The sequence below is a fragment of the Thamnophis sirtalis genome, unplaced genomic scaffold (genome assembly GCF_051295495.1).
Source record: "Thamnophis sirtalis isolate CommonGarterSnake01/CBP01778 unplaced genomic scaffold, rThaSir2_p1.2 scaffold_6, whole genome shotgun sequence".
In the NCBI taxonomy this organism is placed as follows: domain Eukaryota; kingdom Metazoa; phylum Chordata; class Lepidosauria; order Squamata; family Natricidae; genus Thamnophis; species Thamnophis sirtalis.
In genome coordinates this window covers 115,712,268-115,835,666 of record NW_028261386.1, presented here as the reverse complement: position 1 = coordinate 115,835,666, position 123,399 = coordinate 115,712,268, and the positions used below count along the sequence as shown (strand labels likewise).

General features: G+C 37.6%; 4 protein-coding genes across 6 annotated transcripts; 1 reads left to right on the top strand and 3 right to left on the bottom strand.

Moving 5' to 3' along the window:
• The first annotated feature begins 402 nt into the window (after positions 1-402).
• On the top strand, positions 403-24,419 carry PM20D2 (peptidase M20 domain containing 2). The gene is made up of 7 exons (XM_087718763.1): positions 403-1,074; positions 1,558-1,706; positions 7,746-7,888; positions 12,776-12,930; positions 14,143-14,275; positions 18,266-18,373; positions 19,344-24,419. The coding sequence occupies exons 1-7, from the start codon at positions 568-570 to the stop codon at positions 19,547-19,549; spliced, it is 1,401 nt and encodes a 466-aa protein (XP_087574889.1). The 5' UTR covers positions 403-567; the 3' UTR covers positions 19,550-24,419.
• Positions 24,420-33,450: 9,031 nt separating this feature from the next.
• Positions 33,451-57,919, bottom strand: LOC106539117 (gamma-aminobutyric acid receptor subunit rho-1). Of its 2 annotated transcripts, none has more exons than XM_087718762.1 (10): positions 57,419-57,919; positions 48,859-48,912; positions 46,769-46,875; positions 44,376-44,443; positions 43,167-43,390; positions 40,662-40,744; positions 39,992-40,132; positions 35,824-35,976; positions 34,256-34,353; positions 33,451-33,741 (listed from the first exon to the last, which is right to left on the bottom strand). In XM_087718762.1, exons 1-10 carry the CDS (start codon positions 57,532-57,534, stop codon positions 33,451-33,453), a joined length of 1,335 nt encoding a protein of 444 aa, XP_087574888.1. In that variant the 5' UTR covers positions 57,535-57,919. The 2 variants fall into 2 exon arrangements, with proteins under 2 accessions (XP_087574888.1, XP_013909277.2); XM_014053802.2 differs by having other exon boundaries at positions 34,157-34,353; positions 57,419-57,915.
• Positions 57,920-68,142: 10,223 nt separating this feature from the next.
• GABRR2 (gamma-aminobutyric acid type A receptor subunit rho2) lies at positions 68,143-100,708 on the bottom strand. Of its 2 annotated transcripts, none has more exons than XM_087718761.1 (9): positions 100,340-100,708; positions 91,081-91,187; positions 84,021-84,088; positions 82,409-82,632; positions 81,061-81,143; positions 80,381-80,521; positions 78,686-78,838; positions 72,691-72,878; positions 68,143-69,604 (listed from the first exon to the last, which is right to left on the bottom strand). In XM_087718761.1, exons 1-9 carry the CDS (start codon positions 100,540-100,542, stop codon positions 69,290-69,292), a joined length of 1,482 nt encoding a protein of 493 aa, XP_087574887.1. In that variant the 5' UTR covers positions 100,543-100,708; the 3' UTR covers positions 68,143-69,289. The 2 variants fall into 2 exon arrangements, with proteins under 2 accessions (XP_087574887.1, XP_087574886.1); XM_087718760.1 differs by having other exon boundaries at positions 68,143-69,607; positions 100,340-100,706.
• A 3,102-nt stretch (positions 100,709-103,810) lies between these two features.
• On the bottom strand, positions 103,811-122,756 carry UBE2J1 (ubiquitin conjugating enzyme E2 J1). The gene is made up of 8 exons (XM_087718759.1): positions 122,600-122,756; positions 115,676-115,749; positions 114,729-114,860; positions 113,171-113,255; positions 112,916-113,021; positions 109,970-110,099; positions 107,891-108,025; positions 103,811-104,880 (listed from the first exon to the last, which is right to left on the bottom strand). Exons 1-8 carry the CDS (start codon positions 122,628-122,630, stop codon positions 104,614-104,616), a joined length of 960 nt encoding a protein of 319 aa, XP_087574885.1. The 5' UTR covers positions 122,631-122,756; the 3' UTR covers positions 103,811-104,613.
• Positions 122,757-123,399: the final 643 nt, after the last annotated feature.

Below are 123,399 nucleotides of genomic sequence, written 5' to 3'. Positions count from 1 at the left end.
CTAGAAGTAGCTTAAATTTCTGACAATACTAGTGAAGCTACAATGGATCAAGCTGTAGCTCAGAAATTTGTTTTTAAATTACACCTTTGCGTTTGAAAAATATATAGAAAGACAGTGTCAAGTCTAGCTGTCAGAATGCAACCCTACAGATAGATTGAAAGGCATGACGCTGCAATCCATCACATTTAGAATGTTACATCATGTTTTCTTTGACACTGTTTACAGTTTCAATACTTCAGCAACCCGGTGGCGCAATTCTGGCAGAAGTCCAGTTCAGAAATACTTGTACAGTATTAATTTTTTTAAAAAAACTACTATTCCCAGCAGGCTCCAGGGAAAGAGTTGCGAAATAAACGAGGATATATAAGATGCCTCTCGGGCAACGTGAACTTCAGACTGCTCGGTGAGTTTCGCGGGCGCTGGTTCTTCTTCAGGCGTATTTTTTTTAATTAACTGCAGCGTTATTGTTATTATTATTATTATTCGTCTCCTCGGAAAGCTGAGAACAGTCCCTCTGCTGCTCCTTTATTTTCTCCGCTCCTTCCTTCCTTTTGTCCGACCATTGCAATGAGACCCAACGAAGCAGTGGAGGCGTCGTCCGCCTCGGAGATGCGCTTGGACGAATGGAAGCGGTGGGCGGCCGAATGCATCGACGGGTCTTCGCAGCGGCTGGGCGAGCTGAGCCGGGAGATCTGGAGCCACCCGGAGCTGGCTTACGAGGAGCACCAGGCTCACGCCGCCCTGACGCGCTTCTTCGCCGGCCTGCCCGTTTCCTCCTCTTCGGGCGCCTGGTCGGTGCAGCGCAGTTACAAGTTAGAAACGGCCTTCCGGGCAGACTGGAAGTGGGACGGGGCGTCCTGCTCTCCCGCCGAAGCCAGCCAGGCTCTCCCGCAGCCACCGCCGCTTCGGCTGGGCTTCCTGTGCGAGTACGACGCCCTGCCCTCCATCGGGCACGCCTGCGGACACAACCTCATCGCCGAAGTGGGAGCCGCCGCCGCGCTGGGCCTGAAGGGCGCTCTGGAAAGCCTTCGCCAGAGCCCCGCCGGCCTCCCTCGCCAGGCGCCCTCGGTGAAGGTGAGAAGCCCAGAATGACTTTATTGTCACTTTAAATGATCTAATCGACAGATGTTAAAATGCAATTTCGTTCACCGCCTTCAATATACGCTACATAAACATGACTGACTGACTGTGACTGACTGATTAAATAAATAAGCAAGCAAGCATATATCCACATAAATGACACAGTGAAACAACACAGTCTAAGTGAGTTGGCATCTTGGTGCTCTTAGCAGCCCTCCTTGGTTTTAATGCTAGGGAGCACATGGGATTATAAAATGCTAACTTTAAATTTTGAGCATATCTCCCTTCCCTCTGTTGTTGTTTTGTAAATTTCTTTATCTTAATGTAGAAAGCTATACATTTTCAGTCTGAGTGCTATGTTGAAGAGAGGAGCACACGCATCCCTGTAAACAGGCTTTCTCTGTCTAGGATTCCCCTGGCACGATGTTCTGTTGTTGTTTTTCCAGACCCTGACGTCTTGTCACCTTCTCGTTTTAGGTCACAGTGCTGGGTACCCCTGCTGAAGAAGACGGAGGAGGCAAAATAGACTTAATTAAAGCTGGGGCTTTTGATGGTCTAGATGTTGTTTTTATGGCTCATCCCTCTCAAGAAGATGCACCTTATTTACCTGATATTGCAGAACATGAGTGAGTATGGAGGAATGGGGAAGCTTTGCTGAGAGTGCCCGAAAAAGGGTCCTGTGCCTTTTGATCCCCTTTTAGATTCTGAAGGCTGCTTGGAATCCTTTTTCATCCTTTGTGTCAGTTCGTGAACAACACAGTACAACACATTTATGGAGTTCAGCAATAAGCTTCTGCTTCATTTTGCCTGTGTTATGCAAAAGTTGAGGTTCTATGCTCGGTTTATAAAATCCCAAAGGGTCTCTTTGGGAGGAAAATGTTTCAGTTCTTATTGGTTTAGAGCCACTTCCATTTTTAACATGAATGCATGGATAGGATAATGGTAATACATTTTTTGTTCCTTTGACTGACAATTGTAACAACAGCATCTTTTCCTGAATTCTTGCTCCTACAGTAGTCCTACATTTGAGGAGTCTTACTCAAATGGCCCTTGGTCTTACTCTTGCTTAGTACTCATTACTATATTATATTAGGGAAGCAGCAATGGTCAGAAATAACAGTTGCCTCCATTTTCAATAACTCACTTCAGTATTCAGTGTTGCTCTCTTAGTATTTGAAGGAGGCAGAATGCCCACACTTTTTAATCCTCCAAAGAGGAAGGAACAACATCTATGATTAGCAAAAGCAACAATTTCTTGCAACCACACCTTACTCAGGGTTCTGTGTTGTTTTAGTAAATGCAGGACTAAGCATTTTCAGAAACTGCTTCTACAAGAAATGGTTATTCCAGGTATTCCTTGACTTATTACTACTCATTTAATGCCTGTTCCAAAATACAGCTCTGAAAAAAGTGACTTACAACCAGTCGTCACACATACAACTGTCAAAGTCCACATGGCCACATGATCAAAATTTGATACTTGGCAAATGGCATGTGTTTACAACAGCTACAGGTCCCATGGTCAAGTGATCACTATTTGCAACCTTCCCAGTGGACTTCCAACAACCGAAATCAGTGGGGGAACTAGGATTCACTTAAGGAGTGTGCCAAAAACGTCATAAAATTGGGGGAAACTCACTTAACAAATGCATTGCTTGATAAAGCAAGTTCCAATCCCAATTGTCATAAATTAAGGATACCTGTAATAACTTGCCTGTATTGTTTTTGATTTTTTTCTTGTTTTCTCATTTTTAAGCAGTGTAACTGGGGGGTAGGCCCAGTAGTATTGGCCAATGTAAACAACTAGAAAATGGAGCAGCCATTACCTTGTTACAGGGGCTTCTGTAGTTGTGGAGAGGTAAAAACTAAAATAAAATAATGGATATAACTGCACAGTTGAATCCCTCACCTCTTCGTATGTTCCACCAGTTGTACAAAGAGGTAGGGCTTTAATTGTAAGGGCATGCCTGCAATATTGACTTTTTTGACACATACTTATTATTTTATTTTATTTAGTTAGTTTGTCACTCATGTACAAGATAACAGGAATAAGAATAAACATGAATAAGGACACAGGAAATAGGTACAAATAAATTGGTACAAATAAATAAATACACATATATGCAACCTTGCAGGCATTTCTGGTGATACTTCCGCTGATTTTCTATAAACTCCACAGCTATATATTACCTAAACATGTGGCAAACACTAAAGGCTCCCACATTCTTGTTATTCCAGAGCAGTGTTATGAAATTTCCTTCTTATCTGCTTATGTACAATGCTCCATAGTTGCTTATTGGTTCAAATTTGCTTGGTAATATACCGTACTTGGCACTATTGAGATAAATGTAAAGTAAGGAAAATATTATCAGAAATGGCATTCTGTTTTGTGACGTTTCAGTAACTTCTTTGGTAATAAATTACATGTAAAGTTAAAGTAAAATAGTAGGAAATTAGGAGAATTCAGTTATCAAATATAACTGAAATATGCAGTATTCATTTAATCTGAATATTTTTGCATTGTAATTTTTTATGAATGTGTAGCTATCAGTAGTCAAATATTTTATTTAAAAAAACTAAGCAACCATTTTTTAAAAGTTCATGTAACTTTATCGTTATAGACGTTGCAACAAGTACATCTTTCTCCTCTTTTATCATGTTATTGTTTTCAGTATTTTCAGATGACTACCTTCTGTCTTGTGACATGTAGCTGTATTATAATTGGTTCTATAGATAAGGCTGAGTGTATTTAAAACACTTGAATTATTTAATGCAGTTCTTATTTCATAATACCTCTTCACATGATTCTCTAAAGAATTTGTTTCTACTGGGGCTATGGCGTTCATTACAGAACTGTTCAGGAAATTGGATCTGATATTTACCTATAATACAGAATTCAATATCTCATAACTCAAATTTATATGGAACAATGTTAATTTTACATTTATTTTTATTTTTCTTTATGCCTCTTCTAATACCCCCAAATCAGTTTTGGGATTGTTTTAGCTTGGATATAGTGGAGCTTTCTTCTTTTAATATTTCAACATGCTTCTGAAAGTCTTCAAACAATAAATTAGCCCTCTGCTAATACCTCTGGTATTAATGACATGAATCATTGAGAAATCAATGATATTAGGAATGGTTAGTGGAACAGGAAGAAGAGACAAGCAAAGAACAAGTTGGCTTGATAATACCAGAACTGATACAAAGATGAACATCCAACAACTAAAAGAAGCTGTGTCTGACCCTTCCCTATAAAATTGCTAAGAGTTGGACACAAGTGAATGGTTAAAACAACAATCAATGTGTGCAGTGAAAACAATGCACATTTCAGTTTTATTCTTTAAAATGAACATGGCTTATTTTATATGGCTCTGAAAGTCACAAGGTTTTCATATATCTATAATAGTGTAATGAGAGATAATTTAGAGTAGTGGTTAAAGCATCAGACTAGAAATGTGGAGACAGTGAGTTTTAATCTGCTTTAGGTACAAAGTCAGCTATTCTTGGGCTAGTCACTTTCTCTCAATCCTGAAAGGGAGGCAATGGCAACCCACTTTTGAAAAGCTTTGCAAAGAAAACTGCAGGGACTTGCCTAGGAGACTTCCAAGAATTGAACTTTATTGAATAGAAGAAGAAAAAATTGTGTAATAACATAGATGTGTTTTTATGTAAACTGGTGGTTTTTCATAGTCTAAAATTCTCTTGGACTTCGTAAACGAAGCAAATAGCAATGCTTTTGTTAGATATAACTTAGACTTGCAGTGATGATTTCCTGTGGTTAACATAGAAGTTGAAGATTTTTTTCTCAAAATATAACAGTTGATCAATATTTTATAGTTATTAAATACTAATTGTTGTAGTGTGTAGGCAAGAAAATACATTGCAAAAAGTACCAAAAGTACTACTGTGTTTTCCCCGTGTTTTCTGTGTTTCATTTCATGCTCACTCTAATTAAAAATATATCTGTAGGCATAAATAGGCATAAGGATTCATGGATACTGAAAGGCTGAATTTATCAACAAATACTTGTTCTAGAAATGGAATCTTTGGTTCTTAATGCCCCATTTCATTCTTTTTGATGCTAATAAATTAAACCCAGGCATGACCTAAATAAATTAAGTTCTGGAGTATCCTTCGCAAGGTTGATAGAGGCAATGCTGAAAATTTAAGAAGCCGACAATGCAGCACAAACCTATACAATTGTTTTGTGCTCTGGAAAAGTATTCTGCTGTGTTTGTAAAGTTTATTTAGGAAATGATTTTGGGGAAATCATTTAAAATTTTTTACACTGAAAGTCCTAAATTTAAAATTAATGTGTAGCACATTGATTATATAGGTTATTTGTAGCTTCTAAAACAATGTTACGAAATGTCTTTGATAATCTTAAACATTCTGCTTTTTTGTCTTTGAGCTTTGGTGCTCATCATTTTTATGAAGGCCCATTACATGGTTTGTCCTTTACCTGAACCTTTAAGTCTTCAGGTCTTCAGTGTACCCATCATTGCTGTAACTGAGTTCATCCATCTTGATGCTGATCATCCTTTTTTTTCTCTTACCTTTCATCTTTCCCAGCATTCAATGATCTGGCATATGCTCTCTGACGCACATATTATATCATCAATGAACTATGCACACATATTTTGCATTTGTGCTAAGAAATATGTCGTGCTTGGTTGTTACTTGTATACAAATAAAATATGAGTGCAAGTTGCAAATAAAATATGAATGCAGGCATCTAGCATTAAGTGAAGCATAATATTCAATGTTGTCAATAAAAATATAATCCAAAATTCCTCTGTTTTGAAAGAAGTGCACATTCATTTGCTTATGATTCTTTGTAGAACCAGAATTCCCTAGCATGCTAAGTACTTTAAATTATAAATATATAAGCAAAATAGCATTGTTTTAAATGTAATTTTTCCTAAATTCAGAAGACAAACATGAATGTAAAGCAAAAACAAACTACAATTATAGTTAGCTTCATGTATTCATGCTATGATTTTTAGAAAGTTTGTGATAAAGTAAAATTAGCAATAATTACCAGCTGTTTATTATATTTCCCCCACTGTAATTATGAGACACAGGCTTACTGTAATAAAGAGTAATACAAAGATTTGATATAAAACCTTCACAGTTGGAACTTAAATATATAAAATTTAAATAAACCAGTCCATATGGGCATTTTATCACTCACCATAGAGCCCTCAGAATAATTCATCAAGAATATCTGGAGACTGTAACAGTTGAGACCTACCTAATGTCTTAGTGAAGATTATTCTACAATGAAGGTGTGGCTACTGAAAGATTTCTGTTTCTAAGAAGTTTTAAATATTTGCCAATAAATTCTAAATTAGCAAAATAGGGTTGCAATTTTAACATTCCTGAATTCTGTTTCTTGATACAATTTTTCATAATTCTTTATAAATACTCATTTTTCACTCATTATTTTTAAGATTGCATTTGTAATTCGGTTCCTGTTAGTCAAATGTTATATTTTATCATGTTTTTCATTGTTGGTGCTGTCATTTTAGTATATTACTTTTCTAGCCTTAACAGATCTGAAAATAAACAGATGGGTGACCACATTTGGGCAATTGGTTGATCTCACAAAATCTGATTAGAGTTTGACTCAGTGCTCAAATGAGAGACCACCAATAAGAAGAATGGCTGCAAGTGAGGGAGGGGAAAAATAAATTCTATAGGAAAGCAGTGGCAAACAGCCTTCATTTCATTGCCAGAAGAACTACAGGGACATAACCATAGTCAAGCTCAAGTCAAATACAACTTTATCTTTGGAAAGGAAGTAAAATATATATTTGCCAGTCATGTACATTTCATAAAAGAAACATCTGCTGTCTTATCCCTTTATTTTGCCTTAGTAATTGGTTTAGGTGACTTGGTCTTCTATGGAGCTCTTCTATGACAGATAGATTTCTTTAATTCAATGACTGTGAGAAATTAATCTGTATAACTATACTTCTAATGCATGTGTTTGTGTTCTGTAAAACATTTTTTTCCTGTCTAGAAATGATTTCTAGGTTAGCATATAATGAGATTTGTTCATTTTCTTGACCTAGGAAGAGCAAATGAGTTTTATTTGGGTTTGCTTTGTACTGGATTTGCCAAGAACAGTGGAATGACCAAAGAAGGCACATTTGTTATGCTCATTTTTTAGATAGGCTCTGGCTTAAACAATAAACCACGGATTAAACAAATCCTGCCTTGGTACAAGCAAAACTACTGTAGAAAGAAGCAAGTAGAGAAGATAAAACCTTTAATAAAACTCCAGGAAGTTTTTATCTTCATACATGTTTAACATGTTCTTTTTACAAAGTGTTGCTAAAGGTTTTAGGTACTAATTCACTAATTTCCTCCAGGCTTAATTTTATGTGCTATGTAAGTTCTCTAATAATAAGTATGTACTATAGATCTAATAATGTTTTGCAGTGCCACAGATTAGCATTGACTATGGAAACTCTGTATCACCTTCCGTTCATAACCTTGTGTTGATTTGCTGTTTCAGATCTTTGTAGAGCTTTGAAGTAATGCTATACAATGTAGCATGCACTTGTCTCCTTAAAATTATGTTCGTGAAATGAACCCAAAGGGATTTTCTTTCCTTCAAAACTTTTTAAAAACAAGTGATGGCTTTTATTTCCTAGTGTGACTGTGAAATACTATGGAAAAACTTCTCATGCTGCTGCTTACCCTTGGGAAGGACTAAATGCATTAGATGCTGCAGTGCTTGCATACAACAATCTGTCCCTTTTAAGACAGCAAATGAAACCGACATGGAGAGTACATGGTGAGATCTTCCTTCACTCTTACGTCCAGCAGGTTATATCAGACCCTGGTTAAGCAAATGTGTTCTATCTGGCATGTTAATGTTATGCAAAATGAACGGCTGCTTATGTTTATTAGTCTTAATTATTCCAATGTGGTATTAAATGCATAATGGTAAGAACTGCTTTTCATATGAAAATATGAAGCAGCTAATGCTATCAAATTAGCTTTTACGTAATCATTAAATCCACATTTTCATATTATAAAATTAAATTAGTATACTTAATTTTAATGAAATGTAAATAAAATAAAAAAGTAGCTTTAATCCTACATTCTGAAGTTGGTTATATTACAAAACTAAATATGACCTTTGACCAAGGAAGAACTTGCATTCATTCTCTAGACATATAAAGGAAATACATATGTATGCATTTAGAAATAATCATGGTGAAATTATTAATTTTATTATAACTGCTTAATTTAAGGACATTTCTTGAAAGAAACTGAATTATCTTGCATCCCAAAGATAATTATTGTGGCTGCATTAAAAATAAAGTTATTATGTGCAATATATGGCATACCTAAAGCTGGTATCATTTTTAATAATAATAATGAAAAATCGAGTTAAACAAAATCCATATAGTTTCCTTAAATACAATATATATAAAAAACCTCTAATTATCTAAAAAGCAAAAGATTCTTGGTAAAAGAGATAAATAATTTGTTTTTCCCATTATTGTCCTTAGGTTATTTTAATCACCATATATCCATGCCATTCGATCCTGTTTAATAAAATATTTGGATTTTAGTTCCAGTTGTTGGGGTTTCCTTTCAAAATAATGCAGCATATATAATAAGAGAATTAATAAATCTTAAATAGTAGATTAAAAAGTGTTCCATAGGGGTCTTGACATCTATTTTGATCCAGAGAAAACATTTATTTAGTGACTTATTGGGGGAGGCAAAGTATCTCCTTTTCTGGATAATTGTTTCTTTTCTGCATTTCATCCACCCAGTTTCTGCTTTGTGAAGGTTTCATTTCATACTCTCTTAAGTTGCAATGACATAGCTTTTGAAGTCTTAGGCAGAAATCATTACTTTAAATTTACCTCAATGTATATATTGCTCCCTTCAAACAGTAATTTGTACAGTTCACTAACACTACAGGAGAGAGTAAGTGATGGTGTGTTTTATCCCCCAGGTGATCCACCTCCTCAAAATTACATGGAAGTTGATAGGGGACTTCGAGGAAATCTGTAAATATTGCTATGAAACTTTCTTTTTCCAGGTGCAAATCTGTGCTGATACTGGTTTTTTCCCCCCTCTTCTGTCCATTTTGGAACTATGTTAACTTGATCATAATAGAGTTGTTGAGGTGAATTGTTGCTATTAGGCTGACTATAGAAGATTATTTTTCCTATAATTTTAAAATAAAGGAAGCCAAGCTTAAGTTGTATTTATTACATTAACTTTCTAGTAAGCATTTAGCTTCTTCTGACCATTGAAACAAATCAAAAGAAAAGCATTCAACTAGACAAGGCATCTGTATGCCAGTTTGTAATTCAAGGAGCTTTCTGTCTTTAAAATGAACATGTTATGGCATTGAGAATGATTATATAAATGTTAAGCAACATATAGAGACTCAATCTGTTGTAGTAATTAGAGGCACTAGGCTAGAAATCAGAAAACTAGGAGTTTTAGTGCTGCCTTATGCAGGAAACTAGCTGGATTACTTTGGCCAGTCATTCTCACAGCTTAAAGAAGTAGATAGTAGCAAACCACTTTTGAAAATGTTGCCAAGAAAACTGCAGGGACATGTTCAGTAAGTCGGCACACGTCTCCTCAGCAAGCATTATATAAATGGAATTTAAATTGGTATAGTGATGGAAATTGGTCCACAGCATTGCCTACTAACTGTTCACTGTTCTAGTTTTTACAGACTCTTCAAATGAGCAATTTCCCAGGATATTTCTACAGCAGTATTTGTTACTATATAACTATCTTAAGTATGGAACAGTTTGGATATGGGACTGTTCCATTCTTTTATTTTCATATTGCTGGGGAAATTTCATAATCCTGGCAAAAGCAGTTCTAAATATTTCATCATTTAATGGGCTGCTGACAAAGCAAGATGCTTTTGTATATTAATTTCAGGAACGTGTGGCTCAAAGTAATCTTTATGCTTTTATATCATGTAAACCTTAATATGATGGATAATCTATGATTATGGAATTATAATCTCAAACATTGGGAAGCAGGTACTGCTTACCCAAGGACTCAAAAATACATACTTGGTCTTTTCAGATATTTCTGATAGCTTCAGTTTAACTATCCTATGAATATCTGTACCATGGGATCTTTTTATATATGTGTGTGTGATTTATTTATTTATTTATTTATTTATTTATTTATTTATTTATTTATTTATTTATTTATTTATTTATTTATATTTATTTTTATATATAGGAAACTAAATTATCCAGGATGAGACCAGGTTGGCAGTCTCTAAGCTCCACAGGACCACCTGCTCTGCCAAGAAGGCAAAAGAAGAAGCCAAAGGGTGGTTGAGCCACTAAATTTATTTATTTATTATTTATTAATAAGATTTATAGGCTGCCCAATCCTGATCAAATCAGCCCTCCCCAGATGTGCTGCGAGAGGCAACCCTCCTCATGCACCCCTAGCCAACATATCTGGGAGGCTGGAAGGAAACAAGGTCCCAATCATTTCTGTGTGTTTTCCCATTTTGTATGCCCAAGAAAGCTTTGCAAATGTTAATTGCTATTACAATTAATAAAAGATTATTCCAGCCAACCTCCTCCAATTATTTTGTCCACTCGTTTTGTTTTTTGCTGACACAGCAGCTTATTTGTCTGAGCTGCATCCAAGTTGCCAATTGTCCTTTGCTCCGTTCTCTTTGGTGCCCGGTGGGTACGGTGACCATATTTTGTTGGAGAAAAAAAGTAAAGAATAACTCTGAAAGGCAAATCTGAAGCTCCTGGCTGCTACTTGCTCCCTCCCTCTCACCCACCATCACCCCGGCCAAACGATCTGAACTCCAAATGGCCTGGAGATTGACATGGAAGCAATGGCAGTGGCAGCAGGGGATATGACAATGGAAAGCCTCCTTCAGGGTTATTCTTTATTTCTTTCCTCCAATGAAATATGCACAAGGCAAAGAACAATTGGCAACTGGGATGCAGATCAGAAAAATAAGCTCCTGTGTCAGCAACACCAAATGTGCTGACAATCATTTAATTACTTACAATACTGTAATAATTAACTAACAGACCCTGTTGTGATAATAAAATGCCTTGTGTGGGTTTCCCCCCCACTTGTCTGATTCACTTTCTTGGGGCTACAAGATGGGAAAATACACAGAAAGGATTGGGATCTCTTCCTTCCAACCTGCCAGATGTGTTGGCCAGGAGTGGGTGAGAAGGGTTGCCTCTCGTAGCACATCTGGGGAGGGCTGGTTTGATTCAGTGGCTCAACCACCTTTTAGCTTCTTTCTTTGCCTTCTTAGCAGAGCAGGTGATTTGGTCCTGTGGAGCATGACTAGAGACTGCCAACCTGGTCTCATCCATGCAGGTGGCAAGTGGATCCAGAACAGAGTGCAGGTGCAAAGGGGTGCTGAGCCTGGGGAGAAAATGCCATTAATGACACTCCAGTCAAGAAATGTGGGCTCAGGAAGACCTCCTCTTCCTATTATTATCCCTTCTGTCCTCCTAGAGAAACTTACTCTGCACATAACCAGAAACACTATGAAATCACCCTTATGGCTTTGAAGGGAACATTGCTGCAATGCTCCATCCAGATCCTCTAAAATCTCTCCATAGTGGCTGTGGAGTTTCCACCCCAGCTCTTTCTGAGCAGAGAAAGGACTCGTGGCTGCCACCACCATCATACCTTACATTCCTTGACTCTGGTGCTCTGCAAATGTTTGTGTGCCCCAGCACTCGCTCGGACTCTCTCATGCAATACCCAGCTGGGCAGAAGCCCCAGCCCTTGAAATTAAGAAAGCGCGGTGGGGGGGGGGGGAACAGTGGTGACATTAATGGCTACGTGTCCTGTTATTTTGAGGGGATAGCACATTTACATATATACTTTACATTGTAGCCAAGTGTCATTACTTCAGTGTTGTCACATGAAAAGATGTACTTAAATATTTACAAAACGTGAGGGAGTGTACTCAATTCTGTGATATACTGTATGTTAGAATTAAGCAAATAAAAACAAATCTATATATGTACGTGTGTATACACATACACACACACACACACCACATTTCACAATGGTACATACCTGATCAGGCCTGGAAAAGAGTCAGGGGTTACAGTAGATGTGTAATATGGATGTTCTTCAGAGGTTTTGGCTGATAATACAATGTACAATACAAAAATATGTTAGCACTGTTCTTCTTTATAGCATAATTATATATATTGAACAGAAAAAAAGGAAATGTATTTGAAAATGCATTGATATGAATGCTGAACTAAATATGACATTTTAAATTGCTCAGTTTTAATCGAAAGTTGAGGCCCTAAGGATTAAAATACGAAAGAATGGTTTTATCTTAATTTCTTCCTAACATACTCTAAATATATTTTGCTTGAGATTTCTTATTTGGCTCTGCTTGGTATAGGATGAGCGGTGTTTTTTTCAATTTTAAGAGCAACAAATAATCAACAGAGGAATACAGCAGAAAGTGGAAACTCCTGATTTTGATTTTCAGATTTCCATTGCTTTTCTTTAGTGCCAGAGTGTCTTCAGTGTAAGTTGTCATTAATCTACTGGCAAAGCAGAGAGCCTTGGATCAAGTTAGGACTTTTCTGTTTAGCAGTTTTGCAATAAGCCTCAGAAAACTTAAGTGCCAAACTAATTTCAAACTATTTCTTCTTCATTGCAGGAATAATAAAGAATGGAGGTGTGAAGCCTAATATCATCCCTTCTTACACTGAATTAGAATTTTACTTGCGTGCTCCTTCCTTAAGGGAACTCTCTACCTTAAAGGAGAAAGCAAGGAATTGTTTTAAAGCTGCAGGTCTAGCAACTGGGTGTGAAGTAAGACTGCTGGATAACTTTTCCGAAGAATAATATAAACTGTTTTTTTTAAAAACATGGATTATTTGAGTTGAAAGAATAGCAGTGCAATGTAAAATTTGCCTTTTGTATAATGGTATTTGTGAACAGTTCACGTACTGATCAAAACTACCGTACTATGTAGGGAAGAGGTGGCTAAAAAGTGCTTTGTAACTACTACTATAATTAATTGTATCTGTTTTGGCAAAATCATAAATTATTAACTCAAACTCAGTTATTTAACTGATATCCACAATTTCCATTATTCTACATTCAGATAGTACTTGACTTAGAACATTTGTTCAGTGATCATTCAAAATTATGATGACACTGAATGATGTGATTGACAAACTGTACCCAAAATTATGGCCACTGCATTGCTTCCATCATCACATGAATACAATTCAGGCACTTGACAATCTTTATGACTGGCCACAGGGATGCTGCCCCCGCCCCATCTACCTATCTTGCTCCCCTTCCTGCCCCACTGGGTCCCTAGGGCCTACTTCCAACCTGGCAGGGTCCCACATCACTGGGTCTCCTCTCCCCATCACACTTGTTCCACTTAAAGATCCCCTTTTCCAAGGAGAACCAACCAATATGGTGCATGTCCTTCCTATACAGAAGCCACATGGTGCCATTCTGGAAGCAGAATTTTGAATTTGACTGCAGTTTTTGTGATCTGAGAATTGCTGCTGCTTCCGAAATGGTATCTCCTCCTGTGATGGCACCATGCGGCTAATTGGCTGATTTTCTTTCTTCAATCTCTGAAGATCACTTTTGGAAAGAAAAACAGCTAATTTGACACATGGTTTCCTATACAGAGACCACGTCATTGCATCCCAGAGTGGGTGCCATTTTGTGAGCAGCAGAGGCTGCGTTATGCCATTCCAGAGCCGGTGCAATTTTGGAAGGAACCACAATTCTCACAATCAGAATTTTTATCCCTATAAGTATAAAAAGGGTGGATTAGTCCTAATCAATTACCAACAATGCAGTAAGTTTTTATATGTTTATTATAGTATCAATCCAATTTATTAACTATGGTTTAATTTCAAGTATATATGTAAAAGATTTAAATTTTATTGTTGAGTATGTTAGGGTTGTTTTCTGAGTTAAATGTGCCTAGGATTGAATAATAAGCTCTTTATTTCCTATGGCCTGATATTTCCAAATATTTTTTTTCATGTCTAGGTGGAATTACAAGATAGTGAAGCCGATTTCTACAATGTGCTTCCTAATAAGACACTACAAAAAATTTACAAAGAAAATGGCAAGAAGCTTGGCATAGACTTCATTTCTGATGACAATTTAAATGAGTTAACAGGTAAGTATATAACCCCTTTTTATTTTTTTTTATATAAATATTTTTTTTTATTTTTGAATAAACACAAACAGACAAAAAACACACACACAAAAACACAAAACCATCTTCCATTACAAGTTGTAGAAAGTGTACAAAAACCTCTGTGCATCCCTTCCACAGTCATCACCTACAATTCATATCATATAATATATTTTAAATCAAATATATTTATATATATTACTATCATCATACCTCAACCTTCATTTGACTAAAATTGTTTTTACATCCTTTTATATAAAATATTCCAGATTTAAAGCAAAGCCACATAATGGCATTCCATTAGTTCTTCCCAATATCATCAAGTAACATTACATCTTTATAACATGTTCTAAATAAAAATTGGTTATATTTAATAACAGAGTTTCTAAACCTCCTTTCGTAGTCACCATTTGCAATTTATATCAAATTTCCTCTTATCAAACCAATATATATATCCATTATTATCATTATCAATCAGTTATTTAACTATATCCATTATCACTTCATTTTATACATAATGCTCTAAATTTAACTAAATTTTACTTAATTTTTTTATAATAAGCTTTCATTACATCAACCTGTGTCTTTCCAGTAATAGTGCAGTCTTATGTCTCTTGCCATTTGTGGCATTAGTATTCTGGTTATCTCCTTAGTAGGTTTTGTATGGACTTCTCTTCGCAACTTATTGCTTATTGCATATCTTGTATAAGCTTGAAACCCTCCACCTGCTTCTTCGATCAGCTTATCTTTAGTTATCACTAGTGCTTCTGACAAAATTTCCTTAGTTCCATCAATTCTTCTCTCTTTTCTTCTTCTATACTTTGAAATCTGGGATAGAGTTCCAGTCCATCTATCCTTTCCATATTCCACTCTTTCCATTTCCAATCACGCTCAGTTCACTGTCTGTATCAACAATTTTCTTGTCTCTTTGTTTACTTTTTCCTTCAGTTTGTAGAATTCTGACCTCCACTTTCTTCATTTGATGAACATCCTCAATTTTTCCATCAAATTTACTGTTCTACGATCTATGTACTCCAATCTCTTCTCAATTTTCTCTGTTACTTCTAACAATTTTTGAATTTCAAACATAATCTTTTGCAATGTTAAGGTTTCTTTTTCAGGTTGCGCCATTCTTTCAACTTGTAAACACTGCCACTCTAGCATTCAAAACTTTTTATTAAATTTAAAGCAAGTTCATTTATAACCTTTCAAGTCAAGGCTTTGTTTTCACTCCACTCCAGCTGCCAATAAAGCTCCTGAAGAGCACCTGTATAAACAACCCATGCTCTATTCACTATCACTCTCTGTAAACAAGCTGAAGATCCTTGAAATACAAAGTTAAATGATCAAATATATTTATATATATTACTATCATCATACCTCAACCTTTTTTTCTTTTCATAAAATATCTTTTCTAATATTCAAAGCCATAAAGCACAACTTCATTTTTCTTTTTTATTTCAGCAAAAAGTCCATAAGGAGCATCCAGTTATTAGTAAATATAATTGTTGATTTTTCTCCAATAAACAAATTAATTTTGCCACCTGTTTCACTTTCACCAACAATTCTTCAAGAATATAACTTCTTTAGACATGGCCCTTTGGTCAAATAGAACTATACTATGAATACATAAGTGAATAGAAGTAGACATAAACCTCTGTAGGGTAAATAGCATCAATATCTTTTTGCAAATTTGGATTCTTTATATACCGTATTTTTTGGAGTAAAAGATATCTGGGTGCATCTTATACACTGAATTTTTTGCCTCCTGAAACCCCACTCCCTTCACCAAAATGGCTGTACATACCCTTTAGGAGCCTTGCAGAGTGCTCCTGGGGGCTGAGAAGGGAAGAAATGAGTGAAAAACAGGCCATTTTTGCTCAATTTTGCCCCATCCCAGCCCCCAGGAGCACTCTATAAGCCATCCTAAAGGCTATGCATGCCCTTTTTTTTGACAAAAAAAACGAGTCCGTTTTTGCAAAAAACAGGTGTTTTGGGGAGGTCTGCAGAGTACAAAAACTTTTTTTTAAAAATTTACCTCTTCAAAACCTTGGTGCGTCTTATACGCCAGTGCGTCTTATACTCCGAAAAATATGGTATGTGCCGTTGTTTTCAGATTCAAAATCTTTTAAAAGTGAACATGACAAGTATAAAAGTTTTGGCATCCATCCATTTAATTTTATATTTTTTTATTATAAATTTTAAAGCTCAAAATGGACATTGACCATCTAACCCCGTGATGGCGAACCTTATGGCACACATGCCACAGGTGGCATGCAGAGCCATTTGTCAGGGCACATGAGGCATTGCCCTGTCAGATTTTGAGGCCATTTTTCGCCTTCAAGGAGGGTTCCCTGAAGGCTCCGGAGGGCTAAAACCGGCCTTATGAGCAAAGTGGAAGTCCGTTCCCAAACTTCCAGTTAGTCCATAGGGCCAGTTTTTCGCGCACCGGAGGCTTCAGGGAAGCTCCTGAAGCCTCTTGAGGGCCTCCAGGGAAGGGAGGCTGTTTTCACCCTCCCCAGGCTCCTATAAAGGCTCTGGAGCCTGGGGAGGGTGAATAAAGCACGCCAAAAACGGGGGGGGGGGAGTGCTGGTTGTGCCTGCATGCGCACTGGGGTCGTGCACAAAGCATTATGGATGTAACACGCCTGCGCATGACCCCCCTGCGTTCCCCCTGCCTTTTTTGGCATGCGAGCCAAAAAAGGTTCGCCATCACTGATCTAACCTCTCAGGTGATTATTGTTCTATTTTCAGCAACTATAAGTCACTCAGCAGCTGTTTTGAGTATTTGAAAATGAAGATAGTTTACTTTAATGAAGCAAAAAAGGCTTTAAAAAAAAACAAGACAAAAACCCTTTAAACTCTTTTAGCTGGCAATTTAAACTGTGAAAAATAAAGTTACATGGAACCTTGAAGTCTGAAATACAAAAATAATCTTTGTTTCTCGAACTAGTCAGATCTGCCAAAGAAAATCCACAGATCACAGCAAACTTTCTGCTGCAAAGTTTAGTTATGAATGAGGCTAGTTGCCTCATTCATTGAAGTATATTATTTATACAACAATTAACTGCATGGGAGAATTGTCAAAAGATACCATTTTTCTGGCCTCATCACATTTTTCATCTCCTAAATTATGCCAAAGAGAATCTCAATAAGTTTGAAACATTTTGGCATCTGTTAAACATGGGTGCGGCTTTATTCTGCTTAGAGGATGTATGGTAGCCGGTGACCCAGAAAATACTGTGCAGTTGAGAATGGGTTTAACTATGTATATATCTTAAAAGCTAATATCCCACAGTTAGCAAAGAAGCTGGAAAGTAGTTGCATATTTCAGAAATACTGAAACATACACCGAAACCTCCCATGAAATTTTTACAAGAAACATAGTCCTAAGACATCAGTATTATCAAAAATCTGTGGGGACCTTCTAAACATGCACTGATTGTAATGAGATCTGACAAGGATATTCCTAAACTAGAAAAAGTCAACAAAAATGGGAAAAAATAAAAAACAAGAATAGATAAAAAGCAGAAATAACTGGTTATCCTAAACATTTGGAAGCTGTTTTTTTCTATCAAAGGAGGTGTTACCTAATGTTGATTGACAAGATGATCAAACTTAATTTCACTGTTTGCTTATACTGTATGATAGGCTGGCCATACATTCAGTAATGAGGGATTGGAAGTGCCAATTTTTAATAAGGATGCTTGTTTCCTTGTTGTTTCTGTTTCTCAAGTTCTTAAAATGGAGGGACAAAACCTTGGTAATCCTAACATTCCACGTATAACAAAATCCACCGTAGTACTTAATGTGTGGAAGAGGAACTATAAGGGAACTGAATATTTTTATTTGATGTACCCTTTAATAATCCTTTATTTGCTAACCCATACAATAACATTCCACCTTACAGACTGTTTGGTATATTCCAAAACATTCCACCTTACAGACTGTTTGGTATATTTATCTGTTTAGGTTCTACTGACTTTGGAAATGTTAGTTACGTGGTTCCTGGGATTCACTCCTATTTTTACATTGGTTCTGATGCATTGAACCATACTGAGCAGTATACAACAGCTGCAGGTTAGTAATTAAAAGTGGGTATATCTTTCACATTTTTTAAAAAAAACCTGTCATAATAATGTGGGGAAATGCACATGGAGTCAAGTTTGAGTGATCACATTATTCTGTTGTAGCAGCTAGTGCCTTTTGAGAGGGGTAGAACAAGACGGGTGGTAAGTACAAGAGGTATGCAGTATTTGGATCTAAAGCAAACAAGGATGCACATCTCTACAAGAAAACATGAAAACAAAACCAATTTTTTGGTCTAGGAAGCTAACCAGCTATGGTTGGCTTCCTAGACCAAAAAAAGCATGGCCTCTTTACTAACCTCTGCAGCCTTCTTCTCCAATGAGGCCAGTATTTCAGGATGTTAAAGGAAGGGATAGAGATAAATGCCTAATTTTGATGCTAAGTTCCTATATCCAGACTACATTTGCATAAGCACTGATAGTTATATTCTATGCATAACAATGATTAATTTTCTTCTCAGTCTCTTGGCAAAAGAACTGTTGGCTTCACAAGAGCTGGCTCTAAACGACATAAAATGAGTATGTGGAATTGGTAAACTTCCACGCCAATTCTCTTTGTTACATTTTGGTTTCTAAGTTGAGGAGCAAAGGAAGAACCTGAGAAAGATGGTTTTTGCCAACTAAAGGGTTCAAGTAGATGCGTACATTTGTCCCAAATCTCCTGGCCATTCATGCAAGCCAGAGCATCCTGTGAGTGGAGTTCCTTTCACAAATGCTGGATACAATTCAATGCAAATGTATTAATAAATACATTTTTAGTTGAATAATGTGGATTTTACATTGGTAGATACATCTGCATCTGTAAGAGAAGACTGTTCTTTAGACTCTATTTCTAGTAGAATTGAGATTGCAATCTTTTAAAAAAGAAAGTGTTTTTAAACATGTCTTCAGATTTGAAATGACACTACATAGTTCCTGTACTGAAATGAAATTTCTATCTTTTGTGGATCTGATTATCCTAGGATCAGAAGAAGCTCAGTTCTATGCTTTGAGAACAGCTAAAGCTTTAGCCATGACTGCTTTGGATGTTATTTTCAAGCCAGATGTGTTGGAAAAAATTAGAGAAGATTTCAGATTAACAAAACTGAAAGAAGAAGGTCATCTGAATGTTCCTGGGAATGCAAAAGGACCAGATAATAGTAATGGAGCAGAATGTGTATCACATTGAAGTAATGTCGCATATTACAACATGTAAAAAAAAACCATATGGAAAGTCCAGGACTGATCTATTTCTAGGGATTATTTTTAATAATTGGAAAGATATTGAAACCCCCAGGTATTTTTTCAAATAGTATTTTTTGTCTAAAATTATGTCATTTGTCTTAATTTCAGACAAAATTACATGGTGTAATTCTAATTGAACGTAAAATGTACATTTGACTTTTGAACTGTTGCAAGTGCTAGCATGATTTATATATATATATATATATAATATATATATATAGTTTGTTTTCGTAGATTTTCACGGGTACAGGTATGCAGGTTTTGGTGTATTCGGGTCTTTTCCCATGTAAGATTTAGAGTATCTTGGTGACATTTTGACAAGGCCCCACTTGCCATCTTCAGGCTGGTGCCTTCGGCTTTGTGCTTGTGCCAGCAAAGCATGATCGATATGCAGATGACACTTTTGTAATTTGGCCACACGGGAAGGAAAAACTGGACAACTTCCTCACACATCTCAACAGCCTACACCCCAAAATACAATTTACTATGGAAATAGAAGCTAACAACCAACTTCCCATTCTGGACGTCCTAATCTACAAAAAAAGCAATGGCTCCCTAGGACACACCATCTACCAGAAAAAAACATACATCAACCGCTACTTAAATGCACAATCCCATCACCACCCTGCACTGATCAACTCCATAGCCAAGACCTTCATCTTCAGAACCAAATGCCTAGCCGACAAAGACCACCTGAATAATTACACACTCTCACAAACATATTAATTTCCAACGGAAATCAATTGTGCAAAGAAACACAATTACCAACCTAATCCAAAAGGAGACACCCCCTAAGAACCAAGACACTGAACAGGATAACTGCATCACCCTCCCCCCTTACATTAAAGGCACCACAGATAAAATCAGCAAAATTCTCCACAAACACAATATCAAGACAGCCTTCTGCACTGACCAAAAAATAGCCAACATCTTAAGAAACCCCAAAGACAAGATCCAGCTAGAAAATCAAGGAGTCTATGAAATACCATGCAAAATCTGCCCAGCCACATACGTTGGCTAAACTAATAGGAGAATAAATGCACGCATCGAAGAACACAAGAACACAGTTAGAAAAGAAGAAAAAACTTCCTCCCTCTTCCAGCACCTTAAAGCAACAGGACATTAAATTGATTTTGAAAGAACCAGGTTAATCTCCAAAACTGAACACTTCAAAAAGAGAACAATTATGGAAGCCATCGAAATAGAGAAACAACCCACAACATGAATAAACGTGATGATATCTCCTGCCTACCAGACATCTGGAAACTCGCCCTAGTCAACAAACAAGAACAACATAGGACACCAATCACCCTCACCCGACTCAAACCCAAAACCATCCCATAGACCAAACGCAACCACCATCCAGAAGCCAAACCACGGCAGCATCACCAACTGCTGCACTCCCCTCTGACCCCCACACAAAGTAAAATGACACACGCCATGAACAGAACACATGGCCAGACCGCAAACTCGGAGCCAAACCAAAGCCCGGGATGTTACACCTCAGCCATCTGCTCAGGACATTGCATCACAGAACTCAGGAGGTTACAACATAAAGGCTCAGGATGTTGCAACGCAGCCAACTCCCCAGGAGGTTGCAGCACAGGACTCAGGAGATCACTACAATAGAGTTCAGGATGTCATCACGCAGCCCATTACCCAGGTTGTTACAACATAAAAGAACAATAGGCACACAGCCAGTACCTCAGCCACACAGGATGTTACGAAACAGCCGACTAATGTGCAAACATCAACTCCATCAACTAATCAAGATGTTACAACACAGCCAACCAATCCACTTACAGCAACAAAGCCAGCATTCCACACACACGCACCAATATTTATAGAAAGACGGCAGCTCTGATCACACTTTGCTCGCACAAGTACGAAGCCGAAGGCACCAGCCTGAAGATGGCGAGTGGACCCTTGTCGAAATGTTGCCAAGATACTCTCAATCTTACACGGGAAAAGACCTGAATACGGTTATTTCTGTAGCCATTGTTTTAATGTCAAGGAACACAGGGAGCCATGCTGTTTATATGGAGAGCCAGTTTGGAATAGTAGTTAAGATGCTGGTCTAGAAAGCAATACATTGTGAGTCCTAGTCTCACCTTAAGCATGAAAACTGACTGGGTGACTTGGGACAATCACTTTCTCTCAGCCCAACCCACCTCACAGGGTGGTTGTTGTGGGGAAAATAAGAGAAGGAAGTAATATATGGTATGTTCTCTGCCTTGAGTTACTTCCAAAAAAATTAAGGCAAGGTAAAAATCTTAACAAATAAACATATCAAGAAAATTAATATACTTTATTAAGTTATGTGTAATTGAATTATGACTTTTGCAAAGGGGAAACCAAAGGTTAGGCATTGTTCGAAGGATGTGCTTGTGTTTTTTACATTAGAAATAACTTCTGTTCTCTTAAACACATTCTCATAAATTGACCTTAGTTTTCAAAATGCAACATTTTTCATAATCTCTCAACTTTCCTGGAAGGCTATTTTTAATCACTAGATATTTCATACCTGAAATACATTCCTATACTCCTGTTCTGCACAATTTTTGAATCAAGTGTCTCTCTTAGTAGAATGTATAATATTTATTCAAATAATAGGACTCTGCAATGCTTCAGATTCAATTCTATTATGATATTTTAGAGTGAACAGTAGTGTGAAAGTAGCCTCAGAGGGTCAGTTGTGTGGACCTAGGAAATGATGTTATCATTTTAAGGAGTTGTGTGCAGGTGGTATATTTGCACATTTGCATGTTCAAAAAGTGCCTTTTTGAAATCATACGCAAAGAACTACACAGTATAGTGCAGAAGTAACCAGGCATAGTAATTAAATTTGAATCCAAGGGGGAAAAAATCTTTTGAACGTATCTAATTAAGCAAGAATAGGTGATTATCTCTATATTATAGATAAAAGCGCAATATAAAGCAGTATTTTTGGTTTTTGTTTACCTTGCTTTACAAAATATTCAAAAGGGGAAAAAAACCAAAGTTTCCTCTGTTGCATTTGCTTAGTTGTTCATTTAAGCACTGGAAAAAATTGTATTCCAAAATTTATGTTATGGGTGCAGTATAAAGTAAATTAGTAGACTGCAGAATTGATTTAGGGACTCTGCTCCTTTGTGTGGAAAATAGCACTTCCTTCTTCATGGAAAGAAACAGAGTTTGGGATTACTCCAGTTTAAAGATTTAGGCTTCTTTTTCTGCTACAGAACACTTTGAGCAAAATCATTTTATATGGGCATCAAACAGTTCCTCTCCTTCAGAAGATCATAATCAGTCCTCGAAGTATGTTGGCTTGAGAGCAAAGTGGATAATCTGAAATATAGTCGCTACCATCTTGAAATAATCATTCACCAAGTCACTAATGGTATGGATAAAGTATTTGGAATAATGCTATGATTTTTTGTATTGATGGTGAGAAGCAAATAAACAGGTGAAAAGTGAGTAACCAAGAAAAAAGAAAATGTTGCTGTTTCCACTTGCATGGGGATATCCTATGAAAGAGTACTACAAATGATCAAAACTTTTTTTAAGTACATGTTTTTCCATTAAATTACAATAAATTAATATTTATTGTAAAAGATCACTTATAAAATTCTGTTTTTTTTAAAGTATCAAGCATTGATTCTTTATTCTAAAGGGATAGTTATTTCTGAATGCAAGGTAAATACAAAATATTGTGTTTATTGGCAACATTTTTAGATATTTGATTAGTAATTTTCTTCCATTTTACAAATTGGTTAATTATTCCCATATTATACTAACACCATCTAAATTGTTGAGGATAAATATATTGTAAAACCATTCCATTAATTAGATTAGAAACATCAGTTGGTAAGTAGTCACATGATCTGTTTGTTTTGTATTGATACTGTCAGTCAGCCTTTGTATTTGGTATTCTGTAATATTTGTAATAAGAAACAGTTTAGCGCAGTGGTTAAAGCATCAGGTTAAAAACTGAGAGTTTTATTTCCAACTTGGGTATAAAGCCAGCTGGGTGACTTTAGTCACTTTTCCTTAGCCCTAGGAAAGATGAAATGACAAACTATTTCTAAACAACCTTGCCAGGAAAACTGTAGGGATTTGTCCAGTCACCAAAAATTAAGACATGATTGAATAGAAGGAGGGAAAACTATAATAGTGTTAAATCAAGCCTTACAATGCAATTCTGTGAATACCTGCTCAGAAGGAAATCCTATTCATAGATATTATATCTATCGTCTGTCATTCTATCATCTATCTATATCTAAATATCTATATGCATATATAGTATACAAACACTTTCACATTGCACCTACTTATCTAAGCATTTTTTCTATAAATACCAAGTGCTTACTCACTTTTCAACTGATCCAGTAAATTTGTTTTTTAACATTTTCGCAACTTAAAATAAATATCACTCTTTTGAATTAACATTCTAAATATTGTAGCAAGTTCATCAACTGTAATTTATGTGGATTTATGATTGAAGCAATATGCCTACTTTCTTAGATGTACATATTCATATGCAATGGAGGAAGAGACAGTAGCTAAAAACTCTAAAACTATTTGAGAGTTTTGCATGTTAAACTATAAATTGCATGTTAGAAGATTTTACACCTAAACAATCTAATGTTTGTTGTCAGACAAGATTAGGATATTCTTTAAAATGAGTTGCCTTTTTGAATTTTTCTATTATATCTGACATGCTGGAATTTCTTTTTATCTTCTACAGTTGTTCTTGGAAGAGAAATCATAAATTATTTGTACAACTGTGATATTGTAGTAGTGTATATAAATGTATTAAAGTTACACTTCATTGCTTTGTCCAAGTTGGTCAATTCTATCATGCACAAAAAATAATTTTATCATGTTATATCTAGCATTTGATTTGATTAACCCACCATTTGAAACAACTTCGCTTTTTCAGGAAAAAAAATAGTAGTACTGCACACTAGGAACATTTTTTCCTAGACTAATGATAAGACTGTTAGTGAGAATTAACTTGTCACCTGAAAATAATTAGACATGAGAGAATGCTCTGTAAATGCTACCCCACAATTCATATTTTGTTGAGCAGTAGTTAATCAATTGCATAATTTTTCTTGTGCACCTCATAACTATCTGAATACGTAGTAAAAGCATCTATTAGTAATAATATAAAATAGGAAGAATACTTGACTTACTAAAGTCTGTTTCTAATATAGCATAATTTAGTTTTTAAACTTCTAAAGGGATACATATATATATATATATATATATATATATATATATATGTGTGTGTGTGTGTGTGTGTGTGTGTGTGTGTGTGTGTTTTATTTGTGCTGATAAATAATAAATACATATATATATAAATAATATATATATGTATTACATGTATACAAACATTTGAATATATATATATATATATATATATATATATATATATATATATATATATATATATATATATATATATATAATGTATCCCTTTAGAAGTTTAAAAACTAAATTATGCTATATTAGAAACAGATATATATATATATATAGAAACATATATATATTTATGTTTATATTTATTTATCAGCACAAATAAAAAAAAAACCACACACACACACACACACATATATATATATATATATATATATATATATATATATATATATATATATATATATATTCAAATGTTTGTATACATGTACACATATTTTTCCTTCCCCTCTCATTACATTTAACCTATATTTTGATTCTGCTGAAAATGACCTTTTACCCTGTGGAATTTTCCAGATTTTCTATCCTTTCTACACATGATGATTTGAAATTAAATCTTGAGACACTCCTCACTAAACCATGTAGTAAATTCTCGCAAGGTGCTATAGAACCTTCCCATACTACACACATTTGCTCCTACCTGAAAAATATTTCCTACAGCGAGAAAGCACTTACGGTAGCTGTGTGCGAGAATTGAACAAATAAACTGAGTAGAAAAAAATATAAAGGGAGAGGAAGAGAAGGCATTGTACATTCCAGGGTGAGGCATTAACTGCAGTGTAGCAGAGAAAGAAAGATTACCCCAAAGGCGCTTTTTCAAAAGGCAACTTGACTTTCTTAGTTTTTTTCCCCTTGAAAACATTTTACTTTTTATCCACAAAGCTTCTTCAGTTCTCACTATAGCTGTCAGAACTGAAGAAACTTCCTGGATGGAAAGCGAAATGTTTTCAAGGGGGGAAACCCCCAAGAAAATCTAGTTGCCTTTTGGAAAAGCAAATTTGGGACAATCTTGACCTGGATGATTAAGGATCACCATAAACGTTAAGAAAAATTACGTTTCCCAAGGAGTGTAAGATGAGGAGCGTAGGGCGGGAAGGATACAGCGAATCAGACTCCTACAGTATATAAGTCTATAAGACGTTTGACGAGAATAGAAATAGAATAGAATAAACAGGGTTGGAAGGGACCTTGTTAAGTTATCTAGTCCCACCCACCTCGCCCAAGCAGGGGACCCTACACCATTTCTGACAGATGGCTGTCTTGTACTGTTTAAATGGCAGCTGCGGGGGTCTGAGGTGAAGGGAGAAGACAATAGGAATAGAGATGCATTTGGGCGAATGGAAGCGGTGGGTGACCGAGTACATCGACTCCTGAGAGCTAAGCAGGGAGCTTCGGAGCTGGCTTACGAGGCGCTCCGAGCCTCCCTGATGGGCTTCTTCGCCGCCCTACCCGCGTTGTCCTCTTCGGGCACCCGGTCGGTGTAGCGCAGCTACAAATTAGAAACGGCCTTCCGGGCGGAGTGGAAGCGGGACGGGGTGTCCTGCTCTCCCGGCCGAAACGAAGCAGGTGTATGTAAAACGCTTTGCCTGCCATCGGGCATTCCTGCGGCTACAACCTGATCGCCGAAGTGAACGCGCGCTGTGGCGCCGCGCTTGAAAGGGCGTCCCGGAGAGCCTTCTGCAGGCGTCCCGGATTGTGCCCTGGAGTTCGCCTTTTTCGTTTCATGACGCTGCCCCAAATAGTCCTAGTTGGTACGTATCTTAGAATATCCGACTTGAAATCCAGTAGGATAGGACAGCATTGGCTTTTTAACCACTTACAGTGCTAAGAGAAGGCTTTGTCTGCCACCTGTAGTATTCAGGCGTGCCTTGCAGTTTAAGCAGGCGGCCACTTCAGTTATTGTACACTAGGCCTAAAGGACAGGTGCTTCTGTCTAAAAGTGAAAAAAGGATAAGATAACGAACTGATGGCACCACACACACACGCTTTACTCTTCCCCAGTGATGGATTAAGGCTCACTGGTGCCCTAAGCACTGACAAATCTTGTTGCCCTCCTCCTTTCTACATATTGTACAAATCCTCATTGTTTTTTGTTTGTTTGTTTGTTTCTCAACTTTGTGGTCCCCCCCCCCCCTGGGCCTGGTGTCCTAAGCACGTGCTTAGTCTGCTTAATGGTTAATACACCACTGCCCCCCCTTTTTTGGGGGGGGTCCGTTCACCAAGCAGCACTCATTGTCTCTAAAGTAACCCAAATGGAAGAAAGAAGCAGAATGGTGCTCAACAAAAAGTATACGTAAGTCCTAGATTTACGGCTACAATCGAGGCCAAAATTTCTGCTGCAGAGACAGTTAAGTGAGTTTTGCCCCATTTTACAATCTTTCTTGCCACAGTTATTAAGTGAATCGCTGCAGTTATTAAGTTAGTAACAATTAAGTTGTTAAATGAATCTGACTTCCCGAATGACTTTGCTTGTCAGAAGGTTGCAAAAAGTGATTACATGACCCCAGAAGATTGCAACCAACATAAATATCCAAATGTTGATCATGTGACCCCGGTGATGGTGCAACGGTCATAAGCCACTTTTTTCAGTGCCGTTGGGACTTGGAACAGTCACTAAATGAATGGTTGTAAATCAAGGACTATCTGTAGTCATCCACCCATTTTATGTGTTAAATTTCCCTGATGGATGGTGATGGTGATATTGGCTACTTAGGGAAAAAAACAAGTTGAAACCAAGTGTTTTACTTTATAGCTAATCCTTGGGCAATCAAGAGGACGTTTTTTTTCTTTTTGAAACATATTTATAACTATTTTACTCCACTGGAATAAATTAAAGATCTCAGGAATGCTTCTGGTCTGATCCTGAAGTTTAATCTGTGCTCTTGGCTGTATCCCCAATCAGTTTTAAAGATGGAAGGTTGCAATGATGTGGTTGATTGATTGACTGATTGATTGATTGAGGTATACACAGTATGTGTGTGTGTGTGTTCTGAACCTCTATACCTGTAAACGTATTTAGAGCTGATATAAGAGAGCCGTTAAGGAGGAAAGAAAGGTATGTTTGTCCTAATGAAAAAATTAATACCAATTGTTCAAAATCCAGCTATATTTTGTAAAGGATATAATATGAATTTTCCAAAATTTCTGAATATCAAATAATATGTAGGCATATATTTATCTTTAAAGACAAAATATTTTTAAAGTTATAACCTCTGCTTTTTTATGACCAATAGCTTTGGTCATAACTCTAACCCTATCCTAGAGGACTGATAAGATCATTCTACAATGACATCTTAACTCTTAGTTAACTACTTGGTTAGGTGAGGGATACTACAAATGCTGCTCAAGGCTGAATATAAATTGTGATTTTGAATTGAAACCAGTGGTGGGTTTCAAAAATTTTTAGAACCTCTTCTGTGGGTGTGGCCTGCTTTGTGGGAGTGGCTTGCCGGCCATGTGACTGTGTGGGAGTGGCTTGGCAGTCATGTGAGTGGGTGGGCGTGGCCAACTTGTAAAATGTGGTGAAACTCACTTAACAATGCTCTTGCTTAGCAACCAAAATGTTGGCTCAGAAACTCTGGCATTTGAAGCATGCAAATGTCAAGTTAAAGCTGTCAGTTAAAATTAAAGCTGTCAAGTTACAAGACCCTTGCACCCCTAACCCTTTAGAAAAAAACCCAAGGGTGTTCAAACTTGACAGCTTTAAGACTTGTGGACTTCAACTCCCCAAACTCCTCCTCTCACTCTTAATTTGATGATGGGCGGATGGGCGGGGGGGGGGGAGGAGGCTGGAACCGGTTCTAAACGGCACAGTAGATTCGTGGAACCTCTTCTATAGAAGAGGTTAGAACTGGCAGGAACCCACCCCTGATTGAAACTCCTGTTACAATATATGCAGGGGTGAAATTCAGCAGGTTCTGGAGAACCGGTAGCAGAAATTTTGAGTAGTTTGGAGAACCGGCAAATACCACCTCTGGTCCCAGAGTGGGATGGGAATGGAGATTTTGCAATATCCTTCCCCTGCCACACCTACCAAGCCACGCCCATAGAACTGGTAGTAAAATTTTTGAATTTCACCACTGAATATATTCACTGCTTTGTAAAAAAAAAAAAAAGCTTGGCTAATTTAAGGCTACAACTATATCCACAGACTTCAAAGAATATGTCTTTGGTTATCTGAAAGACTTTGCGATATTATTATAATAATCCACAGTCTTTTTGCTGACACTAGTACTAAATTAATGGTATTTCATTTATAATAGTAAGGCAGAAAGGTAAACAAAATTGGCTTACTGAGAGAGGTAATTAGTATCATTCATTGCTTGTATAGTCTTTATTTGATTATATCCTCTTTTTATCCAAGAGCTGAAGTCAGTGTATGTAATGCTCTGTCCTATTTCCGCCCAGAACATCCTTAGAGGGAGGTTGACTGAGAAAGAATGATAAGCTAAATAACCTTGGACCTTTTGCTCTTAATCCAGCATCTTAACCACAACACTACACAAGTCTTTCTACTCTAGACATGATTAATCCACTATTCGGGTTACATATTTTTGTAGCTTCAGAAAGGTTCCTTTGTGGTACTTGGAAATTGAGTATTTTGGTCAGATAAATTAATCTTAATCATGGTCGTCTAGTTGTGTGACCAAAGGGATCTGTCTCAATAAAAAAAATCTGATTAAAAATGATTTGCAAAACTCTTTAATTCTAGTTTAATTTAGAATGTATGTTTTGATTCTGAGACATTTTATCACTGTGTGTGGTTCTATTGTAATTTTTTAAGTAGAGTTCTACAGCAGCTATCCAGATTTTTACAATGTGCTTCAGAAAAAAAAGCTTTGAAAATAGAGAGCATTAGTATATGCTGCTGTATATGCTGCTTCATTGGTAAGACAGACTTTTGAACATGTTCAATAGTGTAATTTATTATGCCAGATATCCAGACATAGGCCATATAGGGTAGTCTGTTCTCTTTCGCCAAGGTAAGAAAGAATTCTGAACACAGAAAATGAAATGTCTCTCTGTATCTGAGGACAAGCTGCTCCATATGTTAAATATATGAGATGAGATAGGCAATCAATATCTGGAAATGAATTTTGCATATGAAGGCACCTAAGCCCACCATTTTTCACCACATCCCCAAACCTGGGAAACATTTATAGCAGTTATTCCTCTTATGGTTATTCTATATGTGTGTAAGAGAAAGAGAAAATTCACAAATATATGAAGATGGACAAGCATCATTCCCTCTGACTTATTAGTCTGCCATTGGCAGGGCAATTCTGAGTTCTTTGGAATGCTCTAAACAAAACATTTTTGTGCTGAAATAAAATACTTTTTCTATTATTCAAGCTCAAATTGGTATACTTGGTTCCTATTAGGTGAAGACCTAACTCTGTGGAGAAGTCTCAAATGCTAAAAAAATGGGGGGAAAGAGAAGAAGATGACCAAAAAAATAGAAGAGGGATAATAACTTTATTTGTAACTGCTACTCAGAAGTTGCTTCTTTAGTTTTTTTCTTTATTGTTTTTTTTCCCACTTTTTAACTTTTATATATATTTTTTCATGTATATCTTTTATCTGTATAATTTTTTTCAATAAAAATTGTGCATAAAAATCTATATGGTTTCTAGGAATTAAAAATTACTTGATGACTCATAATTCGCTTATTTGCTGGAGATAAGAAAGCATGTGTACTAGGATTTTTTTTTACAATCCCTTGAGATGCTTTTTAAAAAGTTATTTCTTTATTAAAGACTTGAATTGTTTTTTTCCCTACAATGTATAGGTGTCAAAGACTTCAGGTAACATCCAATAAATCTATTGCTCAGAAAAATACAATTTCATTGACGTTAATATAAACAGGTCTTGCTACTAAATCAGGAAAATAATGTTTCTTATTCCAGATGTTGGACTTTGTTTCCCATGGGTTTAAACAGCCCAGGCAATTTGAATCCATTTGCTTTGTTTTTAAAATAAAGCAGTTCCACTGATTTGGGGAATGTTTTCTATGGTATTCCTGAAATTAATTCCTATTTAATATTGGTTCAGTTGCTTTGAACCATACATTCATTCAGCCTGCTGATAAGTCGTGTTAATTCAGTTTCATTTGAGCATCATATTTCTGTTTGTCTGAAAGGCTAATGAAAGACATTAAAGTGCAAAACTATACATTTTCATTCTTCATTGGGTAATGAAACATCTGCAAGAAAATGGTAATACAGATTCCACAATTCAACCCTGAGCTAAAATATTCTCTTCTGTTGGTATATTTAGTTTATATTTTGATTTATCTTCAGTGTCAGAAGACACTTGAGACAACTAAAACATTATGGCAATGACTGCAGTAAATATAATTTTTGTACCAAGCTTATAGGAACAAAGTTTCAGACAAGCAAAGCTCTTAGTAGAAAAAGAAATGTGAGAGAGTAAATTCTGATCTTTATACAAATATTTTTGGTTTTTTAAAAACTTACCTGCCAGGTCCATGTGTACAAGTCAGTGTTATGGAAATTAAACAAATAGAAATTTTGCATTTAGATAATTAAAATTCTATGCCAACAACATTATATTTTCAATTACCGTAATAATTTTGCATAAATCTGCTAGGTTTCATTATTCGTTACTTATCACTGAAGGGTTGAAGATTCTTACAGGATTGCATCTAATATAGAAATCTTAAAAGCTTGAACAGAAAGTTAAATCTTCTGGATCTATTTTATTAAATGTCTATGCAGACATGTATAGACATTTTGCGTATGTTCATGTCCTTATGATGTTTCTGCCATTTCTACAAGTGAAAAGTAAGTCTAAATTGGGAACCATTCACCTGCTTGGCTCTAGCTCTTCCAAAGTGTTAATTACCTTATTGCTCTTTCTTAAACTTTTAACAGGTCTTCCAGCAAAAAAGAAAAAAAACCCACCAAAAACAAAAGTGTTTTTTAATGTTTCAAAACCCACCTGGATTTGAAACATAAGGATTGTGATATCTTCATAAAAACCTTTATTTATTTGAAAGTTGGTTAGAAGAAAATACTAGCTTCTGTTTTAATGCTTACATAAAATTCAATTCATCACCTTAATTTTTAATTAACATGTAAACAATATTTCTTTATATTTAAGGTCATGTGATAAATCCAATGGAAAGCTTGGAGATTAAACAGCTGCTTCTTTAGTTGGAAAAATGTTGTTCGGTGCAACAATGATCTCTGCCACCCTATCGCTCTTTCCTCCGTTGTTGCTCAAAAACCTCATATTCATAGAAGGAACCCTTCTGCTAGAATCAGAATACATAACTCTATTACAGAGTTTTAAATATTCATGACCTATAGTTAAGCTGACAAATTTCTGGGAATCAGAAATAGGGAATTATGACATTCCATGTGCCAGTGGATCCCAACAATCCCAGTCCTCGAGGAAGTTGGGAAATGTAGTTCAGCATTTATATGGTCACAGGTTCATCACCCTTGCCATAGGGCATTGTAGTAAAAAAAAAGGATTCAATTAAGTAGAACATGTCATCTGTGATACTGCTTACAATAATCCCATAAGATGCATCAGAGTAATCCACAAAGCTGATGCCATTTTTTTATATATATCTCTGTCTCCTTTAAAATGTCAGATTCGTTGATTTAAACAAAAAAAAAAACCTCATTCAATTTAGGCACCAGCAGTATTGGTAATTCATTAAATGGCCCTCATAAAATGTTTTTCTAACATGCCATAATACTTTTAGGTATCAAAAAATATTTTCTTTACTAAGGCAGAAAATTCTAAGCGAAATAAATACAAGCTTAACATCTACACTTCTTTTAAGATTATTAAATCTTGTAGAGTAGCTGTAGAGTATCTACATTTGTAATTTATCTACAAAGAGATTTTTAATTTATGATTTAAAAAATAATAATATCGATGCTTTTGAACTTTGGTGTTGGAGACGACTTCTGAGAATACGGTGAGTAGCCAGAAAAGAAAATTGATCATAGAACAAATCAGTGCAAACTTCCTATTGAAAACAAAAAATCACCAAGCTCACATTTTAAGGTTAATAATTTTGGGAAATGTAAGAAGACAGAGAAAAAGAGAAAAAATCAGCAGCAAAGTGAATAGACTCAAACTGGCAATGGGTACATTATTTGAAGATCTGATGGGCCAGATTGGAGATAGATCGTCCTGGTACCTATATGGTGGTTAAGAATCAATAATGACTTAATGGCACATAATATATTTACAACTGGAAAAAAAATTAAAATATAGTCCATTTCTGTAGCTGAAATAAAAATTCCATAATCAGAAGTTTCAAAGGAGAACTTTAAAATATCTTCTTGCCTTCTTTTGTCCTTTAGTAATTTAGTACAAGTCTTTTAAAATGCAAACCCTGTTCAAAGAATCCCCTTTGCAAAAGGTAGGCTTTTCTCTTCTCTTTGCTATTTCCCATTGAAATCACAAGAAAATGAACAGGAGAGCTATTTAAGTGATATTCATATTAAGTACCAAACTTTATCAGGAAGAACGAAGAACATTCAGTTTCCACTTTCAAATTTACTTGATAATTGATGCATGATATTGTTGCAAGCACATAAAAAATAGCTACAGAAAAAATAACTATGAAAAAATGGACCAGTATATCAAATTAAATAAAATGTATGATCCTGGAAATATTATTCTGGAATACTTGTCAATGGCATGAGTGTCAATTCTCATGCTGCTATATCTCTGGATTTTCCTCCTATTTGAATTTCCTTCTGATCCAAGACCCAACTGGACCATCATTCTGTCTTCTTTGCCTCCATTTTCAGACACATATTGCCCTAATTCATTTACTTCTCCATCACTGTAGCTGCCTTCCATCCCTGTCATTTGCTTTGGCTGTGGGATTGCAGAAGCACCAGAAAACTGCAGAGGAAAGAGAAGGAATGACATTCAAATCGACATAACTACATCTATTGGTTAAGGTCAGTTCCTGCCATAATTATATATTTCTTTGTTTTAAATTTAAATATTTAGATTATTTAAAAATATTTTATGCTTCTATAGTAATATCTTACCAAAGTAACAGAATATTTGAAGGTTAGGGTTGAATTGTGGGGTCCTTGGTGCTCTCTGAGCATTGTTGTTTTCTTGCAGATGTTTTATTACCCGACTAGGATATATCGTCAGTGCTAGAGTTCCACTCCCTTCTAGCACTGATGATGTTATCTAGTTGGATAATGAAATGTCTGCAAAGAAACAACCAAGGTCAGAGAGCAACAAGGATTCACATGAATGTCTCAGTTGTTCCCCCCTAGTTCCTTTTGACAGTAACATTTACCTTCTCGCATTGCTTCCTTTCTTTTCTCTCTTGCACTGTGGTCAGGTAATTCACTGCAGCATACTCTAATACTGAGAGGAAGACAAACACAAAACTGACCCAGAGGTAAATGTCCACAGCTTTGATGTAGGAAACTCGAGGCATGGAGGCATTGACACCAGTGATGATGGTAGACATGGTCAGTACTGTCGTGATACCTAAGGACATTACAATTTCCAATTGAAGATACTCATTTTTAAATAATGCATTTACTTACTGTATATACTCGAGTATAAGCCTAGTTTTTCAGCCCACTTTTTGGGCTGAAAAAAGCCGCCTCGGCTTATACTCGAGTCAGTGAAAAATTTGCCCAAAATGGAGGAGAAAAAGGGGCGGGGCCATGCCGCTGGGTGACACTCGTGAATGGCCCAGTGCCCCTGTGAGTTTCCCCTCCCTCTGTGTCAGTTTCCCGCGCAGCGCGCACCGCACCATCCCCCCTCCTCACGTTCTAATGTAATGCAGGGCTGTCTTACGATTCCCCTTCCTCCCCCTCCTGCCGCTCTGCAACGATGTCCCACCTCCTCCTTGTTATGGCAAGCAGCCACATAGCGATGTCCCACCTCCTCTGGTACAGTGATCCAATGATAGGAATCACTGTGCCGTGTGTCATAGGAGGCGGGACATCGCTCCCGCGGCTGCACAGGACATCATCATCACAGCGGGACATCAGCATCATGAGGTGAGTGAAGTATTTCATTGAATACACCGCTAGTTTACTGTTTTTCTTTGAAATAAATATTCAAAAACATTATTGGTATCTATTTTTATTTTTGAAATTTACCGGTAGCTGCTGCATTTCCCACCCTAGGCTTATACTCGAGTCAATAACTTTTCCAGTTTTTTGTGGTAAAATTAGGTGCCTCGGCTTATATTTGGGTCGGCCTATACTCGAGTATATACGGTACTAAAGAGCAAGCTTTTTAAAAAAGGAAAGCACATTTTGATTTAAATAAGTTAGTCTTATTTATACTGATGACCTGGCATCTTTATTTGTGTTTCTGTCCCTTTTTAGGGTAAACTAAAAGCCTGTTTGTATACACCTTCAGACTGATGAATAGATGCCTTGAAGATAGTTAATCCTGCTTTTGGGGCACAGAACCAGGCTAGGATTGCCATCCTAGACACACTTTGGTGGAGGAAGTAACATTGATGAAAACAGCAAGACTTCTTTTTTAGTAAATAATTGTTGAAATGGAATCTCACATTTGCAGTCTAAAGCAAACTTAACTCTGATAAAGCTCATTGGACTTTTCAAATAACAATTAATTTATAATTCCCTCTACATAGTTTTAGTCCCTGTGATTATCTGTCCAACTGTGTATCCGTATCTCTCTCTCTCTCTCTCTCTCTCTCTCTCTCTCTCTCTCTCTCTCTCTCTCTCTCTCTCTCTCTCTCTCTATCTATCTATCTATCTATCTATCTATCTATCTATCTATCTATCATCTATCATCTATCATCATCTATCTATCTGTCATCAGCTCCCATCTGCTTTTTATCTATAAGCTAGCTAAGATTTCCTATGGGGAAGAAGAGGAAATAAAAACATTACAACTGAGTTTACTTGTCAATACACGCTGTCCTAGATTGTAGCTGTTGTAAATAAAGCAGAGATAGATTCCATGACTTACCTAAGGGAACTCTTGCAGGCACAGCACGGCGGTCTATCCAGAAAGAAACCCAAGACAACATGACCATCAGAGTGGCAGGGAAATAGGTCTGGAGCAAGAAGAAGAAGATATGTCGTCTTAATGTGAAGTTGATGAAGAGACGGTTGTACCAACCTGCAAGAGGAAGAGGGAGAACCAGATCACAATGAAGACAACCAATGATAATAACTACATAAACAACATGGAACTCTTACAGTATTTATTTTCATAATACTTCAGAATTAGCACCAAAAAGGGGCACTTTTCACTTTAATAATGCAAACATGCAAATAATATTTAGAATTCCTGTGGATTCAGTTTAGATATTTTTTTAAAAAATTGAGCAAAACAGACAGGTTTACCCAAGTTTAACGAAATCAAATAGTCTGCTGTAAATAGATCTGGGTTTTTTCCTTCCTAATTTCTCCCATCATGATGAAAGAGACAAAGAAAGTCTCCACATTCTCTATTTCTGTGAAGCAAATGTTGCGATTGGTTTGACACTTCCTGCTGTCAAAATACCCTCACTCACACTGGAACACACTGGGAGGTGGAAGGTGACATTTTGGCAAATAGAAATGCCCTACTCCTACTAAGTTCCATTAACAGTTCTATTTGTACGAGAATGACTTCTGTTCCTTCTTCTCTCTAGCCTTTCTTTGTGAACATTTTTAGAATTCATAAGACTGAAACATTTCTTCAGACAACAGCAATAGCACCCAGAATTATATACCACTTCACAGTGCTTTACAGCACTCTCTAAGTGGTTTACAGAGTCAGCATATTGCCCCCAAAAATCTGGGTTGTCATTTTACCAAGTTATTATATCTTTCAGCACACCACTTTTATGAACTGATGAACAATTATAAAGCGATTCTTGAATGTAACATTAATCTTGCCAAGGAAATCTTTTATTTGTGAATATTTAAGTCACATAATCTTCTTAGATTATATACCTCAAATATTCTTTCTTAATAAAACCTGTAAAATAATGTTACAAAAGTCCTTTTTTGGCCTGATGGGCAATTTGGCAAAAACAGATTCTTGAAAGTAAAAGAATGGAAACTCTAGATAATACCTTTTTTTTTTCCCAGAAAAGCCTAGAACTTTCTCAAGAATTGAAATCATATGAGTTTCAAAAAATTGGCTAATTAGATAGTTATGGTAGATATTTTTCCTAGACGTTTTTCTGATCATAATCCAATAATCTGAACATTCAAGAGAAAAATTTACAAATTTTAGATGGAGATTAAATGAAGTACTATTACAAAAAGAAAAGAATTGTGAAAACTGTAAAAAGAAGTTAAATTATTTTTTAAATTATAATTTGGATGTAATGACTGTCTTGAATGCCAGTGAAGCTGTAATGAGAAATTATTTCATTCAATATAGTCATAAACTAAACAAAGAAATCCCTAGAAACAAAAGAATCTTTTTAAAAAACAGGAGGATTTACAGAAAGTACAAATAGACTCTGTTATTTTATATCAAATTAAATTCTTACTTCCAGAATTATCTGTAATAATTATAAGAGAACTAGAGTCCTAACTAAACTATATGAAATAGAAGAACTTTGAATTTGCAGATAAACCAGGGAAATGGTTGGCATATGAATTGAGAAAGGAGAGAGAAAAGGAAACAATATTAAAGATCCAGAAAGGCAAGATTGTACTAAAACAGTGATGGCTAAAATTTTGTTGTTGTGCACACAACCACACCCGCATACCCCGCCCCCTGTGCATGTGAACATGACCCCCGCACCCCTCCACGCCCCTGAGCATGCATCCGTGACCCCACACCCACCCCATTTTGGACCTAGTAGGCCCCCCTGCAATCTCCTGGGAGCAAAATTGGGTCGTGGGTTGGGGGGGTGCTGCATTCCCCCCCCTGTTTTGGGCCTAATAGACCTCCCTGCAGCCTCCTGAGAAGAAAAATGGGCCATGGGGGTGCAACACCACATACTCGCCCCCACATTCCACCCTCCCCCCTACACATGCGCACGTGACCCCCCCACTCGTGTGTGTGATTCTCCCACATGTGCCCCATCCCCTGTGCATGCATGGCAGGGACCCGAAAATCAGTTGGTTGTCTAGAGGCACGCGTGCATGCACAGTGGAGCTGAGCTCGGCAACAGCTCATCTGCCCACAGAGAGGGCTCTGGGTGTCACCTGTGGCACGTGTGCCATAAGTTCGCCATCACAGTACTAACAGATAATGTGAATATTCATTGAAAAAACAGAGTCTACCAAAACTTTCACGACTCCAATACCAAATTATGAACAAAGTTTGAAACATCAAAAGCTATTAAAAAAAGATTAAAAGTGGGAAAGCACCAGGTCTGGATAATTTGTGAACTCATAAACGCTTTGATGATCAACTTTTATACCTCTGTGATGGTGTGATGAATTCCATTTTGCAAGAATCTGCTATATCAGAATCCTGGAAAGAACGGATATTGCCAAAGGAAGGACACTGTCTCACCGCAACGAAGAATTATAGACTGATGTAATTGCTGAATAACGGTTATTAAATATTCGCAATAATATTGGCTGATAAACTAATTTTTTTACAGTATTTCATTCATGCTGATCAATATAGATTTTTATCCAAAAGATAATTAAGAAATCACATGAGAAATGTATTGGATGTAATACAGCATTTTCTACAGCAAAATGAGAAGCAAGTGGCCTTGATTTTTGCAGATACAGATAAAGCTTTTGACAATTTGAATTGGACACTTATGTTTAAAGTTTTGGGAAGTATGGACTTTGCACAGCCGCGCAAAAAAACAAGTGTCAAATATATTTAAAAACAAGAATCAAAGATACTAAATAAAGTGGAATTACCTGATTTGAATTTGTATTTTGCTGTTTGTTGTTTGGTATGGATGAAAGATTGGGTGATTGAGGAATAAGAGTTTACTGGAGTTAGAAGAACATGATTTGAAATTTGGTTGGTACATCTATTTATGGTATGATAAAGTTGAGGTTAATATAGATTTTAAAGATGATTTTGCTAGGTGCCCCATATTGAGGGCTCGTGTTAGGTATAAAATAAGACTGACTCCCAAAATTCCTCTATGTATGTCACCCAAGAAACCTTTCTTAGAAGAAAAGTGATAGTTACACAAACTTAGTTGACCTATTCTGATTTATTGACTTATTCTGAAATAGAACCTATACTAAATTAAATCTTTTCAGAAAAGAACTGGAAAATGATGGTTATATTTAACAATAGTTTGCTTATGCTCAGTTGACAGATTTAAACTGGATAAAAAAGAATTTTATGAATGAATAATCTGAAGTTGAAGTGGATTTATATACTAACCCTGGCCATGTTATTGCTAAGATGTATTATTGAAAATGAATATAGAAGATTATTACGTCAAAGAATGTATGATTAAATGAGCAAAAATCTTTGGATATAACATAATGCTTGATCAATGCAAGCATATGTGGAGTAAGGATTGAAATTTACATTGAATTATAACTTGAAAGAGATTTTTTATGAAATAATGTATGGTTGAAATTTAATACCTGATGAATTTTAAAATATGTATAATGTTGTGTCAAACATACACCTGCCTGTTTAAGTAGAGATGGCACTTGGGGGAGGGGTTCAGCGCACAAAAAATGTGGCACGCATTGCCATTTGCATCAAAAAATGTCTGAGCATGCATAAAAGATTAAAAAAGGGGAAAATACATTTCTCCAATGAATATTGTTCTGCAGAACCGAAAATCAAGATGGCAGTGCCATAGGAGAACCGGTTCGGGGGCATGGCAGACCTGGGTTGCTATCGTTTCCAGTGACCCAGACCGCCAAGTTACTACCTATTTGGCTGAACCGGTCTGAACTAGTAGGAACCCACCTCTGGTGGCACTCTTTCTGGGGGTGGTAGGGGAACACCTCCAGAGGGTGAAGATCCCAAAGAGAGGTCAGGTGGTGTATGTATTCGTAACAGACAGACAGGACTTCTTCCTCCCCCTGTTACAAATCCAACGAACACCAGGTTATAACGCTGCAGATAGAGATGTGCAATTCAAGCCTGCGTTTGGGATTTATCTGCTGAGCTTTCGTAGGAAAGAAAACAAATTAATTCCCATTGTAAAAGTATGAAGAAATATGCTTTGAGATCCAAGCAAACTTACCTGTGCTGCTATAAAAAGCGAGTTTGGTGGTGGTGTGGAACTCTTGTATAAGGAACTGAGATAATGATATTCTATCATCTGTTTTCAAGGATTCGTTCCCATTCTTCCAGTACAACATGAGATCATCTTCAGTATAAGCATCTACAGAGGAAGAAAATATTTATGGCAATGAATCCAGGTAACATACAGCACAGAGCTTGATCCAGTCCTCAGCAACCTGGTACCCATAGAGTAATGTCTTATATTTCAACTTTCAATCTGTTTTATATACATCATAATTTAGTTTTTGTTATTACGAATATGCTAGCAGTTCTTCCCAATGCAATTGTAGTCCAGTCAACACTCTTAATCATGAGGGGCAAGTTATATCCCTTCAATATCATTGACAGCGGCATAACAAAAAGCTGGACACATTTTCTAAATGTGAAATTGCACAGCTACCACTGAAATTGAACAGCTACCATTGGACAGCTACCACAGTTGGTCAATTTTATGTGAAATAGCTAACTCAGTCTAGACACAGATCCTTAGGGACTAAGAAGAAGGAGACCGAATCTGCAAACAACATCAATAACAATATTAGAACATCTTTGGGAAAATAACATGCAAGCGTACTTAGAAGTCAGTTTTAAGAAATCAATATGTAGTTTTTAAGTACTTATTTACTTACAGCTTTCAATTTCCAGAGAACATGTCTGCGTGTCAAGGGGAAAACGACTGAAATCCATGTTACACATTGCTGTTACAGTGACCCTAAGAACACAGTAAGTATATTTAATGTGTTGAAATGAGAAATGGGAGAAGAAAAGAGGAGTAACACAGGTTAGATTCACATTCCATTTTTAACAAGTTTTAATGGGGTGCTGCATAATAAGTACCATTCTGTTCATGCTTGGTTATAGTAATTTCCATTATTTTCAATAAGATGTACACCCAGAACTGCAATATCCACAGTAGTAGTATAAATATTGAATAAACTCAAATTAAGTAATGGAACTTGCTCCTAAGTAAAGATATGCAGCTTATAGGGCAGAGGTGTAACATGGATGAGGTGTGCCAAGATGTACAGTGGCACCACATTTGATCCAGATGATCTTCAAAGGCAGCCACATTTAGAACACATGGTAATAATCTGCTTCAGATTATTACATTCATGCTAAGGTATGAGTGACCATGAACAATGCCAATAGAGGAAGCAACTGGCTCACAAAGTGAAAATGCAAAAGCCTTTCTAGCCACAACTACTAATTAATCTTTAAAAAGGAGTCACGAGTCCAGGAGGATCCCTGGACTGCATATCCAATTCTCTTCATAAGACTGCAACATCGTTCATAACCAAGGATGGAAAAACATGGGCCCTTGAAATCCACAGCCACCACATCTTGAGAAAGAACATACACAGCATCATTTGATTGGCCTGAGGGATCTAGAGCTCTACCTCACCCTATGCCGTCAGGCGATCTCATCTATAGCACTTTCTTTAAAAAAATTTTTTATTAAGAATTATAATTATATAAATAAAAACTAGTAGAAACTACAAAAAATTCAAAGAATAAAAATAAAAGATAGAGTGCAGAAAAAAGAAAAAGAGAATAAAAAATGGGGGGGGGGAGAATATAAAGAGAAAAGAAATACTTAAAGAACTTCCCCTTCATCACAACAAATAGAAATAATTTAACAATTTATCATCTTCGCATAAGGCATAATACTCCTCATCCAATATTTCATCTCTTACCTATAAACATATCCTTAAAACCTTGTCATCCAGTCCTGGACAGCAAAAGGCCATTAATGGTTACCAGAAATAACAATATCAATTTTAACTATGATCAAATAAACACTTTTATATTCCTTCCCTTTATATTTAACAACCTTGATCCTTAGTTCCTTCAAATAATGTCCCATAACTTGATTTGATTTCCTTTTTCCTTTGTTCCTTTTTACAAAGTCTTCCAATGCTTCAACAGACCTGCTTTCTAAATCCAATATAGGAAAATTATCCAAGTCACACTTCTGGTTTGTTATTTGTATGTCCCTTTTAAGTATTAAAACATCAGCCAGTTTCATTCATACAGCTAGTACAGTATATCGTCTTTTTCTGGAACATTTTTGTAGCCAATCTTTTTAAAATCCAATTCAAATTTCAGTCTTGTCCAGTAGAACTCAATTCTTTTCCATAACTTTATTTACACATATCTATCTATGATGGTAGATATTCTTAAAATTAACTTCTGAGTCCATTGTTCACGAATACCTTTCAATATGTCAAATGTTAAAGCATTTTGCTCCATGCTGTGTTAGCAAGCCACATTTAAGTGTTTTCCTTTAATTATAATTGTTAATTGCTTCTTACCCCCTTCAGCATAAAATCCCATTTTATCAATATTTTTAAATTTATAACAGCAGCAATTTGAATGATAATTTTTAATAAATTAATTTGATTATAATTTTTTGATTGTTGTAATCTATCAACAGTAACTGAGAGTCAGTTAGCATACAAGTTTAAATTATGATTATATACACAAGAATGTGAAATCACACGTCATTTCTTTAATTGATGTTGGTCTTTGTATACATTGAGTTCTTCCCAAGAGTCTAGGATGTTGTAATGTATCAGTGCAGTAAATGTGCCGATTCAAGAGATGTGGCCTTTTGTAATCATTGGATGGAAATTTTGTCAATGAGCGTATTTTCTAAATGATATCCAAGATATTTTGATATGGCATCCAATGTGCCAGTAACCATTGGGACCACCACTACTGGTTTATGCCATAAATGTTGAGCTTCACTTTTCAGATCTTGATAGTTTATGATCTTCTCAGTTCTTTGACTTCTATTCTATTATTTCTGGTCTTGATACATCAATTATCTACATTTTCTTCCTTTCAACCATAGTTTAATCTGGTGTGTTATGTACCAAGATTTTATCAGTTTGAATTCAGAAATCCCACATTATTTTAACTAGCTCATTTTTTACCTTTTCAACTACAATGTTCCCACCAATTTTCTTTACTGACAGATGATAATTTTAACAGATGTTCCACTGAATCATTTTGGCAACTGCTACTATGTCATTGTTTATTATCAGTGTGTTTAATCTTCTTGCATGAGCTGAGTATATGATTTACTGTTTCTTCTGCTTCTTTGACCAATTATTATTATGACCACATCTTACCTCAAGCTGTAAAGTACTTGCCCATCTGGTTGTACTCGAAGCATAACATTATCTGTTGTTGTGTCATGGATAAAGGAACGCTTTGAATGGACAAAGAACATGTCAGGCACCCAGATCTTTTTCACAAGTCTGCCATCAAAGGTCATACTTTGGTTATTGGTACTTGGAAATGACAATCTTTCATCTTTCCAGTAGTGTCTCAGGTAAAGCGTCATGGTGAAATCCTAATTAAGATTTTTTTTTAAAATGGAAAAAAGACATATTCACTTCCAATCTTACCTTTCCCACCCCCCTAAATATTATTTAATCACATGTGGCAAATACTAAAAATACTAAAAACCTGTTTAAGCAATTAATGGAGTAAACAGAAAAAAAGTTTTAAATATTCTCATCTACCTTAAAATGAGAAAAATTCTCTTAAAATATTTGATTGAATGGTAATTATTTGTAATTTTTAAAAAAACCATAAAAATCATTAAATGAGTAAAACTAAAACAGAAGCCACTTTGATAATGCAAGTTTCAACATCTGCATTATCTTACATTAACCCTACAATAAATACATCCCCTGCATGGAAGCAGAATTAGCGCTCCTAAGTGACATTTAGCAGCTCCTAGGAAGCTCTGGTGGGAGTTCCCCTGTTTATAAATGTGCTCAAAGGAGTATAATACTTATGAATATTTTCTATTATGTTCATGTTCAGCCAATGTTTATGAGTGGCATTTGAATGGCATTGCAAAAAGCATTTGGTTCAAACAACACCTGTTGGATTCCATTTTATTTATATTTATTGAAAATTAAATATTGTTGATACAACTATTATCCAGCCATGTTTATAATAATTAACCTCTTCTTTGCTATTAATAATTACAATTGCATGAAACTTTAGGGAATTGCATAAAGCTTTAGGGTGATACTGGAACATCTAAGAGCATACTTCTGGGTCCAATATTGCTAACTTTATATTGAATTTCATGAGCATTTATGGGACTGGGATAAATTTATGATACAGGAGACCCTATCTGAAATACTTTTGTAAATGTACATATGAATGTGCAAAAATAACTCCTTGAGTACTCTAGACAATGCTGATCTCAATAAATGTCTTAAGAGTCCAGGGAATCCCGGGGTATATAATATTCATAAACAACAAAATGAATAATATTCTAACTATGCATTTACATTTTGAATCATAAAATGGATACTTACCATATCAACCTCTGAAATGCTGTCAAGACTTTCAACTTGTACATCAACTCCAACAGGAATTGAAGGGCCTGGATAAACAATGGAGGATATTTATGTCAACCATTAGGATAGATATTCAAAAAGAAAAAAAAAGCAGTGCCTTTTTTTTTTTTTACAGAATTTTGAAGGTCTTCCACTCACAGTTTGAGACTCTTGATGGAAAACGTAATTAGGAACCAAAAGCAATAACATCAAAAATAGATACCACAGGACAGGTAGTTGTTAATTAACTACCACTTCTTCAGCAATTATTTCTGAAATTCTTTTATTTATTGGATTTTATCCAGTGGTGAAATTCAGCCGGTTCTATCCGGTTCGGGTGAACTGGTAGCGGTGTGGTGGGAGACTCCGCCCACCCACCCCGGACATCATCACATTCCATTTTTTACGCTCTACGCATGTGTGGAAGGCACATGGTCACATTTGTGAACCAGTAGCAAAGATAAGTTGATTTCATCCCAGATTTTATTCCACTGTTTGTACTTTAGATAAATAATAATTATTATTATTATTTAAATAATAATTAAATAATACTTTTGTTTCTATTTTCTCCACAACAATAGATCTGTGAGACAGATTGGGCTGAAAGAGAGTGACTGGCCCAAAATGACTCAACTGGCTTTCATGTCTTAGGCGAGGCTAGAACTCACAGTCTCCTAGCACCCCACAGATCACAATCTAGATACTTGGCTACTGGAAGACACTTATGACAGCTGCAGTATTTCGTAGTCAGGTAATGGCCATTTGTGATCTTCCTTGCTGATTTCACAAAGTCAGTGGGGAAGCTGGCAAGGAAAAATCACAAGATGTTCCTGTAAATCACTCACACTACTGCAGCTTTTCTCCCTGAGAGGTCTGGCTAAGGAGTGCGTGCATGTCCTCAGTACAATTTAATATCATCAGCATTCAATAATAGCAATTAGAGCTGGAATTGAGGTTGATAATCAATGTCATAAATAACAGTGTCACATGACCATGTTGCTTGTTGATGGCAGGTCTAATAGTCCCAGTTGCTGTTATTCAGTGAGGACTCCATGTGAATTTAAATGAGGACCTCATGTGACCAAAACTTCAAACTTACTGCTTGCTTTCCCATTGATTTTGCTTGCAAGGATCAGCAAGAAATGTCAGAAATTGCAATCATGACAGCTCACTGTGATGTCGTAATCATTAGCTGGGCACCAAGCACGTAGATCATGAACCCATGACCTCAGAACATTTCAATGATCAGCACTCTAAGGACTGGTCGTAAGTCCTTCTCATTCAGTGCTGTCATAACTTTGAATAGTCACTGAATGAATGGTCCTAACCAGAGGTGGGTTCCTACCAGTTCGCACCTATTCGGTAGAAACGGTTCATTAAATCTACTGAACCGGTTAGAAGAGGCCTTACCAGTGGACCCGGAAAGCAGGCCACACCTACAGAAGAGGTTCCAAATTTTTTTGAAACCCACCACTGGTCCTTGGATATGATTATTCTACACTATCATGCTCATATTTATAAATCTCAGTGCCTCTGTGAAAGGTAAGGATGACTACTGCGTTTGTGGTGCAATCAGAACACTGCGTGGGTTGAAGTTGTTTTAACGCAAACCAAAGATGCCTTTTAAAAAACAAGTTTACATCATATTCTTATGCATGCCAGTGCTGTGTGTGAGGTAATTTAAGGTGGTTCTGACAAGTGTCGTCGGCATCTTCATATCCGGTCACATGGGTGGCAAGCTACTCCCATCCGGTCATATGGGCGGCAAGCCACTCCCATAAAGGAGGCCACACCCACAGAGTAAGTTCGAACAATTTTTGAAACCCACCACTGGTCCTAACCTGAAGATTATTAGTAGTGTACTAATCATTTTTAACTCCATGCTGGGAAATGGCCTCACCCAATGTCTTCAGGTAGATGTTAAACATTTCCCCAAAATCCCTGCCATACCACCTTCATATTCATACCACTCAGTTTTTGCAGCTTAACAACAGGCAGAAATTCCATTAGTAAATTTCTCAGTACCAGGATGCAGTGAGCAAAACAACTAATATAACATTTCTATCTGTCCTGCAACTAATAGCAATCATTGCACCCTTAAAGACTGCAATTTAAACTTATATCAAGGACACCAGGTTGGAAAAGGATGCATTCAAGATACAATAATCTCTTCCAAAATTGATTGGAAAAACACCTACAATCTGAAAAACTACATCAGGAAAAAGCTGTCCCCTATTTAAGCAAACCTTTACTGTACATTTCACAGAATACAGTGATTCTTCCTATTCATTTTTGTGCAAAACCAATGCAATGTTTTTTCAAGAAGCAATGGAGGAAAAAATGTAATATCGGGAGAACCTCCTCCATCATACCTCCAAAGCCTGGCCGCATGCTGAAGTCATGGTCATCTATTTTGAGAAGTTGTTCTGACTTTATCAGTGGTGATTTGGTGATATCGGGACTTCGTTTAAGTATAGGGCTACATGGCAGGGAGACAACAAATACAACAAATTATTCCTTACTGTAGGAGTTGGGCCCCCAAGGAATCAGCACATATCAGAAGGGTAGGAATACTTTTTTCATTTTTATGCTGATGAACAATATCCATAAATATTCAAAAATGAGGATTTTCTACAGATTATATGATAGAATATAATTAATTGCCCTTCATGGTATTGGACCTGGGTACTTGAGAGACCGCCTTCTGCCAATTACCTCCACTAGACCGATTAGATCCCACAGATTAGGCCCACAGATTAGGCTAAAGAACTGTTGCCCCCGTCTCAAATTGGTATGACTGTTGTGTTTTTAATTATGTATTGTTGTTTATGTCGTTTTAAATTCTTGTTTGTATCCCCCTTCCCTAGTTGAGTTGTGAGTCGCCCTGAGTCCCCTTCGGGGGAAAAGGGCAGCATATAAATAAAATCAACATCAACATCAACATCAGAATCCCCGAGTACTTGAGAGACCGCCTGCTGCCAATTACCTCCAATAGACTGATCAGATCCCACAGATTAGGCCTCCTCCAAATTCCATCCGCTGGCCAATGCTGACTGGCGACCACCTGGAGGAGAGCCTTCTCTGTGGCTGCTCTGGCCCTCTGGAACGAGCTCCCCGTGGAGATTCGAACCCTCATCACCCTCCAGGCCTTCCGCAAAGCCCTTAAAACCTGGCTGTTCCGACAAGCCTGGGGCTAATGAGCTTTTGTCCCCCCTCGAATGGTATGGTTGTTCTGTGCTTTTAAATTGTGTATTGTTCTGTTCGTCTTTTTTATTCCTTATTTGTAACCCCCCCCCTTGACTTGGATTGTGAGCCGCCCTGAGTCCCCTTTGGGGAAAAGGGCGGCATAGAAATATAATAAATTCAATTCAATTCAATTCACTGAAAAGACTGGGTGTATCAGATAATTCTTGAATACGTGGGAGCCACATGTGGGCAAGTGATAAAAATGAAAACATGGTAAACGAGATACCAAACAATAGCACTCGAGATACAGGAACAAATAACATTACAGTGGCACTTATAAATACTTTCTAAGTAATTTTGCAACAATTTGATTATGGGAAACTATTAAAAAACTATTGCATAATATAAAATCCAACTAGTAAAAAAAAAGATTTGAATGTTTTATGAACTCAACAGAACTGGGAGTATAGTAGCCAAGTACTACAAAAGCTAAGTATCTGAGGGCACTCCAAGTACTTAGAACAGTGGTATCAAACTTGTGTTGCCATGGCAGCCATGCCATGTGATAACTCCCCTTCCTTTACTAAACTGGGCATGCGCGTGGTCAGTGCGTGACACCTGAAGGCTCCGGAAGGCTAAAACCAGCCCTACAAGCAAACCGGAAGTCTCTTCCTGAATTTCCGGTTTGCCCGTAGGGCTGGTTTTTCGCACCATTTTCGTGCCATTTTTCGAGGGCGAAAAATGGCCTCAAAAGAAGGCCGAAGTCAGCTGGCCGGTGCACGCATGTGTGCCATAGATTTGCCATCACTGGCATAGGAGCTTCCCAATATGTTAGTTCTCCATCTCCTGAATTAGCACAGTTGTGAAATCAATCCATATTTTTTTTATTCTAATAAAATTATCCCATGAAGGGGTTAGAAAACTGGGAACCTCCAAATATTAACAACTAATGTGAGTTGGAGAACAACATCTGGAAGGACACAGACCCATTCTCTTGTTTGAGAATGGCCGACCAGGTCTTAGAGGAAGAATGAAATGGATCTCTCGCATCAGATGCTGCAGGAATATTATTTACTAAGTTTTGAAATTAATAAAACAACACACGTAGTATTGCCACCTAAAAAAAACCCATCTCATTCCCTCCAATCAAACTGTCCAATCCAGAATTTAAAATAGCAAAACCATTCTACTAGTTTCTTTTTTATATGTGGGGATAAGAAAGGAAAGAACCTATAAGAATTTCAATTTTCAGTTTATCACAATTTTAGTTGCATACCTGCCTTGCTTGTGTGTTGCTCCATGTGTTTCTCTTCTCTGTCTTTGTGGCTGGCTATAAAACCAAAAGGAACAACAACAGCACAATTTTTAGAAACTTTCATAAAACTGAATGTATGCTTTAAACTTAATCAACATGTCAAGTCAAGAACCAAAGCAGAGTTTATGAATAAACCCCAGTGTAATTGAAGCCCAAGCAAGGACAGACATGGCAGCACTAAGTGTGTACAACATACCAAGCCTCGTAAACTGGAGATAATTAATTCCCCGAGGTGGTTATTTGGGCATATCCTAGGTATAAAGGAGCATTTGTAATATATATTTTTTGTGAATCAAGGATCCAATTTGGGATTGCTGCTGCTGAGATGCATGTGCAAAACAACCAAATCTTGATATTTTTTTTCCTAATGAAAATGACATTATTCAAGATTCGGGAAAGGATAACTGAGTCCATTTATGAACTCCTGTACTCAACCATAATTCATAACTTGCAAACGCTATCTCAATAGCATGACTGACAAACAAAACACAATCTGGTCACTCTGGGGAACTCTAGAAAAACTTTATAATTGACTACCAGATTGTTCCTCTTGCTATATGGACCTGAAAGCCTACGTCAGGATGGCCTTGATCTAGATCTAGATCTTTCCTGTTGCTGCTCACCAATTACCTAAAAGGTAGAAAGCATACGTATTTTTAGACAGTACAGGACATGAACTCAGAGTGGAACATCTGAATCCTTCCCACCACTCAGACCCAATATGTGTTTTGCAGAGTAATAATAATGATACCCTGCATAACTCTGCTTATCCCCATCTCTCCCACAATAAAAGTCATGTTCTAAGTTTCATTATACTATGGCTATTAACTTGTTTACAAATTTTGCAGGCCACTTTGAGAGATAGTTAACACTTATGCTGAATTCTTGAGTCTGTCGTCTGTCTGTCTGTCTGTCTATCTATCTATCTATCTATCTATCTAATCTATCTATCTATCTAATCTATCTATCTATCTATCTATCTATCTATCTATCTATCTATCTATCTATCTATCTATCTATCTATCTATCTATCTGTATTTAACACCACTGATAATGCTACTACCCAAAAAAACGACTTTGACTATGTGTCAGAAAGGTCGCACAATTGGCAACTCCAAAGCTCATCTAACAAATGCTCTGTCCTACACATTGACAACAAAAATCAAAGCCCCAAATACAAGCTAGGCGGATATGACCTCGTAGACAACCCTCACTCTGTCAAGGACCTAGGATTACACATCTCAAATGATCTAAGCCCCAGAACTCACTGTAACAGCATTGCCAAAAAGGCATTAAGAGTTGTTAACCTAATTATGTGAGGCTTCTTCTCCAGTAACATTGTACTGCTAACTAGGACATACAAAACCTTTGCCAGAGCAATTCTCGAATACAGCTCCACACTGTATACCGGACATTAATACAATTGAGCGGGTCCAGAAGTATTTCACAAGAAGAGTACTGCACTCCTCTGCTCGCAATAGAAATCCTTATGCCACCAGGCTTGAAATTTTGGGCTTGGACAACCTGGAACTATGCTGCCTACAGTAAGCATAGTACATAAAATTGTCTGATACAACGTCCTACCTGTCAACGACTACTTCACCCTTAATAATACTTGGGCAAATAATAGATACAAATTCAAGGTAAACTGCTCTAAACCAGATTGCAGAAAATATGACTTCAGCAACAGAGTAGTCAATTCCTGGAATACTCTACCTGATTCCATTGTTACATTCTCTAACCCCACAGCTTCAACATTAAACTGTCTACCGTAATGATGATATAATTATGCTGTGAAATAATCTAATAATGACACAATTAAGTATTAATATAAGGTCTGGGGATATAATGTATAAGGTTAAGAACTTATTATAATGATATTTCACTGCTGATAAAGCAATTCTAATAGGGGAACAAATGAAAACTGGTATATATAGGCAGCGATGCTTTGTTGAAAAATGAAGGAATAAGATCTCTGTTTGAAGGTATGAAATGCAAGGTTAACAATAAATAGAAGTATGCTTTCTGGGGGAAAATAATGCTAATGTTAACTGAATATATATTGTAGAATGAAAATGAGGCCTTTAGTTATATTAGATGAAATATTTGAGACAGTAAATATTATTTGAAGATGCAGAGGTTAAAACAATTGTAACCAAACGACATGCTGCATGTGATGATGTTTTTTTTTAAAACCCTAGGTTATTGTGGTTTCTATTAAATATACAACAGAGAGATACGGGATGTATAAACATAGTAGGGATGCACCTGTGATCAAATGACATATTGTATGTGATGATGGGGTTTTTTTTTTTGTCTTTTTCCTCCCCTTTTTTTTCCTCTCCTTTTCCCTTTGTTTTTTTTTCTATTGTTATGTGATGTTTGTCTATGTAATAAAAAATAAAATTATAATTAAAAAACAAACAAACATTAAACTGTCTACCGTGGACCTCACCCAATTCTTACGAGGTCCATAAAGGGGGCATGCATAAGTACAGCATTGTGTGCCGTCTCTCCCTGTCCTACTATCCCCATTTATTTGTACTCATTTCCCTTTTTCGTGTCCATGTTTATATTTATACCTGTTATTTTGTACATTTTTGTATAAGATAAAATTTAAAAATCTATATATCTGTATCTATCCATCCATCCATCCATCCATCCATCCATCCATCCATTTCACTTGTGATATCAATTCCCATATTGTACTTGGAACTTTCCTAGTTTTCCATTGATGGTTCACTATTAATCTGGATTAGATGGTTCAGCTATAGAGCAAAGATTCTACTCTTGCTAGTAGATGATGGAGGTGACTTTTGAGGATCACCTTCTTGGATCCTCTAAAAATCTATGTGGGGAATTGAGAGAATCTTAAGATTGCAAAAAATGCCAGCTGCAGAGAGGCGGGAATTTAGTGAAAATTGGATCTTCTTTTCATACTCCTCTGCTCGATCATGGAAGAGAAGATACAAATCCAAATCTTCCTCATCACTGGATTGAATACCCCACCTTTCATTTGGTTTATCACATCAAATCCATTGCATTGGTTTTAAAACAGCAAATATTGTTTTATTTTAGTGCCATCCCCATTCATTTTGATTCCCTGTTTGGAGGGTGGCCTTCAACACATCCTTCAAAGGGTAAGGACCTAAAACACTTCATTCTCTATATCCCATAAGAAGAGCCATTTCAAGAGGAAAGGAATCAGTAGATGCAAAATGGCAAGGAAGTTTGGGGGGAGGAAGAGAATAACAAGGCAGCAAGAAGGAAAAGATCATCGATATTCATTTTCCATTGCTTATGATAGATTATTGAGCTCATTGTATGAAAACCAAAGGGCTTAGACAATAGTAGTTTAGTAGAAATGACAGCTGGATGTGAAGGGGAGGATGAAAACAGATAATAAAATGAGAGAGATATAAATAGATGAAATCTGGGTCATAGTAGGATTCCCATGATAGCAGAGGAAAGAAGTGTATCTGCTTTGTGGCAGTAGGAAATTCTGTTCTTCCCCTCCCACACACCCCTCAGTATCCCACCCCATCCCTCAATTCCCTCTCTTTGGCAATCTTGGTCAGCCTGCACGTAGGGAACAAGGAAACACTTCGGTCCTCAAGTTCTTCTTTCAGCAGCTTGTGTCAAGCTCTTAACTCACTTTTTCAACAGGCTCTCTTGCAGTTTTCCCATAACAAAATTAGCCAATCAAAAGTAGCTCTGATTTTTAGGAATTTGAGAAGCTCTGCTAGAAGATGAAGGCTAAAAATTATGTTGGTTATGCTTAATGTCTGAATCTGCTTACATTGGGGAATGCATATTTATACCCAACAAAGAATATTTGTAGCTTAGGGTTTAAACGAGGGGTCCTTGTTGCTCTCTCAGCTTGGTTGTTTCCTTCCAGACATTTTATTACCTGAACTAGATAACGTGATCAGTGTTAGTGGGAGTTGCTCTCATTTTATACTCTAGTGATTTGCCCTGTCGGTGTTGGTGGGAGTGGTTTTGGAAGTTGTTCGGTTGGGCTGTTCATTATTAGCTTGTTTGAATATAAAACGAGAGCAAAAGCCACTCCTTGCTAGCACTGATGCTGTTACCTAGTTTGGGTAATGAAACATTTGCAAGAAAACAGCCAAGCTCAGACAGCACCAAGGACCCCACATTTTTAGGTATTTTAGAATGCCAGTTGAAGATAAAATTTATGTTATGTAATTTATGAGTGCTTGCTGGGACAATGATTTCCACCTAATGAAAATAAAACATGAAAGTACTGATACATTCATGAGTTTCTCTGGGCAACAAAATAAAAATGTTTTGCCATTCTCTTCTTGGATTTTTCCCTACTTTCCTAATCTAGTCTATCACCAAAAAATACCTTAGTGGTTTCCATTCCAGGTATTAATCAGACTAATCTTTCCTAACAGAAGGTCAATGATATGTTGCTCTAAGATCTTGGCTTAATAAGGAACCTACAATTAACTATAATTTCCAGTTTCATCCAGTTTGAAAAACATGGTTCACAGCATGGGGGAGTGAGATATTCAAGCAATCTTAAACCACAGTTTAGTATCATGGTTTGCACTAAAGCTAGCTCATAGTTTTGACTGAAAAGGGAAAATTATGACTAAGTGAAAGCTTTTGGATGTGCTTGCTGTTTTCAAGAGAGGATTCAGGACTTGCAAGCTTATCCATATCTCAGAAGATGAAGAGGAGGAAAAACACATTTTACGTATATCCTGCCTTACAGCTGATACAAAATCTCATTAAATCTTAGTATGAAAGTGGTCTTAAGGACAAAAGGCAAGCTATTCAGTGCCAGTATGCGGTTCCAATAAAGTCCAATTACATGCAAATCCTCTTTTGAAATGCAGCTCGCACAATGCAGGTTGAAGGAATGTTCTGCACCAGTAAGAAAGTAAGATTATAAATAAGAAAGAAAAGGTTAGTTGAGACAGGTAAGACTCTTTGCCTCCATATTCCAAACTACTTTCATCTACCTCATTCCTTTTGCTGCCTTTTAATTTGCCTCCTCCCCAACCTTTATAAACAGTGATAAGAAGCAAACAGCCGTTCAGGCATCTGTGCAGAATGACTGTACAGAAGAAAACTTTAGAGGCATAGCTGAAGGATCCACCCCTGGCTTAAATGTATTTGTGTCAATGGCTGAAATGAGTCACTGGCCATATGGACAGAGATCCAGTCTTGGGAAGGAAGCAGTCTCGCAATGATTCTGAAGAGGCATTGACCAATGGAGGCTTATGAACTCAGAAGATTAGGGACCTAAAATATAGAAAAATCTCTGCTTCCTGAGTCCAGACACCGTTTATACATTGATATACTATACTCTAACCATCAGAGTCAGTATAAAACCATTCTGTAGTAATGATTGCAGTGTTTCTCAACCTTGGCAACTTTAAGACCTGATGGCTTTAACTCCCAGAATTCCTCTGCCAACTTGGCTGGCTGGAGAATCCTGGGAGTTGAAGTCCAAATGTCTTTAAGTTGCCAAGGTTAAGAAACACTGATACAGGATCACTGATTGGGTGATGCTATGAAAGCACACATGAGAAAATAAGCTAAGCACCAGACAAGGCCATCTGTCCCAGAACATGTGTTTCCATAGCATGGGCCAATCCAAACATCCTGGGGTAATTTGTCCATTCTTAGAGGTGAATTTTCTCGAGATGATGACTACTTTCTGACCCTGGTTTTCACCCAGCAGACTATTGGCATTTCTACACCCCTGGTAGCTTCATCTTTGCAGGGTGGGCAGTTTTAAATAGAAATAAATGTTCATGCCTATGATAAAACAATGCTGACAATTAAGACATCTGTTAAACTATTGCCAGGGCTGGTTTAAAGAATTTGGAGCCCCAATGTAACACGAAGTTTGGAATCCCTCCCCTTCCCAAACCTAGATTGATATTACATAAGAATTCCTGAAAATTGATATGCTGAAATATTTAAACTGGAATATTCACAGTATCTGAACTAAAAACTGAACATGTGTCTTAAAGAAACATAGGTTACACAAGTCATCACACTACAAAATACACCTTAGGAGGATAGCCTCATTGGCTAAGATAGAGCAATATTATTCTGTAAGAAGACTTGGTTCCCTGAAAGCCTTCTCAGATTGATAAATATCTTGCCTAATATGGAGCTGCATTAGCTAATAGATAGGGTGGCCTGCTTGAAAACCTCATTGGCCTCAGGTAAACACTCTGCGCTCAGGTACATAATGATGGACACATGAAGGTATATCTGAACATGAATATATCTATTCTATTCTATTCTAGAATAGAATAGAACAGAATAGAATAACAGAGTTGGAAGGGACCATGGAAGTTTTCTAGTCCAACCTCCTGTTTAGGCAGGAAACCCTACACCACTTCAGACAAATGGTTCTCCAACCTCTTCTTAAAAACGTCCAGTGTTGTTCCACTGATTAATTATTCTAATGGTCAGGAAATTTCTCCTTAGTTCTAAGTTGCTTTTCTCCTTGATTATTTTCCACCCATTGCTTCCTCTCCTACCCTCAGGTGCTTTGGAGAATAGCTTGACTCCCTCTTCTTTGTGGCAACCCCTGAGAAATCAGAACACTGCTATCATGTCACCCCTAGTTCTTCTTTTCATAAAACTAGACATACCCAGTTCCTGCAACTGTTCTTAATATGTTTTAGCCTCCAGTCCCCAAACATCTTTGTTGCTCTTCTCTGCACTCTTTCTAGAGTCTTAACATCTTTTTTACATCATGGTGACCAAAACTGGATGCACTATTCCAAGTGTGGCCTTACCAAGGCATTATAAAGTGGTATTAACACTTCACATGATCTTGATTCTATCCCTCTGTTTATGCAGTCTACAACTGTGTTGGCTTTTTTTGGCAGCTGCTGCACACTGCTGGCTCACAGCTTGCTTCAACTTGCTGCTCCTCATTCTACAGCTACATACACTGCAGTCCCTTAGATTGGCCTTTCTATTTCCATGAGCATTTTCACGAACAGCTTAAAAATTAAGTGATAAAGATCCCAAAGAACTTATTTTGCCAGCTTCTTTACAGTCATCTTCTGTTCAATTGTGCTTTTAAGAACTTGATTTGGCAGGCAGTACACTCCAGACAGATGTGTCCCAACCTGGCATCTCCAAGATATGGCAGACGACACTTCACAGAATTCCCAGCCAGCACCTGGTTGTTGTGTTTTAGTATAATACAGTTGGAGATATATTATACTAAGTTGGAAGAGGCTGTTTTAGGATAATGTGAAAAGTTTCCCAAGTCAGGAGATGGAGGGTATATTTCTTTAAAATAACATTTCATGTTGAATTTCACTTCATAACATAATGTTTCTTCAAACCAGAGGAGGAAACCCTCTACTGATTCCTATTTTGAACTGACTCAGACAAATAAAGAAATCAGGAACTTTGACAACAATCCCTCGGTGCTTTTTTACATGGCAGGTGGCTTATTCCTTGTTCCCTTTAACTAGAATTCTTCAGGGAGACTGTGTTGGATGCAAAATTCTGAGAGGACAGGAAGGGGGTTATCTTTCTGAAACTTCCTGAAGTTAACTTATCTAAAAATTCAAGCAATTAATGCTAATACATTCACTACACTAAACCTCTTTGCACTAACAAAATCTTGACCTACCTAAAGAAAAATACTGAATTGGAAAATTCACAGTAAATGTCTTTTTAATTAAAATAATGGCCACCTTATAGCACATAAAGATGGTACAAATTCTATAGTTCAGTAGAGTTTGCCTTGTAATTAACACAACCTTATTTACTATATTTCTTATAGTTTTTGTTTAAAGTGGCAATATTATGAACCATAATATTCTATACATTCTATATGAATGTATAGAAGCATAAATTTGACATACTGAAGTCATGCAAAATGGAACCCCTTGGTTTTTACTAAGATTCTCAACAGAAAATTGATATTAAAAACTCAAGGGAATGACATGTCCTTGGTAGAAAAAGAAGCAATACAGAAGTAATTTGTTCAAGTCTTTTAAAATTCAAATTATTTAATAATTTTAATATATCCTATGATAATGAAATGTTAAATAATTGTAATAAATTATACATTATATAATTCATATAATTCATCTTATATATGTATAAGATGTCTGGATGTCATGGATGTTTGATGCAAGAGACATTCTCACTTGGTGTGAGTGTTAATGGATTGAAAAATATATTCAAAATATTAAACTGAGAGAAAAAAAGGTGCGTTACTTTCTCATTTAGTCTAATTATTCTAATTGCATCAAATTAAATGGTTGATCTGTTGCTATCTAATAAATCTCTCCTGATTTCCTTCCTCATAATTTCCGTGTGAAATTAAACTGATTTATATTTATTTAGTGTGTTGATTATAAACTCATCACATCAAAAAGGGACATACTTTTACAATAAATAGTTTAGTACAAACAAGAGATAGATGTGTGGATGTCTTAAATCTGGGCTGTATATTCTCTTGAAAACTGCATCACTTTTCATCTTTGGAGTTTTCACTCACCTGCCCTTTTTATAGACTTCATGGATTTCTTTTCCATTAGCTTTGCATTCTCCAAATAAAACCCATCCACAAAACAGCAAGAAGACGCTTGCTTGCATTTTATAAATCATCAACATAATAGCTGCTGTTCTTGCATCCAGAATTAGTCCACAAAAGAAACAGAAGAAGAAGAAGAAGAAAAAAGCAAAATGAAGGTTCGTTTTATCTTTTTAAAACATGATCCGTCTGTTTGTTATTGGGAAGATGTTTACTGGCAGGAGGGGAAAAAAGGCATCCCACAATGTTTAATCTGGACAGTGGAGAAAGCAATTTGCACTAAATCTATAAATCCTCCTACGTCAGTGGCAGGGATTTTCAAACCATGCAGAATTCCTGAATCTGCAGATAAGAATTCTTTCGCTTGAAAAGGGCTGTGTTAAAAATTGGTCTAAAATGAAGCATTTAAGGTATTTTAGGAAATGGCTTTTGAAAGGATCCCTCAGGAGAGTCAGCATTGTGCAAAAGGATTTGGCAGAGCTCCTTATCCAGCAAGAGAGGATCCAATAGCAACAAGGGCACCTGTTGAGAGGCCTTTAAATACCAGCACTAATTTTAACAAACAGTCGTTTTGAGTTCTATCCTAGGTCAGTGCCTCATCCTTGTAGCTTGGCATCTAGGCGGTGAGAAATGTTTGATTCCCCTGGCTCTGTTTTCTGGTGGCACTTGATACTTGTTTCTGGGTATCCTGTTATTAGTAGTGTGCTAGAGCTGCTTAGAGGCCCGCAGGAGTGTTCAAATACTTCCTGTGAAAACAGGAAAGCTATACGAAGGCCCAATGCCATCCCATTCCTAGAGAGGAGAACATTAGTAAGCTGTTGTAGTAGCTTGTTGTTCTCAACTGTGCAAAATAGTCCAGTGGAAAATACATCCGAGAATTAGAATAAATCTTGGGGTTGAAGAGTCCTTCAATAGCAGTAGTAATCACAGTAGTAGGGATGCGGTGTTTCAGTGGCTAAGACGCTGAGCTTGTCAATCAGAAAGATCAGCAGTTCAGAGGTTCATTTTCTCCTAGCGCCGTGTAACGGAATGAGCGCCCGTTATTTGTCCCAGCTTCTGCCAACCTAGGAGTTCAAAAGCATGTAAAAAAAATGCAAGTAGAAAAATAGGAATCACCTTTGGTGGGAAGGTAAAAGCGTTCTGCGTGCCTTCGGCGTTTAGTCATGCTGGCCACATGACCACAGAGACATCTTCAGACAGCGCTGACTCTTTGACTTTGAAACGGAGATGAGCACCTCCCCCTAGAGTCGGGAACGATTAGCACATATGCGCGAGGGGAACCTTTACCTTTAATCACAGTAGTAATAATGCCAACATTTGCCAATTTATAAAATAAATGACTTAAATGACTTGCTATTTGGGATTCAGGTTTGGGAGGGAGGGGTAAGCTTTCAGGGGGGGGGCATCCCTGAGTGGGCCTCCTTCATGTTCATCACTGCTCATTTGAACTCAGACAGGGAAAGAGTCAAGTTTCTTCTCAGAACTGACCTGTTTATTCAAAGCTGATGACTAGTCAGTGATTTAAAGAAGGAAATCAATATGACCAAGTGTTTGTTATTTGTTAATAAGCCCCTACAGGAAATAGCATAGTCCACTGATATCACAGTCTGGTGACAGCACTGAGATTAGATGTCCTAGAATTATAAAACACAGCAATTGATTTAACACTCTATTCCTAAAGAACTCATCAACCTTTCAATAGCCATTTTTGGTCTCCAAAATCCAAATGGCTCGATGGAGTCTTTCTATTGCTTCTTTTACTTCCCTCATCTCTTTCATCTTACTATCATAGGACATTACTTACTATCTATACTTACTATCTTACTGTGGGTGTAAAGGGGGAGTTTCCCTCCCCCTCCTTTTTTCCTTCTGTGTGCTCTGTATGCCGTTTGATTTACCCAGTGATGTTCTTGTGCTCCTTGTCTGTTATGAATATAAATGTAAAATATATCTATTTCAGTGTTGAGTGTTCCGACTTCATTTAAACAGTTGCTACGTAATTCCTTGACAAAAGTCCACTACTATCGAACTAAACTAAACCATATCATTATATTTCTACTACATTTCTGCTTTGTAAGGTATTTCCACAACTAGGAGACTGTGGGTCCTAGTCGTACTTTAGGCATGAAAATCAGCTGAGTGACTTTGGACTCTCTCTCTCAACTCAACCCACCTGTTTCTACCCCTTGTGGAACCTCTGTGTCCTTTCAAATCTTATAAACTCCAGTTTTCTGAGGAAACACACATATACACGCATACAAAAAGCCACTCAATGTCCACAGGTCTACTTTCTTTCAGTGTTCTTTATATTTCAAAAATAAGGTTTCCCACACATACTCTTTCTCCGATTCTCTATTTAGTCTGTTTTTTCTAGACCTACCATATGTGGAAATGTTTTTATTTGCACAAATATATATATATATATATATATATATATATATATATATATATATATATATATATATATATATATATATATATATATATATATATATATATGATAGATAGATAGATAGATATAGATATAGATATAGATATCGATATCGATATCGATATATAGATATATAGATATATAGATATATAGATATCGATACATATATATATATATATATATATAGATAGATAGATAGATAGATAGATATAGATATAGATATAGATATAGATATAGATATAGATATAGATATAGATATAGATATAGATATAGATATAGATATAGATAGATAGAGATAGAGATAGAGATAGAGATAGAGATAGAGATAGAGATAGAGATAGAGATAGAGATAGATAGATAGATAGATAGATAGATAGATAGATAGATAGATAGATAGATAGATAGATAGATAGATAGATAGATAGATAGATATATATATATATATATATATATATATATATATATATATATATATATATATATATATATATATATATATATATAGTGTCACAACCCCTGGTATGCCCCAATTATGGGAGGAAGCTAATTGCTTCCATTATCTGTCAATCGGCTCGTCACAAGAGTCCATCACGACAGAAACCCAAGATGTTTGCCTAAGATGTAATATAGCCCAGGTTCGAATCACAGGAAGGGTATGGCTAGCTGATGAGAGCTAAATAGCTTGAAATAGATCTATACTAGTCTCCCTTTATTTATTTATCAGCACAAATACCACACACACACACACACACACACACACACGTGTGTGTGTGTGTGTGTGTGTGTGTGTGTGTGTGTGTTGTATTTGAGCTGATAAATGAATAAAGGGAGACTAGTATAGATCTATTTCAAGCTATTTAGCTCTCATCAGCTAGCCATATTATTTATCAGCTCAAATGCAACACAAATGTAACAAAGGCAACAGTAAAAATATTGGCTTTCTGTCTGGATGGTCTCTTGTGATGAGCCGATAGACAGAGAAAGGAAGCAGTAGGCTTCCTCCCATATTTGGGCATACCAGGGGTTGTGACACTAAATACATACATACACACACACACACACACACACACACACACACACAAATGATGATACCTTGTGATATTTTTTCTAAAACAAAAGGAGTCAAATTAAATCTGAAAACTGAGGAAGTGGCTAATGACAGAAGACAAAACACCTAAAACAAAACAAGAAAGCATTCTAAGGAAATGGCTGGTGCAAACATCAGCAGGTGAGCATGCCCTGGTTTTTCCTGGTGACCGCAAGAAAAATACTGCAATGTGATCAGTCTGCCAGCCTGGCACAGCTTGGTTGCCTCAAGGATTTAAAAGAAAAGAGAAGAAAGCTTCACATTGTCCTCACATATCTTGTCTAAAATTAAGATCCAGAACGTCCACGACCTTGGCTTCCTTAAGCCAGAGATAAAGAAAGAGAGAGGCAGGATATAGCTCTTCATGTACATTAAGTCTATGTAAATCCCTAAATGGATGTAATGCTGTCTAACGAAAAAGGGGCTATGCTAGAGTGCAGCCAAGATGCAGCCAACTCCAATGCTGTGCCTCCAGATTGGCCACCAGCCAAAGTGAGCTAATGTCCCTGGATGATGCTCAAATCTATTTTGTGTAAAGGAATGACCTCCAAACTGAAAGGCTAGATTTAATGCACATCGTTTCCCTCACCTGTCTCTTATTCAGACCATTTATGTTTCATTTGCCATCTTTTTAATTCAGCAGGAAGAACAGCAGAAAGACACATGTCTGCACCCTCTCAAATGCTCTTCACTTTCTCCTGAACCTCCATCATTTTGGCTCTTCATAAGTCCAAAATAATCCTAGACTTTCTTCTTGTCTTCCTCTTATTTCATCATTTCTGTAAGAACCTCATAGGTAGATGTGATTACGCTGAATAACCATGGTACAGTTGAATAAATGCTTCAAATGAGCAAGTATATTCCTATTCATAGCAATAAATCAGTGGTTCCCAAACTTGGCAACTTTAAGACTTGTGGACTTCAACTCCCAGAATTCTCCAGCTAGCTCTTCTGGCTGGAGAACTCTGGGAGTTGAAGTCCACAAGTCTTAAAGTTGCCAGGTTTGGGAAACACTGCAATAAATGAACATTTCCGTGATGTGGTAGGTATAGTCTAAATCAGCAGTGTTTGCAGGCTATGGTTAAATAAAAGTTAAGATTATGGCCATAATGATGTGATCAAAGTTCCAAAGTCACTTGTGTCACATATTTTTATAAGAATAGGTAGAGGTTTGATTGTACCACTGTGGCTGTCATCTTGATTTTTTTGTTAACTGCATCCTGTGGTCAGTGGTGGGATTCAAATAATTTAAGAACCAGTTCTCTGCCCTAATGACCAGCTGGGTAGGCATGGCTCAGTGGTCATGTGACTGCGTGGGCGTGGCCAACTCAACATCACTCACAGCGATGGGCGCTTCGCCTTAGCTATTACAATGTAATAAAGGTTAACCGGAGAGGCAGTTTCTGTTAGAAGGGCAATAAAGATTAGGCAAGAAACAACACCAGAATGTTTCCTTCCTGCCTTCCTTACAGGATTAGCCTTTTAAAGTGGGGAAAAAACAAAATGAGATTTCTTCCAACAACCGGTTCTCAGGAACTGCTTAGAAAGTTAACAACCGGTTCTCCCAAATAGGTGCGAACTGGCTGAATCCCACCACTTCCTATGGTCATCCTCGGCTAAGTCTTGTCAAGCCTGAGTTTTTGGAAAAAGTTTCTGAATGAGCAATTTTAAAAAGTTATTCCACATTTATTACTTTATAAACAACTCAAGGCAGCGAACATACCTAAGGCTCCTTCCTCCTCCTATTTTCCCCACAACAACCCTGTGAGGTGGGTTGGGCTGAGAGAACCATCCAGCCAGCTTTCCTGCCTAAGGAGGAACTAAAACTTACAGTCTCCTGGTATCTAATCTACTGTATTAACCACTAGACCAAACTGACTCTTATTGTTCCTTATTTTCTTATTGTATTTTCCTTTAGCTCATAGTCCCCAACATAATAGCCTGTGTAGACAATTCAATTTTTGAACTGAAACAGTAAAGCCTCCTTCTTCCTATGAAACTTCTGGGATTTTTGTTTGCACTAAATTTTAGAGTGGTAAGCGATGAAAGGTGCTTTCAGGTTTTTGAGATACCTACTGATAATTAAAAAAAAATAGAAATACCAAGAATATAAAACCAAATGAAATATAATTTGAAATTTTAATTTAAAAAATAAACAGCAAGAGCCTAAATTTGAGACAGGACACCCAAGCCAAAGGGCTGTCCTAACTGGCTCTGGAAATGGACTGATTTAACTCATTATGTGCAATCAAGATGGGGTTAATTCTTATCTATCATACAGATACATTTTGCCCAAGATGATGTCTTCTCAACCAGGTCTTTTAGATGCCCCCATTGTGCTGTAATCAAGTCCGACCATCTTCTTGGTAATCATCGTTTTCTTCCACCTTTCCCAGCATCAGAGCCTTCCCTGGAGAACTAGAACTCTGCTTAATGTATCCAAGCGCGGTAATTTCAGCCTGGTCATTTGTGTTTGAGTAAGAGCTCTAGAGACAGGCTCTTCTTCTGCCATATCCGTCATCGGATGTTGGCGATCATGTTGGCAATCCTATTTTTGTCAACAGCCACATGAAAAAGTGCTGCTGAGTTTTCTCCAAACCAGTCCCTTAGGTTTTGAAGCCCTGATGTTCTTCTTCTGCCTAGAGGCAGAATACTAAGCACCATTAGCCAAGCACCTGGCGCCCTGAAATGTTTGCTATGAAAATGGTTGTCATTGAATGTTGACATGTATGGTTAGTTCAATGAGAAAAGCAAAAGGTTTGCTAATTCATAATGTGGTTTTCTTGTTTCTGTGTCAGCTGCTCCTATCATTACGGCTCAATATTACGTGCCAAATCTTTAGGCTTTAATAAATTGGGGGTTTTAAATCCAGGTTTAAGATTATGTGAACCCAGTGTGGATTTCTGTGAGATTGCATGTCCACATGGGTGTTCCCAGAAGAATCAGAGAAAAGAACAACTTCGTGTACAAGTCGCTTGGTACTATTAGAAGCAAGGTGTCTTTTTTACAGGTTCAATAAGGCATTAGACATCTCCTGATCACTTCATTTCCAGTTCACTGCCATCCAGTCTGGGAATTGCTGTCACTCCCGGAAGTAAAACAAAATCAATTAATTAAAATTCATACATCTTGAGTTGTGTAATTTACCCATCCAGAAATGTGTCGTTGGAAGCCAATGAAGGGTTAGCATATTTGGTGGATTTAATACCTTATCATGAGTTTTTATGATCAGAAGCCATTTACTAGCTTAACTATGCAATACAGGTAGTCCTCGACTTACAATAGTTCATTTAGTGACCATTCAGTTACAACGGCACTGAAGAAAGTTACTTATGATCATTTTCACACTTATGACCATTGCCGTTTCCCATGGTCACATGATCAAATTTCAGATGCTTGGCAACTAGTTCATATTTATGACTGTTTCTAGGGTCCCCAGGGTCATGTGATCCCTTTTTGTGACCTTCTGAGAAGTAAATTCAATGTGATTCACTTAATAACCGTGTTACTAACTTAAGAAATGCAATGATTCATTTATAACTGTGGAAAGAAAAGTCATAAAATGGGGCCAACTCACTTAACAAATGTTTCACTTATTTCCCTCTTGTGGAATAAACTTGAAATTGCAGGTTTCATACCCAAATTATTTTTTTTCATGTAATATAATGCACATTTAAATTCAGCTGGTGCAAAACACAGCTGGTGGGGGTTTAATTTGAACAAGGCATTTTTGACATGAAACCAGGAGAGCCCAGGCTGACCTTTCTGAATCGAAGCACTTTTGGACTGGATAGTTTCTATCTTCCAGACACGTTCTAAGTTACACTTCAAAAGTTATGGTTAGATTTGTATTGAGTTCCTACAACTCTGCTTATAGCTACTCTCCAGTCTATACTTGTTTTTAATGTGCAAAGAATTAGGGCATAGAATTTGTGGCTTTTAATCAATAATCCTTATTCGACTTTCTGAAAAGACTCAGTTCCAGTACTCTAAAGTTCTCTATTGAGACTGCAAAGCTTGGAGTTTTCCAGTCATACTGGAGGGGAAGCAGTGGCAACCTGAAGCAATTTTTGATGCCAAGGAATTCAGAATCAAGGTACACAAGGATACGTTCAACAATGATGTACTGTTGAACACAAACCTCTTTTTTTTTATTGTCTTGAAACAAAAACTCAATTTTAAGTAAATTTTAGACTGCAACAAAACTCAATTGCTGGCCCATATTGCTCTCATTTCATAAAATAATTTTAGTTGATCACATTGATCTAATAAATGCATTTGACTCTAAGGAAGGGGCCTCTGTGGCAGGACATAAAGTGGGATGAAACCAGGGGTGAAATTCAGCAGGTTCTAACAGGTTCTGGAGAACCAGTAGCAGAAATTTTGAGTAGTTCAGAGAACCGGCAAATACTACATCTGGCTGGCCCCCGAGTGGGGTGGGAATGGAGATTTTGCAATACCCTCCCCCTGTCATGCCCAACAAGTCATGCTCGCAGAACTGGTAGTAAAAATTTTGAATTTCACCACTGAATGAAATTTCATGTCTTATAACTGCTGTAGGAGTGATCAATTCACTGCCTATGAGCTCTGTGTATCTTTATCTAGGCAGTAATGTCATCTCCCCGTCCACTTCATCTTTGCAGCACATACGATCCCAAGAAGATGCAGTCAGTTACTGAGGAGGGGGAGCATTTTAAAACTTTTAAACCTTCAGTACACCTGTATTCATTTGCTTATTTATTTACCTTTATTACTTTTACAAATATTGCAAGGCGGTGAACATATCCAACATACCTTCCTCCTCCTATTTTCCCCATAACAGCAGCCCTGTGAGAGAGCTCATAACAGACCCAAAGTCACCCACTGGCTTTCATGGAACTAGAACTCACGGACCCCCACTTTCTTGCTTGGTGCCGTAACCACTAAACCAAACTGGCTCTTTATAAACCTCTTTTTTTGGTGGGGGGGAATCCCTTCTCTCAAAACAAAAATGCAATAACCACCACAAAAACTTCATTTCTCAATTACTTGTTTACAATATTTGTATTTTAGAGCACAAGTCTGGTTCACAATAAAAACTACACCATTACCCCTGCCTCTTCTTATAAAATTGTATCACTGCAATGCCCCCATTTCAGACACTAAGCTGGTACATTTGAGAAGTACATGTTCCCAGAAGCTGCAATCTTATCTGCCTCAGAGCACCATTCACCTCATGGAGGTTACGGATAATTGATGGGTTGGAACACATGCAGAGTCCTTCTCCCTATCATAAGCCACCTTTTCTTAGGACTAGTTAGAATTCAAGTTTCCCAGTTGGAGGATTTGACTTTCAAATGGGATTTAACATTGCAACTTCTCAGCCACCACATCAGATGTGCACTGGAAGATGTCATCACAGAAATAGCATTCCCTATAGCATAAGAGTAATTGTGGAGATCTGTAGCCAACAGAGTGCGGAAAAGGCAGAGGGTGGATATATGCTTTTACCTTGAATCATCCTTCATTCAGAACTTCTCTCTGCACTGAAGGGAAACATACCTGTAAAATGAGGGCATCCAATTTCTTGATTATCTTTTTAACCAGCTAATGGTTATATATAGGACAAGGGACGCAGTGGCTCAGTGGCTGAGCTTGTCGATCAGAAAGGTCAGCAGCTCAGCGGTTCGAATCCCTAGCGCCACATAATGGAGTGAACTCCCGTTACTTGCCCCAGCTTCTGCCATCCTAGCAGTTCCAAAGCACGTAAAAATGCAAGTAGAAAAATAGGGACCATTTTGGTGGGAAGGTAACAGTGTTCCATGCGCCTTTGGCATTTAGTCATGCTGGCCACATGACCACGGAGATGTCTTCGGACAGCACTGGCTCTTTGGCTTTGAAACAGAGATGAGCACCTCCCCCTAGAGTCAGGAACGACTAGTGCATATGTGTGAGAGGAACATTTACCTTTTATAGCACAAGGGTACAGAAGGACCACTTCCCCACACCCTCTTCCACATTATAACTATGTAATAATTGCTTGATCAGGGAGAGTAGAAAAAATGGCAACAGCACTATGGACAAACGTTAACAGACTGTTCTGAAATCCTCCAAGGAATTCATATATGTTGCCTCTCTTGTGGGTTCAAGATGATGATTTGAGGAGGAGTGAAACTTAGTTCAATCAGGCAGCATTATCTCCCCTGTTCATCAAATGCAAGAATTGTCATTTATGTTGCCGTGTATGCACAGAAAGAATAGAAGAGAATAAATTGTGGACTAGATTCTCCATATGTTACAAATTTATTGTTGGGCATTTGTTATTCCATGGCATTTTACCATTGCCATTTCCATTTCCTCCTCTTGCCCCAGTTTGAAGAAGGAATTGAAAACAAACAATGGCTTAGTCTGAATCTATTCCCTCCTATTGTTTGTAACGAACGAAAAGGACAAGAAAATTAAGATCGATGGGAAACGGCAGAAAGGCGCTAAGATTCCCTAATCTCACTTCTGTCCTGCCAACCTGCCACCAGTTCCAAAGATGGGATATCCTGTGAATTCAGGCTGGAATGTTCTCTCCTGATTCTTTGTTATTTTAAAAAAAAAATCAGACTTGAGTTTCAGATTCATTTTTCTATTATTCACTATCTAAATAAGTAAAATGTGAGTGATGCAGCCTGAAAAGGTAGTTTTGCTACTGCAAAAGAAACTATATATAATGCTTAGTAATCCTACCTTCAAGAAGGATACTAGCATGTTATCAAGTAACTACTGAAAAAATTTATAAAATAGTATATATTCTACATGCAACAGAATTATAAAGAACAAGTAACTATGCTTCTTTATAGACAAATTTTAAAGAACAAGAATAAAACTTGCTCCGGGAAGTCACAGATGTCATCTGCCTAAGATAAAGAATAGAAGGCTTGGGGTATGATAAAACTAACAATCCCATCGATTTCCGTATGAGGCAGCAAAACGTCTTGGGCTAGCTCTGTGCTGCTTCCAAATACTCAAGCCTAGTGGTTCTTTCAATATCACTGAAACAGGTTACAGAACACCAGACATACAGTGGGACCTCTGGTGCTGACCGTAATCCGTTCCAGGATTTTGGTCAGCACCCAATTTGGTCGTCACCAGAAGCAAGACTGACTGCACATGTGCACACACACACACAAAAAGGCGCGGAAGGGAAAATCAATGCGGCTGTGTTTATTCGGCACCCGAGGATGTGTTTGTGACATGAGTGAAACATTTAGCAGATTTTTCCATGGGCACCCGAATTGTTCATGATCTGAGCTGTTTAGGACCCAACATCCCGCTGTACAAGTACTCCACATTTTGCAACCACAATTGAGCCTTGCAACAAGGTTGTTCAGCATAGTGGTTGCTAAATGAAATTGCCATTGTCCTCACAATATTACTTCAACTTTCCTGCGCTTTCACAGACCTGGGAAGGTCATCAATGTGAGGAGTGATTGCAAACTTTTTCATCACTGTGGTAACTGTGAATGGTTGCTAAATAAAGCACTTGCTAAATGAGAGATACCTGTATTTGATTCAGAATACTTGTATGGACCAGTAAACGCAACAGAGCTGGATAGCATCAGGTGAAGAGAAATATCTATAATAGTGCAAAGAACTTGCTTCTGAAGTTATTCTTTAGAACAATATTTAATATTTAAGCACATGTCTTATTTCTTTTTGCTTATCAACTGCTCAGTTTAGTGAAACATTTTCATTATCCTCCCCGATGAATGCATTTTTGAGAAAAATTGTAAGTGCATGATCCTGATAAGGGCAGTCCCCTCCAAGATTCTTGCATGTATCCTGATGCATTCTAACCTGTCAATCTAGCTTGGGGACTGCTTCACAGCGCCTGCTTCTTAACAAAAGAAATTTCATATGGGGCGCCAACAATCCCTTATGATAAAGATGGACATCATCATTGTGCTGGCTGATCAAATGAAACAGATTTATCTTTCTCCAACTGTCTCAATAAAGATCACAGAGCAGATTCCTAGCCACTTTTTATACATACATATAGCCTTTATACTAAGATGACAATTTTAATGGCTGAGACTAAAGTTCAACAGCTGCATATTTTCACATATGAAAAGCAAACTTGCCATATGTCAAGAAAGGACAGAGAGCAGAAAGTATCCAGCTTGAGTCAATCATCTACAACACCATTGTATAAAATGTTTCTTAGACAAATATCCAGTGTTTCCAAGAGCCACAGCTGATACAGGATGGATTATTTTCTCACTTGGAATCCAAAAATTTTATTACCGAAATCTTCTAAATATCTCCTGAGTTAATCAGAGCTACAGCATGTTCAGCAGAAGACAGACCAGTATACTATGTTAAAAAATATATAGGTGCCTGGAAATATTAACCTTGAATATTTGTCAATTGCATGAGTGTTCTGAATAATACGTAGGCTAACATGCTCTTTGAGCCCTTTCTTCTTTGATGAGTTAGACTCATCACTCATAGTCAAATGGATCACCATCTTCTCTTGTTTATCCTCCTCAGTTACTTCAGATACCATTTGATTTTTGGGATCACCTTCTGGGCTACCAGCATCCAACTCACTGTATATGCCATCTATTGTCATTCCTTTTGAAGAAATTCCACCCATGCATGGAAACTGCTAAAATGAAAAAAATAAAAAAGGAGAAGGAAAATGTAAGTACAAAATGAATAAAACGGAAGACAAAGATTGCACTGCAGTTTCATGTGAAATTTAAGTACCCTTGTATTTGCAAGTTCTTTTAAACTTTGGTTGAATCCACAATCCACCGAACAGAATTCATAGAATGGAATGGTGGGATTATTTTTTTCACCATGTCTTATTCTATCTGCAGCCTGTACCTGCCTCCCAAGTCCTCGCTGCAGGTTTGGGAATTGGTTTGTGACAGTATAGAAGAAAAGGGGAAATGACCAGAATGGTCACCCGATATCCATCTTCCACTCAGGACTGTTCTGTTGAAGCTAAACAATCAGCAGACTATGTTCTTCTACTCAACAGACAGATAACCATGAATATAACTTGTGATCTTTTATTTTTCAAAATTATTACTAAAACAGAATCTCAATATATGGGCTTACCATGTTACTGTACATGTAAAGCCATCAGTGTTAACCAGAAAACGTAAAATGAACATTAATTGTTGCATTAAGTGCAAAAAGAATTAATCTTGAATTTCTTAAGAAATTTGGATTTGCATTTGAGTTACAATTGTTTAGAGAAAAAGCAATATATATATATGTGTGTCTGTGTGTGTGTGTTTTATTTGTGCTGATAAATAAATAAAGGGAGACTAGTATAGATCTACTTCAAGCTATTTAGCTCTCATCAGCTAGCCATACCCTTACTGGGGTTCGAATCCCAGTAAGGGTATGGCTAGCTGATGAGAGCTAAATAGCTTGAAATAGATCTATACTAGTCTCCCTTTATTTATTTATCAGCACAAATAAAAAACACAAATATAATAAAGGCAACAGTAAAAATATTGGGTTTCTGTCGTGATGGACTCTTGTGACGAGCCGATTGACAGATGATGGAAGCAGTTGGCTTCCTCCCATAATTGGGGCTTACCAGGGGTTGTGACTCTAAATATATATATGTTTCCAAAACAGAACAGAGAAAACTTTGAATGATAGAGACAAAGATATTTCTAGATATTGTATTTATTTGTTCATTGAAGTGATAAAAATGGCTTCATCAGTGAAACATCCATATGCGTTTCATTTTATAGACTTCACCAGAATGCAGTTCTAATGGAAGAGTATCCATCTGGATTGCATGGTAAAAAACAGTGTTTTTTTTCTCCTCTTGAGGATTGGATCTGAGGTTTGAGATTTGTGTGAGGTCTTTTACCTACCATAAGATTCTCAAACGCTTTCTAGTCTGCAGTTCCTTGAACAACTAAAATTACCATTTTATTGGGAAAACTGGTTGTACATTAAGAAAAAAAATATTTCAAATATAAACTTGGCTTGTATCAGCTATTATGCAACTTATAACAATAACATCCACAGCACTAATAGGGTAACATATCATCTCATACAGATGACATCAAGCATCCTGAATTGGTACATTCTGTACATGGAAATATGCTTTGTTTTCCTGTCAGTTTAGTCACAACTTCCTGGCCATCCATCAGCAGTGACTGAAATAAAACCAGGGAAATACAATATTGAATTTCCCCATTCTTAATCTCCAAAACTGTTTCTGCTAAAGTCCCAGACTTAACCAGTCCCCTTCTTAGGAGTTTATTTGCCTCTGTTACTCCTATTGTCATAAAATTCCTACTTTTATAATATCTTCTCACATTTCACAGCTGGAATTCCTACACACAGAGTCAATGGAGAAGCCAGCCATAAAATCACAAATTAGGCCCTAATGGATAATTTTATTAATGACCATGGTGCCAAGGTTCCAAGTAACAGACCCAATGCAATCAAATCTCTGAGGCATAGGTGATACTCAAAGTACAGATTTATTAGGCATGTCATATTGGCAAATCTGGTGAAAACCCAACTCTGAAGGCCCAGTGGTTTTTCCCACCCAAATTAAATAAAAGTTCTTTCCCCCAATCCACATGTCCATTGCACAGTCCAATCTGGTCACATCCCCAACTCCAGCTGATTCCAGTCCATGCCTCCCCAGCACCTAGTGAAAATGTCCTTGATTCTCAGGAGAAAGAATTTTATTTTGGCTACAAGTCCCTAGCTATCTATACACCTCCAGTTCCCACAGCTCAACCAATGTAGCTGTGGCAGCCCTGAAGATGCTCCCAAAATGGCTTCAGGGTTGACACATGGTAGAAATATAGTTTACAGTAGTGTTGTCTAATTTAACTACTGAATTGCTTAACAATGAGGTGGCTGGTCCCAATTGTGGCCATTAAATGAGGACTACCTGTATGTATATCAGAAATAGATGGTAAATATACAAATATTTGTTGGAGGTGCAAGAAAGAGGTTGAAACATATAAATACATGTGGTGGGATTGTGATAGTGCACCAAAAAATATGGGACATGATGTTTAGAGAAATTAGAGCACTGTTGAATGTAAATCTAGAGATGTCACTGAGGATTGCATTATTGATGCTGGTGGAAAAATGGGATATAAATAAAACAAAAAAAAGTATTGTAAATTTGATAATAGCAGCTAGATTAGTGATGGCTAAATATTGGGGGCAAAATTGGGATATTCAAAGAAATGAGTGTTATAATGAAATTTGGAGTATGGCAACAAATGATAAATTAACAACAGAAATTAAACTTAACAACAGAAATTAAACTTAACAACAGAAATTAAACTTGAAAAGGGATGATTAAAGTAAATAATTATAATGAAATATGGGGGGATTTTATAAAATCAGTGTTGGTGGAAGGCAAAGGGAATAAATCTACCCAAGAATATGTTGTTTTGGAGGGTATAAGGGCACAATTGGAATATATTGTGTATCTAAGAAATGTAAGGGGGGGGGGGGGAAAGGTCTCCAGGGAATGGGGGATGGACTGTAATATGTGTTTTTTCCTCTTTTCTTTTGTCTTTCTTTTTTCTTCTTGTATTCAGTTGTATATGTACTGTTCACATTATTTGAGCCTAAAAATTTAAAATAAGAAATTTCTACTATGGATTTCCCAAACTGGGTCAGCTGGGTTGGAGAAGGCTGTTCGAATATAGTCATAAACCCAGGCACATGGTAAGCATTTCTCACCTTTTCTTGCTCCTTCCGCTCTTGCGCTGTTGCCAGGTAGTTCACCGCTGCATATTCAATGACCGAGAGGAAGACAAACACAAAACTGACCCAGAGGTAAATGTCCACAGCCTTGATATAGGAAACGCCAGGCATGGAGGCGTTGACACCAGTGATGATGGTAGACATGGTCAGGACTATCGTGATTCCTGAAGAAGCCACAGGCACAAAGATGTTATTAACACAAGCCAAGCAACAAGCTTATCTGAATCATGCCTAATAACCAGATACAGTTAATTTCAAAGGCTTTGTGGAAATGATAAAATGCAATAATCTTGAGCTTATACTAAATAACTATCATCAGACAGTAACTACCACCCCTAGGCATTACCTGTTAAGTATCCAATAACTGAGGCTTCTGAGATCCTCTAGGCCCTGTTGCTTGCCAGATTTTTATTTTGCAAAAATATCATTTATTGCTAACAAAAGGAGGTGGGGGAGAAATCATTGATATCTGCTTTACAAATGGTCACAAGACAGCAGTCTTGGCAGAGGAAGGAATAGTCATCCTGCTCAAATCATGGTTGGCACCTTTGGAAGGATATTAAATTTACATGCTTTCTTTTATAATCACTTTTAGAATGCTTGTTATGTATTTTTCAGCTATTAGAAACCTTTGGGTTAACAAGTTTGGAAGCCCCTGGGCAAGATTGCCTACCGTCCTTAACAAAAGGAAGTTTTAGCTACAGGTGGTCCTTCAGGTACAACAGGCTGTTTAACTGTTCAAAGTTACAAATGTACCCCCAAAGTGTATTTATAATAGGGGTTTAAAATTGCAACCAACAAGAGACCTGATATAGTCACTCCTGAAGCGGCAGCCATTTTTATACCTGTGACCCAGGGGTGGGTTCTGCCAGTTTGCTCAGGGACATGCTGCGTGCACGTGTGCACTTGATGCGCGTACACGTACAGTGCAACAAAAATTGCTCTGTGTATGCGTAGAATGGGAAAACAAGATGGTGGTGCCCTCAGTGCCGCGGAGAGAATTGGTTCAGGGGCGTGGCAGGCCTTGGTCGCTGCCAGTTCCGGTGACCCAGGCTGTCAAGTCACTACTGGTTCGGCTGAACCAGTCTGAACCGATAGGAACCGCCTCTGGTGTGACCTCCCTTTTTGGGATACAGAAGTTGCCGGTAGTTATGACACTATTTCCAAGGTCCATGTAGTCAAGCACATTTCCCCCCCATCACATGACCAATCAAGATCAGGGACTTTGCAGCCAGCATGCTTCCCCTACCACCTTCTCATTGATACTACATAGAGGAGTGAGTCTCTCGTTACTACTCTTGTTGCTTCTTTTGTTGCCGTTGCCTTGAGGATTGGGGGATGAGTTGCCTTTGTGAATACTTTCCTTTTTCATTATAATAATGCACTTGTTTGTACATACTTTATAAAGGTTCCCCCTCCCCCCCCCCATTTCTTGGAATTGCTTGCGGAAATACTAGCCAGCATCTACAGAAAGTAGATTGAGTAAAGTTCCTTTGTATACTATACTGTATTTGTTTGCACGTGTTTTGAGATTGCTTGCAGAAAGTTTCTTTATTATTATTATTATTATTATTATTATTATTATTATTATTATTATTATTTATAATTTTATTTTATTTTCTTTGAAAAAGGTTTTTATTTTCCATTTTTTCATTTTCATACACTCACATATATACTGTACATAGGCGGAGCCATACAACATTAAACAATAATCGCAGCAATTCCTCTTGACAATAATACCCCCCAAAAAGCAACCCAATATACCTCTTCCACTCTCCGTACACCTCTTTCTTCCACCCCCCCTCCAACTTTCTATCCTCCCTCCATCATCCCCCTCTACCCTACTTCCCCTCCCCCTCTACCACTCCTCCCTCCCGATCCACTCCCTCCCTTCCTTCTCACCCTCCCTCCCATCCTCTCTCCCGCCCTCTCTACCCCTCTTTCTTCTATCCCTCTCCTCCTCCCCTTGGTGTATTTCCACTATATGTCAATGTACTTAACTTATCCTATTTTTACAGAGAAATTAAAGAAAAACAGTATACATGTGAAGTCGCATTACATTGAAATCTAACCCAACCTAGTATATATCTCTCCCTCCCCCCCACCCTCCCCCCCAACACCCACCTCCCTCCCCCCCGACTTCCCAAAGCCTGTACACAGTATAGATTTTTAGCAAACAGTCTAAAATATATTGAGAAAAAAGAAAAAAAGAAAAAAAAGGGGTTAATAACATCTCTACATTGATCTTAGCTTCTTCTTGCTACGCTAACTTTGAACAGTTTAAATCATCCCTGATCTTAAGCATAGGCTATCTACGGATAGCCCAGAAAGTTTCTTTGCATTCTACTGTACTGCGTTTGCTTGCTTTTGCTTAGAGGCTTGGCGTGTACGGTACTACTGTAAATTGCTTATAGGACAGCTGACGGGGTGGGGAGCAGCAGCTCCCTCTGGAGGCTCCAAGGGAGCCCTGAAAATGTATCTCCCACCCCAATTTAAGTCCAAGCACTTGCATGGAAATGCTGCAGTTTGGAGGCAGAGGGCCAACCCTCCTTGCCAGAATAGCTGATGAGTGGACGGCAGCAGTTCCTTTTGGAGCCACTGGGGGAGCCCTGAAAATTCTCGACCTTGTGGGTTCTCTTAACAATCACAGAGGTCACTTCACACAAGGAAGCAAACAGCACATCTGATCTTCCTTCACTTAATGCAGTGTTTTTCAACCTTTTTTGTGCAAAGGCACACTTTTTTCATGAAAAAAATCACGAGGCACACCACCATTAGAAAATGTTAAAAAAATTTAACTCTGTGCCTATATTGACTATATATAAAGTGTTTTTCCCACGGCACACCTTACACTATGTCACGGCACACTAGTGTGCCACGGCACAGTGGTTGAAAAACAATGACTTAATGTCCCGGATGATTTGCTTAACGAGTGTAGTAAAAAACTGTCATTAAAATAAGTCTGATTCATTTTACAACAGATTTACAAGATTTATGACCCGAATGGACAAGTCCTATTAGGATTGTACCTCAAGGACTATCTGTACAAGCTTAATTAAAAAAAAAAAAAACAGCAAAAGGTTGATCAAAATTTTTGATTTTAGAAAACTACAGATGAATAAGGGTCAATATAAATTTCAAATAAGATTTTGGAATTAATCATAAAGAACTTTTCCTGTAGCAAAATGGTTTTGTTTTGATTTAAAAAAAAAAAAAAATTCAAAAATTGGACAGTAGAGGGAACTAAAGATTTCAGTTAAAGAAGAAGAACACATAAACTTGACTGAGTGTTACAGAATAGCATGCAATATTCTAAAACTGGAAATATTGGACATTTTTGAAAGAAGGAACTAAATATTAATATTAACAATGACAAAAGCCTCCATAGTTAGACTGTGTCTAAAAGATATTACGAAAGAGAAATCAGTTTTACCTACAAGACAGAGTTGAAAGTGGATTTACAAATGATAGGCTAGAAAACTATACTGTACTACTGAAAAAGATGTTGCTCTGATATTTTAACAATTAAAACTGAATATAAACAACAAGCCAAGAGAATGGACCTGGATAACTTTATTATACTGGTCTTACAAAAGTGACATGCTAAAGTTTTGAAAGGACCAAAAAAAATGAAATCTTCTATGATGTTATTTGAGTGCATTAAAGCAGTGGTTCTCAACCTATGGGTTGGGACCTCTTTGGGGGTTGAATGACCCTTTCACAGGGGTCACCTAAGACCATCGGAAAACACATATTTTGGATGGTCTTAGGAACTGGGACCCCAATTCTATGGTTGGGGGTCACCACAACATAAGGAACTGTATGAAAGGGTCGCGGCATTGGGAAGGTTGAGAACCACTGCATTAAAGATTAAGGAATATAACTTTGATTTATTTCATCAAGGCTAAAATAGATTCATTATTTCTGGTAACCCTTAATGACACAAAAACTAAAATAACGCTGCTTTATGGATTTGTTTTATAGATACGAAATGGGCTATGGGAAGAAAATATCATTGTAATTTAAGAGGAAATGAAAATTATTAAAATTGTTTATACTTGATTGAAAGTTGGAAATCATTTCTTTTTATGTTTCTTTTCTTTTTCTTTACTATATTGTTCAATTTTTATTATTTCCACCTTTCCTTTTTTTCTTTGCATCTTTTATTCTATTTTCTTTTACTCTGTTTTAGTTTTTACTATTGTAATAATATTTAATAAAATTATTTTTGGGAGGGAAAGGAAGACTGTAAGAAGATTGACCTCAACTCTGCTCATTTTCTGAGACGCTTCCCAGGCCTGGAGGTGTGGCCGGGCCTGGATGTTTTTACTTAGATGCTTTTCTATATTAGTTGTTATTTTGTATGTGCTTTTATTTGTTGTTATTCACCAAGTCCCTCAGGTGATATAGGCAGTCATATAAATCTAATTAACCTAATTAAATCTAACTGAATTTTTTTTTATAGTTAGCACTAATCTATACAAGATTAATTTCTAAGATATTACCGTATTTTTCAGACTATAAGACATTCCGGACAATAAGATGCATCTAGCTTTTTGGGAGGAAAACAAGAGAAAAAAATCTACTTCTGTCTCCCAGCATCCATCCGGTATTCACGTGGGCTGTTTGCCATGGCCCACTTGCTGCGGAATGGAACTGTTCTCCTCGTACCCTTTGCCGCCGCTTTTTCGCCCCCAAGTTTCTGACCCCAGCCATTAACCTCTACCCTCTCGCCTCCGCTATTAGGACCCTAGCTGTTTGTGCCTATTTGGTTGTTGAGCATTTGTGGCACATGTGCTTCTGCGAAAGCATGTGCCTGCAGTCAGTTGTATCCTTCCTGCATTGGGATCTGGATTCTTCATGGGTCCTTTTAAATGCCATCCCCATTCCCTCCAGGAATTAGTAACTCAAAGTACCAGAGCAATCCTTACACCTTTTGTGCTGTTCATAGGCCAATCAGGAATAACAAAAGATAAACATTGCCAGAAAGGAATCTGTCTATGTTAGAGTATATGACTGAGTTTTACAATGTAGTTAGATTATATGACTAAAGTAATTATAATATTAAGAGCTTTGGCTTAAAAGCAAGAGAATGTGTCTGAGGAATTGTGACAAGTAGAAAGTCATAATTTTAACTTTCCTGTAGCCATTGTGTATTTGGGGGGGGAGGATGCAAAGGATTTTCTAGCTCGGACCTGAAGCAACTGGGCGGAGAAACAAACACCTGGAGAGGAAACTCCACAAGGAACACTTTCTCCTCCCCCCCCCTCTTTCTCCCCTCCCTTCCGCTGATTGGCTGGTGGTGAACTGTCACTTGAGCCAAAAGCCCAGGGTGAACAGTGTTTCTCCCAAAAGCCCGTGAGGAAGGGCCTGGGACTAAAGATCCTGGGTCCCATTGGCCGGCACGAACAGCTAGAGTCCTAACAACAGAGGCGAGATGGTAGAGGTTAATGGCTGGGGACGAAAACCTGGGGGCGAAAAAGGGGCGGCGAAGGGTACGAGAAGAGTCCTAGTCCCACTTGCTGCTGCGGCCTGTTTCTTATGGCCAATTCATTGCTGTGGCCCATTCACTACTGCAGTCTATTTGCCCCCACAGCCCATTCGCCACTGCCGCTGCCTGTTCACCACGGCCTGTTTGCCCCCACTGCCCATTCTAAAACAGCTGATCGTTGTCGCACCAGCCCCCCTCCCACCCACCCCACCGCAATATTCAGAGTATAAGATGCACAGACTCTTCTATCCACTTTTTGGGGAGGAAAAGTGCGTCTTATACTCTGAAAAATATGGTATATTTTTATTTCTGTGAAGACAAAGCATAATATATAACTTTTACATACCTTGCCCTATTTTAGTTTTAGAATAAAAATCTTAAGACATTGAAATCAAAATGAATGCATATAATTTTCTAAATGAGATATGTTGTAAGAAACAGTCATGCCATATTTTACGTGTCTAGACAGGAACCCCTTACCTAATGACACTCTTGCAGGCACAGCTCTGTGGTCTATCCAGAAGGAAACCCAGGATAACATGACCATTAACGTGGCAGGAAAATACGTTTGGAGCAGAAAGAAGAAAATATGGCGACGTAGAATAAAGTTAATGTAAAGGCGGTTGTAACGACCTATTGAAGAAAAATGTTAAAATGTGAAGTGAGCAGAAACATGAGCAGTCATTAGAAAAGGCATGTTAAATGCCACACAGATAAAATATAAAGAAAAAGGGGGGGGGAGAGAGAGATTGAAAGAATACAAAAGGAAGAAAATAAAAATGCTGATAGACTAGTTGTATGTGTGAGAGAGACAGAGAAAGAGAGAGGGAAGGGGGAGGAAAGAGGAGAGAATTTAAGTACTGTATTTTTCCTTGTAACAATGATGCTGTTTATAACAGTGCAATGATGCTGAACACACCACTGAAAATACAGTAACTTTATCTTATTGCTATAAACCAAGTATCTTCCATAAAAAATGGGAAACAATGCTGAACTACACAACCTAGCTGCCCCAGCAAGTTCGTCAATAATGAAAGTCTGTAGAGACTCTCAGTCATCCAGGTCATGGTTGTCCCAAAAATTTTTTCTTTGAAGATGTTTCACTTCTTATCCAAGAAGCTTCTTCAGTTCTAACAGGATAGAACCTTCCGTTCCCTACTATCCTGTCAGAGCTGAAGAAGCTTCCTGGATGAAAAGCGAGACATCTTCAAAGAAAAAACAAGAAAGTCCAGTTCAATAGTGAAGGCATTGATAGTTGTAATTCTGTAGTATCTGGAGAGATGTCTTCTCAAGAAAGTTATTGTCTTTTTTTTCTTTTATTTTTTATTTTATTGTGTGTATTAAATATATATATAACAGAGAGATACGGGGTGTGTGTGGGGGGGTGGGAAATGTAGTTGGGATGGATTGCCACAGGTAGGGGAATAAGAAACGATACTAAATTATAACCTATTAAATGAACTAATAAATGTACAAGAATGATAAATGTTAAAACACCTGTAACCAAACGACATACTGAATGTGATGATGGGCTTTTATTTTTCTTTTGTGTGTTTTTTTTCTCTTTTCTTTTTTCTTTTTTTTTCCTATTGTTTTGTGTATATGTTGTCTATGTAACAAAAATAAAAAAACATTTATAAAAAAAAAGAAAGTTATTGCCTTTTTGTACTTTTCCTCTGAAGCCTGAATTATACAGAAAGTGTGTTTGATTTTTTTTAAAATCATATATGCTGCTTTAACAATATCTACCTCATTTTGTAAATAACATGAGAGAATGTTAGGAAGTCTTATTACAGCTATATTAGATGAGACAGCAAAGAAGCTTTTAAATTATGATTAAATAAATTTTGTTGATCATTGGTTTACACAAGATGCTTTATTTTCATTCCCCAAGCAACTGTCTAAATACAGAACACAAGACCACAGTGATGTTGTTTTTAAAATTCTGTACCGGCATCAAAGATTTAAATATGTACTTAGCAATGAAGCTCACTTAAGAGACTTTTAAAAATTCAGTATCTCAGTTACCTCTAATACTATATGCTGCACAGGATAGTTGGGAGAATTAAAAAGTGTACTTGGAAGACTAAGTGGGCTGCCTGAGTTTGTCAGAGGAAATACAGTCAAAAAAATTAATAAAGAATGAAAGAATGGAGTAAAATGTTCTTGCCATACCAGTACTACTATAGAAAGCAAGTCTGGAGGTTGTATGAAATTTTTGAATCAAGAATTGAGACAAGGAAATCTTTTCATCTGTTTTTAGAGATTCGGTCCCGTTTTTCCAGTATAACATCAAATCTTCATCTGTATATGCATCTGCAAAGGTAAGATGTAGAAACAGTAAAATAATTATTTCACCAGTCAGCAGCAAAATTATGAAATATGACAATTAACTAGAGCCATGTGTTTTGTGACTCCCCCCAAAACTCATCAGACTACCCCACTGTATACTGATTTTCTAAATTTAGAGATAAATGAAAACTACATTAAAAAGCTTCAAATGGGTTTCATGCAGTTAAGAGAAACAAAACTAGTTCTCCAAAGAGAAAGTAGTCCAGAAAATCAGAGTCCCATTAATCTACTGGACATGGTCTCCCCAATGCACTCCCTGCTTTTTTTTTAAAGCATTCCATGAGTTCCCCGTTCACAAACATCTTTTTTAATGCTCTGAAAAGACAGAGGAAATAGTGTATTTTTAAAGGCAGAATGGATACTGTAGGTTGGCTCTGCCTGAAAGCACACAAGTAACCAGCTCAAGCAGAAATAACGGATATCAGTAAAGTCAACAGATTGACTGCTGTTTAATTTGTTATCCCTGTAGTTTTACTACCAAAAGATAAATAAAAGCTACTGACAGCTTTCAAGCTCCAATGAACACGTCTGTGAATCTAAGGGGAAACGACTGAAGTCCATATTGCACATTGCTGTCACTGTGATCCTAGAAATATAAAAAATTAAGAGTTGATGTCATTACAAAGAAAGAGCTACAGGCATGGGATTACCATATTTTTAGAGTATAAGACGCACTGGAGTATAAGACGCACCAAGGTTTTGAAGAGGCAAATTAAAAAAAAAAGGTTTTTGCACTCTGAAGATCTCCCCAAAATGGCCCATTTTTCATGAAAATGGGCCCTTTTCTTCAAAAAAAGGGGGGCATGAATAGCCTTTGGGAAGGTTGTAGAGTGCTCCTGCGGGTGCCCCCCCCAAAAAACAAGCAAAAAACCTGCCCATTTTTTGCGAAAACGGGCCTGTTTTTTGCCCCCCCCCCTTTAGAAGGCTTATAGAGTGCTCCTGGGGACTGGGGGGGGGAATTGAGCACAAAACAGCCTGTTTTTAGTTCATTTCTGCCCTCCCCAGCTCCCAGTAGCACTCTGGCAGCCTCCTAAAGGCTATACATGGCCATTTTGGTGAAGGGGGTGGGGTTTCGGGAGGCAAAAAATGCTACATTCAGTGTATAAGATGCATCCAGATTTTCAGCGTCTTTTTTGAGGGAAAAAGGTGCGTCTTATACTCCAAAAATACGGTAATAGAGTAATATATGAATGAATCCATGTATTAAAATAAGAGTTGATGTTATAACAAAAGAGGAGCTATGTGATAAATACTGTCTTGCCCCAGCATATAACTTTTATATACTATTGTTGCTCTCTAGCCCCATCTAGTGTCCAGAGAGACAAATACAGAGTATATTGTTTGAAGCTGATCCCACCCCATTACCCATTAGCCCGCACTCTCAAAACAAGTGCACGCTGGGAAGCCAGACTGCATTTCCTTTAGCATTTGGAAAAGGCAGAAGCACAAGAAGAATCCATCTTAATCTGTGGCACATGGTCATCCAAGGACAAACCCACATCTCACACACAGAGCATCGCTGGTGAAATTTAAATTGCTTGTATTTATCAATTGTTATGTTCAGCAGTAATCTTGTATTTGGTTCTCATTGAATGTATTCCTCTTTTCCCCAGTTTCACCATATCCTGTTCTTTCAATAAAGCATTCAGATCTAAGCACACAATCTGTTTTATTGGAGGATAGGTGGGTTTAGCTGCAGGTCGAGCTGCACACAGACTAACGTATCAGGAGGACAGGACAAATACAGTAATACATGAAGCCACATATTCATATTTGAAATCTGTTCATGAAACAAAGATCTGCTTGAATTACAATACTGGAGGAAGAATATAGAAATAACTGTGGGATTACCTCGTGCTGTAGAGCACATGGCCGTCTGGGAACACCCGCAACATGATGTTGTCAGTGGTGGTATCATGAATGAAGGATCTTTTAGAGTGGACAAAGAAAATGTCTGGCACCCAGATCTTCTTTACCAACCGTCCATCAAAAGTCATGCTCCTGTTCGTACAACTGGGAAAGGAGAGACGCTCATCCTTCCAATAATGTCTCAAATACAGTGTCATTGTAAAGTCCTGAAACAAAGTGTGGGGTGGTGGGAGATATCTTGTGATTATAAAAAAACTAGATTAATTGATAATTGTGGGTTTTTTAAGATATCAGAAAAAACTCAGAAGAAATTGAACCATCCCATCACAATGAAGAAGGCTGTCTCCCAATGGCCATCTGTTGCATCCTAGATGCTCTCCAAATAATATTACCTTAGTTCACATATTGCATGATTGGTTTAATGATGGTTTACTGAATAGGCTATAGTTGCCTGGGAACACATTAAGCCATTAGGATGGTCGGTCAAGTCCAACCATTATTGCATTTCTTGCACAAATGTGACTAGTTCCTGGGAGAATCAACTCAAGAGCTTGATTTCCTTTTAATAATAAACAAGCAAACATTTGAAGCCAAGAAATAGGTCAAGGTTTCCTGAGAGACCTAGTTCTGCATTCTCAGAAGCACAGACATTCTCTTAATTTCAATCTCTCAGTGTTACTTCTTCACACATTAGGCTTCATTCAACTCCAACTAGGCTTCATTTTTAAGAAAACCTATAACAATTATCCCATTGACAATATCATATTTTGATTGCTGCACCACAAAAAAATCAGTTAGTGCAATAAATATTTAAACATACATACATACATACATACATACATACACACATACATATATGAGAGCTAAATAGCTTGAATGAGAGCTAAATAGCTTGAAATAGATCTATACTAGTCTCCCTTTATTTATTTATCAGCACAAATAAAACACAAATATAACAAAGGCAACAGTAAAAATATTGGGTTTCTGTCGTGATGGACTCTTGTGACGAGCTGATTGACAGATGATGGAAGCAGTTAGCTTCCTCCCATAATTGGGGCTTACCAGGGGTTGTGACACTAAATATATACCTTCTTCCCTGGCTTCAGCTGATAAGGAGGAGACCTGTGGCTTAATGGCTAAGACGTTTGCCTAAGATGCCAGACAGCACAGGTTCGAATCCCATTAAGGGTATGGCTAGCTGATGAGAGCTAAATAGCTTGAAATAGATCTATACTAGTCTCCCTTTATTTATTTATCAGCACAAATAAAACACACACACACACACACACACGTGTGTGTGTGTGTGTGTGTGTGTGTGTGTGTGTGTGTTGGTGTTCTATACCATATAAGGCATACACAAAAAGAGAAGATCAAGAACACAAGCCAGACCCAGAAGAAGATGGAGACAACATCAAAGCATCAAATAACAATGGTTGAGGCCACCAGAAAGGCAAAAAGCAGAACATTGCATCTCCCTTGATGGAGGGGAGGGGAGGAGGAGGAGGAGGAATAATAATATGTTTTCTTTAATCTGTGGGGAAATCCAAGTCACATCTGGTTTTGGATAAGAAATCTAACATTAACAGTAGCATACCATATTGACTTCTGAAATACTGTCCAAATTTTCAACCTGCACATCCACTCCAACAGGAATAGCTGGACCTACAAGAGAAAGAAACTGAGATGTTGAATATAAGTAGTTCTTGCTTAATGATTAAATGAAACTTCTGAAATGGGTTTTTCTTTTCCTATATCTATTAAACAAAGAACAGCTCCTTTGTAGAGACATTGAAGTATTAATATGTCTTCCCTCCAGGAATGAGGGTGGGTGGAGGTTGGCTGTAAAGATACCGCGTTTCCCTGAAAATAAAACAGGGTTTTATTTTCTTTTAACTCCCGAAATAAGCACTTGGCCTTATTTTTGGGGAGGTCTTATTATTTTTGAAGTGCAGGTGGCTCAGCCCATGGATCAGAGAGGGCCAGAAGTTCTGTCTCTGTCTCTGTTTCTGGCACACTCTTGCCAGCCCTAGCATCGCTGGGCCTGCTACTCTTTTTGTGCCCGCCACTAAGAGAAGTGGCACAGTAGCTAGGTGTTTGTGGGAGCGACTTCCGCGAGGCCATTCTGCATGGATGGCAGGTGCATGTGGGGCACATGGAGCATATTCCCCACTTCTTCCCCCCCCAGGAAATGGTGGGGACTGGTTGTCCATGCGTTTAAATCTTTTAGGGGAGGGCTTATTTTCACGGGACGGGCTTATTTTAGTACATGCGCTCAAAAGGCCAATTCGGGCTTATTATCTGGGGAGGTCTTATTTTCAGGGAAACAGGGTACAGTTGGCAATGGGAAAGAGCACTGTTGAAGCAAACAGAGGGCAGGGTCCAACTGAGAGTTGAAAGGGATTAACATTTCCTTGTGAATAAAACAATGAAAGAAATGCCCATTCAAGAACAAATGTCCACCTTAAGTTGTATTTCAGCTGCGCATAAATGGTTTCCTCTTTAGGATTTGTATTTGTAATATTGAAATATGTTTTTTTCTCTCTGTAATGTACATTTAAGGCTAGTTCTTGGACCATGCACTGCCAAGCCTAGCTATCAGATTTTGCTGCATCAATTACAAAGGAGATTTCCTATTTTCCCAGAGCAATTGGATCAGGGAACTAAAATAGGTGACATCACCCCTCTTGGGTCAGATGTGATGAAAAGCACTCAGCATACCATAGTAGAGGATAGTGTTAAAAAACACACTAAGCAACTGTAGCTGTCAAACAAGTCTTAAATATAAAATTACTGGACATCCTTTTATGAATTAAAGCAATGATAGATAGAAGGCTTCTTTTAAAAAAAAACAACAACTTAAGCCTATAGATCCACAGTGGATTAAATTTAATGAATTAATAATTAGATGCAAATTAACTGTGTTTTGTGTTTCTAAGGCTCCTTTGAAAGCAGGAAACAATGGGGCGTGGAGAAAGATCTGTAAGGATCTTTCACAAAATGAAAGAGCACCAAGAATCTTGTATCATTTTAAATACTAACGAACCACATCAGTATTCATGCATCCAGGTGCACAAAGTTACTAATACTCCTATCCAAGCGGTGAGAAAAGGCTTCAAGCCAGAGAGGAGAAAGGAAAATATAAATTCCTTGTTTTTCTCAGCAGTACCCTCTGAGAAACATATCCCTGGAGAATTTTATGGCATGGAGTGTTGTAGTAGTGTCTCCTCCATGAGACCAGCCTTCTAGTCCTCAACAAAAATAAGATATCCCAGGATCGAGTGAGAGCTAGAGATAAGAGAGAGTGTTGTGGGGCTGTTGTTGGTTTTTTGCCATAAAGAGACATGTGTGTAGCAGCTCTGTGATACCAATCTTCTCCTAAATATTTCGGCGATCCTATCATATCTCAAGGGTTAGGAATAAACTATGCATTTTGAAATACATATAATATTCTCTGTCTCGTTTCTATCCTGCTTTAATCATGAGGTGGGTGAGAGATGCTGTTCCTGCAGCTTCGATCCAGGATACTTCAAGGACCGTGGCACGACAAAACCGTGCTCGACTAAAGCGCGCCCGATTAAACTGCATCGCTGACGTCATCAACAGGGTGACAACAGCGAGCGCGGAGAAAGAAGGGCACTTTAAATAGCGCTTTGAAAGCAAGCCAATTCAACTTAAGGTAAGGGTTAGGTTTAGGGTTAGGTTTAGGGTTAGGTTTAGGGTTAGGTTTAGGGTTAGGATTAGGGTTAGGTTAAGGGTTAGGATTAGGTTTAGGGTTAGGTTAAGGGTTAGGTTTAGGGTTAGGTTTAGGGTTAGGTTTAGGGTTAGGATTAGATTTAGGGGGGTTAGGTTTAGGTTTAGGGGTTAATTTTAGGTTTAGGATTTTAGGATTTTATTAGTATTTATAGGCCGCCCTTTTCCCTGAGGGGACTCAGGGCGGCTTACATAAAATAAGGAAGGGAGGGTACAGACAATAGACACAACCAAAACATAGAAGTAAAATAGTAAGCAACATTCATTCATCATTCGGGTGGGGACAAATTAGCTTTATCCCCAGGTTTAGCGTTTACAGCGTGCTTCTGTCTCTGCGCTGTTGTTGCCCTGTGATGACATCAGCTACGCGGTTTCGTCGAGCGCACTTTAGTCGAACGCGGTTTTGTGGTGGAACCTTCAAGGACAGCAATTGGTGGATTCCAACGCTTCTTCTCGCCTTCTACTCTGTGTTTCATCCTAGCGGGGGGGGGGGGAACAGGGCAGGCTGGGCAACTGGTCCCTGTGATGGATGCTTCAGCCAACTTTCAAGCTGAGTGACAGATAGTCATAGAAAGATGCCTCCTCCAACCTTCTCCTGTGCTTGTCTTCTGCCCTACTGACCTGTCAGCTAATCTGTTTTCAGACACGGGCTTAGCACTCTTTCGGAAGAGTGATAAGCAAAGGTTCAGAAATAATCCAAGTAATACCTCATCAATGTGGTGGAGGGTCCAAAAGGACTCTCAAGGGGCCCTCTTATGTTTCACTCCATTCTTTCACTCCCCTCCCCTCCAGCGAAGAGGAAAAACTGACAGGCCTCTTGTCAATTTCACCAGAGGTCTCATCTATACCAAACTGCTAATTGCTGCAAAAGAATGACAAGAGCCTGTGGACACCAGCAGCGAGAAGTAGCCTGTGGAATAGGCAAAATAATGCTCCCCCTCAAATGAATTAAAACCAGTATAACTTATTTCTACATGGATCATCTTGTCAGCAGAAGTAGTAAAAAGGTCTAATGCACTTGTTTGGGACAGAACCAGTTAATACAAAGTGTTCTGACCCCCTCCGTCCAGTGATTAACGCCGACACAGGCTTAGTAGTTTGCCACTCTTTATTTACAGCAATTACAATCCTGTTGGCTGAAAGCCCAGACAAAACTCACAGGCAAGAAGTTGGCAGCAACCCAGACTCCCACAGACAAGAGATACAATACAAATAAGAGCTTCTCCAGATTGTTATGAATGGTTGTGTCCTGCAAAAGGATTCCTCCCAAAGTCTCTTCTTATATACTCTCTTGGCAGGGGCCAAGCCACAACCACTTGGGCCTGGTTATCTCCTATGAGTCTGTCTCCTAACTGCTGCCTCTGTTTCTCCGCCCGATGTTGCCTGGCATCAGGGACAAACTCCCTTTGATCTTCCCCACTGCTCCATGCCTCAGGCGCCTCCTGGTAGCCAACCAGCCTCTCTGGTCCCTGCTCTGAGTCCGAACCCTGCCCAGGGTCCTCCACATCCTCCATAGCAGACTCATAGGATTCCTCGCCATTGGAGTCCATCGGCAGCTCCAACGGCTCCTGCTGGGCCACAACACAAAGCTACCTCGTAAATTCTTTCCCAGTTTAATTGACCTCTTCCCCCTCAGTGACTAGGTAATAAGCTCCTATTCTTCAATGCCCCACACAATGCCATCTTTGCCTCTTTCCAATCCCAGCCTGGATTTTTCGGGAACCTTTCTTCTTTTCAGGATGCAATTTCTCCCCCCAAAATGAGAGATTAAGGGCCCAGGAGACTGGTTCCCTCCTACATCTGCTCCTGCCATTTTTTTTTTCACCATTCTCTTCAGGACTGATTTTTAACTCAGCTGGGCTACTTCATACTAGTGGACATTGGCTGGGGGAAAAATATTTTCTTTTTGGAATTTGCACTATGATTAGCCACTCAATCAACATAATTTTCTGGGGTCTCATACAATATCTTGAACCACATGAAATTGATTTGCAGAAAACTAGAATTAGGTTGGCGAATATGTGTTCAGTAACGTATACACAATCACATCCAAAATGGCAGGGACAGCATTTGGAAGAGCAGCATTTGTAGGGATAAAGGTATGGGTAGGGAAGAAAGTAGTACTTCCTCCCATTCGTATACTCTCCCTTGCAACAACAACACCCTGTATCTACATGTATCTTATGAGGAAAAAGCAAAGCTGTGGACTTTCTGCTTTCCTCATAACACCAAGCACATGCCATCCTGCATTCTGAGTCCTAGAAAACCAATCATTTCATAAAGTTCTGAAGCCTCTTAGAGCTCCAAATTATTTCATAGAATAAAGCTCTGTTTCATTAAAACGATACTTAAAATCATTACATAAAGCTCTGAAATTTTAGAGGCTCTGATTTAAGGAGCTTTCCAGAGAGGTCTTAATAGAACATCTTCTCAGCCTGCCAGGGTAGGCATGTACAACTACTGTAGACTGATGCTACAATCTCTTTCTCCCTTGGAAAGCCCTTCCAACAATTTCTTTTACAAACTGAAATGGAGGAGGTTGAGAATTTAGACAGCTATTTCTTAATTATTTTCCCCGAGATCCTCTTTCTGAACAAAACTCCTTTCATGGTGCTTTCCTACCTTACAGGGAAAACATCCCAGCGTCTTCAATCTCTTTTTCCTGAAAATAGGAAGACCCTTTAGATACCAATTTTCAATACAGCCTTTTCCTGTAGTACTTAAACAAATAAATCTAGTCTGACCTAATCTTTTTTTTTTCTTGCCAGAAAAAAAACACAACAGGTGATGGAGGACAATGCTTCACACAAACACAAACTGAAAGGATGGAGATTGCACGTGTGAATCCTGCACAAGCCAATTTGACTGCCCCCAAGTTTACATTCCAAGATTATATGAATCATTCCAATTCCATGGAACTTGTAGTTCGGCTCTTATGGTTGTTCCTGTTCATTTTCAGCCCCAGAGATCCCCCGCCTAAAGGACCAAGACGTTTCAGTCACATCAAACCTTCAGACCTCAAAAAGATAAAATAAAATCAACCAGGAGGCTGAGGTGTACTGAGACTTCTCAGAAGGTACCTATTCATCCTTGTGTGCTGGGTTTAACTGGCATGGTTAAAAGATCTGTACGAACAAGCCATAGTGTGCAATCACAATAATAACCTCTTCAAGGAAAACAGTGCAATTCAGAAGCTTTATATTGCCTCTTTTCTTAAAGAATGCAGTAGCTGGGACTCAATTTTACCTGAGGCACCTAGGTGGGATGTAGGTGGTTTGACACCTGCAGTGCCAAATTTCCATGTAGAAAACCAAATCCAAGGAAACCTCTCAAAGCTCTGGAAACAACTTGATAGTTATATACTAGATACTGTAGGACACTGTGGTATTCTTCCACCTATGACAATGTATTAACAACAATAACATGCAGCAATTAGGTTTGCCCTTGAAGTGGGCCCATTTACATTTTCAGCTGTACGTCCAGATTAAAGGCCTTCCAGTAGGAGCTGTGTGTTCTGAGTTGGGGATAGAGGAAATGAATAACAACTCTGCTACAACACGTTAGGCTGTTCTTCCACAGAAAAGATAGCGCTATTTTAAGTATCAGCTAAAGCTGCTTATTCATGGAATCCCAGTTGCTTTCAGTGGAAAAATGAGCTGACCTAGATGAAAATGCTTTGACTCAGAATTTGAGGAAGGGAGTCTAAGAGCAACATTTACATAATGGTTATAGGTTAAATATTGGAGCAATTAATGCCTGAACATCTGCTAGCAATAGCGAAGTCACTGGCACTGAGGAATCACTTAGGAAGGGTCAAAACAAGTCAGGTCTCCTATTTAGACAGAAAAGGATTTGGTTGAAGGGGAAGAGAGGCCACAAGCGAGCAGAAATATTGAATGCAGGTTCATACGCAATCTATCTTTCCCATGGAAGTATGGCATTTTGGGGGAGGGGTCAAAGGGCAGAAAGGATGAAAAAATATTACAAAAGAGGCTGCAATTTCCTGGGGGTTTTTTCCTCCCCTTCAACTTGAAGGGGAAAGGTTGTTTATCAATTATGTAATCTATTTTATGATTTACACTCTGGCATTTTGTATTTCCTGCCTTAAATAGCAGCAGGGGCATCTGCAGAGGTGGTCAACAACACTGAAATAGCAGATGCCACTGGGCAATGGAAGCCCAGCTCCCTTTTAACATGCTTCTCACATATAAAATAGGGCAAGCTTTGATCAGCCAATCACATGCAGCATTTTGCCATCACTGACTGCCTGACTTGCTGAATATCAGAAATATCAGCCCAAATGATTTGCAGCAACAGTAGTTAGAAGGTTTCTGAAGCTCAACTGAGGAGCTTGTCTACTGCAAGTGACCCTGTACTCCTCCTTTGTCCCAAAGTAGGATTCAGGAATCGGCTGAGACAAAGAACCACAACCCAGGGTTTGGGATCCAGTCAGAGAAACCAAGCTTGGGCTCTAAATCATTGCTGAGAAAAATGCACTGTATTAGGCTTTAATGTGGTAAAATATAAGGAACCTAAGCCAACTGGTTTTGAGCTAATAAATATATTACTTACCTTGAGTTCTGGGAATGTAGTCAGTTCAACAGAACAGATATGTTGTGTGTTTTCTCTATAGTTTCAAGACCTATAGCTCCCCAGTAGAAGAGTATCATTTAGCAAACCAGATTTCCTGAAAATGCTTGACAATAAGATGGACATACAGTCCTTCCATTTGTTCCTGGAAAGTCACTGGTACATTTATATTCTAGTTTTGGCAACACTCTGAAATCATCATCCCACCATCCAGTTGGGAGGCTTCGTTTCAAAAGTAGCTTGAAGCAGCTTCTTTGGAGCTTCTAAGCTGAACCATTCAACTTTACAGAGATGAGGAAACACACATTTCTTACCTCCAAAGGCAGGCCTCATGGAGAAATCATGGTCATCTACTCTCAGAAGTCTTTTGCTGTTCCCTGGCCAAGTTTTGGTCACGTCATAGTTCTTTTTATATGAGTAACTAAATTGAAAAACAAGAATACAAGCTATAATTTCTGATAACTGTGAGGAGGACCACTTTAAAAAGTAATTTGCTAATAATAATATACTGAAATTACATCTTTCCAAAGGGATTCCATGCACTGGAGTGACCGTGAAATGATTTTCATTATTTATTAAATGCATATGCTGCCTTGTCTCACTATCCAAAGTTACCATGATGGAAGAGCATGCCAGCATATTGAGTCAGTTCTAAGTCCCAACATCGTACCTTTGTGCTAAATTGGGACTATAAAGAACTTTCCTGAAGAAGCAGAGAAAATGTAGCATAAGAGAAATCCTTACAATATCATATATCTGGATCTCTAGTTGTGCCTGAGCATAAGCGGAAGTGTAGGAATTGAAAACATGAAAACTGAATGCACTGATACTATCGGTTACAGCAGTAGCCTTTCCCCAACCTGGACCCCATCCAGACAACAATGATCCTCGTGGTGTTAGGGTATTATAGATCAACAAATTCCCAGGGTATTTCTACTTTAGTACCTTTCATGCTGACCAACACAACAGAATCTTATCTACAGTTAGTCCTTAGCAATAGCAATAGCAGTTAGACTTATATACCGCTTCATAGGGCTTTCAGCCCTCTCTAAGCGGTTTACAGAGTCAGCATATTGCCCCCAACAACAATCCAGGTCCTCATTTTACCCACCTCGGAAGGATGGAAGGCTGAGTCAACCCTGAGCCGGTGAGATTTGAACAACCGAACTGCAGAACTGCAGTCAGCTGAAGTAGCCTGCAGTGCTGCATTTAACCACTGCACCACCTCGGTAAGTCCTTGACTTACAACCATTCATTTAATGACCGCTTGAAGTTACAATGGCACTGAAAAAAGTGACTTAGAACCATTTTTCACACGTACGACTGTTGCAGCAGTCCCCATGGTCACGTGATCAAAATTCAGCTGATTCATATTTATGATGGTGCAGGGTCTCAGGATCATGTAATCACCTTTTGAGAAGCCAAATCAATGAGGAAGCCAGAATCACTTAACAACTAACTTAACAACTGCAGTTAACTGTACTTAGCGGCTGTGGCAAAAAAGGAGGTAAAGGGGCAAAACTCACTTAACAACTGTCTCACTTAACAACAGAAATGTTGGGCTCAGTTGTGATTATAAGTCAAAGATACCTGTACTTTTAAAAAAAATATTTTTTATTAAATGTTTTGATCTTTAAAAACAATAGGAAAAACACAGCCAAGAAAAAAACACAATAAGACAAAACAAAACACAGAACATACATAACAATATAGAGTAATTTTACAGCTTTCTCTATCGGCTTTCCTTCTTAGCTTTTATAATTCTCCCTTCTTGCATTGCCTTCCTCTCACTATAATCTTGTACTATAATGTAATAAACATAGTATGAACACTTATAATAGTATTCATTATTTATATCTCCATATATTTGTATTCTCTATTTTCTGTCTTGGCTTCTGTTTTCTAGCCACTTGTACATTTTATTCCATACTTTATAGAAGTCCGATTCTTCTCTTTCTTTTAGTTCTATTGTCATTTTATCCATTTCTGCGCATTCGAGTATTTTCCTGATTGTAGTTTCATCTGAGGGTGTATTGATTTTTTTCCAGCTTTGTGCAAAGGCAATCCTGGCTGCAGTGAGTATGTGTATGATTGTGTTATATTATGTTTCTGCTGTGGAGAACAATATCTCTCTTCTCAAAATCCTGGCCGACAAACAGCCACCTCTGTAGTTGTGGGGGCATTGAAATGACCTCGGTGCTCTCCAGAAGGCTTCCTATCGGCGTTAATCACCACTTGGAAGTCCTTGTGGCCCTTAGGAACAGAATCAACAGCAGCCTTAAGTTCCAGAATATACTTGTTATGTTCACACAGCAATTTCTGCAGTTGGCTAACCAGTTGTGGATTAACGCCTGGGTAGATTCCATAATGGATGTCCCTCTCATTGTCATCATCAGCATAAAGTATACATGGAGAAATGAAGACTACTGCTGAGTCCCGCCACGGTACTCCTTATCCTGTGGTAGACCTGCTCCTGCACTTTGAATGTTGGCATAAAATTCCCTCCTTCATCTCTCTGGCTCCAAAAGATGCCTTTTGGAAGCATCCATTGTACTTCTGGACAGCAGAAAGAAAGTGCTTTGCCGTTGGATGCTGATGGGTGAGTAGGCTGTGTAAGCGTTCAGGGGAGGGAAGTGGACTTTACCGCCACTGCAGCACATCCCGGGACTCTCATCCTGCCACTTTAGAGCATGGCACCAGGCACAGGGTAACCAGGATCTGAGATCAACAACTTTTTCCCTGGAGCAATCAATCAGAAGTTCATATTTAAAACCAGACAAATATTAATCCAAGGCAATGATCTCATTTGTGACTGATTAACGTAGGGGTTATTAGATGTATACTTTTTTACAGCTACTGTCTTGGGGATGAGTTTGATGATACTTGTGTGTAGCTTCCCTTACTTGTGTTTTCCTAATCGCATCTGTAAATCTTTTTCTACATTTTTTGCCTCTTTTCCCTTTAACTGGTGCTACAGTAGAAGGAACATATTCCCCTGAACTGAGGAAGAAAATAAGGGGGGGGGGGGAAATCTGTCTCTGTCTACCAGCATCCATCGGTATTCATCTGGCTAGCGTCTTGTCAGTGTGTGAGAAAGTTGAAGGGCGTTTGGAAACTCGCTAGGTGAGTAAGGAGGAGACAGGAAAGCGCCTGGGTGTGGCTTAGCTGAACTGTTCTGTAGTAAAGCTGCTTGCTGCTGTGAAAGTAAAACTGAAACTCCTCTCCTCTGCTTGTATTTTGCATTTGGAACAGATTTCTTTTCAGGTGGGGAGGGGAAGTAGAACTCCTTAGCATCAGAGTGTGTTAATAATAATATAGGAAATACTAATGCTTTGATGGTCATTTCAAAAAATCCTTTCTTTAGTGAGCGCCTAGAAGCCAAGGGGATCATGGCAAATTTGAAGTATGTAGGCTTTACTGTTCTGGAGATTTTGTGATGATGCATGAGTGGTATTTCGCTTTTATATATAGAGATAGATAAATTGCCTAAATTCATATAAATAAAGACATACAGCAACAGGTTCTCTAAAAGGTACAGTTAAACATAACTGAATGAAATTTTGGTGGTGTCAACCCAACCATATGAACTTTGAATTCAGTGTACTCTGTTTAAATGAATGAATGAATAAAGGTAAGCAAGACTGCACTGGACTGGATGGCTAAATAACCTGGTTCTTCTAATGCTCCTTCAAATGGTTATTTAGCCAAGGATATAAAATCCAGAAGACTATTAGATAGCAGCAAAGAGATGCAAAAAGCTTTCTATTGGCTATCATCTATCACAGTGTTTCTTAATTTCAGCAATTTTAAGATGTGTGGACTTCAACTCAAAGAATTATCCAGGCAGCAGATCTAGCAATTGGCTGGATCTTCAAATCTGCTGGCCCTCTTAGTATGGAGATAGTTAGGCGTTAACAGTTCTTCAGGAAAAGATACTGACTTGCCTCACTCCCAAACTACAGAACACATTGGTAAACAGGTATTGTTGCTAATCTTGCTAAATATCTGATTCTTGGGCTGATTTGATATTGCAACTGTAAAACTATACTAATATGTACTAAATGAAATTACATTCTTCATTTACTGTATGTGTGTATCAGGGGTGGGTTTCAACCGGTTCGCGGCGGTCCCTGCGAACCAGTTGGTCAGCGAACCCGGAAGTAAGTAACTTCCGAGAACGGCGAAGGGCGCGCCCGCCCGCCCGCGGTCCTTACCCGGTTTTGACGAGTTCTGCGCTTCTACGCATGTGCAGGACGCATACAGTGCCTGCGCGATCCTCCAGGAGCAGCTGGAGCGTCGCGCAGACGCTAGTACGCATGCGTGCACCACGCGCGTGCACGAGGATGCCGTCGGCCCCGTTCCAACCGAACCGGTTGGAACGGGGTGAGAAACCCACCCCTGGTGTGTATCTATACAGGTAGTCCTAACATACAATTCATTTAGTGACTGTTCAGAGTTACAACAGTAAAAAAAATGACTTATGGCCATTTTTCACACTTACAACCATTGCAGCATCCCCATGGTCATGTCATCAAAATTCGGATGCTTGGTAACAGATTCATATTTATGGGTTTGTAGTAATCCGGGATCATGTGATCATCTTGTGACCTTCTGACAAGCAAAGTCAATGGGAAAGCCAGATTCACTCAACAACTGTGTTACTAACTTAAGTGATTCATTTAACAACTGTGGCAAGAAAGGTCATAAAATGGGGCAAAATAACTGTCTCAGTAACAGAAATTTTAGACTCAATTGTGGATCATAAGTTGAGGACTGCCTGTATATCACAATTCTCCAAATGTCTGCTCCAATAAAATATGGTCAAAACCTCTGAAGTTTGGGAACAGGATTTGTACTACATATTTTAAAAATGGTGTTTTCCAAAATTTTAAAATTGTGCAGAAAAGTTCCAAAATGAATTATTTACAATTAGTCATCTCCAAGAATTTGTGCATTATCTATAAAACTCAAGAGAAACCTTAGTTTTCAGCACCATATCTGCATGCCATTGAGAGAAAAACAGATTTAAACAGTGTAAATCAATACATAACTGTTTTCAACCAACCAATTTTACTGTTAAAATAGTAGGAAAAGGAAGGGCTTATGGATCCCAATTCCCTGTGAAATAACATTGCCGTATGCATGCATTGATTAACAGCTTGATAGCAGATTAAAAACAGATTAACCAGAGTCAACCATCTGGGCATTTTTGATGCCACTTACAAGGCCATCTTCAAGTTGTCTTTTTCCTCCTCCTTCTTTGCACAATCTTCCATGTTCCCACAGAAGAAATCTTTGGGAAAGTTACTTCAAGTTAGGGTAACCCTAAATCTTAGTCTACATACTAGCGTGCTCTATTTGAGCATTAGAGGAGAGTCTTGCATTTTGACAACCTGTCCTTTAGGCTTGATCTGTCTACTCAAGACCACAGAAGTCCAAGTTGAAGAGCCACAAGAAAAGAGGGTAAAACAATGAAATCTGCCCTCAATTACACCAAACAGCCTAGTGAGCAATATTTGTGTTTCTGTTTAAATTACATCTAGTACATATCATGCAAATGTTATTCAATTTGTCTCTTTTTTTCTTTTTTTTGGGGGGGGGGGGTCAGTGCATAGCAGTTAGACTTATATACCACTTCATAGGGCTTTCAGCCCTCTGTAAGCGCTTTACAGAGTCAGCATATTGCCCCCACAGTCTGGGTCCTCATTTCACCCACCTCGGAAGGATGGAAGGCTGAGTCAACCTTGAGCTGGTGAGATTTGAACCGCTGAACTGCAGATAGCAATCAGCTGAAGTGGCCTGCAGTACTGCACTCTACTCACTGCGCCACCTCGACTCCTCCAAGAGAATGGAGAAACAAAGTACGCACAGATACATGTAGTCCTCGACTTACGACCACAATTGAGCCCAAGATTTATGTTGCTAAGTGAGAAATTTGTTAAGTGAGTCTTGCCACATTTTACAACTTTTTTGCTGCATTTGTTAAGTGAATCATCGCAATTGTTAAATTAGTAACTCGGTTGTTAAATGAATCTTGTTTCCTCATTGACGTAGCTTCTCAGAAAGTTGCAAAATGTGATCACAGGATCCTGGGACCCTGCAACCATCATAAATATGAGTCAGTTGTCAAACATCCAAATGTAAATCACATTACCATGGGGATGTTGCAACGGTCATGTAGAAAATGGTCATAACTCACTTTTTTCAGTGAACTGTTTGTTGTAAGTCAAGTATTGTACTTGACTCACCTGTACTCTACTTACAACCAGTTACTTAGCGACTATTGTAAACTACAACAGAACTCACCAGGGCTATCTGGAGATTTGAAATTCCAAAAGGCAAGTTCTTTTTGCCTTTTGGTACTGTCCATGGGGTTTTCATGGCAAAGATACTGGAGTGGGTTGCCATTTCCTTCTCCAGTGGATCACACTTTGTCAGAGCTCTCTGCTATGACCTGTCTATCTCGAGTGGCCCTGCACGGCATAGCTCATAGCTTCATTGACCTACGCAAGCCCCTTCGCCACAACAAGGCAGTAATCCATGAAGTGGGGCGGAGTCTGGGCAACTGGATGGAGCTAGCAGAGTGTTTTAATGGCCGGATGACCTTCCTGTTGCCAATGTGGAGTTTTGTTCAGAAGATATATTCTCATTATGCCCAGAGAGAGAAATATCTGCCTCTATCTAGGATCGAACTCCCAGCCTCCTGATTGTGAGGTGAGAGCTTCACCTCTAGGCCACCGCACCACTAAGGATGCTTAGAAACGTGCTAATTAAACTACATCACATATGTGCTATAAGTAAAGCCAACTAACATCAACGTACATAGATTGCTCTATGGGCAGACAGGAAAAGCCTGAGAAATTTGCCTTCTCTGCCCAAATGAAATGAGAAAAGCTGCACCTGAAGGACCACTTGGCTCATTTTACATATTTTACTAATACATTCTGCGTGATATTATGGATAGAATACTAAATATTTATCTAGGAATCCTTGGTGCTCTCTAAAATCGGCTGTTTGCAGAGGTTTTTTTTTATCCAACTAGGCAACATCTTCAGCCAATGCTAAAAAAGAGTGGGCTTTACTCTCTTTACATAGCATGTCCTATTAGTATTGAAGTTGTTGTTTTCCCCTGGTTAGTTCCTTGATTAGGCTGTTGTTTGCTGTTTGTTAGTCTGAGTTGGTAATTCCTTCATTAGGAATTGTTTGCTGCTTGATTATCTAGTTTCAATCCTGGTGTTAATTCTTGTTTATCTGAATGTTGACTGCTGGCAAAGAAGTGTTCTGGTCTTTTTGTTTCCTTTTGAATGGTCTGTAAATGATGCTTATGCTTATGCCTATATATATAAGCATATATAAGACGCTAAGACGTTTGCCTAAGATGCAATACAGCACAGGTTCGAATCCCAGTAAGGGTATGGCTAGCTGATGAGAGCTAAATAGCTTGAAATAGATCTATACTAGTCTCTCTTTATTTATTTATCAGCACAAATAAAAACACAAATATAACAAAAGGCAACAGTAAAAATATTGGGTTTCTGTCGTGATGGACTCTTGTGACGAGCCGATTGACAGATGTTGGAAGCAGTTAGCTTCCTCCCATAATTGGGGCTTACCAGGGGTTGTGACACTAATAGATAGATAGATAGATAGATAGATAGATAGATAGATAGATAGATAGATAGATAGATGATATATATATATATATATATATATATATATATATATATATATATATATATATATATATATAGATTGATAAATGATAAATGATAAATAAATAAATAAATAAATAAATATATATATATATATATATATATATATATATATATATATATATATATATATATATATATATATATATATATATATATATATATATATATATATATAATCAATGGTTGATTTGTTGGGAGTGTCAAGCTGAATTTCCTAGCGTGGTCTAAGATGCTCACAGTTTTCCCAGTTGAAAGTATGATTAAGTCTGTCCATATGTTGTGAAAGTAAGGAGTGTTTTATCTGGTCTTCTCATTGCTAGTTGGCATTCATGGATGTGCTCTGCTAATCTTTTGCCTGCCTGTCCTACATAGTGGCTGTTGGAATCTTTACACTGTATATTGTAGATGATGCCCATTTTTTTTCTTTTTCAGCTACTCAGTCTTTAGGTTTACATAAGATGTTTTGGAAGGCTTTAGTTAGTTTGCATGCTAGCCATGCAGAGGCAAATCCCATATATCTCACCCATTTGTTTTATTAATAATCCAGTATTACAGTCATACAAAAGGGTTTTGTTGCTAGTGTTCTGTCCCTTCTCCAGCATTTGTCCCCATTTTTACAGTGTCCTTGTATTTGCTTCCATGTTAATCTTCATATCATATTTTCCTGAGAAAATGCTATCAGATGAAAGGCCATTGGACGTTTTCAGCAACCGATTATCTAGTTCAGCATTCACTCTGGAAAACTGTCTTGTGCAAATCTGGTACATCTTTTTTTCTCCACTGAAACTTTACTATTCTTTTACCAAGTCTTAACCTTTCCCCCAAATCCTAATCTTGAGCTGTACATCTGACAGCAGATAAACTCCAAGCCTATGTAACCTCTGCATGACTGGCATGGAACAGCAACAAGCTCTTGGGGAAGATTTGGAAAAGCTTAAAAGATGAAAAAGTAGGAAAGGGAAGAAAAATCTTATGGTTTTGCTAAATAAACCTGGCTTGTACGCCTGAGTTAGCCAAGTGGGCTGAAAATAAGCAATTCTTACTGGACAGCAGGTCAAAACCAAGATGTATTCAAGGTTTGGCAACTATTTTAGGCTATTTTCCCCCTATATAAACATGCTATTTTGACATGAAATCTGATAAATTTAAAGATCTTTCTTGCTATTCCACATCTGTTTTTCATCACTAATACTCAATTCATTTGCAAATAAATAACAGGACAGCTGCAAATTTATTTAATAATAAAACTTAGTGATCTAAACATTATTTCTCTCCAACTAAACATGTTCAAATTGCATTTTCTTAAACTGCAGCAATTCTTTAGATAAATATTTTTCTCCCTCTCAAAACTTTGGCCCAACAGTGCCCAGTACAAGATTCTAAGTGAAATCCCAGATGAAGATTGTGCTAAATACAGAGTTTAGCATCTCTCCAGAAGCTGCTTTCTCTATTAAATACTGTGAAAATACGACGTGCTACATAACAGTGTAACAGCGTAAAAACAATTCAGGATTTCCTACGAAAGTATTGTGTGCTCTCAGATTGCTTTGAACAGAGCTAGTGTTTCAGCAACAACCTGGTTTGTGGTCGAACTCCACCTGACTCACAAAGTCAAGAATGAAAACCACCTGGATTTCAGAGGCATTCTTAACGCTAGTCGGGAAAAGAAATCTTGGAAATAATACCCATTTATAGTTACTGTACTTGTACTCTTAGTACAACGCGCGCTCTTTACAAACTTCTTATGCAGGAACGTATAATAAAACTCGCAAAAACTACCCCTCCCCGCAAACACATACAAGTAGAGAGAAACCAAAGGAAAAGGAATAAATGGATTTAACCGTAAGGCTCTCCTTACTTTATTTTTTGCACCTGCGCTTCTGCCGTCCATCTCCCTTTTTTGTGCTTCCTACTTTCTCCGAGAAGGGCCCCGCAAAAGATCAGCAATATGAGTTTTGCAAAATACAGCATACTTTGGGAATCAGCTCTCCCTGTGCCTTCCGTCCAGCCGCCTCCTGACGGGTAAAATGCACTCCGGTTTAAACATCGAACTATCTGCATCTCTCAAGCGTTGCATTTGTCCGAGCGACCATTCTTATTAGAAAAGCTGCTTTTTTTTTCTCCTCCAGATTTTAAACCAGCTTCCTAAACCGTCTACCCTACATCCATTCCTCCCCTCCTTGCTCGCCGATTAGCCGTCCCTCGGGAAAGAAAGTAATCCTAGCTGGCCGTGTTTCCACTGAGTTCTGCATGGGTGGCCAACAGCCAATGGAAACGCGGGATGGGATGCCATGCGCCAGGCTTTGGGCCAATCAGGGGACTTCGGGGACGGGAACGCCTTTCTCTCCGGCCTCTCTACTGTTTCTTTTTTAATTATCATCATTATTATTAAGGATTGCTATTTCTCCACTATGTTTCTCCATTGCTGCTTATGGAGAGCGAGGTGTTTCGGACCTGAGATGGGGGGGGGGGGGGGGAAGGGCGGTTGAAATAGCTGCTCAGTGGGAATTTGGAAATGCCCTAGTTGGTCATTTCTTTCTAACTCTTTATGTCTGTTTCCTTTTTTCTCCCTTTAGTTTTCCAGCCAGCTGGAAACTCCACTGTTACCTTCATTCTCTCTGTTTTGTGTCAGTCAGTATCTGTCCCTGTGGCTAAATCTACGCGAAAAGCCATGGTTTGTTTGCTCCAACCATTGTTTAAAGTTATCGTAGTTTAAATTACAAGTCAAGACATTAAGCCATAGTTTACAAATCAGTGGTATGTAAAAATTGTGTTTGGCTTAAGAGAGGGTTTCGAGTGCAGTGTTCAGTGGTCAAGATTTTAAGAAAAGTACTGAATTGGTAAAGGCGTTGGATACTTTGTCCGCATCAAATCAAGTTCCTTTCCTTGTGGAGTAGAATAGTGGGATTACTTGGTGTCCTACTTTTCTTTTTTCAGTGTATCATTTTTATTAAAGTGTTTTAAGAAGTAATCCAAGCTAACGTATAAGGAAGAAAAAAGCAAAATAAAAAAGTAAAAAAAGCCCTTGAAGAGAATAGGAAATTATAAAATACTTCCAACATTTTTCATAGCTGCTATAAGTACTGATATTTTTTTAACCTTGTCTTAAAGTTACGTCAAATTACCTTTTTTCTGTAATCTCAAAGTCATTTTTTTTCATTTTTATGCAAAAAGTATGGAAGGCTTCCAGTTACCAATAAATGTATATAATATATTTTCTCTAAACAAAAAAGACAATTTATCCATTTCAGCAAAATCTATCAACTTCCCCATTATTAACTTCCATAGTGGGTAATGTTGACTCTTTCTATCTCTGTGTGTATAGTAAACTTGCCTCAGTATTCTACTATTGAAATAATCTTGCATAACTTTTTTTCTAATCTTTTATCTATTCGCCCTAAAATGAAAAATTCAGGAGTCCATTGAGTATTGGTCTTTGAAATCCTCTAAATCAAAGTATGTATCTGAATACAAACTTTTAAAGCTTTATTACATGTCCACCAAACATTTTTTTAAAAGCTAAAAGAATTTGGATTCAAATGCATACTTTGATTTAGAAGATTTTAAAGATCAATACTCAATGGAATCCAGAATGTCTATTTTAAATGCCACCAAACATGGTGGCTCAGTGGTTAAGACACTGGGCTTGATGGTTGGAAAGCCAGCAAGCCAGGTTTGAGAGTGGAGCCCAGCACGACAGGGTGAGCTCCTTTCCTTGCCCCCAAGCACCTGCCAATTTAGCAGTTTGAAAGCATGCAAATACCAATAAAGATACCATTTTGGTGGGAAGGTAATAGCGCTCCATGATGTCTTGCTGGCCACATGATGTGGAAATGTCTTCAGACAGCACTGGATCAATGGCCTTGAAATGATGATGAATATAGAATAAGAGACTTGGAAGGGACCATGGAAGTCTTCTAGTCAAACTCCCTGCCTAGGCAGGAAACCCTATACCACTTCAGAGAAATGGTTCTCCAATCTCTTCTTAAAGACTTCCAGTGTTGAAGCATTCACAACTTCTGGAGGCAAGTTGTTCCACTGATTAATTATTCTAACGGTCAGGAAATTTCTCCTTAGTTCTAAGTTGCTTCTCTCCTTGATTAGTTTCCACTCATTGCTTCTTGTTCTATCCTCAGGTGCCTTGGAGAATAGCTTGACTCCCTCTTCTTTGTGGCAACCCCTGAGATATTGGAACACTGCTATCATGTCTCCCTTGTTCCTTCTTTTCACCAGACTAGACATAGTTCCTGCAACCGTTCTTCATATGTTTTAGCCTCCAGTCCCCTAAACATCTTTGTTGCTCTTCTGTGCACTCTTTCTAGAGCACCATTCCCTATAGTCAACAATGACTGGCTGAGTAAAATCCACAGGGATTCCTTTACCCTTTACTACCAAATATAATAAATGTCTCATGTTGTTCATATTTCCAATATACATTTGAAGTGCTTTTCTACATTCTAAATAACTTCTCTGGCATTTTGTCAACAAAATACATCATTTTATAAAAAATATATTTGAGATTGTTTCACACATTTAACCCTTTTAGCCACATCTTTTCCCACTGATTTATGTTTTATAATCAACATTATTAGCCCATTTGATCATATATTCTTTAACCTGTTCTTCCTGCTTTAAATCTCAACAGAAGTTTGCAATTTCAGCAATTATGTGTTCATCTGTTCATTGTATTTCAAATTCTGTCTTTGTGCATACCATCTTTTTATTCATTTAAAATATTTCAGATAATTGTAAATGAAAAAAAATCACTGACAACTATTCCCTTCTGCTATTGTTTTCTTGATTTGATTTTAATTCCAGATATTTCTTGCTTACCCACAAATGATATGTTTGTGCATATGACCTGGTCCTGATCATTGCTATTTGACTAATTGCCAGTGGAAATGATTAAACAAATTAGAAGCTGACTGAGGTGTAGAAGGGAGAGAGTCAGGGGACAGCTTTGAAGAAAATATTCAGAAACTGTTGCTGTGTGAACAAAGAGGACAGAGCATTCCTTAAAACCTGGGGAAAGAGATAGTACTAGGAAGAAGCTCAGACTGGGTCCTTCCAGGATAAAAGCTTGAGGGGGAAAGCACAGCCAGCTTGCAAGGCTCGATTACTAGAGCCCATTTCAATAGAGTTCCAGTCTTCCCGTGGAGTCAGTTTCCTGATCTGATCAACTCTAAATGGCTAACAACACGGCCTTTTAGCTCCTACTTGGAACAATTGCTTGCAAAGTCAATGAATGAAGCAATTAAGCAAGCTCAACTAATAATAAAACTTAATTTTCTGAAGCATTTCTTAAATAAACTTATGAAAATATTCTAACTTTGTTGATGGGTTTTTAAAAAGCATTTTATTTTTTAATGATGGGCACATGAACAATCAATTCAATGCATTATGTATATTTGTGAAATAAATTATAGTCAATAATATTTGGGTAAATATTACATAACAATTTGGGGGATTCTCAGCTTTAAAAAAGCAAAATATACACAACTGAATATTTTAAAAGTAGCCTTCAAAACTTGCAAAAGATTATTCTAGGTTCAGGACAATTAAAAAGTAAAGTATATTCTGTTCTCCCCACTTTTTTTAAAAATGCTCAAAATTTACAGCGTTTCATTTCCTGGAATTTTTAGGTAGGAAATAAATGTGCCTAGTATATATTACTAACTTTCCTTTATTTAATAACATTTACTATGCAAACATTTCTGCATTTCAATTTAAGGAGTCCTGTCTTGAATAAACCTTTATTGTCTTTCTATTTTTAATAATTATCCATAAATCCATATTGGCATAAAACACAATTTTAGGGCTGTCAGTTAAAAGTACCCATCAAAACTTGTGCACAATGCAGTAATTCCGTTCACCCTAAATATCCTGCTAATGCAGAATATTCTCAAAAGACATTTTGGGTAATCTGTCAGTTTGTACAGATTAATCAACCATTACCACTATCAAAGTGTATATTCCTTGAAAATATTAATGTACCTCGTCAGGTACATTGGCATTCACTTTTAAAATGAGAAAATACAAAAAGTAATCTTATGTAAACAATCCTCATGACATACCAAACATAGAACATTTCAATAACACGTTCAAGTCATTGGTTTTCAAAATGAGAGAATCTCATAATTCAAATACATATTCATTGGCTAGATATATACGTCTAACGACTAGTACTGCCAATGCTAAAACAAGGAGGAGAATCAGCATATTGGATCTCATGTGGCTTGTGTTGACTCTTGGCTGCTGAACCTGATTGAAGTTGGTTAAACCTGGTGCTCTTCTGTGCTGGTTATGTCTTTGGCGGGGGCTCACAGAAGTATTATTGGATGCAGGTTGAGAATGGATCTCCTCTTGATTTGAAGTGGCAGAGTTGGTTGGATTTCCAGACTAAAAGTGAGAAAAATGAATTCAGCAAAACAGAACTGAAAACAAAATGTCCTACATAGTAGAATTATTTAGCCAGTATTTAAAATGAGAACAGCAAGTTGTCATCTTGCTTGAGTTAATTATTATTTATATAGGTAGAATGTTGCCAATCAGAATCAATATATTAGTATTAACTGTTCCCAGCACAATGGGGAATCAATTATATTTTAACACAAAAGATCTTTGAAAGTCCATAGAACAACAGAGCATGACCGGCAAGGGGTGAGAGCTTTCTAAAGCTGGTACTGAAGAAGCTATCTCTGGATCCAGTTAAATTACACAATTATCTCCCTGCTTCCTTTCCTATTTAAAGACCATTGTTGAGCAGGCATATAAGCTTCAGCTGTAGAGTACTCTATCTTTGGACCTCTTTTAATCATAGTCCAGCCCCAGAGAATGGCACTGGATCTGGTGGATGACCCTCATCAAAATATGGATGAATTATACCTCTCCTAATTAAACTTAACTTTCACTGATGTTAAGATACCATTAACTACTTGGACTGCCTACAAGGGTTGAGTTCCTGCATGTATCTGTTCATTCTACTGTATTAATATCCACAAGAGGATACTGGAAGAGATTATATAAGGCATCATCAAGTAGGGGGGGAAGAGGGAGGGAGAGGGAGAAAGAGAAAGATCAACAAGGGGATCCTTTAAAATATTAATGTACTTTGAATAACTGAGTATTGATCATATGTAACTAACAAACTTGATTATGGAGGGTGCTTACTCCGAATAGTTTGGCAAAAAGGTAATAGGAATAAATAATGTTACTTAAAACAAGGTAATAGCATTCTGTTTACATATTTAAAATAAGGTGATTATTTCTGGTGTTCACAATGGGTCAGTTTCCAAAAAGAAAGTAAAAGAGCGATAAATATCAAACCACACATTCAAAAGTGATGAGCCTTGTAGAGGAAAAATAAAGTTAAATGCCATGAAATTGAAATTGCATATCAATAAAACTTTATTGGGAAAATCTATGTAATATTGACATGTCTACCTCTGTTAAAAAGCTGAAAAATACTCTGTACCCAGGAACAGATGCTTTGATGTGATTTGACATGATTTTTTTTAACCAATCTGTAGCCCATCAACTCTAAAAACCCATACACCCACTCATACAGCTTAACTGGGATTTGTCTACAATTTATCAGTGAATTTAGATTGCATCTACAGTCATAGCAGCAGCTGTCCTGGATAAACAGCAAGTCTCAGTTACTTTCAAAGTGGAAAGATTATATAACCAGCTCTTCTTGGTTGTATTAATATGTCATAATTAAAAAAAAACCCACACACAATATGTCATAATTTAAAAAACACACAATAATTTAAAATGGATAAAATTAATCTCCCTTCATGCAGTTATATTTACTAAAGTGTTCGTAAAGAAACAGGAAGCATGTTTAATAAGTAAATGCTGAAAATCATTAAAGAACAAAGCAAAACTCTTATTTCTTATGTACTGTGTATCATTAAAGATTTGGGCTAACAGGAAACTGGATCTATGAACAAGTCCTTACTGTGGTGACAAAAACATTTCTCTAGGTCAGGGGTCTCCAAACTCGGCAACTTTAAGACTTGTGGACTTCAACTCCCAGAATTCTCCAGCCAGCTATTCACAAGTCTTAAAGCTGCCAAGTTTGAAGACCTCTGCTCTAGGTATACAGGTAGGTAGTCCCCAACTTACAACAGTTTGCTTAGTGACTATTCGAAGTTACAACAGCACTGAAAAAAGTGACTTATGACCATTTTTCACACTAATGACCATCACTGCATCCCCATGGCCCTGTGATTTACATTCAGGTGCTTGGCACGTGGTACATATTTACAATGGTTGCAGTGTCCCAGGATCATGTGACTCCCTTTGGCAACCTTCTGACAAGCAAAGTCAACGGGGAAGCCAGATCCACTTAACAATCGTGCAGCTAACTTAACTGCAGTGGTTGACTTAACCAATGTGGTAAGAAAAGTCGTAAAATGGGGCAAAACTCACTTAACAAATTTCTCACTTAGGCACATAAACGTTGGACTCAATTGTGGTCGTAGGTTGAGGATTACCTGTATTCTAAAAAGGTAAGCCGCTCAAAGGAAAACAGCTTCCTTACTTGATTATAAGCAGATTACAAATGGGAAGTGATAGGGAAGTTGGAAGAAAAAGTAATGAGCTACAGCTGATGACGAAGAAGCTGAAAGCAAATATTTACAAACCTTCAGAAGTAAGCGGCAACAAATTCAGTGCCTTTTACTTTTAGATACACGTAAGAGTCAGAAAAAGCAAAGACTATAGGGACATGCAAAAAAACCCTCAGTGGTTTTAATCAAGGCTATTGGGAGGGCCAATGATGTCAAAATGGTAGATGCAACAGAACAACGGAAAGCTTTTTACGCATGTGCAATAGAAGTTAAAAAGGGGCAAGAGTTTGTCCAGTCATGCCTATCATTTCAACATAACTGATCCACTCCTATTGATACCGCTGCTTTCAATCAAATGCTAACATGTACAGTCTTAGACTTACAACCACAACTTAACCCAAAATTTCTTTCATTAAGCGAGACAGTTGTTACGTGAATTTTACCCTTTTTTACGACTTTTCTTATCACAGTTGTTAACTGAATAAATGCAGTTGTTAAGTTAGTAACAAGGTTGTTACGTGAATCTGACTTCCTCATTGACTTTGCTTGTCAGAAGGTCACAAAAAATGACCCCATGACTCCAGGACACTGCAACTGTCATAAATATGAGTCAGTTGCCAAGTATCCGATCATGTGACTTTGGGGATGGTGCAACTGTTATAAGTGTGAAAAACAGTCATCAGTCATTTTTTCAGAACCTTTATAACTTTGAACGGTCACTAAATGAACTGTTGTAATTTGAGGACTATCTGTATTTAAATAGATTTCTAACTGCACCTAAGCAGTATTAAGTTGACTTTTCCAAGATTGTGCCTCATTTATGAAATACCCACCATTTCACTGCTGGTGGTATCCTGGAATGCTGGAGTTGTAATTTCTTGTTGGTGTTCAGAGGAATTCCCAAGGTGATTAAATTCTGACATATCTAAAGGTTCAGTAACAGATTTCCTAGATGAATTACCTTCAGCCTTAAGCAAAATGAGAAAACACCATAAATTATTACATCAAAGGGACACTGAAATTCTAATCAATTAGGGGAACAGATGTTATGTAATGCATTTTTCTTGCAACACTATTGAACACTTTGTAAGAGTTATATTTCTGCTTAGGCATCTTGTTAAATTTAGGAAAAGATATTATTAAACAAGGCAAGCAATTCTGGAATAGATGATTGATTGAAATATGACATAGAAAGAAAATCAAGATCCCTTTTTGTTTTTAGTTTATTAAATCCCCGAAGAGCAAACAAAAAAAATTCCCATATCCATAAAATATAAACGATGGTAGATATTAGGAGGTGGCAATGAGATGAACTCCAATTGAACGCCAGGTCAGTCCACAGAATGGCTTTCCATTCTTATGGGAAGAAAACATTACTCCCATAGTCCTCTCTGAAGTGCTTGCAGCATTATTGACTTTGAGAACTTGCTATGTTTTCTCTTGTGCAATAGCTGCTGGGGAGGGAAAGGTGCATGTTCACTTATAAATATAACCAGTTAAAGTAAAGGCAAAGGTTTCCCTGTCCAGCGGTGTCCAACTCTAGGCCACAGTGCTCATCTCTGTTTCTTGGACAAGGGAGCCAGCATTGTCTGTGGTCATGTGGCTAGTACGACTATGTGCCAAAAATGCATGGAACACTGTTACCTTCCCACGGAAATGGTACCTATTTATCTACTCACATTTGCATGCTTTCAAACTGGGAAGGAGCTGGGGCAAGGAACAGGAGCTTACCCCGTTGCCCAGCACTCAGGTCTTGATCCCAGGCTGTCAGCTTTCCAGCTGACAAAGCTCAGCATCTTTAACCGTTGAGCCATTGTGCCTCATAACCAGTTATAATGCACCTATTTCCAGAATGCAATCTATCCTCTCCACTCTTTCTTCATCCTATAAAAAACCCTCTATTATTCCCACTTATCTTTTTTTCTTCTAGAAGCTGATCCAGTTCTAGAAAACTGGATCAGCTTCAAAACTAACCACTGGGCTGTAGTCATCCATCATTTTTATTTTCTCAGAAATGTCATAAGGTCTATTCTGGGACATGGAGGCTCTGCAGAATACACATGCACACACGTAATACAGAACCTGGCAAGCACCACACACTTGCATCCCTAAACATCTTATGGAGGATTTCAGCTCTACACCCAGAATGCTGTAGGATTTTTTTAAAAACAAGGTAACAGAATTTCCAGTCACATATAAAGTTCTGGTCTATAGCCATGTTTGCATTATTTTTATTATTTAAAACACAATGGAGATATTGCTTCTGAAGTCACTAAGGGATTTTATAATAGCTATTACTATGCTTAAAGACACACTAGTATTCTACTCAAAAATGTTAACTTTTCTCAAAATTTTATTTATATTAAAAAAGCAACCAAAGCAACATTTAAAAATCCTGCTTGCAAGTTAGTCTTACTACAGGACTGTAATTAGTTATTTTTTTGTAAAGATTGGCACCCAACTCTTTCAGCAGTATTATAAAGTATTGTAAAATAATAGGATGCATCAAGTTTAAATGCAAGAAAAATACTCCAGTAACAATGAGAAATGGGTATGATTCCTTATCCTTCTTGAAACAACTTGCTCCTAAGCACTGGAGAGTTATTTGGAATAAATTTAGAGAAAAGGGGAACATGAGGAAAAATTAAAATTCTGCTATGGGCGCGGGACCTGACATATTTCACCACGTACATTAGATGGATCAATTTTTAAATCAGACAGAGCTAAGAAAGAAGGCAGAGTTTGGATTCTGTGAAATGGAGATAGAACAATGACTTTCAGGAAAAATTTCCCCCTTTAATCCATGTTGCTTTGATTGGTATTAGTTGCTGGGCACCACTAATCTACTTCCCTAGGTATTGTCCTATGCACCAAAGTAATCAAGAGAAAAGAAGAACAAATAGTTATTTTACTTTGAAATTGATTTGCCTGGCAAGTTCCTTGGCTTCTTGATCAGCCTGGCTTGAGACACTCCCTGAAGTTAATGGTAAGAGGACTTCTTTCATAAGTGAGCCACATCCTTCACAATAGAAATCTTGAGACCTAGGGAAAAATAGCAGACCATATGTTAATTTAACAATCAGCAAGCATCAACATAACATATTGCATGCAATGCTAAGCCTTGCTAGCATTAACCTTGGATAAATGATTTATCTGTGAAATGTATTGTGTGTTCGTGAAGGCTCAATTGGGGATGCAGCAGTGCGCACAAGCTGGCAGAAGATCACATCTTTCCCCAGACAACTGCCAGAGCAGTTCTGTTTACACATCTGCTGCATAACTCTATACCCAGATGTTTTAAGATTGTAAAAAGAGTAGAAAACAAGCCATCATCTTGGTTTTGTTTTAACTGATTTACAAAGGTGCAAAATAGGAGGAAGAGTAACTGAGGGTGAAGTCATGATTCCTTCAATCATTTGCAGTATTCTAACTGTTCAACAAATCATATAGGAAATAAATCTTGGTTTATTTGAAGTATGAAACACAACCTGAATAACAGGGTATTATTTGGAATTAACAGGGAATTAACTATGACAAACAATAAATTTAAATGGCAATGCTAACTCAATGGGATTTACTTCTGAAACAAGTCTGACTAGTTAATGAATGCATTTGCATGGCATACTAAGCTAGAATGCTTCTCCATCAACCTTTTCATCTGGTCCTTCTGCCCACAGAAACAGCTAAACAAATTTATTTGATGACTTGTTTGTCTACTTTTTTTCTTCTTCTAACCAGATAGAATTAGAAGTCATTGCTTGCCCTGACTTGACTAGGCAAAAAAACCAAGTGTGTTCCTTCACATTTCATGGAAAATAAACCACAAACCATGGTTTGTTAGCTGCTCCCATGGTCAGGAAAAGACAAACAGAAACAGCAAGGACAGGTTTAGCTATGTGTTTTCCGGAAAACGTAATGCAAACCAGTATGACCTCAATTGCCATTCTTTTCTGAAAGTCCATAGACTGCAGTACACTATTTTCTGTGAAAAAATCCAGCCTATTTTATGAATTTTGAATTATATTATATTCAAAATTACATTTAAAAAAATCAAAAACTCTAATATGGGAAAAAATATTTTGTTGGAGAACTGGATACAATTTTAGGGAATAAGCAATAAAGTGATATGCAATGTACTTTTGGCTTTTAATTTTTTAGAACCATTGTTTGTAAGCAAACATCATGCAATCACCATGCCAACCTGAAAAACATTTTCTGCATAAAATTTTGACCCTAGTAAATTTTTCCATTCCTGGAAAATCTCTACTCACAGAAAACCACATTTTTTTCTGAATCCAGGCTATACCTGAACAGAGCTCTTGGCTTAAGTACTGTGGACTAAATAAAGAAGTGTGTAATTGACTAGTTCCATTTTATAAAGGAAACAAAAAACACAAAATATTATGATTAAAAAACAAACAATCCCACTGTCTTTTCAGGCAAATAGATTCGGATAGTTTTAAAAAATTAGGACAGGTTGGGTATTCATTTTACTAATGAAAATTTCATTTTCCTATCTAGAAATTGATCAATTAGGTAATTATACAAAATCAATTTTCTTGCCCTATTAAATTAATTTAAGGCTGAAATCCTGAATTCCCTCATCTAGCGGTAAACTTGAATGAATTAATGGAACAATTCTGAATGTATATAGGACTAGACAACCTATAACCTATGGGGTCATTTTTTCAGAGACATTTCCTTACCTAAACATAGAATCAGAATGAGCAAGAACAAAAAAGCAGTAGGAGTAGAAAGTGACTCCAGCCAGCCTAACCTGTAGCTGACTGCTCTGTGGCAGCTGATGCTGAGACTGATCTACCTGGCTTCCAGAGGGCTTGGATGGTACCATTCTTCCTGATTTCCAGCTGAAAAGATGGGGCTAAGGCAGAACTGGTCTACTGAACCTCTGGGTGGCAGTGTTGAAGTGACCACAAATTTGCCAAATTTCAATCCTATGGGTGTCATAGCTCCTAGATTTTTGATGCATTCTGTAAATTATCCCATCTTAATTCAAAAATCATTGCCTTCTGATGCAGTGTTTTGCCCAGTTAACGACAAGACAGCTTTAGTAGTCTATAGTATTGTTACTGTCTATATAACATACTTGAAAAAGCTAATAATGGAGCCAAAACAGAATCAAATGCCTAATTCCACAGCAACAAGATTACAGATTTTGAGATTACAAATAGGGAAGAACCTAATGGCAGGGTAAATAGATAATGTGATATGTGATTCTAGAAGCATCAGTAATACAGCAGGCCTTATCACACATCAGTAGAAGCCTCTGGTATTTTGATACCATAGGATTAAATGTGACTACAATCTAAGACCTTTACAATTTCATAGTCCAAAAAAAAGTGAATCTCAGTGGGTATTTGGAATAAAAATCCGCTGAAAAAAATTCTAGAAAAAAATAAATGTTCTATCAGAAATTAAAGAGGAAAGGAGATGCTTTATTTCCATCAGAAGTTCTCAAAATGAAAATCATACTTAGTGATCTATGTACAAAGGCATAATCTGTGCTGTCCCCAAAATTTCTTATGCTGCCTCTCACCTGCCCAAAAAGATTTGGATAAGTGGCTAAAAACTAGGCAAGTTGAAAGGAAAGGAATCAATATAGGCTAAAAAAAATGATAAGGCTAAGAACATGTAGCTTTTGCTACCCCATTTCCCCCTGCCCTACCACAGATAACCCCCAGTGTAATGTTCACAAGCAGTTTTAAAAAGGTTGTACTATCTTGATTTAAAATATACTCTCAGATACTGAAAGGCCTGAAAATCTATTTCAAAATCCAAGAACATTTTTTATACAATTGAGATAACAGTTTGTTTCACATAAAACCTAACCCCCATACTTCTTAGCCAGTGCTCTTCTTTCTTCAGGTGTGTAATCTAAAGATCCTATGGCTCCTTCCCCTTTTGTTGGCATAAATCCAATAATAGCCAGCAAGGCAGTTCTTACTGTAATAAAAATAACTTTAATTAGCTATTATACACAGAGAGAGAGAGAAACAGAGAAAGAGACTAAATGAATTATAAAATCAGCTGCACTGAGCTACTATGGTCTTTTTAAGAGAGATATGCTTCTTTATCAAACTATTGATACTTACTACTCCAAGATGGTTGCCATGTTTCAGGGTGATGTCCTGAGATGCTTAAACAAATTTTCTTTCCCACTTCAAATCTACCATTGGCCTAAAAAAGGACAAATTGAGAAGAAAAAAAATCATTTCATCAAACTTTTTTTTTTAAAAAAAAACCCTAAGATTTAGCATTACTCATGTTGTGACATATGGATTTGAGATGTGTCATGGTTGTGGTTTTGCTGAAGTAAGCTATATATGGAATGTCAGAAAAGCAGGAAAAAAAAACAGCTCAGTTGTGACCTTAAAGGGAAGCTGTGTCATCACAGTCTTGATGAGATGACCTGGCTGCTATCAAGGGCTGGCGTGGAAAAGTTTTGAGTGAGCAGTCCCATTGGCAGAGGGAGGGAGGAAGCTAAAACTGCTTTTCCGGCATACATGAACAAAAAACTACTTATGATTTCCTAAATAATGGATAGGTTTATTATTTTAATCTGTTTATTATTTTAATATAGTAAAACTGTCAGCTTCTGCTTTGCTATCACTTCAGCTGCCATGAAACGGGGAGGGAGGGCATGGTATTTGGGAGGGGTTACTCATTGTGCTGGAGGAAGGTTCTGGAGTTCACCGACTGATCAGACTACGCATGCGTGGGTGTTTCGCGCCAGGACTAACGGCACCGACATTCCATCTTCGTGATGCCTTTTGAAGTTATCTCACACCTGACACTTGGAAGACTTAAGAATTGGACTGGGACTATGATGCCAAGGGGTGGGGAATGGGCTATTCCATATATCAATTGCTTTCGTGCCTAATTATTCAGACTTCGCTACGCTTTGCCTTTTAACCATTCTTAATTAGTAAAAGTACACTTGATTTTCCACACATGGAGTCTCGTGGTCTTTCTTTCCTAGTTAATTAATGGAGAGGAGCTGTCCCATTGGCAGAGTGAGGGAGGAAGCTAAAACTGCTTTTCCAGCATACGTGAATAAAAAGCTACTTATGATTTCCTAAATAATGGATAGGTTTATTATTTTAATCTGTTTATTATTTTAATATAGTAAAACTCTCAATACCAATAAAAAGAAAACAAGGGGAATGGTCCCAAATACCACTTGCTGCTGATAATCATTTTCAAAAATTGTAAACCTATTTTTCCTTTGCATGTGAAAGCAACCATGTCCCATTCATTCTTCAAACATTTCCAATTCTTCCTACATAAAAGAGCAGATAACTGCTAGTTTCCCTCAGGGAATAGGGGGTTAATTTATTTTTTTAACTGTTAGATGAAAACATGACTCTGTATTTCAAGGCGATTTTACTACTGAAAGATTTTATAGGTGTGTCATTGTTGTGAACGATGCCTGATGAAGTGGATAGCATACAAGGGAGGGGAAAAAGGATTATAGCTTAATCCTTAAAATCCAGTGTAATTTAATGCCTGTGTGTTGACAGTGAAAGGCTAGAAAAAACAATTACTTATTTTTTTTCTTAAAATTATTTTACATATTAAGTAATTGAGACTTAGATCTAATAATCTAACAAAGCATTTGTGGTTTTCTAGCTGACACCTGAAGTTTGTTACCGTTAAGAGAATAATACTTGGTGGTTTCATAGGATATTCTGGTGGTAGCACAATTCTTCCATGATAAACTCCTCCATCAAACTCTGAATCTGGAGGACCTCTTACAGTGAAATGCCACTCAAAAAGATTGTCCTACAAAAGAAAAAAAAGGAAATATGAACAGTCAATCATTCTCACTCAAAAGTACATCAAATTAAATTTGAAGTAACATTTCCCTGACTGCCATCATTATGGTTAAATAGGCCACAACTGGCATATTAAAATTTATTTCCTTGAATCAACGACTTTACGATCCCAATTTAATAGTCCCACTCAGTTGCCAAGCAAGTCGCTACAGATTGTTAAGTAAGATATGATCATGTCTTCCAATTTTACTGCCAGTTTCTCTGTTGATTCTTGTTGGAAGCTAGTTGTAGGACATGAAAATTGCAATCATATGACCATGAGATGCTATGATGGATGTAAATAGGATGACAGTCATAAAACTACATTTTCAGCTCTGACATAACTTCGAGTGGTTGTTAAACAGGATAGTTGTTCAATGAGGTCTATATGTATCATTGTTTTCTAGGTCTACTTGTTTAAGAGCCATACTCAAAATTGGTTGGGGCAGCAAAGCTATCAATAGTTACCAATAAAAGTGAATATTGTACATACCATAGGTGAGGTCAGGATTTTCCCCCTGTGCTGGGTAGAACATTGAGTGTTTTATTTTCATAAAAACTACCATAAGCCTTTCTTAGGACATATATCTGTTTCCTTTCCATCAGAAATGGTTAGCAGCCATTGTTTTGATTTTTGACCATCATGATTGAAGGTAGTGGGGAGGGGGAACTAAAAAGAGGCTCAGAATCAAAATGCCCATGCTTGCCTCCTTTTAATTCTCTAAATTTAATTTCTCCAAATCCCTTAGCTATGAATTGCATATAGAAAGGGCATCCACTAACCTCTAAAGGCTGGGCATGATAATGGTCTGTTGCCTCTTTCAGCTCAGCAGCTTCTTTCATTAAACGTTTTACAGCTGAAAGAAAGAAAAAATAACAGTATATGACTAGGTGAAATATTACTAACTATTGGCTGAGCACATCAATATTCCCAACACTCAATGATAAAGTTCCAAAATGTACATTAGTCTCTCAAATGTCATGTTTAGAAAGAGATCGTTAACTTGAACATAAATCATGATATTAAATTTTATACTCTAGTTATTTAATGGGGAAAATATTCATGTCCTGAAGGCCAATAGAACATCTGAAAATAAATGTAATTTGGAAGTTTTTGTTTCAGTAATTGATTCTGATTAATCTACAAAGGAAACATTTTAATGTTTCTGAGTTTGCTAATTACATAAGTGATATTTTAATTGTTGTAAATGAAAAAGGAAGGAAAGAGAGAAGTGAATCACATACTCAGCATGAAGTAATGGAATAAAAATGATGTTCTGTAAGTGGAATTAGAATCCAAAGCACTCCTTGTATTACTTAAAAAAAAGATGCCCAAAGGAATGATCAAACTTTCCTTTTGGGGGAATGATACATACTACAACTAAACTGCTTGTAATTGCTCCCCAATCTTTGAGGACAGGGTTTATGGAGAAATCTTTGAGAAATGCAGGGGTGAATCTGGAAAGAAAAGCTAAGCTTAATGGATTCTCACCATAACTATGCAAGCACATTTTTGTTAGTTTTATTTAGATCTTGGCTCAAATAGTTCTAAGGTACAATTGCAGTTCACTGGGATCAGTTATTAATCAAAGAAATTGACACAATATTTGAAAAGGCATAAGGGAGTTTTGTCTTAGGAAGTGGTCATGCCTGACTAAATCATTCTAGGTTCAAACTAAGCAGAACAGATTCAGTTGAATGAGAACAATAGGCTAAACTGCAAAATTCCAAAAATGTTCTGAAATAAGATAATGACAAACCATACTGTTGCCAAAAAACCTTCATAGATGGGTTCAGATCAGGAATCAAAATCAATCTAAAGGAGACTATCTTTTCAAGGAACTCTAAATAATCAGAATGAAAATACAGGTAGTCCTTGATTTACGGTAACCAGAAATTTGAACGCAAAGTTTAGGTTTATAAGGAAGACAGTTGTTAAATGAAGCACTTGATTTATATGACTTTTTGCCACAGGTAAGCAAGTCATTGCAGCTATTAAGTGAATCATGTGGTTATTAAATGAATCTGGCTTACCACCGTTGACTTTGTTTGTAGGAAGCCAACTGGGAAGGTTACAAATGATAGTCACCTCACCCTGGGATACTGCAACAGTCATAAATACATGAGGGGTGCCAAACGAGTATATTTTTATTATGGGACCTTGTGGATGCTGCAATGGTCGCATATGTGAAAACTGGTCATAAAGTATTTTTTTTCCAGGGCCATTATAACTTCGAATGGTCATTAAACAAATGATTGCAGATCGGGGACTAATTGTACTTTTAATAAAAACAGCTTGCTATTAGGTATTCCTGCAAGGGTAAAAGGGATTTTTGAGTGGGCTTGCTTTTCACATTATACAAATTATGCAAATCATAAAAATCATAATGCCTTGTCCTCAGATGAGAGATTGCCACCTACTGGATTAAAACACTTTGTTCTTCATCTAGATTACGAAACAGAACATTAACAGACATTAATAGACAGTCAAGAATTATACTAAATAGAAAACACAGCTTTTAAAATAAACCTGAAGACTTTGCATTTTCAACTCTTGGCAACCATTTACCGGTATGTGTAAAAGTTTCTCAAGAATTACCCTTATGAAGGTAATTCAAACTCTAGGAGGAAGTACTGTATCATTACAAATATATCCATTGTTTGTAATAGTATGGTACAGTAAAAATAATTTTAAAATTCCCACAATAAACATTAACAATGCCACATATTGCAAAAAAAAAAAAGCCTTAACCTCAAATTTAAACCACATACTATATTTATTTATTTATATATCCATGTATACCATATATAAACATGCAAATTATGAATTGACATATATAAATTTAATAGGGCAAAAATCAATGGGCCTTATTTTGGTCATATCAACATTTATATAGCCTACAAGAAGTAAAACAATATTTTTATGGGTTTTAGGATGTGTTCAAGTCAGTTTTTTACTTTGGGCAACTACCTGAATAAGTCCCTGCAGTTTTCTTGGCAAAGTTTTTTCAGACGTGTTTGCATTACCTCCTTCCTACTGGTGTGTGTGTGAAAGAGAGTGGGGGAGGGAGGGGGGGGAAGAGAGAGAAACAGAGGCCTAAGGTCACCCTCTTGGTTTCCTGCTAAAGGCGGGGCTCACAAAAACTCACAGCCTCTGGGTTTCTAGTCTTACCACTCCTACACCCAAACATAATGCAAGCTCCAGTCTCAAAAAGCCATATGTAGACCAGGAAGAATTGTAGCTAAAATCTGACACTTTTTAACAAAGAAAATTACTCGGATTTGGAATGGCATCCAGACAGCTGTATATTCAGAAACACTAGTAAATCAAGACACGTTAGGTTTGATTACATTTATTATACATTTACTTAACATTAACCATAGTTAATATATTTTCCTATTCATGTATTTAATAATCTTCCCTTCCTGTCACATCAAAATGTATAATTTGGTTCCCATTTTCAGGGATTCTATTACCTTTGCTGTTGGTCAAACCTAGAGTTGAATTGGTATTTTTTTCCTCAAAGTTTTAGAAGAATCAGTAGATTTGATTAATTAGCATTCAGTAGCATCCGCAAGCTCCTGAGTATTTATGGTGTGTAAACAAGACATCACAAAGTACAAAACATAGTGGTGGAACTTCAGTTGCAATGTTGGAACACTACTTCCATCAATATAAACCCCTTTGCTCCCCCATGACTATGCCACAGTAAACATTCAACATAGGAGGCTCCGCAGGGTTAACTTAATCCTAAAGAAATGTGCAGCAGGAGAAAAAGTTTATTTCAAGAAAATTAAAAAAGAAATCAGAGGGACTAGAAGACAAGAGCAATAAAGCCAATGTCTGTACAACAGGTCTCATGATGATTAATGGCTGTAGTCTCTATATGACATTTCTTCATCATCTAATTCATTTCTGAATTTTGGTTTTCCAAATTGCTATCAAATGCCTTTCTCGTCTACCTTCGCTAGTCTTTTAATTTTCCACATATTATTTTAGGTTTATTTTAATAATATATTTTTATTTATTAAAAAGTTGTATTAACAATGGATCATTACATTTTATTCCAGGATTTCTTCCCTTGTAACCAGATGAGTTTGTTTTGGTTAGTGTATAGCCAAAGCTTGGGCATAACAACTGCAAACTTGATTTGGTATTACACAATGAAATTCCCCCAGTTTCAAGACATGGTTAAAATGAGGCATGAGGAAGGAACACCTGTTCAAAGTTCCCTGAATATAAAGAACTAATGAATTGTTCTTCAGATCTTAGCCGTATTGATTCTAAACGTTTACTTAACCAATTTTGTTGTATTTAAGTGCAATGACAATAAATATTATACTTAGGTAGGGCAATATGTATTCAACAAACTGTAATGCAATGTAGACTAGATTAAAAAATAGATGCCACGTAGCCCAAAACTTTTTTATTTTAAGATTGGCTACTGTCAAACACTTGCAAGTCTAAATGTATTTTTCTTCCTCCATCTTTTATATTCATATGAATTAGGGGGGTACTTTTTTAAGATGGTTAGAAAAGATGATAACTCTCTGTCCTTATCTGGGTTTCTGCAATGTTTACCTATTTGCTGCCTTGATAATGGAGCTTCTCATCAAGATCATCCTTTTACTTCCTACATCAGGTGTCCAGCCCATGGGACAGCCTATCCTGGGCAGCTGATAATGTGGCTCCACAAGATCGTAAACTTTTAACATTATTATGTTCTTAAGACACTGTCTTAACACTATCATGAGACACTATCATGTTCTACACTATCACAATATCTTGTCACAATGACTTCCACAAGTTAATGCACTGTATGAAAAAGGATATTTGTATTAAATTTTCCAGGCAACTTCACTGGATGATCAGGGTTTCGAGAAAGAGAGAGAAAAAATGTTTCCCTGTCCAATTTCATGCATTCATACATCTCTATCATGTCCCTCTAGTCACTTTCTTTCAAAACTAAATGTTCTAGCTTTTTCTTCTAAACTAAATGCTCAAGCTGATTTTTTGACAGTCCTCTTTCTAATTCCGGTGGCCAGTACTGTACATATTATTCTAGATATAAAAGAACATTACAAAGATTTTAGTTTTATTTCCAATCTTTTTCGTAAAGGCCTAAGATAGACTTCCCTCTTTTTCACCATTGTTGTGCATTCAGCTATGCACTGTGACTATAAGTTTTTTCCCTTGATAGCTACAAAGTCTTTCTGAAACAAATGCCCATTAAAAAATGGTAGGGCAGTATGTTTTGCTCTTATTTAATGTAAACAGCCTGTTGGCTAAGCTACTCATTCTCAAACAAAAGACATGGAAACCAAGACCCAAAGACAAAGTTCTTTAGTCTGCTGCATTACTCAGAAGAAAGCGGCACAATGATTTTAACTTTAGTTAGTATAAATAGGGTACACATCTGATACACAGCAATCACTAACATTTTCTTGGTGTGACTTTATACATTTTCTATAATAAATCTATTTACCCAAGCTTTTATCCCTTTGGAAATCTCTTGAAGTTTTTGCCTTATCAGTCAAGACAGGCTGATAGAAGCAATTTGGCATTATATAGTAAGAAAATACATTATTTTCTTGCAGTTCTATCACTCTTATCTGTACACTTCAGTATAAGAGCAAATAAGTAGTTTATATACTTTCCTTATTTTTTTTTTAAAAAAAACAGCTTTGATCTGTTTGTATCTGTGTAACATAACTTTTTATTATTTATATCACATTTTTATTATTTAATAACTTAAGATACAAGCATATCTACAGTAGTACCCCTTCCTCCTTGTATTTTTCCCAGAAGAACCAACCTGTGAGGTGGGGTGGGCTGAGAGGGGTATGCGCCCAGAGTCACTCAACTGGCTTTCATGCCTAAGGTGGGACTAGAACAGTCTCCTGGTTTCTAGGTTAGAGCCTTAACCACTAGACCAGGGGTGTCAAACCACGGGTCGGATGCATCATGTGCAGGCCATGCCCACCACAGCTGTGTGAATGGGAAAAACATCACAAAATGTCACGTGACAGCAACGTGATGTGGTGAGGTTGACTCTCGTGCACTAGATCAAATTGGCTCTATTATTGTAGCTAACTGAGTTATTTTTCCTTTTTAATATTACATTTGCGGGAGTGTGGACTTCCTTTACTTTTATGGATAGTGTGTAACACTGTGAGGGCTGATCAAATTCTACCTTTCCAACTTGGCTAGATGTATAATAATTAGTGGGGGTCATTCCTGTGCACAATTAATATCTGATGCTATTATCAAACAGGCATATTACAGTCCAGCTTTACCATGGGTAGCTCTAGTTGGAAAATGATAGTGGGCAGTGATAATAATGGTAACTTTCATTCTTGATAACAGCATCTTGGCTTGACATATTTTTCTCCTCTTCTATTAAGACTATTTTTGTTTTTCTACTCAGAGCAGATGGAACATTTTTCTGTGAATGCATAATCATAGGGTAACAGTTATTATTCTGAGGAATACAGAGAGGCATGGAAATCAATGGTCACTCTTTCAGCAAATAAAATCTGAACACATATTCTCCTGAGACAATTATTAATCTGTCAGATCTGATTTCTATCTGTCCTACCATGACAGTTTTTGTTCCAGAGCAGTTATGACATTGTTGAATATTATATTTTATAGGAGAGTTCAAAAAAGGAAACTGAATAGCTGAAATATTCAAAAGTTCTGGCTGTCCTTGTGTCTTCAGGGTACTAAAAAGGAGAGGGGCAGGGAAGAAAACGAACAGAAGATAGATAACACTAAAGCCAAAGTACATTTAAATAACCTCTTACACAATATTAACTGGACTTCCCTGAAATAAAATACTTCACAGGAAGATATCCTAAATATGACATTGCAATTCTTCAAGTAAACAATGAAAAACACCACCATAATAATCCAGAAATTTTAAATCTGCATGAAACCTTATGTCTGCTGGTTTATCTTTTGACAACGCTGCACTGATTTATTTATTTTTAAAAACCCAAACGTGAATCAAGTGTTACATGACACATCGAATATAAGCATATCCACTCAATTAATATCCTTTATCCTTTTGGATATGTATATCCCAATTAATATACATTTGGCAGTGGAATTGATAGTGCAATATTGTGGAATTTATGCCTTTATTTTTAAAGGTTCTTTAAAATTTGTCTTTAAGGCTTTTAAGATATGGGGGGAGGATGTCTGTGTGTGGGGGGGGGGGAGGATATTATATACATATTCATGACAGCAATAACAGAAGTTAGATACAAGAACGAAACTTAGAGTCCTTGTCCCGCTCCCCTCCCATCATCCGCCCGATGGGTTCCGGGGTCCTCCGGCTCATCTCCCTGCCTCTTGAGAGAAATCGGCAGCCAGAGACAGACAAACCACGTCCCTTGAATGGAGGAAAGGTCCTGATGGGGGAAACGCCGGAGCAGAAGAGTCCCCCGCCCCCCACTTCAAGTACCAAACGGCAGCAGGGCAAAAGGCAAGACGGAGCCCCCGCCGGGAGTCCGGCCTAGCCGTGCACCAAAGCCTCGGGCTCGCGTTAGTGGTGCCTCCCTCCCTCCTCTCTCCCCCCCCCCCCACTCCCCAGCCTCGGCGCTGTCAGACACGTAGCTGCCTCCCGCAAAAGACTTCCGCGCTGCCCGGCGCTTGCCGGCTTCGCTTGCCCGCCTTCGCTCCCCCTGTCTTCGGCGACTCACCGGGGCTTTTGAGATTGTAGCGAGCCTCCATGACGGAGCCTGCCTGTTGGGATGCTTTCCAGCGGTCCGGCCACGTAAGGCGCTTCGCAGTGACAACAACGCCGCCAGCAGCGGCGTCGAAGCGAGAGGAGGGAAGTGGCCAGGCTCCCTCCCCGCTCCCTCCCTCGCTTCTTCCCGGCAGCCTCGTAAGCTTTGCCGCCACCGCCCGGAAGTTCCCCTGACGTGGCGGCAGCCCTTGATGGCTCTCTTCTGCATTTGGTTTCCATGTAACTTTTAAAGAAACAGAATAGTGTAGCCTCTCCCCGCTAGGTTATTTCGCTTAGGTCCTGTATCTTTTCTTTTATGTGCCCTGAGAGCATATGCCCCAAAGAAAAATTCCTTGTGTGTCCAATCACACTTGGCCAATAAAGAATTCTATTCTATTCTATTCTATTCTATTCTATTCTATTCTATTTATTCTTATTCTATCCTATCTTATTCTAATTGTATTCTCATTCTATGCTCTGCTATTCTAATTCTATTCTATTCTATTCATTCTTATTCTATCCTATCCTATTCTAATTGTATTCTAATTCTATTCTATTCTATTTATTCTTATTCTATCCTATCCTATTCTAATTGTATTCTAATTCTATGCTATGCTATTCTAATTCTATTCTAATTCTATTCTATTCATTCTTATTCTATCCTATCCTATTCTAATTGTATTCTAATTCTATTCTATTCTATTTATTCTTATTCTATCCTATCCTATTCTAATTGTATTCTAATTCTATGCTATGCTATTCTAATTCTATTCT

Excerpts from the sequence above, each read along its gene's own strand:
- PM20D2 (XM_087718763.1), top strand. The coding sequence starts at position 568 with ATGAGACCCAACGAAGCAGTGGAGGCGTCGTCCGCCTCGGAGATGCGC. Across the intron at positions 1,075-1,557 it reads GCCAGGCGCCCTCGGTGAAG|GTCACAGTGCTGGGTACCCC; the intron begins GTGAGAAGCCCA and ends TTCTCGTTTTAG. Across the intron at positions 18,374-19,343 it reads GCAGTATACAACAGCTGCAG|GATCAGAAGAAGCTCAGTTC; the intron begins GTTAGTAATTAA and ends TGATTATCCTAG.
- UBE2J1 (XM_087718759.1), bottom strand. The coding sequence starts at position 122,630 with ATGGAGGCTCGCTACAATCTCAAAAGCCCCG. Across the intron at positions 113,256-114,728 it reads CAAGTATTATTCTCTTAACG|GCCAATGGTAGATTTGAAGT; the intron begins GTAACAAACTTC and ends GTCCTTTTTTAG. Across the intron at positions 110,100-112,915 it reads AGAAGAGCACTGGCTAAGAA|GTCTCAAGATTTCTATTGTG; the intron begins GTATGGGGGTTA and ends ATTTTTCCCTAG.
- LOC106539117 (XM_014053802.2), bottom strand. The coding sequence starts at position 57,534 with ATGTTGATGATTTATAAAATGCAAGCAAGCGTCTTCTTGCTGTTTTGT. Across the intron at positions 46,876-48,858 it reads GCAACACACAAGCAAGGCAG|CCCTATACTTAAACGAAGTC; the intron begins GTATGCAACTAA and ends CCTGCCATGTAG. Across the intron at positions 43,391-44,375 it reads GCATTTCAGAGGTTGATATG|GATTTCACCATGACGCTTTA; the intron begins GTAAGTATCCAT and ends AATCTTAATTAG.
- GABRR2 (XM_087718760.1), bottom strand. The coding sequence starts at position 100,542 with ATGCAGATAGTTCGATGTTTAAACCGGAGTGCATTTTACCCGTCAGGA. Across the intron at positions 81,144-82,408 it reads CATGTGCTCTACAGCACGAG|GATCACAGTGACAGCAATGT; the intron begins GTAATCCCACAG and ends TTATATTTCTAG. Across the intron at positions 78,839-80,380 it reads TGCTTTCTATAGTAGTACTG|GTCGTTACAACCGCCTTTAC; the intron begins GTATGGCAAGAA and ends TTTCTTCAATAG.